General features: G+C 44.9%; 3 protein-coding genes across 4 annotated transcripts in view; 2 read left to right on the top strand and 1 right to left on the bottom strand.

The window, feature by feature from the left end:
• The window catches only part of LOC311241601 (zinc finger protein RFP-like), a gene marked incomplete at its 5' end in the record, with an annotated part of 29,997 nt that extends 10,702 nt beyond the window's left edge, over positions 1 to 19,295 (top strand). Inside the window, 1 exon segment of the mRNA XM_084330479.1 lies at positions 17,136 to 19,295. Within this exon segment, the coding sequence (XP_084186605.1) occupies positions 17,136 to 18,793 (1,658 nt within the window). The 3' untranslated portion in view covers positions 18,794 to 19,295.
• Positions 1 to 56,670, bottom strand: part of LOC311241670 (clathrin coat assembly protein AP180) — a gene marked incomplete at its 5' end in the record, with an annotated part of 113,513 nt that extends 56,843 nt beyond the window's left edge. The window contains one exon of the mRNA XM_084330547.1: positions 56,541 to 56,670. Within this exon, the coding sequence (XP_084186673.1) occupies positions 56,541 to 56,670 (130 nt within the window). The remainder of the gene's footprint in view (positions 1 to 56,540) is intronic.
• Positions 56,671 to 61,989: 5,319 nt separating this feature from the next.
• pgm3 (phosphoglucomutase 3) lies at positions 61,990 to 139,978 on the top strand. 2 transcript variants are annotated; one of them, XR_014620553.1, is made up of 15 exons: positions 61,990 to 62,043; positions 72,031 to 72,239; positions 77,801 to 77,985; positions 79,907 to 79,974; positions 81,362 to 81,495; positions 82,390 to 82,585; positions 85,328 to 85,485; positions 87,379 to 87,462; positions 98,730 to 98,828; positions 111,297 to 111,416; positions 121,753 to 121,875; positions 124,460 to 124,633; positions 136,152 to 136,260; positions 137,954 to 137,989; positions 138,026 to 139,978. XR_014620553.1 is itself a non-coding variant. In XM_084330359.1 (13 exons), exons 2-13 carry the CDS (start codon positions 72,033 to 72,035, stop codon positions 136,233 to 136,235), a joined length of 1,632 nt encoding a protein of 543 aa, XP_084186485.1. In that variant the 5' UTR covers positions 61,990 to 62,043; positions 72,031 to 72,032; the 3' UTR covers positions 136,236 to 136,521. The 2 variants fall into 2 exon arrangements, 1 of the variants encoding a protein (XP_084186485.1); XM_084330359.1 differs by lacking the exons at positions 137,954 to 137,989; positions 138,026 to 139,978 and having other exon boundaries at positions 136,152 to 136,521.
• The last annotated feature ends 4,201 nt before the right edge of the window (positions 139,979 to 144,179 follow it).

Here is a 144,179-nt window from a genome sequence, read left to right as displayed (position 1 = left end):
TTCGTTGTCATGGTGCCTTATATTCTAGAAGGTTGTAGAATATACTAGTGCCTAGACTATTTTACATTCCAGAATGATCTAAGAGACCCAGGGCATTTGAGCGATAAACCTAGAATATTCCAGATAGATCTTTTTGCATTGATATTTATTTGTCCCCTCAGAGACCAGAGACTGAAATTATAATGTATTATGAATCGTATTATACACAGTACACTTTGTTATAGACGACTTGCATATCGTTTGCTACTTTGATGAACACAACAATGTCATTCCAACACTGGTGGAATGACCTCATTGATGAACACAATAAAGTCATTCCAACACTGGTATATATTTAGAGAGAGGCTTAACTGATTCCTGCATTTTCGTCATGCTTTGGGTTATTTGCTGCATTTTGATTCAGGAAATCCTCAGCTTCAAAGGGTGTATATGGACCTGACCTGCGGCCGTTAGTGCCCAAGAATGATAACAGCGCCGGATATGCTAGCATTGGCTTGTAGCCGGCTTTGTACAGCTTTTGCATCACTTCTTTGTATGGTTGACGTCGGATGATGGCCTCTCTGCTCAAATCTTCGTAGATAAATATTGGTTTATCACCATACTTCAGCTTCCCACGTTGGTTGCGAGCATATTTGATGATGTCATCCCTTGTTGTAGTTTTCCGAAGAGTGACAATGATGACTCTCGGCCCGTTGATACTTTGCCCCTGGGAACCAATTCTGTAAACTTGTTCCACTTCTGGCACTTTGTTTGGATCGGAGTTTTCCAAAATCGTTGATAACTCTTTTGGAAAGTTGATGTCTTCGCAGTTCACTGCTTCATCAAGCCCCACAATGCGGATGTTATTCCGCCTGTGGTAACGATGGGTTTCTAGTTGCCTCTCCATCACTTCGTTTTTAAGCAATTTTATTTCCCTCCGATATTCATCTTTAGCTCTTTCCATCTCTTCTCCCATCTCTGTCAAGCTACCTTCGTTCGCTTTGACTGCTTTTGTGTTTTCTGTCACCGAAATCTCCACTGTCGTGATTCGCACGGACAGCAAAGTGACTGCTCTCATAACCTCTTCGAATTTAGTATCGATGTGTTCAGCGTGTGCGACCAACTGTTCTTCTACGTGTGCTTTGAAAGCGATCATCTGTTCTTTTATCAGGGTAGTCAGAGAGTTGAAGTCGGGCTGTGCAACTGAACTGCTTGTGTCAGTTGATGTTGTTGGAGCAGTGAGGGATCCGATGGATGATCTTGCTATTATCTTCTCAAAATCGCCTGCTTTTTCCTTCACGGTACTTTTTTCTGATGTTCCTGCTATGTTGTCATCTGTTGTCTCCATCTCGGGGCCAGTTGTCCTTGGTCCCTGTGTATTCTCCTCTATATTCCCCGCGCCGGGGCTCACCAACGGATCTGCCACAGCGTCGCCTGTCATTGTCTTTGACCGAGTTTCAATCTGCGCCGTTAGCTTTGCCGTTTCTTGTTTCTTTCCCGTCTTTTCCCTATCCCTAACCATGTTGTCTTTTGATATAGTTAGTAGAAGGTCTTATCAATACATACGATGTGGTCTAGTCTCTTTTGGTACTGTCCAAATAAGGTTTTTAAACGAAATTAACGATAACGGGAGCGGAGCTATAACCAATTGCGTGCGCTACATATTGCAGCTAAACCGGAAGTCGTGGGTTTTATTTTAGTTTATTCTAGTGTGCTTTATTTCTGGTTTTCTCTGGTGAGCTGTCAATCACCAGACACCAGTTAATTGTCATGCGGCATGGCAGGTGTGTGGGCTTGATTGGTGTCAGGTGTGCAGTGCCTTTAAGTAGGCTTGGTTGACTGAGTTCGCATGCTTGTCCATTTCATATGATCTGCAGGCACGATTAGGGTGAATCCATAATATCCCTCATTCTGGGATATAATAATATTTTACACATCCAAATGAAGTATTTGTGGCAAATAAAGTACAGTATGTGGCATAAAGTGAAGATAAGTTTGTGTGTGAGAGAGAGAGAATGTGTGTCATCCTTTGATCATTTGTTGGTTTAGAGCAGGAAATGGGAGAAGAGGTTCATGTGAAGGGTTAAGGTCCACGTCACCAAAAGAGGGAGGAGCCTTCTAGGTTTCATTGTTTAGTAAGTGAAAGTAAACTGACTCGCTAGTCTATATTGTTATTGAACAGAAACAAGTTACCTCTAGCCTTGTGAACTGAAGACACTAAAGGAACCGCAGGTGAGTTAATATGTATATGAATCTTCAGCAATGAATAATATTTACTATTCAGCAGTGGCTATTTCTGCTGACTATCGTGGTCTGGAGGTACAGTTCTCGTTTGGTTACATGTTAGGTCGCTTTCACACAGGGGCTGTTTGGTCCGGACTATCGGACCAGAATTCGATAGTCCGGTTTTTCGGGTTTGTGTGAATGCGCGTCGAACTCGGTCCGCGGACCAAACACGCGAACTCTGGTCCGCCTGAAAACGTAGGTCTCGGTTCGGCTTCATCGAACCAAACGCGAACCAAAACGTAGGAAGTCACCTGATAAACTGCATCTTGGGTAGAAGGAACACCGCAGCTTATTATTATTATTAATACCGCAGTGCGCAGCACACTGCATCTATCTATCTATTAGTGCGGTGGCTTAGCACCAGATTTGAGAAGGATGTGGACACGCCGGACAAAAGCACCAAATTTTCCCCACGTGTTCCTTATCATCATAGCTTTCATTTTGGGGTAGGGGCCACGTCATCATGATGGATTTCAAGATGGCCGCCATGTAAAATCAAGGTTCTGCCCATTAATAAATATCTTGGTCCATAGCGGGCTCAATATTTGAGCGAACACAAAGGTATTGGTATCCCTGTAAACTAGAGAAGCTAAGCTTTCTATTGGTATCATTTTCATTAAGCCCAACTGTTGGGAAGGGGGTTTTAATAGGCAATGATTCAAAATTATGTAAAATTTTCGCCTAGAAAAAACTGCCATGCTCATCTTCCAAAAGGTCCCTTGGATATTCACATGAATATATCAGAGTGCACATTGGTTTTATAGGTACCCACAAGCCTCTTCTTTCCAGACATACCCACTTTGTCCAACTTGCATGCTATTTGGGGCAATAATCAAGCAGGTTTATGCATGTGGTACAAATGTGTCGAACATTCTAACAACTGCCAAAAATGCGAATGTTGGGTTAGGGTTTGTTGTTAGAATGTTGAACATAGAAGATCAATTTTGGTGTCAAACTATACATTTTCTGGGTCAATAAATGTGTTAATGCTATGAAGAATGTCACCAGATGAATATTTGTACCATTCTAACAACATATTTACATAATTTTGTACTTGTTTAACAGTCAGACATGCATGAATCGAATAGACATTTTATTAGGATCACTCGTTACATTTATTATTATTATCATAACTCTAGCCTGTATAGGCGTATTTAACTGTTATGGAGATATTTTCGCGGGTCTTGTGCAGTGGTCTCGTGCCCGCGAAAATATCAGAATGTTTCATAAAAGGTCCCGCGGTATACTGGCCAGCTCTCAGTGCGCGTCTCGTGACAGCTGTCGTGGACAGCGTGATAAGGGACATGTTTAAAAAGGCAAAACATAATATAACAGGTAAGTCAAGTGTCATTACTTTAGTTATCAAAGCTGGAATCTCTGGACATAAGCAATAGGGATGGGTACCGTTGACATGGTACCGGTACCTGTGAATCGATACCGGTACCCAACGGTACCCTTTTTCTGTACTTTAGTCTCTAAAAATGTAATCTACCTACCTCAGTCGGAAAAAAAATATCCAAACTTCAAATAACTACACTTTCGACCGTTTTCGGCTTGCCATTGCCCCGACTGCTTTGTTGTTGAATCAAGTCAAATCCTAGGTAAGTGTATTGTAGAGGAGCCAAAGCTATATATTTAGGTTATTGTATTATATGAATGTTTATATGTTTATTTTTATAACCTTACATTGAAATGGCATTAGGAATATTGATTGGATTTAGATAAAGTCATTGAACCGTATTATTTGTCATAATAGAACCTTCTAGAACATTTGTAACTGAGGGGTACAATTCCCTGACTGTATTGTTAGATATGATATTTAATACCACTACCTCATGTACTTTAACTTCTGGCCACCCAGTACAAGATATAAGTATGATGAACACTTTCCCACCTGATGAAACGAATCCACACAAATGTACCAAATCGAAGGTTTAATACAGCAAAGGGTGTATACAACGATCACTTAATTACATTTATGATTTGAAATATGAAATATGCACTTTTATGGCAAATGAGTATTCGTAGGTAAATCAACATTGAATGTCCAATCTCTGGTTGCGCAGGGAGTAAGTATACAACCTGGAATATTTAGGAAACGATAGCGATGGTACTTAAATGATTATAGCTGGATACACTAAGGGGGGGGGGGGGTCCCGCTGGTTGTAAGACAGTAGGAGGGGGGGTTAGAGAAGCCGCTGGCGGTATCCCATCTGGCCGACGGTGTCTTGGGAGAATCCAAAGTCTTGGACACGGTGCCCACAGAACCTCGGACCGCAGACGAATACAGCTGGACCCTCTGTGGACGGTATCTGCCGGTCCACAACGGAGAGACGTGAGGCGACCTCACTGTGTAGAGCGCCGTCTCACCTGGAGTCCTCTCCGGGGGGTAATTCCAACACTCCGCAGTGTTGGCCTTTATCCATGGAATAATCAAAGCACACAAAGCATAATCCAAGCCGTGGAAGGCTCGCCGTCGTCCGGGTAGAGTAATCCAATATACAGGTCCAGTCGTTCTTGGCCCGGAGCTCCTCGGATGCAATCACCACTAGGGGTCTGACCAGCCTGGTTAAGCGTCCAGATAACGTCAGGAACGATGGGGGTACTGATAACTTTAGAACTCTAACCGAACGATGCACCATACATAAATAGACTATTATTAGCTTAATAGAATACGTCCAACTCGACGGTATAGTGCCAAACTATGACTATTCAACTATTAATCTACACGATATCTCAATGCCTATTCTGGGGCCAAGTAGGCCTTACTACACCGCACGTGCGTCGTGGGGAGGCTTTGCGTCTGTCACTCTGTTGGAGGGTAAAGAACTGGACTAAAAGAAAGTTCTACTTTACTTGCGCCATATATATATGCGCTATGAACAAATAGTACCATTCGTATCTCGCCCGACATATTCCTGCGCGGAACCGGGGCTTGCCTCGACATGTTAGGCGGCACGATTGAACTTGGACCTAGGGGTATGGCAACCTGGCGCCAGGTTCTCGTCCAATGGTAGAATGAAACTATTATGGGCTGTTTAGTAGAAACGGGGATATTCAATGCATATTGTACAAGGAATATACAGGGGATATCAAACGATATACAAATACAATTAAATATATATATATAAATAAATATACATATTCGGTTTAATCTGATCCTTCACAACAGCCGCCCCCTAATTAGTCCCACCTAATTAGCTAAGCAGAGACAGATTAACCGCACTGTCTACCACTCAAGGTCCGCTGTAAGGGTCAGTCAACTCACAAAGTCATAGGGTCATGGTCATCATCGATAGTATCTGGGAGTCGGGGCAGTTCTATGAGCCTCGCCACGGGACGTGTGTAGGTGCGCCCTTGGACGAGTACTTCAGCTGCTCGGACCTTGCCATCGGCACCGGTGATCACTTTGCTTACGCGGCCAGCCGGCCACATAGCTCTGGGTAGTGACTGGTCAATAATCATGACGACTGTTCCTTCTGTCAAATTGTCTCTCTCTTTTACCCACTTCTGGCGGGTCTGTAGAGACGGTAGGTAGTGAAGTAGGAAGCTGCTCCAAAACTTGTCAGCTAGTACTTGGCTGTACCTCCACATTCTTCGGCCGTTCGCTTCTTCAGGCCTGTACATTGTCTGGGGTAGCGCGGGGTCCAGCCGCCCCATTAGGAGTGTGTTGGGGGTGACTGGGTCGACATCTGCTACATCACTGGAGACGTAACCGAGGGGCTTTGAGTTCAATACTCCCTCGATCTCCGTGAGGACTGTCATTAGGACTTCCTCCGCCACAGTCTGGGCTCCGAGTACGGCATACAGGGCTGTCTTTATAGAACGTACTTCTCGTTCCCAGGTTCCACCGAAGTGGGGTGCGTTCGGGGGATTAAACTGGAAGTCAATCTGGGCTGGAGCGAGGTGGGTCTTAAGTTCTGGGCCCATAGCTTGGAAGCTCTCTCTCAGCTCTCTTTCTCCGCCTTTGAAGTTGGTCCCGTGATCAGACAACAATGTAGACGGTTTTCCTTTCCGTGATGTGAATCTCCGGAAGGCCATAAGGAATGAGTCTGTGCTCATGGTCGGAAGGAGCTCGATATGTATCGCTCTGGTGGTCATGCATTTGAATACAATACCCCACCGCTTCTCGGTGCCTCTTCCTCTCTTTATATACAACGGGCCAAAGCAGTCCATGCCTGTGGAGTGGAATGGCTTGTCGCCGATTCGGAGGCGACAGGGGGGTAAGTCAGCCATCCGTGGTATGCTGGGCTGCGCGCGCCACTTACGGCAGTCTAGACAGGTTCGCTGGAAGCGCCGTACTGCTTCTCTCCCTTGCAATATCCAATAACGACGTCTGATCTCCGCGAAGACTCTCTCTGCTCCTGCGTGGTGTACATCCTCGTCGTATTTCTTTATGATCAGCTCTGTGACCTTGTGTCGGCTGTTCAAGACGATCGGGTGCTTAATGTCATCTGGTAGATCGGGGGCTCTCCGCAGGCGACCACCCACTCTGATGAGATTATGGGCGTCACTCTCTGGTGCCAGGTGAATCAGTCTGCTGTCTGATGGGACGGGGTTTCCTCCCTGTAGACAGTCTAGCTCATCGGGGAACGAGTCTCTCTGGGCTCGTTGTAGTAGAAGAAGTTCTGCTTCTTCGTAGTCAGCTGCTGACATGTCAGTGGTGGACTGAATCTCTGGGTGGTGCCGCAGGAATGTTCTTTGCTGCGCACTCTCTAGGGTAATGCAGTCATCTATGTTGGGGTCTGTGGAGGCGACAGTGCTCAGTCCACAGAACATAGGTTTCTTGTTCTCAGCCTCCTCGTTACTTGCTTCCCTCGGGGTGGGCGTAGGCCAATCTCCTTCCGGGAGCTTGAGGAATGCTGGTCCGTCACTGTAGATGTTGCGACGGGTTAGGTCATCCAGAGACATTCCCCGGGTGATGACGTCAGCTGGGTTGTGTTTGGTGTCCACATACCGCCAGCTTGCTTCTTCTGTTAAATCTTGAATCTCTGTGACTCTGACTCCCACGAAGACTTTGTATCTGCATGAATCAGACTTGATCCATGTGAGTACTGTCGTGGAATCTGACCACAAGATTGTTCTATGCACCGGAATGGTGAGTTCACGTTGGATTAACGTGGCTAGGTGCGCTCCTGCGAGGGCTGCGCAGAGCTCTAGACGTGGGATAGATTGTTGCTTACGTGGGGCTATTCTTGAGCGGGCCAGGATGAAAGCAGTGTGTATCTTTCCTCCCATCTCTTGGGCACGCAAATAGGCCACCGATCCGTAGGCTACTTCGGAGGCGTCGCTGAAGACGTGTAGCTCAATCTCGCATGTCTCTGGCCTCACTGTGGATGGGAAGTAGCTGCGGCATATATTGACACCTGGGAGTGAGCGGAGTTCCGTCTCCCACTCTCTCCATGTTGAGGCAAGGTGTGCGGGTATTGGGTCGTCCCAGCCCTGGTCCTTGTCCCATAGTATTCGTACAATCATCTTTGCCCTGGTGGTGTAAGGTAGAATACATCCCAACGGGTCATATTGTCTGGCGAGTGTTCTGTACACACTCCGTCTGGTGGTCGGTATCGCCGCCGACCTTCCTTGCTCTGGAGCCAAGGGTTTGTGTCTATAGTGGAGCGAGTCTGTTTTGAAGTGCCAGACTAGTCCTAGTGTCATTTCTTGGGCTTCTCCTGGGATTGTCGCCATCCAGGTCTCGCTGCTGGCAGCCTTGTCCGCGGAGGAGAGGCTGCGCAATACGTGCGGGTCGCTGCTGGCCCACTGCCTGAGATCAAAGCCGCCTTTGATTAGGGAGGCGCGTAACTTGATTAGGAGAGCCTCGGCTTCTTCTTGAGTCGAGACGCTTTGTAAACAGTTGTCCACGTAGAAACTGTTCTTCACACTGTGTTGGACCTCTTCATCTGCTGCTGGGTCCTCTGTGACGTGTTTCTGTAGTGCAAAGGTAGCACAGCACGGGCTGCATGTGGTTCCGAAGGGGAGTACTTCCCACTGGTAGATGGATGGGTTCTCATCTCCGATCTTCTCTCTCCATAGGAACCGTAGCAGAGGCTTGTCCTCCTCTACTAGTCTCACCTGCAAGAACATCCCTTTGATATCCCCGCTTATAGCCACCTTGTCCTGGCGGAAGCGCAGTAGCACGCCTAGTAGGGAGGGGCCGAGTGTGGGGCCGGGCAAGAGCTCTTTATTCAGATTTTGGGATCCGATCTGCTAGCTGCAGTTAAACACAATGCGATCCTTGCCGTTGTGATGGACCTTGTGATGCGGCACGTACCATGATTCGGTCGTCTGATCGGCCTCTTTAATGTCAATCTTCGTTACGTGTCCCGTTGTGATTAGCTTCTCAATCTCAGCTCGGTACACACTCTCTTGAGCGGGGTCTTTGGCTAGGCGCCGCTCTGTGTTCAGTAGATAGCGCTCCGTGGCGTCTTTCTTTGCGTGAAAGGTGGGCATTCCCTCTCGCCTCAGGAGTGGAGTTGCGTATCTCATCACTCCGCCGACTGTGACTCTCTTTGTCCCCTGCTCGAGTAGGTTGATGGCGTAAATGTCTTCTTTAGAGCGGATATCTTTCTTTTCGTTCTTAAAGGGCATTGTCTCTAGGGTCCATAGCCTCTCGACATGCTGCAGGAGAGTGGTGTCTTCTTCTGTCGTTCTGGAGTGGAAGCAGCTAGTGGCTGCTGTTCGGTTGAGAGATTTAGCGAGGGGGCCTTGGAGGGTCCACCCTAGGCGGGTCTCGACTGCTGCAGGACAGCCTCGGGGGCCTGTATGGACCCGGTCAATCGGGACTATGAGTTCTGCATGGTCGGAGCCTATCAACAGGGTCGGGGTAGCGCCGTCTATGAGCGGGATAGGTAATTGGCGCAGGTGCACATATTTATCCATCAACTTGGTGACAGGGTAGGTGTACTGCGATAGTCCTATTTCTTGGCTGGTGAAAGCATTTGTGATCTTGTACCGTCGCTCTGGCTGCCCGTTGGCTGCGATGGTGAAGGAGACATTCTTGCCCTTTATCGTCTTTAAATCTCTTCTTATTGTCCGAATCGTCATTTCGTTCTTGCTCCCCCGCAGTCCCAACTGGGTCGCAGCGGAGGCGAGCAGAAGGGTCTTCTCTGACCCGTCATCAAGGACGGCGTAAGTGTCCATGACTTTATCTTGGTAGCTCAATGTCACACGGACTACCTTTAAGAGCACTTGGGCTCCGCTGCTGCTGGCGGGGTCAATGTACATGACACTTGCCTTGGTGCCGCTCCGTGGTGCAGGTATAGGCCGTCTTCCGTTACTTTCGTGTAGTATATCTAGATGGGCTCCATCGCACCGGCTGCACCTTTTCTTTAGGCGGCATTCGGCTGCCATGTGGGGCCGCGCACATCGATAACAGCGCCGGTTGGACTTTATCCATTGACTCACTTCTTCTGCATTCATCTTTGTGAATAGGTCACATTGTGACAGCCAGTGTTCTTTCTCACAGTAGGGACACGCTATCTTCCACTTCTCTTTTCTCGAGGGGGTGCTGTGACTCTTACTGCTCGGTACTGACTCTGATTGGTGCATGACAGTCACCGATCTTCTTCCATCATTTATTCTCCTGGGTCCCTCTCTGGAGCTTGGCGTGCTCCGCCCAAAGGTGTCCAGTCGTAAGCTGCTGACCTCTCTCGCCAGGAAGTCGGCCAGATCAAGGAGGGATGGCTCGGGGCCGTCGGGATCCCGGTAATCCCTCTGCCGCCTAAAGCGCTCCTGTCTTGCGGGTGGCAGCTTCTCCAAAATCCTCTCGACGTTAGAGTTGGCGTATAGCTCATGCATGCCCTTCTCCCGTTGCGCTCCCAGCATCCCTACCAGGGACTGCACTTTGATTGACAGGTCGTCTAGTGAGCGATTGTCTGTGGCTGGGGGTAGGCGGTCAATATGCCTTATCTCCTGGATTACGTAATCCCATATACGTCCATATCTCTGATCCAGCGCTGCAAGGGCCGCTGTGTATGGAGTCGAAGAGGTAGCATAGGCTAGCGCTATATTGTGCGCTCGCGGTACTTTCAGGTGCTTCAGTAATATTGCATACTTGTGGCGTTCATCAGCGACATCCACCATCATTGTCTCTAAGCACATCCGGAGCTCCGTGTACTGTGCTCGACTCTCATAGGCGAAGTCTGGGAATGACGGTGTGGCATTGTATGACGCCGTGGATGGCTGATACATCGGCGAGCGTTGGGGGAGAGACCTCCTGGGCGAGTCCCCTCTTGCGCCTCGCTGGTCCAGGTACTGTTCCTCGGGGCTGGTCGTGCGTCGTGCTCACCCGCGAATAGAGTCGGGGGTCTGTAGCGCAGCGCCGCGGGGGTATAGCCTGGACTGTATGGGACCTCCTGGTCCGGTGGAGTATTGTGCTGTCGTCGGGCTTGGTTCTCCTCTTCTCCCTCTTCTTCCTCTATCAGATCTTCCAGATCCTGTAATCGTTTATTTAGCTTCTCCGCAGTGTATGCCGCTCCTTCCTTGTAGCTGGGTCTCGCTTGGACCGGTATGGGAAGGGGGTCTGCGGGGGGTCTAGACTCGGTCTGTTGGTCAAGTTCAGGGTCGCTTGCTCGTTGTGGTGACGCTGCCCTTGACTGTTGTCTCGACGAGTTCCTTGAACCCCTAGCGGAGGGAGAGGGTGTTGTCCTTTTGATCAGCTGCTCTATTAGTTGCGCTTGTAGTCTGTCGCGCTCTGCGTCTCTTTGGGCACCGGCAGCGGCGCGCTGGGCGTCGGCCCGGTCTCTTGCCATATTCTCTTCCATCTGGAAGCGTCTCATCTCCAGATGTGTGCGCTGTTCTTCGCTCCGTTGCTGCGCTTGGAGTCGGTCGCGTTCGGTAGAGGCTGTCAGGCTGACGAGGAACGCCTGTTGTAGTATCCTCTCCGCTTCGCTGGGGGGAGGCAGTTGTGGAGGTGAGCCGCTCCTGCGTGAGCCGCTCCTGGGGGTACTCGTTGGGGAGTCCTGGAGCTCTAGTTCCTCGGCGCTCTCCTCCTCTTCTTCCGTGCAGAGTTCTCTCTCTGTAGGGTTGTCTTCCTCCCGGGGCTGGTCGGGGACTACTTCTTGAGTAGTGGCGGGGGGTAAAGGCATGTCAATTCCCTCCTGGTCCCCACCGTGAGCTTGGTCAGTTACATTAGGACCTACTAGGGCCTCTGTGGTCGGGGAAACCTGGTCGTTAAGGTCAGACATAATTTTACTTTCTACTTTTACCGCGTTTACCGTTTGTCGAAGGCTAGGTAGTTGACTGACAGTGTAAGCCTCTAAGTACTGAGGTGTCTGTCGTCTGCGCCGCGGGCGTTCTAGGTTAGGAGGATCGTTTCGTGGAGTGTTCATCATAGGCCATTTCGATATTAATAACACTATATTAATATTACACTAGTTACCCTCCGGCTCGAAGGACCAATTGTAACTGAGGGGTACAATTCCCTGACTGTATTGTTAGATATGATATTTAATACCACTACCTCATGTACTTTAACTTCTGGCCACCCAGTACAAGATATAAGTATGATGAACACTTTCCAACCTGATGAAACGAATCCACACAAATGTACCAAATCGAAGGTTTAATACAGCAAAGGGTGTATACAACGATCACTTAATTACATTTATGATTTGAAATATGAAATATGCACTTTTATGGCAAATGAGTATTCGTAGGTAAATCAACATTGAATGTCCAATCTCTGGTTGCGCAGGGAGTAAGTATACAACCTGGAATATTTAGGAAACGATAGCGATGGTACTTAAATGATTATAGCTGGATACACTAAGGGGGGGGGGGGGTCCCGCTGGTTGTAAGACAGTAGGAGGGGGGGTTAGAGAAGCCGCTGGCGGTATCCCATCTGGCCGACGGTGTCTTGGGAGAATCCAAAGTCTTGGACACGGTGCCCACAGAACCTCGGACCGCAGACGAATACAGCTGGACCCTCTGTGGACGGTATCTGCCGGTCCACAACGGAGAGACGTGAGGCGACCTCACTGTGTAGAGCGCCGTCTCACCTGGAGTCCTCTCCGGGGGGTAATTCCAACACTCCGCAGTGTTGGCCTTTATCCATGGAATAATCAAAGCACACAAAGCATAATCCAAGCCGTGGAAGGCTCGCCGTCGTCCGGGTAGAGTAATCCAATATACAGGTCCAGTCGTTCTTGGCCCGGAGCTCCTCGGATGCAATCACCACTAGGGGTCTGACCAGCCTGGTTAAGCGTCCAGATAACGTCAGGAACGATGGGGGTACTGATAACTTTAGAACTCTAACCGAACGATGCACCATACATAAATAGACTATTATTAGCTTAATAGAATACGTCCAACTCGACGGTATAGTGCCAAACTATGACTATTCAACTATTAATCTACACGATATCTCAATGCCTATTCTGGGGCCAAGTAGGCCTTACTACACCGCACGTGCGTCGTGGGGAGGCTTTGCGTCTGTCACTCTGTTGGAGGGTAAAGAACTGGACTAAAAGAAAGTTCTACTTTACTTGCGCCATATATATATGCGCTATGAACAAATAGTACCATTCGTATCTCGCCCGACATATTCCTGCGCGGAACCGGGGCTTGCCTCGACATGTTAGGCGGCACGATTGAACTTGGACCTAGGGGTATGGCAACCTGGCGCCAGGTTCTCGTCCAATGGTAGAATGAAACTATTATGGGCTGTTTAGTAGAAACGGGGATATTCAATGCATATTGTACAAGGAATATACAGGGGATATCAAACGATATACAAATACAATTAAATATATATATATAAATAAATATACATATTCGGTTTAATCTGATCCTTCACAACAACATTCGTGATGTCACAGTATGATGTCATAGTCAACCATTCTAGAACATTTGTGATGTCACAGTATGCTGTCATAATGGAACATTCTAGAGCATTTGTGATGTCACAGTATGCTGTCATAATCAAACATTCTAGAACATTTGTGTATATATATATATTATATATTCAACAATTCTCTCTGAAGAGCTCATTGTGCATTTTGAAACAGTGCTGAGCAGTACTGAACAGATAGACTAAACAGCATAGATTGAAGCCTGCATCTCTCAACCAAGGTGCCTTGCCGACCGTTTTGCTGTGGAAAGAGCCGGCAAGTTGATTTACGGCTTTCAGGTGAGGAGGAATTTTCATGTGTCGAGTCGGCGGTGATTTTGGAGACGGGGAAAATACAGTTTTCTTACCTTGTAGTGACGTGAATATTTAGGAAAATAGCTTTAGGATCACTTCTGTAAAGAAAGACTTCGCTGTGGAAGAGAAATAAACCATTTGGATATCGTTGTTTTACACTGGAGCGGCTGTGGACCTTATTTTTCTTTATCAACGAACGTACTACTCACGAGTAAGCAACTTTAACCAATAGAGTGGAACGTCGGCCCTGATACGTATATTGTGCGTGTGAACGTTGACATGAAAAGAAAAAAGGTTAAAAAAAATATAAAAAAAGTGCAAAAAAAAGATTTTTTCTTTCTTTTACGGTATCACGTGAATCGATACTCGGTAGTACCGATGTGTTTCGGTAAGTACCTTTTAAAAGTACCGAATTCGGTACCCATCCCTAATAACTACCCTACCCATCCCAGTTAGGACAGCCGAATCCCGTCCAATCTTTCGCCGTCGACTAAAGACTCACTTCTTCAACCATTATCTGAAATGATAAAAAAAAAAAAAAAAAAAAAAAATCTAACCCCGACTAACCTTAATGTCATGCACTTGTCCTAATAAACTAACCTACACTGTAACACGCAACACTTTGATGAACATTGTTACTCAGCTGATAGAGTTATACCCTTCTTGCTGTCTTGTCGCACAGAACTTGTAAGTCGCTTTGGATAAAAGCGTCAGCTAAATGACTAAATGTAAATGTAATAAGCAATGATAACTATACGTTTTTCTCTCTTGTTAGAAGAGGGATAACTTCTTCAGTTAGATTTGATTTGATCTTTATTTATCGTTCACATTTGAACCGATACGGTACCTGTGAATCGATACCGGTACCCAACGGTACCCTTTTTCGGTACTTAGTTAGGGTAAGTGAGGGAAAGGGGAGGAACGACAGCGATGGGGGCGAGAATAGCCAGGGCAAGGGTAAGGGGTCGGGTGGTGACGATATGGAGAAGGAGGAGAAGAAGAGGGAGGTAAGTGAGGGGAAGGAGAGCAAGAGGAAGAAAGTGAGGGACGATAGCTCAAGTGGGTCAGAAGGCGAGGGTGGAGGAAATGATGTTGCAGAAGTGATTCATATAGTGGTTAGGCTTGAGGGGGAGAGGGGAGTGAGGAAAGTAGGTAGGCTCGAGTTGCCCAAACTCATTGTCGAGCAATTAGGTGAGGTAAAGTATGCGAGAGTTTTGTGGGATGGTAATCTGGCCGTAGGGTGTGGTAGTGAGGAGCGAGCAGGTGGAGAGGGCTAGGAAGATGAGGAGCATTGGTGGGGTGGGTATAAGTAAGGTAGCGAGAGTAGGGGAGAAGAGGGAGGGGGGATGTAAGGGGGTGATAGCTGTGTAGTTTGACATAGGGGTGGACGGTATAAACGGTATACGGTATAAACGGTATGAATTTGCGCTATGGTATGGATTTTGACTATACCTTGTAACCGGTAGAGCAGCTCTAAAATAGCAATGACGTCATGTAACCACAGTCAGGGCGCGACTATTTCACTCGTATTTGCCCCTAAAAATAGATAGAATTAGTCATAATAGATGTGCAAACTGGAAAAAGTTATTTAGGAGCACAGAGGCTTCACGCAGTTGGCGTGTCAATGCGCAATTGTCATTTCATAATACACAGACGCAAACTAGCTCTTCCACCCTGCGTTTGAAGGCTGTGTGACAACTTCTCTCGCAAGTCGCGCAGTTTCTATGTGTAATGTAAACTCTGCGACGACTGCAATGGTCTAACATGCTTTGCATCCTCGCCATTCTGGAATGCCCACGTCGCGCTAAAACCTTATGTAATGTTAACTGTCGATGTACTAGCCTCGGCAAGCTAACGTTAGCTGGCTCCACTATAGCAGCTTGTCGATGTACTAGCCTCAGCAAGCTAATGTTAGCTGGCTCCACTAGCAGCCTGTCGTTGTACTAGCCTCAGCAAGCTAACGTTAGCTGGCTCCACTAGCAGCCTGTCGATGTACTAGCCTCAGCAAGCTAACGTTAGCTGGCTCCACTAGCAGCCTGTCGATGTACTAGCCTCAGCAAGCTAACGTTAGCTGGCTCCACTAGCAGCCTGTCGATGTACTAGCCTCAGCAAGCTAACGTTAGCTCCACTCTAGCAGCCTCCTCCCTCCTTCGCTCTCTCTCTGCTAACAATCCTGATTCGATTCTTGAACCTATTTAATTAAAAAGGAAGATATTTATGGACATTAGCTATAGTATAGAGCTCAGCAGCTGTAACAGAATAACAGTGTTTACCCCTTCAGAAGCATTTATATAGACATTTTAAGATAAGTTAATATACCGTGATATATACCGTTACCGTCTATGCTTCAAATTATACCGTGATATACATTTTAGACCATACCGTCCAGCCCTAGTTTGACACCAAAATTGATCTATGTTAAACATTCTAACAACAAACCCTAACCCAATGTTCGACACATTTGTACCACATGCACAGCACAAACCTGCTTGATTATTGCCCCAAATAGCATGCAAGTTGGACAAAGTGGGTATGTCTGGAAAGAAGAGGCTTGTGGGTACCTATAAAACCAATGTTCACTCTGATATTCATGTGAACAGCCAAGGGACCTTTTGGAAGATGAGCATGGCAGTTTTTTCTAGGCGAAGATTTTACATCATTTTGAATCATTGCCTATTAAAACCCCCTTCCCAACAGCTGGGCTTAATGGTACCAATGGAAGGATTAGCTTCTCTAGTTTACAGGGATACCAATACCTTTGTGTTCGCTCAAATATTGAGCGTGCTATGGACCAAGATATTTATTAATGGGCAGAACCTTGATTTTAAATTTTTTTGCTAAGCCACCGCACTACAAGTGAATACTTGTAGAGAAGCGTTTTGATAGAGAAAAGTGAGACAGACTTAATTGTAGGAATTTTACATGGTGGTACAAGGGACTGTGTAATAATGTATAATATATAACATATATATATATATATACGAATCTAATCTAATAAATCTGAGAGCAGAATGAAGGACTGTGCCTAGAGGTTTCATTCAGAGTGGAAGGAGCAGCATTTCTATAAACCACATCTCCATAATCCAAGATAGATAGACGACCCTCGTTCTGCTAATCATAGAGAAGCTGGTTCTATTCCTGTACAAGAATTATCATCAAGCCAGATGCCATAATATTTGTATTCTGTAACTTGTTCGATGACAAACATATTCCTATACGATATATGCAAATCATTGTAAACAATATCTCTAGCCCTAGAGAACATTATTAATTTAGTTTTGTTTGCATTAAGTACAAGCTTATTATCCAAAGCGACTTACAAGTTCTGTATGACAAGTCAGCAGGAAGGGCACAACTCTATCAGCTGAGTATCAATGTTTCAAAGTGTTGAGTGCTACAGTGTAGGTTAGTTTATTAGGACAAGTGCATGACAGTAAGGTTAGTTAGGGTTAGATTATTATTATAATTTTTTTTTATCCCTGCAGGACTTTTGTAATGGGTAAGAATTCTGATTGGGCTTTCCCAGTTTTCACATACTAGTCTCTCAGACAAATACTGTACTGTAGCTATGAAATCAACTGCAAATCCAGCGCTATATCTAGTCTATTTAAAAGACGATAATGGTTAACTGTATCAAATGTATGACATTTTAAATGAAGATTTAATTATGTTGAATTTACAGTTACTTTAAATTGAAAATTAATGAAGAAATGTATTTATTATTTAACAGACATGGCCTCATCCAGCTATCACTTTTCTGAAGAACAGTTCCTGTGCTCCATCTGTCGGGTTGTCTTCACCGAGCCTGTCTCCATCCCTTGTGGACACACCTTCTGCAAGACCTGCATCACCAAGTACTGGGATAACAATGAACTGTACCAGTGTCCAATGTGTAAACATACTTTTGATAAGAGACCAGACATCTTTGTCAATATTGTCCTATCAGAGATGGCACCTCAGTTCAGGAAGTCTGTTCAAGAGAGAAGCACCAGCAGCCCAGACCAGCAACCTGCCAGACCAGGAGAGGTGACCTGTGACATCTGCACTGGGAAGAAGATCAATGCCATGAAGTCCTGCCTGGTGTGTCTGGCCTCCTACTGTGAGATCCACCTGGAGCCTCATCACAGAGTTGCAGCATTGAAGAAACACAAGCTGATCAACCCTGTGGAGAACCTGGAGGACAGGATGTGTAAGAAGCACGAGAGACCGCTGGAGCTGTTCTGTAGGACTGACCAGGCCTGTGTGTGTCAGTTCTGCACTGAGACAGACCACAAAACCCACGACACTGTCCCTCTAGAGAAAGAATGCAGAGAGAGGAAGGATGAGATGATGACACAAGAGGCAGATGTTCATCAGATGATCCAGGAGCGTGTGCAGAAGATCCAACAGATCAAACACTCGGTAGACCTCAGCAAGAACGAGGCAATGAAAGAGATAGCAGACAGTGTCGAGGTCTTCACTGCTCTGGTGGCCTCCGTTGAGAGAAGTCAGGCTGAGCTCATTGAGGTGATTGAGGGGAGGCAGAAATCAGCAGAGAAACAGGCTGAAGGCTTCATCAAGGAGCTGGAGCAGGAAATCACTGAGCTAAAGAAGAGAAGCACTGAGCTGGAGCAGCTCTCTCACACTGAAGACCACCTCCACATCCTCCACAGCTTCCCATCTCTCTCCACCCCTCCACCCACCAAGGACTGGTCTGAGGTCAGTGTCCACAGTGATGTGAGTGTGGAGATAATGAGGAGAACTGTGGCTCTGCTGGAGGAGACTCTCAGTGAAGAGATGGAGAAGCTGCCTGAAGTCAAGCTGAAGAGGTTCCAGCAGTATGCAGTGGATGTGACTCTGGACCCTGACACAGCACATCCAAAGCTCATCCTCTCTGGTGATGGGAAAGAAGTAAAATATGGTGTTACACGGAAAGACCTTCCTGACAACCCAGAGAGATTTGACCAGACACCCATTGTCCTGGGAAAGCAAAGCTTCTCCTCTGGGAGATTCTACTATGAGGTTCAGGTTAAAGATAATCCTGTGTGGGATTTAGGAGTGGTCAGAGAGTCCATCAACAGGAAAGGAGGCATCACGCTGAGCCCTGACGATGGATACTGGACTATAATACTGAGGAATGGTGATGAATATATAGCTCCTGGAGAGGGAGCCCTCTCCCTGAGAGAGAAACCACAGGTGATCGGGGTGTTTGTAGATTATGAGGAGGGTCAGGTCTCCTTTTATGATGTGGAAGCCAGGGCTCATATCTATTCTTACACCGACTGCACCTTCACCGATAAACTCTACCCATATTTTAGCCCTTGCTATTCTGACAATAGTACTCCTCTAATAATCTGCCGCTTAACCTCTTTAGCCCGAGCGGTCCGTCAGTGGCCCGCTAATGAATAATGTGCTCAGTGGCAGAATTCAGTACTGTATCTACAAAACCTTCTGTTTAATCATATTCGCTTTATTAATTTGCTTAGTTTTTTTGTACACGTGATCTCAAGAAGGTCCTGAACGAGCTCAGTATCAGTGTTTCATGTCTGGTAATTTTTAGGATGCTATTATTCACTGTCAAAAATGCAAAGAAAAATCATCATTTATATTCTGTTTCATCACAATTTACTCAAGCCTAGTAACAGACACAGTATTTCTGACACTGTGATTACATTCCCTGAGATCTATAGAGGTCTCTAGATACCAATGTGGAAAATAAAACAACAATGACAATGACGGCAGACATTATACATACATCTGTAATGTGGAAGTGCAGAGAACGTGGGGATACAATAAATCAACAAGGACCGAGTCTAACGAGTGCAAGATTCATTTAATGCCTTAATGGCATTAGGAATGAAGGAGTTTTTAAAACTGTAATTGGAGATGATTGTGGGGGTGGAGACTAATAAAGCTCAGTGGGTTTTTGCCAATAGAACCAAACGTGTCTGTCTGTCTCCTACTACACCAAGTACTTGTCAGTAAAATGTCCTCCCAAAGGTACAAGAATGTGTTCCTAATGCGATTGAATCTTTACTTGTTTCCATGTTAACTACAGTACCCATAATGCCTCTGCACTTACGTATTACATTGAGCTCATGGAGGAGAGAGCGGGGGGATAAAATTAATGAATGTGGATGAGAGCCTTGACATTAAGTGGTTGTAGCTACGGCTGTGGGGGTGCTGGAGACATGACCCAATAGACTTTTATACAATGGCATGCAAATTTCTCGATTCTGATTGGCTGAAACAGTCAAGTTACACGTGGTTATTTCTTATAACCCCCGCTCGTGATCCCAGAACCCGCCCGCAACCGAATTACAATCACTCCGCCGTTCGTGGTTTTAGAAATGAAAGCAAGATGGCGGACAATAATCTTTACGAATGGATATGTTGAAAGCGTCATAACGACTAAATCAAAAACGATTCTGTCACGGCGAATGTGTTAGTTTCTTACACAAATTGGTGGGTCATGAGTACAAAATAAATATCGCGCGGTCTGTTGTTGGATGCCTTTCGTCAAAAGGACATGCATTTCACTGTTAATAAAAGGTTCAAGCAATCAATCAATCAAACCAATAACACAAGCTCACGCGGAGGTGCGCTGTTGTACGTGAGCGTGGGTTATTGGATTGATTGATTGCAAATTTGATTAATGTCCGCCTTGTTTCGAACTGGTTTCGAACTGTTAAGAACTTCATTCTTAGGGCATGCGTCCACCTAACGCTGGCGGAGCGCTGGTAGTGCTGGGATGAAGCGCTTGCGGCGAGAGAAAAAAACGCAGCGCGTGCCTTTTTGTAGCTATGGCAACGAGGTGTCACTCACCAACCTACCTGATGACAGAGAGAAAGAAATCTAGCGACAACTACACGACAGCCATCTTGTATCACTGTTAAAAAACGTATCGTATTTTACTGCTGCGGTTTTGCACATATGGTATATTTTAATATACTTTATTGTATATTAATTATATATATATATATATTGTTATTACCTGATACCACAGTTCGCCCTTTGCTTTTATTCGTGTATTATTAGTGTATTTGTGCTTTGTCGCGAATCGCGATGACCACCAACGGCAGAGGCCAGTTGCCCTCATACTTCTGCTGGATACATTTAACGATGTCCCTGCTGCTGTCACCGTGCCAGACGGTCGTAGAGCAAGGAGGAGCATGTGGATGCACGACACCATTCGCCGGAGACAGCAGTACGGGGACTACCATCGCCTCATCCAGGAGCTCCGGTTCGATGCAGCCCGGGTCCAGGCGTGTCCAGGTGTATTTCAGGCTAACAAAATGCCAATTTGAGCTGCTCCTCCAGAAGGTAAATGCCCCCCCCCCCCCCCCCCCCCCCCACCAATGTACAGTTTCTTCCCCTTCGGATGTATATATTTTTTATGATCTCTTTTTTACTACACAGTTCTGTATATCCGTATGTCTTGTATGTCATAAATGTCCTGATTAATTGAAGATGGGGGACCCCGATATATAACGTTAAACAAGACGAAAGTATTTTTCTGGTCTGTAACCTCTTAGCAGTTGTTTTGAATTGAGCGGTACTGTATTGTACCCATTCTGCAATCTGTTAATAACGTTTTCATTCATTCAAGGTTGGCGATACCATCGCTAGATCCCAGACGAGGTTCAGGGAGACGATCAGCCCTGCAGAGCGTCTGTGCATCTGTCTGCGGTGAGTTGCAGTGTCCGCACCCTATTCAACTATGGGGTTAGCCAGATTCAACTTTGACCAATGCGACCCCTGCAGGATAAATTTGGTTCGACCTCTATGAGTTAGAATTGACTAAATACACGTTGTGACAAGATGTCCAATATCTCAATCTATACCTTGTTGGAAAAAAGCTAATTTTATTATTTAATAATAATAATAAGTTGCTTTAGTAATCTGGGCCCCGTACCCCATGTCTTTGTGGCAGATGAGGCCTTCCCTCTGCGAAGGCACATGATGAGGCCCTACGCAGGGCGAACAGAGGGAGAGAAGAGGGTCTTTAACTACAGGTACTATATACCTGTATGTCAAGTGCAAAGTTTAGTTTTATGTCATCTTGACTATTGCTCTGCGATGTGGTCATCTGCTGCCAGTGGTGACCTCAGGAAGCTCCAGGTGGTCCAGAACTGGGCAGCACGGTTGGTACTGGGCTGCTCACTAAGGTCTAATGTGAGCCGTATGCATGCCCGCCTCTCTTGGCTTAACGTTGAAAATAGATTGTCTTTTAATATACTTGTGCTGTTCAAGTTGGTCATGAGCAGTTTTTAGTAATACTGTGCACGAGCATTACACTAGAGGTTCCAGTAGTGGGCAGCTTGAATTGCCAGGTCCTAGAACCAGCGCTCTGGGGAGATCTTTTATTTTTAGAGCATTAACTCTTTGGAATGGCCTGCCTCGGAACCTCTGCTGCATTTACAGTAGATTCACTTTTAAAAAGAATCTTAAATTGTGTTTAAATTGTTTTTAACACTGTTTTGTTTTTGTTTTACACTAATGTAATTTTAGCTATATTAATTGTTACAGTAGGTTCATTATGCATTGTGTGTACTGACTTTTAATAATTTTGTTTTTTGCAATAGTGATTGTTTTTGTGGGTTTTTTTGTGCGTGGACCCCAGGAAGACTAGCTGGTTGCTATCGCACCAGCTAATGGGGATCCCTAATAAAATCAAATCAAATGTATGTCCCTATGCCATAAATGTCATGATGCCATGTATGTTGTGTATGTCATAAATGTCACTATGAATTGAAAATGGGGGACCCTGATGTAAACAAGACCAACGTCTTTCTCTGGTCTGCATCCCCTTAACCCTTTCACTGCCACACTACAGAAGGTTAACCCTTTACTATCACTATCAACCGAGGGTTAACCTTCTGTAGTGTGGCAGTGAAAAGGGTTAACCTGCTGTCGTGTGGCAGTGAAAAGGGTTAACAATTGTGTGTATTGAGCCGTACTATATTGTATCCATTCTGCAATCTGTTAAATAAAGTTTTCATTCATTCATTCATTCAGGCTTTCCCACGCCAGAAGAATGGTGGAGTGCTCCTTCGGCATCATGGCGGCTCAGTGGAGGCTGTGTAGGAGGGTGCTGGGTGTGTCAGTGGAGGCTGTGTAGGAGGGTGCTGGGTGTGTCAGTGGAGGCTGTGTAGGAGGGTGCTGGGTGTGTCAGTGGAGGCTGTGTAGGAGGGTGCTGGGTGTGTCAGTGGAGGCTGTGTAGGAGGGTGCTGGGTGTGTCTCCAGAGGTTACGGAGAAAGTTGTGAAAGCAACATGTATGCTCCACAACTTCATGAGGTAACGGAACGTAGACCAAATGCGGCCACATTTTTATAGGATTCTATCACATTTTCATAACAATAGCACCCTGCGCCGTTTTCATTGAAGTTTCTTACAAATTAACGATGCTTTGTGTTGTCCTTTATATGCCGATTATCATTCAAATCTTAAATTGTACCATATGTCCCCCTTTAGACAACATATGTAACGCTACCAGCGCACTTAATTAGTTTACCATTCGCGGTCGCTATACCGAGGTCGCAGTAATAGTTTACCGCTGTTCAGATCACGTCGAAGAATATAGACACATCCCAGTGACCTGCGACCTGTGCTAACGCTCTTGGGAAATGCATTATTGTAGTTTTCAACATTTTCACCTTTTAATTTTAAACCAATGCTGCCATCTACTGACAACAGAAAGTGTTGTCTAATCGTCACCTTGAGAGCCACTTCCGTATTCAGCGTCGCCCCAAACCCATTCTAGAGATTCCCACTTTTTACTGGGAGTGGGGCGTGGCCGTATTTGGTCCCAGACAATAAGAGTGGCTGCGATTGGTCACCATGACGTTATATATAAATATCTGTATGTCATAAATTTCCTGATTAATTGAAAATGGGGGACCCCACACTCTTAGAGAGGGCATCCCCCCTCGCTCCTGAAGGGAGGCGACTATAACGGTACTTCCCAAGGAGGGTAAAGATAAGGAATTATGTAGTTCGTTTAGACCAATATCGATCCTTAATTTGGATTATAAGCTGTACGCTGTAGTGCCGAGAGATGGGAGTCGGAGACGGTAGCTCGGTAGAGCGAACAGCTTTTATTCAATACACAAAATACAACCAGCTACTGCTCCGTTGCGTGCAGAACGACTCCTGTGGTGGCAGGAAGTGCCACCTCCTATAATGTCCGGGCGGAACTCTTGTTCCTAACAATAGTTCCGTGGGTGAATTATGTACCATTAACAATCACTACACAAGCCCCCCCAGAATTCAACCATGGTCAAAATTTCCACGGCGGGGAGAGACAACGACCCGGCCGCGGCGTGAGCGGACAACCCGGGGCGCGGTGCAAGCGATTGCGCCCTCCACGGCGCCCGGGGGCATGAACCGGCCACGGTGAGTGCGGAAAGCCAGGGGCGGGGAGGTAGGGCCGGCGCAAGCGCCCGTGTCCTCCCCGACCCCCGGGGGCACAGACGTCGACGAGGCCAACGGCGGCTCCGTCGTTGGCGGGTCCCGGATTAGCGGCGGACGGCCTCGGCGGGGGGAGAGGGCCAGCTCTAAGGGCTGGGAAATGTCTACGTGGGCGGGTTCAACCTTGTGGTGGTTGTACCCCACCTCAAAGGCGAGCCTTCGCCAGTCCTCAGGGGCCTGTGGGCTAGGGTGTCCGGTGGACAGGTCACACAGCAGCGTCGGCCCCGCGTGACCAATCGCGACGTCCTCCAGGCGTAGCCTGGAATCTGCAGTCCCGAGGGCCTGGATGTCGTGGTCGGAGGCCTGTTCCGAGCCCCTGTTGACGTAGTCGAGGTCCGGCTGTACAGCTCCGATGACGACGTTGGGCTTCTCGGCGACGTGTCTTGACTCAGAAAACGTGAGGGGTTCGTGGTCGGTGAAGGCTGTAAGAAGGCCGCCGTATGTCGCCTCATCGCGGACACATGCCAACGAAGCCCGTGTCTGTGCGTTTATTAGGCGGCCATGTCTAATGTCCACGAGGAGACCGTGTGCACCCAGGAAATCTGCCCCCAGTAGTGGGAACGAAATGTCGGCCGTGATGCAGTCCCACGTGAACCGCTGGCCCCCAAAACACAGTTCCACGGTCCTTGTACCGTAGGTGCGGATAGGGGTATCGTTGGCGGTCGTCAGGCGTGGACCTCTATCATCGCCGGCGATGTCCTCTTTCGTAGCTGGCAGGACGCCCCTCTGAGCTCCGGTGTCGCAGAGGAATTTGCAACCGGAGAGTGTGTCTCTAATGAAAAGCAGCCGGTTCGACATACCTGCGCTCACCGCTGCTACTGGGCGCAGGTGTCTGCGTTTATGCGTTATGCCGAAAGTGCAAGGGGAACGGCATCTTGTCGCCCTCGCGCCGAAACGTGCGTGGTAATAACACCGGCCTGCGGCAGCGCTGCTCCTGATCTTCCTCGCCCCTCCCCCCTGCGGCGTGTAACCGCATGTCGAGGCTATTAGCCCTGGGGCCAAGTGTCGAGTGGCCAGGTAGAAGCGATCTGCCTCCTCTGCCAGAGCACGGGGATCCACAATGTTCGTATTGGCCAGTGCCGTCTGTACCCGTGGCGGCATGTGCCTGAGGAACAGCTCTTTAAATAAAAAGTTTGGCTGCTCGGCGCCCAGCAGGTTCAGCATCATCTCCATATGCGCCGACGGCTTGCTGTCTCCCAAGCCACGTATATCCAGCAAGCGTCGGGCCCGCTCAGACGGTGACAACTCAAAAATCCTGAGTAGGTGCGTCTTAAACGCCTCATATTTATACCGGGCAGGCGGAGCTGTTATGAAGCCTACCGTCCTCGCCGCTGTCGTGCTCCCGAGGCTCGAGACGACGTGGTAATACCTCGCGGCGTCGTCGTCAACCCCTCGTAGGGCGAACTGCGCCTCTGCTTGCGCGAACCACGCCGCCGCAGAATGCTCCCAAAACTCCGGCAATCGAATAATAACGGCATCGTTTGCCATGTTCGGTCCGGTCCCTGATACTTCAGCAAGACCAATGTCAGGGTCACCAGTGTAGTGCCGAGAGATGGGAGTCGGAGACGGTAGCTCGGTAGAGCGAACAGCTTTTATTCAATACACAAAATACAACCAGCTACTGCTCCGTTGCGTGCAGAACGACTCCTGTGGTGGCAGGAAGTGCCACCTCCTATAATGTCCGGGCGGAACTCTTGTTCCTAACAATAGTTCCGTGGGTGAATTATGTACCATTAACAATCACTACAACGCCTCCATTATCACGAAAAGAATAGAACAGTTTTTTGCCAGACCTAATAAACACGGACCAAACTGGATTTATATCTGGTGGCCAAACCCAGGATAACTTAAGACGAACACTATACATATTATGAATCAGATTAAACAAACCAGCGTTTATTCGGCCTTATTAAGTCTGGAATGCGGAAAAAGCGTTTGATTGTGTGAGCTGAGACTATTTATTCTTGGTACTAGAAGGGTTAGGATTCAAGGAAGATTCAATTAGGTGTTTTAAAACACTATATACAAGACCCACAGCGAGAATAAAAGTAAACGGTCGGTTAACAAATCCGATCGCCCTAGAACGCGGTACACGCCAATGTTGTCCATGTAGCCCGCCCTGTTCGCGATTTTCATTGAACCGCTAGCCCAAGCAATTAGGGAAGACCCCAATATAACAGGTATTAATATAAAAGAAACAGAGCATAAGATAGCATTATACGCGGATGATGTCTTAATTTACTTAAAAAACCCTAGTCTGAGCCTCCCTAGACTAATGGACCTTATTGAAACCTATGGTCAACATTCGGGATACAAACTAAATATAGGAAAAACACAGATACTTACATATAACTATACCCCCCCAAGAGAAATAAAAGAAAATTACAATTTAAATTGGAACATGAAGTCCATACAATATCTGGGAGTAAGCCTGACTAAGGACTTAACAAAATTATATGAAGCAAATTACCAGCCCCTAAACACACAAATTAAAAAAGATATAGAAAGATGGTCATTAGCCCCCCTGGATTTCACTTCCAGAATAGACTCAGTAAAAATGAACGTAGTCCCTAGACTACTATATCTTTTCCAGTCCTTGCCGGTGGAAATCCCTGCTAAACAGTTTAACGAGTGGGACAGGATGATTTCTAGATTCATATGGAGCGGGAAAAAACCGAGAATTAGGTTCCGGACACTCCAACTCCCTAAAGAGAAGGGAGGCATGTCCCTCCCAAATCTGAAGGAGTATTATTATGCAGCGCAAATAAGACCTTTGGTCTGTTGGTGTGAAAGGGACTACGAAGCGAAGTGGAAGGACATTGAAGTGAAATCAATTGATATACCACTCCAGACAGTAATTGGTGATAGACAGCAGGCCAAGACCCTATATAGAAACTTAAACTCATTTATTGTACACACCCTACAGACATGGTTCAAAATTGTGAAACAATTCAAGTTAGAAAAAAGGATTAAGATCTTGAGGTGGTTTGCCTTCGATTTAGGATTTAAACCAAGAATGTATGATCAAACATTTAAGGAATGGGCTCTCCGAGGTATTACCTCATTCAGCACAATGGTAGATAATGGAGAACTTGTGAGCTTTCAAACCTTGAAAGATACATACGGTTTGGATAAACACGACTTCTTCAGATACCTACAACTACGCCAGTACTTTCTAAAAGAGGTAAAGGTGTCTGAGCCCAATACCCCAATAGACAGTGTTATTCAGATATTCATTCAGGCATACAGAGACAAGATGAGTAAAACTGTGTCAAAATTATATAATAGCTTTGTTCAGGTCAGAACTGACTCCACAAGTTACATTAAGACAAATTGGGAAAAGGAATCAAACATTGAAATAACCGAAGACGAATGGGAGAACATGTGCAGAACTCAATGTAGCTCGACTAATTCAAAAACATGGAGAGAATTCTGCTGGAAAAAATTGACTAGATTTCTTCAAAATCAAATCCGGACAAGTAGGCATAGAGCAACCATGTTGGAGACGGTGCGGCCAGAGGGAGGCAAACCACTCTCATATCTTTTGGAATTGTCCAGGTATTCAACGTTATTGGCAAGATGTTCACTCCACCATGCAGGTTATATTGAATTTTAAGATACCGGAGACCTTCTCCTATTTGTACCTGGGTAACTTACCTGAGGAATTGGTAGGAGGAGACAGATATTTGATGAAAATATTTTTAGCAGCAAGTAAGAAAGCGATCACGCGTCTCTGGTATCAACAAGAACCTCCAACAAAAGAAAAATGGTTGGCCATTATAGGCGAAATATACACAATGGAAAGACTTACTTTTATTCTCAGATTGCAGGAAGAGAAAGGTTTGAAGTACTGGGAGAAGTGGGACTTGTATATGTTAATGACGACAACCAGTGGATGATGTATAGTTGTAAAGAATATTACCGTATATATATATATATATATATATATATATATATATATATAATAATATAGGGAAAGTAAGAGAATTGAGAACTCAGCATGTGAAAAGTGTATTTTTGTAAAGTGACACTAATAATGCAGCCCGGGATTGTGTTTTTGTCTTGTTGTTTGTGATTGTTTGCTTATTGTGAAAAACAATAAAAAGAAAGTTATAAAAAAAAGAAAATGGGGGACCCTGATGTAAACAAGACGAAAGTCTTTCATCCCCTTAACAGTTGTTTGTATTGAGCCATACTGTATTGTACCCATTCTGCAATTAATAATGTTTTCAATCAATCAATCAATCGGGTGGGACGATGGATCTGCGCCGGTCGGTGCCTGCAGAGCCACTCCTTGGTGCCCAGGCCCTCAGAAGGATGGGAAGCAACAACGCCACCAGAGAGGCCATTACTGTCAGGGAAACCTTTACTGGGTACTTCTCAGCAGCAGGACAGGTGCCATGGCAGAATTGGATCATCTGAGGAGCTCCTACTCCTAGCTCCCGTATTCACCTGGGATCATCTGAGGAGCTCCTACTCCTAGCTCCTAGTTAGTAAAGTAATGTTTTAAGTCAAGCCTGATGTTGCCTTGCACAAAATAATGATCCCAGTCTCTTCCACACAGTGAGGCATACAGGTTATTAATTGAACAATGGGTATCGGATCGGTACTCTGTATCGGCCAATAACCAAAGCCCAGGTATCGGTATCGGGACTGAAAAAGTCGGATCGGTACATCCCTACCACTATGCTATCCTAACTATACTATACAAAAACATCCAGTTATGTTACCGGCGGGCAGCCTGGCCTCAGTGAGGAGGGAGGTTGTCATACCGCCTGACCGTGGCCTCCCTGTCGGTACAGGTTAAAGCCACCATGCTGGCTGACTAAAGATACAGCAAGGTGCCATACATGTCATATTGTGTTGAGGTCTGGGGGAATGTTTATAAAACAAATAGATCCTATTATTAAACTACAGAAAAGAGCTATTAGAATAATAAACAAAGCCAGTTACCTTGAATCGACAAATCCATTATTCATCAGTCCTGCACATTAAGATTTGTAGATATGGTTTACATAAAAACCTTGGAGATACTTTTTCGTGCTAAGAGTAAGAACCTACCAGCTTGTATTCAATGTCTCTTTCAACCAAGAAAAAGAAAGTATCATTTAAGAGGGTTGTGTATTCTTAAAACATGTAAAAATGTAAGAACTAATCGCTGCTGGCGGGACAAAACCTCATAACTCCATTTTCTTTTTATTTATTTTTTATATAAATCAACTCCGTAGATCATCCTCCATATGTGTGTGTGGGTTTTACAAAGTTTAAACAATGGGAAAGCATTAAACCGATCATCTGTCTAAACCTCCTAACTCTATTCACCGTCAAATCTGTGTTCGTTTTTTTCATCTGCTGAAAAGTTGGGTTTTTGGAGTTATGAGGTTTTGTCCCGCCAGCAGTGTAATGTAAAAGCTAGATGTGTTTCAATTAATTTAGGAGTTAAATTGTGGAATAGTCTTAGTGACGGGTTGAAGTTGTGTACTTCTCAGGGGAGATTTAAAAAGGCCCTAAAGGATAAAATAATTCAGGAGTACAGTTTTGAGTAAAACATCAAACATGTTTTTATTTAATTTTTCTTTACATTTTTTTTTAAAAGTATTATATCTTGCAGCATATTTTAAGTTTTTCTTATTGTAAAGGATAGGCAAAAAATAAGCATGTGCTTCAGCCTATTTCTTTTTTCGGTCATTGAGTTTGGATTTTGTGTGTGAGCTTACTTTGAATATGTACATTTGTGATTTTTTTTTTTTTTTTTTTGAAAGTCCACACATGTGTGTTTTTGATTGATCTGTAAACAAAGACCGAAAATAAACTATTCTTCATCATCTTCATCTTCATCAAGTAACAGGCGGGCAGAGGAGGGGAGGGGAGGGGGAACAGGCATGTCATGCAAATGAGAACAAGGTTGAAGAGAATTCTTTGATTGGATATGGCCATTTTATTTTTTGTATTTTTTTTTAATAATTTTTTAAACATAACATAAAATTAGACATACAAGCATTAACAGTAAACATCCAATAAAATCACCATTTAAATAAATGTAGTATACGAGATATACACCTAATACTTGCTATCTAATACCCTACATACATTATGCTCTCGCTCGCTCACCCCCCCCGGACCCCCACTTGGATAATCCATCCATTATCATTCGTTCCTAACCAGGCACTACAATTCATATGCTAGCTTTTATTCTCTCCACCACTTCTAACCAGATTGCAATTTTGGCTTCACTGACACCTAAAATTCTTGCTGTAGATATTTCTAGATAAATCACATCGAGATATGTAAGAACCCATACCTTCCGACCCAATTTTTCCGGTTGAAACCATCGTGATGCTATCAGCTTTTTAGCCGCTGTGAGACCAGATAAAACTAATCTCTTTAGCTGTATAGGGGCTGCAAACTGAAAAACATCATTCAACAGCAATACAGAGGGGTGTACAGGTATGTTCAGAAATAAGAAATTTGATAATTGCTGGGCCACTTCTTTCCAGAATATCTTAACTGGTGGGCAATCCCAATACATGTGCATAAATGTACCCTCATCCCCATTTGTACATAAGGAACATCTGGAGTCTTGTTTAAGTCCCATTCTGTTCAATCTTATAGGAAGGAGTCAGGTATGTCCTATGAATATAATTAAGATTAATTTGTTGATGGTCCGGGTTACGTGACGCAATTCGAACGTTTGCCCAGACTTCTTGCCAATCAAAATCTATTTCCAAGTCTGGTATATCCCTCCTCCAGACTGAGTCTAGGGGGAGGATTCCATACGAGGACGTTAGTAAGTGATGATAAAAATCAGATACGAAACCTCTCGATGTCTCTCTTTCATAGAAGAATTTGTGATATCTGTGGTGCTCAATTGGTATCCTTAATGGGACTCCATGAGCCTTCAAACAAACCAATAACTGTGCGTAAAAATAATATGTGGAACTGGTGAGATTACATTTTTTATGTATGTCTTTATAGCTACAAAAACCCTGTTTGTTGAAAACATCTCCTAATGTGTGTATGCCCTGCTTTTCCCATTTAGGGTATTTTATAGGTTGTTTTCCAATCAGGAGTGCATTGTTATTGAATAGGGGAGTATGACTATGCCATTTATGTTGGTTAGAATATTTTTTTTGTGTTTCACGCCACATGAGTAATATGTGGCCATTTTTATACATTATTTTTACATGAATGTAACGGTACACAAAATCCACGGTTCGGTACGTACTGTACCTCGGTTTTGAAGTCAAGGTTCGGTTCGGGTTTTCGCTACAGTGGGGGTAAGTTTGGCTTTCCATGTTCCACTCAGGGGTGATGTAGTGTGCAGTAACTAATTGTACTTGTAGGGCTGTCAACGAATATTGAAATTAATAATCGACTTGTTAATTTCAATGAACACCCGGCCCTTTGTGCAAATTATATTTTGGGAAGGGGTGAACTTGGAGTTTTTAATTAAATTCTGCACGTGCGTTCCTTAGTCGTTAGCCTACCGTTGTATTCGTTCGGTACACAGCCGTACTGAACTGAAGGTCCAGTACTGAAACGGTTCGGTACAGATACGTGTACCTTTACACCCCTAATAGTTATATATATTGTAGATGTTTGGGGGCGGCTGGGTAGCGCAGCGGACCAAGCGCTCGCCTACCATCGCAGAGACACTGGGTTCGAATCCAGCTGTCAGCGGTACCTCCAGCTTGGTCAGTCGTCCCTACTAACACAATTGGCAGTGTTAGCAGGTGGGAAGCCGGTGGGGTGTGTATCCTGGTCGGGTGAATACTTTCGGCAACCCACTTGTCCTTCCGCATTGCTCTGATTGGCCGATGTCCTTCCGCATTGCTCTGATTGGCCGAGCGCGCGCATGCGCATGAGCCGCGACGGGCTCCTCAGCCAGGCAGGAATACTAAACTCCGCTTAAGCTCCAGGAGAGAGGCTGAAAACCCGCAGTTCTTGCCCGACTGATGGGAGCCGAATCCCGGATCCGATTTTTCTGATGAATACCCCCAAAACATGGAGGTCCTGAACGCAATTTATACAAATGGAAGTATTGATTACGCCGTAACGAATCATTAAAAAAATATACCGTTAACTGGAATATGTTGTTTCTTTACACATATGTTGGATTATGTAATATAATATATTATGTAATAAGGCGTAACACAACAGTGAACACATAGTTAAGTACGACTGACAGATGCATTGCACTATGTGTTCACTGTTGTGTTACGCCTTCTCGGCATAAGCCCCATAATAAGACCGTCTCTGGCTTCGTCCAGCAGACACCAGAGCTCAGCGATGCCGCTTCACGGCAGCATATTCTCCCCGCTGGCGATCGGAGCACGGAGGGTCGTGGACCCGCGCCGCAGCCGCGAAGCCGGCGAATACGGCGATGCGATTTTTTATTGGTTTGTCATGACAAACCAATTACATAATCCAACATATGTGTAAAGGCACAACATATTCCAGTTAAGGGTATATTTTTTTAATGATTCGTTTACGGCGTAATCAATACTTCCATTTGTATAAATTGCCTTAAGCGGAGCCTGGCTGAGGAGATGGCTGAGGAGCCCGTCGCGGCTCATGCGCATGCGCGCACTCGGCCAATCAGAGCAATGCGGAAGGACAAGTGGGTTGCCGAAAGTATTCACGCATCCTGGTCGTTGTAAACAGCGACTCCTACTGGTCGGTCGGGGCGCCTGCTCAGCAGGGAAGGGATCTAGGGGAGGTAGTGTGATCCACCCACAAGTTACACTCCCCCAGTGAGAGTCCTCGCTGTCAGGTGAAAAGAAGCGACTGGCTGACTCCACATATATCGGAGGAGACATGTGATAGTCTTCAACCCTCCCTAGACCGGCAAGTGGGGGGAAAATGCGCACAACGACCAGGAAGGGAATTGGCATAACGACTAAATTGGGATGGGAGAAAAAATATATATACTGAAAAAAGGGGGAGAAAAAATAGATTAAAAAAAAGGTATTGTAGATGTTTTATTATGACATAGTGTTTAAATTCCATAACGCCTCGTGGCGCACATTTCAGTAATGCTCCCCTTGACATACAGTATATACGACACAGGCTTAAAGGAAAACTCCAACATTTTGGGAAATTAGCTTATTTGCCATATACCCTGGAGTTAGACAAGAAGATACATACCTTTTTTCTTCTCTGTGCATGCAGTAGGAGTAGGAAGACACAGACTGGAAGTAGGTTCCTCCATTAGCCTAGTTCCCAACGTCTTCCTACTTCTACTGCATGCACAGAGAAGAAAAAGGTAAGCATCTTCTTGTCTAACTCCAGGGTTCCCAAAATGTTGGAGTGTTAAGATACATACCTTTTTCTTCTCTGTGCATGCAGTAGGAGTAGGAAGACACGCACCGTTAGCCTAGCTTAGCGTCAGTCACTGGAAGTAGGTTCCTCCATTAGCCTAGTTCGCAACGTCTTCCTACTCCTACTGCATGCACAGAGAAGAAAAAGCTATGTATCTTCTTGTCTAACTCCAGGCTAGATGGCAAATAAGCTAATTTCCCAAAATGTTGGAGTTTTCCTTTAAAGCCCAACATCCAGGTTAAACCCTACTGATCAATTATGGGTAGTTTACATCATTGGTATATAATTTCATTATTTATTTTTTTCCATTTGACACCGGAAATGCCACTCCGAAAGAGTTAAAAAGGTCCACGCACGAATAACATGCACGCGCGAATCAAAAAAGCTTATCAAACGCCGACGTCACTACAGGTGCATATTAATGAGCCGAATCTAAAAGCTTATCAGACGCTAGCACGGCCGTGACGTCACTTCAGGAAACGTATGCCTTATGCTCGTCCGGGTCATAGTACTACTCGATATATGGCGCTGGCTAACGTTAGCATTATGTCTACTGTCGTGAACCATTTGAGATCGGGGCATGTAGAGGGAACGAGTAAAATCATGTGCAGGTCCTCTTCTCAGACCTGTGTGGCAAAGCACTACACACGCATCATGCAAGCTACACGTCGCTGCATGTTGATCAATGGTGGCCCACTCGGTGCATCACAGTGGGCTACTGTTGTGCTAACAACAACCGCGGTGTCCGGCTTGTCGGCCGGCATGAGTGCTCGATTTGGGGTGGTTCTCTCCTCTTTGTGTGCCCCCGTCCTCCCGGGTGTCCTGCCGGGGAGCTTGTGGACGCGACAACAGCGGCGGCCGTAGCGTTAGTTAGCTCATAGCTATCGCGTACCACTAGCGTTACGGCGTGCTCGAGCACCCTACGGCTGCCGCCGTTGTCGCGTCCATGGGCTCCCCGGCAGGGTACCCGTGGGGACGGGGGTGTACAGAGAGGAGAGAACCAACCGTCGGGATATGTTGTTAGCACAATAGCTACCAAGCTAAGCTATGTTAGCTTATAACGGTGTACACAATATGTACAACGACACAATGATTTACATTATTACAAATATGGTAACGTGGTTGTGGCTTTTACAAATAGCAGACCAGGCTGCAGAAACAAATTAGTGGGGGGGCATAAAATGTTCTCGGGGGGGCACAATGGTTTTTCAACACAGGTTCCCTTTTATACGTTTCAGCTGGGACAACAGCGCTGTGGCTTGCTTGGTGCTTCCCACGGTGCTGAACTAAACAGAAGAGAGGCAATTGAAAAATCTAATTTCTCTCTATCTTAAGAACATTCACTTATACAAAAACAGACTGAACGGATATATATAACAGACCTGCTGGGGCAGCGGACTGAGAGCAGGGGACACAAACAGGCTGGATAAGATGGTCAGGAAGGCCAGCAGCGTGGTTGGGGTGGAGCTGGACTCTAGCGAGGGTGGCGGAGAGGAGGAACCTTGCTAAGCTCCAGGCCATCAGGGAAAACCACTCCCACCCACTATACACAGACTTGGCTGACAGGAGGAGCATGTTATAGGCTCACACTACCTAAATGCAGCACTGAACGGCACAGGAAGTCCTTCATTCCGACAGCCATCAGACTATACAATGCATCACTGTGCCTCACTGCATCACTGAGCACAGAGTGACAGTTACCATCTTCCTGGACTCTTACTTTTTAAACACCACTGTGCAATATTACACCTACTGTAGACTTCAGTATATTTTTACTGTATTTATTTACTGTATCTTTTATTCTATTTGTATTCTATTTCATTTTATTCTATTCTATTCTTATGCCATTTGTTTTGTTATTCGTGACTTGTTCTGTCTAAATGTTTAATGTTGAGTGATTTGCAGTGTCAAATTTCCTTCAGGATAATACATTTCTATTCTATTCTATTCTATATCTTTGAAAAGTCTCCATTTATTCAACACTTCTGAATTCACTGACAAACTGAACTGAACTGACAAAAATAAGGTGCATAAAAAAGCTAACAAAATTCCTCCACAGGCTACTCACCATCATTAGTAGAGTGGCAAGCAGCGTTTGGGGACAGAGTGAAATCTTCTTAAAACACTGCCCCTCCACTCATTCCTGAACTTTTTTGTTAAGTCCTTCTCAAATGCCAACTGAATTAAATTGGCCTTGCGTCGATGAAGCATACTAGGCGATGTTCTGTAAAGACGTTCTTGAGAGTAGAAAACAAATTCTCACAGAGTGCCGTGCTAGCTTCAGTAGTGTTGTTGTTGACATCAGTGCCCACTAGGGCTGTCCTCGACTAAGGATTTGGATAGTCGACTTTGATTGACAAAAAAAAAAAAAAAAAAAAACTTTTTTTTTTACCAGGGTGGGCACAGGTGACTCAGTGGGCGGGCCCGGCCCCCTAATGCCCGCCCATGGCGCCGGGTCTGACAAATAGTGGTTAGCTTTAGAGATGGATGGCTATGATCACGGAGCAATAGTGTTGTTAGGTGAAACAGATACATTTTCATTCGGCTAGTAGTAGCAAGGCTCTCAGTGCCTGCCACTAGCTGTGTGTGACTCTCAGCGCCCCCTGGTGAGCCCCCTGGTGCCCTGCACCTCTTGTGACGACATCATTTCGATTACACACGCACGTTATGAACCATTGATTAAAATATCCACGTGCGTGGTGATTGTGTTGGGCAGACAAAATGTTTGATAAAAACGCTAAAACTGGGTCAATTTCAATACTTTTTTTCCCCCTTCTTCATGAAAGTCACTGTTGGCCTAGTCCACATTGTTTATTGAACAAAAATACAACATGAAGGTTGGCCTTTAACTACCTTGCAAAAATGCACTGTTTAAAGCCAAGCTTATAATACATGGTTTACAGTGTAATTACTGGTATAAGCATGCATAGAAGAATCCTGCTGGATTTCTCACAAAGTATGGGGAGACAAGAGGGTGACGGGGAGGAGTAGGGTGGGGGTGGGGGCAGAGAGAGAAGGAGAAAGGGAGGTTGTTGAAGGTAATTCGGGGGGGGGGGCATGGTGGGGGGATCAATGGCTTTGTCAACAGATTACTACTAATCACCGGAGGGGGGGTCTGCTCTGGTGGTGGTGGTCTCCCTCCCCCAACACACACACACACACACACACACACACACACACACACACACACACACACACACACACACTCACACACACGTTATTGTGAGGACCGTCTATTGACTCACATTCATTCCCTTGAGGACTGTGGGACAAAGGAGTTCACCCCCCAAAAGAAGTATTGATCATTTTACAAATGTTAATACAGTAAAGTAAATGACTTAGATAGATATATGTGGAATAGATGTATTCCACAGTGGGTACTGACACCCCAGTGACATCATATCCTGTTTGGAGACTATGGCTGCTGCCTGTATTGACATAATGATATGACAGAATAACAGTCTGTAGTGTGGCAGTGAAAGGTTAACCTTCTGTAGTGTGGTAGTGAAAGGTTAACCTTCTGTAGTGTGGTAGTGAAAGGTTAACCTTCTGTAGTGTGGTAGTGAAAGGTTAACCTTCTGTAGTGTGGTAGTGAAAGGTTAACCTTCTGTAGTGTGGTAGTGAAAGGTTAACCTTCTGTAGTGTGGTAGTGAAAGGTTAACCTTCTGTAGTGTGGTAATGAAAGGTTAACCTTCTGTAGTGTGGTAGTGAAAGGTTAACCTTCTGTAGTGTGGTAGTGAAAGGGTTAACCTTCTGTAGTGTGGTAGTGAAAGGGTTAACCTTCTGTAGTGTGGTAGTGAAAGGTTAACCTTCTGTAGTGTGGTAGTGAAAGGGTTAACCTTCTGTAGTGTGGTAGTGAAAGGTTAACCTTCTGTAGTGTGGTAGTGAAAGGGTTAACCTTCTGTAGTGTGGTAGTGAAAGGGTTAACCTTCTGTAGTGTGGTAATGAAAGGTTAACCTTCTGTAGTGTGGTAGTGAAAGGTTAACCGTCTGTAGTGTGGTAGTGAAAGGTTCACCTTCTGTAGTGTGGTAGTGAAAGATTAACATTCTGTAGTGTGGTAATGAAGGGTTAACCTTCTGTAGTGTGGTAGTGAAAGGTTAACCTTCTGTAGTGTGGTAATGAAAGGTTAACCTTCTGTAGTGTGGTAGTGAAAGGTTAACGTTAGGTTATGACTATAACCAAGTTCTGTTAATTAGGGGTGACGCTTGGCATCACTACTGCACTATCTCGCGTACGTGCACGCGTACTGAATAAACCACAAATGTACCTCTAATACCAGTATTAGTCTGACCACACCCCTCATCAGCTTACCTTCATAAGCAGGTGTGTGGTCACCTGCTCTCCTCCTTCCCAAGCTTTCACCACAAGGTGAGGTCAAGGGCTGCAGCGGCCGTCTGATGCCAAGCGTCACCCCTAATTAACAGAACTTGGTTATAGTCATAACCTAACGTTCTGTTTCATTAGGGGCTCTGCTTGGCATCACTACTGCACAAAGGGAGGCCAAGCGGAGCCGCTGGCTGACAAATACACCCCGCTGACAGCCCCCCAAAACCATCAGAACAGGGAGGGCCGAGCCCCCCCGACCCCCCCTAATGGAGGGTATCCCCCCTATTAGAGGCCTCACGGGAAGGCGACGGACCCGACCGTGCGAAGAGGCACTCAAGCAACTTAACGCACAGGGTGAGCAGACCGTGGCTTGACCCCACGACTACACACACGCACAACCCGCATGCCACCCGGGAACGAACGGAGGAACAACCTCGTTACTGCCCCCAGAATCACGGGGTCAAGGGCAAACCCAACCCCGTGGCAAGGCCGTAGCAGCGGAGCGCGAAGGAAGACCCAGACCCACCAAAAGGACTGGACTCCCTAGAATAGGGGCCCGGAGAAGTCCATGATGCCAGCATCAAGACCCCACCAGGTGGGCACGTAGTGCCCCGCCCCCCACATCGCCAGCGTATTCGGACAAAGGCCCCTCAGTTACTGCACCTGGTATTCCCAGGCGGAATCCCATCTAAGTACTAACCAGGCCAGAACCTGCTTAGCTTCCGAGATCGGACGATCGAGCGTGTACAGGTTGGTATGGCCGTAAGCCGAGCGGGCCCTGTCCCCCCAATAGTACACCGCCTGGCACACTGACCCTGCAGAACAGGCAGTCAGCATGGCCGTAAGCACACAAAAAAGGTTAACCAACGGAAGCAGGCAGCGCACCGGGGAAAAACCAGGCAACAGGCTGTTAACCCTAGCCTGGAGACTGCGGACGAGACAGGCGCCAGAGGGGACAGCTGAACACAGCCGCCCCGGCGGAAGGAGCGTAAGCTGGCGGTGTTGCATGACCAAGCCTCCATTTAAAAACCCCCACCCAGAGGGGTCGAGGCAGAGAAGGCTGACACGATTGGCAGACGTCATGAACGTGCAGGGGCACCCTCAAACGGTGAACCCGGGAGTTGACACTGCCCCAACACACCAGGGAATCAACCACCTCGGTGTTACCCAATGCGGTGGTTGTTCCTATAACCCCTCAAGAAAAAACTCCAAAACACACCTGCGGGTATACACCGGCTATACCGCAGTACAAGTGTTTCAGTTTCCAAAAAGGGTTAACCCAGGCCTACGGGTCGCAAACATCACTTCGGACCGGGCCTGGCGGTACGGGAAGCACAGGGTCACCAGAGGAGGTCAAAAAACCACCCCCACAGGCCCCTCTTCGCCATGCGTGAGAGAGGAGCGAAAAATAATGGAGAACCAGCCCCTAAGCACACCGTACCTGGTATTCCCCGGCGGTCTCCCAACCAAGTACTAACCAGGACCAACCTGTGTAGCGGCCGAGATCCGACGAGATCGAGCGCGTACAGAATGGCATGGCTGTAAGCCATGACGACAGTGCTGAGTAAAAACATACCCAACCAGGGTCTCCATAGCGCTTAACCCTGTGACACCCAGACCGACCTGGCATTTTTCCCCCTGAAAAAAGCCCAAGTCCCTCAGGGTACCAGAACAGCAGATCTGCATCCCCGGCGGACAACGGGTTCAACTGATCTGGACCAGCGTGACCAGAACCAGTCCTGTGCCCTAACCACGCCGACATGCCTACTCCAGGAGAAGGGCAGATATGCGTGTTGATCTTAACATGAAAAGAAGGCGCCACCCAGACGTTCGGACGAACCGCGCCTGGTGGCCCACCCCAAGGGCGTGAGACCCCACCACATATGTTCAGATCCATCCCGTCATCATCCCCCAGACATGAACGAGAATCCGTCGACAACCCACCCAGGTCATGGGATGTGGTCGTCGGAAGAGGAAAAACCCCCATCTCAGTTGCTTTATAAAAACGCTGTTTCAACCACAAGCAACCAAGGCGTGCCAGTCAATCGCCTGTTTACAGCGAGCTAGCACTATACGTGCGTCGGGACACACCCCCATCAATGAACAGGCTATTTAGACCTGTCATTGAATCCCCAAGGCGCCCAGGGGAACGACAAGAGGGGTGTGACACTCCCTAACTCCAACACTTCTGGAATAGAAAGAAGGAAGCATCAACAGTATGTATCCCAGTCTACACAGCCGGGGTAAAAAATGTTCACATTTTTACATCCCACCACCCTCCCATAGGAAAGAGACGGGGATCCCCAGAGAGACTTCCCACGCGAGCTGTACAGATTGAAAAGAATATATTGCACCTTGAGCCATGTAAAAAACTGGTTTTAGGGCCTCCGGGGAAGAGGCACTGAACCCATACACACTCAATAAACGAATTGAATCGAATATACATACAATAGAAAAAGGACCCTTCTAGAGGGTCCACTCACTTTGACAATCTGAGGAGGAAGGCTCTGTACTCTGATGGAGGCTTCCTCACATGGAAGAAGGAGTCCGAACTCACAGAAGGCCTGAATAGGCGCTTGGTGAGGAGGAGCCCTGACCACCCCCCCTGAAAACAGGACCTGAACAGCACACGGAAGTCCTACCAACAGAGACGCGCACGGTGACGTACTCTATGGCGGGGGAATTCCTGCGGTGCACACGCCCAATATACCAGGCCGTGGGACCAGGAACTCCCCCCCCCCCCCCCCCCCCCCCCCCCCGTAACGTGACGGGAACCTTGAAGGACAGGGGGTGTACCCCTGACCGACAGAACAATGGGGAGAGGAAAGGTTACCAGTTCACCCCTTTACGACCCCACACCCATGATACGATGTAACGACAAAAAGAGAATATGACACAGTCATAGTCAGCTCTATGAAGCGTTTCACAGCTCCACACAGCGCATGAGCTAACCTGCTATCTGATTTTCACTAAGGAAAAACACAGAATAGAGAGGGCTCTAAGAACCCCGGTCCAACATACACATGTGCTTCTGTGGCCAGTACAACCCAGTTGTAGGTCACATGACACACACAACCCATCATCACCTACAAAAAATGGCAAAAACACTCAACAGAGGAACGCCGTTTTTTTCACAATGAGAGAATACATCATTCTTGATTAGTATCGACCACAGGCCTTGCTAAGCACACATGACAGCAACCAAACCAATTTCCCTTTAGGAAAAAAGTTTCTCCAGCAGATTCAGCACAACCTCAGCAATCAAGCTAAGAGTTACATCGTATCCCTACCACACAAAAGACACAATTAATGCACAACATGTCTGACAGGAGGATGAAAAAGTCCCCAGGGAACCGGGGGGGAAAAACACAATCCTCCTATTTTACCCTCAATACGGCCAGTTAAAACAGGAAAACCTGTTAATGTGTGAACACACTGATCATTGTCATTACAGTCTGAGAAAGAACATTCTTTTACTCACTTGTCACCAAGCATAGCTTCATAGGTTAGTTACCTTAGTTGTGAGTACACAGCCGTGTTTCTCACACAACAACCAGATCATTACATCCCGTTTGCACGGAGAAGCTAACTGCCAGTGACAAAACAGCTCACACATAACCCGCAACGTATCCTAAATGCATTGCAGCAACACACGTTTTGGGAAAAACACCGTTATTCACAATACATTTAGCAAAGTAAAACCAGAAGACGTGTTATGAGGTTTGGTCAACCCCGTTCCTACCCGGAACGTAGATCAGCGAAGTGCAGACTCAAGAAAGACCCCGTAGACAACACAGCCGATCCTGTGTTGCTCGAACTGGGCAGCGTCGTCGCTCCAACCAGTCGCTACAGTCCTCTTTGTTGACGCAATCCCCGTCCAGGCTCAGGGCAGGGTCGACGAACATCCCCTGTCAAGGATGACGTCGTGGTCAAGAGTGTAAAACATGTTAAAATCAAAGCACGTTCAACAGAATAGCTCAAGCTAACGGCCGCTCCAACCGTTCGGGTGCTACCGCTTCTGCTCGCGAGACGCCGATCTAACGACGCACGCGATCAGAAGCGAGCTCACGGCGGCGCGCGAGAAGCTAAGCTACCCCGCGCCAGGCCATGGCCATAGCAGCAAGCTAACGTTACCTAGCGACCACGACATGCTAGCCCCGCAGCTAACAGTAATAATAGTAGGCCCTAAGCAGGCCATGCAGCGATCCAGCAGGCTAACGCAGCAGTTAACAGCTGACTGGCTAACCGTAAGCTATGAACATGTAAACAATGACATAACACTCACCCAGACAGGCCGCCGTTCTGAACCTCTCCTCACTTTTTAAGAGAAAAGAGAAAACAAGATGTCAACACCGCTTCACAACGGTGACTTTACCACATCCGACGGAATCAGCACAGTACCAACTGGCCTGTGTAGCTGACTTTGAACATGAATCTGCCGCTATCGCACATTACATGCACATATCCCCTCGTGAAGGAATACTCTCATTTGGATATGAAAGATGGGGCCTTAACACGGTGACAGAGAGAATCCACTCGTCCAGAACACACAGGGATCACCAGTGTCAATGGTCGCGGCCCACTAGTTAAAACTATAATGGTCTCCAGACCAAGGCCTTCTGTCGCCTAGGTGGCTGAACAAAGGACCCTAGCCTGGGGCCGGTTTCCATAAACTTTGTCAAGTAGCCCCCATAGCACTAACAGACAAGTGGAGCCCGCCAGCAAACACTACTCACCCAACCTGGAACGCACCGCTTCTCACAACAGCGGCATGTCCGACAGTTCAGCTGTGGCCTGACAGGTTTCACCCCAACAAACACAGCAAGGAACTGCAGTTGAGAAGCATGCAGCGGCGTGCTCCCAATACGAAAACCGGTGGAGGGTTTTTAGAATGATCATCATCTTCCAGACACTCCAGTACGAAGACAATATCGCCGTATTTTCTCGAAAATAGTGAGAGAGAAAATAAAGATATGATGTCAACGTATCCTTGTTTCCCAAAGCTGCTCCTAAACCTTTCTTCCATCATGGTGTCAAGTGTGGGGATCTACCGAGGCACTTCTTCCTTGTGGTGAAAGCGAGAAGGAGGAGAGCAGGTGACCACACACCTGCTTATGAAGGTAAGCTAATGAGGGGTGTGGTCAGACTAATACTGGTATTAGAGGTACATTTGTGGTTTATTCAGTACGCGTGCACGTACGCGAGATAGTGCAGTAGTGATGCCAAGCAGAGCCCCTAATGAAACAGAACCGTCTGTAGTGTGGTAGTGAAAGGTTAACCTTCTGTAGTGTGGTAGTGAAAGGGTTAACCTTCTGTAGTGTGGTAGTGAAAGGGTTAACCTTCTGTAGTGTGGTAGTGAAAGGTTAACCTTCTGTAGTGTGGTAGTGAAAGGTTAACCTTCTGTAGTGTGGTAGTGAAAGGTTAACCTTCTGTGGTGTGGTAGTGAAAGGTTAACCTTCTGTAGTGTGGTAGTGAAAAGGTTAACCTTCTGTAGTGTGGTAGTGAAATGTTAACCTTCTGTAGTGTGGTAGTGAAAGGTTAACCTTCTGTAGTGTGGTAGTGAAAGATTAACCTGCTGTAGTGTGGTAGTGAAAGGGTTAATAACAGGCATTATCTCTCTCTCTCTCTCTCTCTCTCTCTCTCCGATTCTAACCCACCGCCGCCATTCTCTGGCTCTCCATCGACTCCTCTTATCATTTAAATAGCAGATTCTCTCTCCCACTCTCTCTCTTTCTCTCTCTCTTTAATTTCCTACCTCTGGTCAGCCTCCTTTCTATATCCTCTATATTTTCATGTTTCCTTTTCCCTCTTCTCTCTCCTCTCATTGAAATGTCTGAAGATGACACATGACACAACACACACACAACACACACACACAACCACAAAAGAGGGACGTCACGACAGTGTCGGAAAAATGCTATTATATAACTCACGTCAGTAGCGCATCAATGCTAGCACAATACACACACAGGCCCATCTTACAGTTATTCTCTCAAGCTTTAGGCTAATACTACCCCATACTAATGGTTACTGCTAAGGCTGAGACCACTTATCGATTTATCGATAATTATCTTTTTTCTTTTTTTTTTAAATACTTTATACTATAGGTTACTAAAATACTAGGTCTTGTGGCATGTTTTAGTTAAAACATCCCCATTTCATGTAAATTCAGTTGAATTGCAACTCTGCACCGTGCATTCAATATGCAGTGCACTCCTCCATCACATCCAGAGACCACCGACTGTAACATGAGAAGGATCACTGTGGTCGTTTTGAAGAATGGGGGAAATCTGTAACACTAAAGATGGAGGCAACGACAAAGAATTGCTGCAAAATGAACATGAATGTGTTGTTTAAATAATAATAATAAAAAAAAATTTATATATAAAATATAAAATACTAATAAAAATATAGATATTTATAGATAATTCTGTCCCGATTTATCTATTCTTACAAAGGATATATCGTCTCAGCCTTAGTTACTGCCATAGCAGCCTGCTATCCCGTCCGATCTGTTTACTACGGTGTCAAGGGACTGGGCCGTATGGTCCCGGTCATAATGGACAATAATCCATGGCCTTTGTGTTGTTAATGTGGCTCATCCTTATCCCTGCTGCTCTATTACTTGACACGAACACACGCGGACCCATAAATAACACAAAGTGGCGTGGGTGTTGTGTGTGTGTGTGTGTGTGTGTGTGTGTGTGTGTGTGTGTGTGTGTGTGTGTGTGTGTGTGTGTGTGTGTGTGTGTGTATGTATGTGTGTGAGTGTCTAATGAGGACTGACAGCTCTAAATAGAGGTTCTTACGGTAATCCACAGCAGGGGAGCTCTGAGAATGAACTGTTGGAAACATCATGGACGGTCCCTCCCTATACTACACAGACAAGAGTGTGTGTGTGTGTGTGTGTGTGTGTGTGTGTGTGTGTGTGTGTGTGTGTGTGTGTGTGTGTGTGTGTGTGTGTGTGTGTGTGTGTGTGTGTGTGTGTGTGTGTGTGTGTGTGTGTGTGTGTGTGTGTGTGTGTGTGTGTGCGACCGTGCGTGTGCGTGCGTGCGTGTGTGTGTGTGTGTACTGTGTAGTGAGTGACTCACACATCAGGCTACACTAGTGGGGCGACAGTGGCTAAGGAGGTAGAGCAGTCGTCTGGCAATATGTAGGTTCCCGGTTCGATTCCCGCTCCTCCCGCTGGGCAGCGTGTCGAAGTGTCCGTTGAGCAAGACACTTGACCCCCTAATTGCTCCCGATGAGCAGGTTGGCACCTTGCATTGGTCGCCTCCCGCCGTCGGTGTGTGAATGTGTGAGTGAATGGGTAAAATGTGAGGAACATTGTTGTAAAGCGCTTTGGATAAAAGCTGCTATATAAATGCAGCCATTTACACTGGGGTTAGAATGACACGAATAGACCAGATTAAATCAGCCAGAAGGAGGAATTGGCCTGTCTGTTCATGCACGCGCGCACACACACACACACACACACACACACACACACACACACACACACACACACACACCACGGCTTGATGTTGCTGTGTTCCTGCCTTGTCCAGTGGCATCAGCTGTGGTTCTAGTAACAATGACTCACTCATGCACGCACACAGTCTAAAAGGCTACGTGACCAGCCTGCTGCTGCTGCTACACATTGTACACATGGTCATACAGAGGGTCCTCTTTGGGCGAGTCACTCAGCACATACTAGCTATACCGGTCGGTACCTCAATAGGCCTACTTTCAAATAATTACAGTATTCTTTTGTATTTTCTCATGCTTAGTAGTACTGCATGTTTTCAAGAGGCGTGACACACTGGCTTAGTATCCAAAGAATATATATTTGTATCAATAGATGAATGGGAATTAACTGTATGTCATAAAACTACAGTATTCCTGTGGGGGTGTTTTTTGTATACACACAAAATATTCACGCCGTTAATAACCCCACAGGAATAGGCAGGTGTATCGGTTACGCCATTGTTGTTGTTGTTTCCGGCCGGTCCACCTCGCTTAAAATTGCAATTTTAATTATTAAAAATGTATTTCCAATGGACACATTTTCGAAATCATCTCGTTTTAAAACAAATAAAGCATGAACATTTGCACGGTGTACCTTTCTGTGTGTATTCATCCACAATCTATAGCTCAACATGAAACGATTCACAATTAATCGTGAAATAATTATGTATAATATAATTTTATTTCAACCAAAAATGCGTAATAATGTCAGTGATAGAAGGGAACTCATTTTGTGCAAAAATGGAAAGCTTGCCAATGTTCATGAGGAAGAATTGTTACAATAGCCGATAATACATTTTCCCAATGATAAATCCCTATACGGGTGGACCGCGCGGGAAACTAAAGTGACGTCAGACTACACCTCCCTATATGATAGTGATTTGCATTACATTTCTATAATATTCCACTACAGAAATACGATAGTGAAAGATTACAGAATTTATGTTGTAAATATATAGTGTGTATAAAAATACACACAGGAATTATTTGAATCACTATGGTAGTATGTAGTAAATCTCTCTAGTGTGCATTAAAAAAAAACACAGGAATACTATGAATCACTGTAGTAATATGTGGTAAATCTTTAGAGTGCATAAGAAACACAGGAATACTATGAATCACTATAGTATTATGTGGTAAATCTTTAGTTTGCATAAAGAAACACAGAAATCTCTATAGTGCTCCGACTCAGCTTCTTCCCCCAGGCCATCAGAACACTGAACACTGATCTCTCCCCACACACACACACACACACACACACACACACACACACACACACACACACACACACACACACACACACACGCACACGCACACGCACACGCACACGCACACCACACATCCTCACTTGCACTCTCTCACACACAAACACACTACAGGTCACTTAAAAGAAAAAGGTAAAAAATGTAAATAAAAAAAACATAACCGTATATAGTATTGTATATAGGACTCATTACCTTAATTCTTAAGCTTAGCATTGTATTGTATTTTATCTTAGTACATTTTATCATGTCTATTTTATTATCTATTATTCTATTTTATTATTCTATTTTATTATTTTGTATTTTTTTGCACAATCAAGGCGGGCATGGCCACCTTCATTTCACGTGTCTCGTGTATGTGACGAATAAATCTCTTGAATCTAGTGTGCATAAGAAAACAGGAATAATATGAATCACTATAGTAATATGTAGTAAATCTATCTAGTGTGCATAAGAAACACAGGAATACTATGAATCACTATAGTAGTATGTGGTAAATCTATATAGTGTCTATATAACAACAACAACAACAACAACAACAACAACAACAACAACAACAACAACAACAACAACAACAACAACAACAACAACAACAACACAGGAACATTATAGTTTTCGCTATAGTTTCTTTTCTTATGGGGTCCTTCTTATGGGGATTTTGTATCTCTTCAAAATGGTGTCAGTATGAATTGGAACCCAACGACTGTGGTATTGAGAGGATTGTGTTCGTTCAGCTGAACCAAGCAACAGGCCATATGCTCTCTATCCCAATACTTGGCCCTCAAGGGCCCTATTCACCAGATATACTGCTGTGTTCTGTACATGACAAAATGAACACTCGTATCACATTAAATGCCAGCAGGCCAACCAGAGTAAGAAAAAAGTTGTCGCTGTCTTTAGAAGAAAGCTGACCGGTTTAAAAGAAAATAATATGTTACGTTGTCTTGAATTGAATAATAATAATATAATAATAATATGTTCAATTGACAAACATAGGCTGTTAGGGCTGTCTACGACTAAAGACATTCTTAGACACAAAATAGTCAAGTCGATTAATCAATCCGTTGATTTAATCAACACGTTCATAAAATGTGTGTTTTGCTGCCCTGGTAGTTGATATACTGCACACTCTGCCCCACACCAGTTGGTGATGTCAAAGTACCTCTTCGGAGGCTCTATTAAAGTCTGACTAGGACAAAAAGAGGTGTTCTGACATCACAGATTGGGGTGGGGCAGAGTGTGTGTGCAGCATGGTGAAAATATCAACCACTAGGGGCAGCAAAATGACTATGTGTTGTTTAGTCTGTCTTTAAATCTCATACTTACCAGAGATGTGCTCATCAGGAAATAATTTATTCAGTATATGGGAAAGAAACAACAAACTAAATTTGACAAATCAACCAACAAAATCTTGTCCGATTAAGACGAAAACCGAAGGATTGTTCAACGATGAGGGCGCAGCCCTAAAGGGGTCCCGGTTCTGAAATAATATGTGAACAGATCAACGCCTCGTTTGCAAAAAAAAAAAAAGATAAATTTTAACAGTGTCACGATTCTAGAAAGGACATCACTCTCCTGCCCCTTGCCTTCCCTACAATCGCCTCTGTCATCACGTTGCCATCCCCCGACACTCTCGTCAATCTGTTACCATGACAAACACACCCCGACCCCCACCCTCACCCCCCCCCCCCCCCCCCACGGGTCTCATCAGATCATGACACCGTGATGAAGGAGAACAAAATGTCTGTCCTCCAAAAAAAAATTTAAACACTGTGTTTTGTATGCATGAGGTGCAAACAGCAGACTGAACACGTTCTGAATTCAGCCGGGGTGCCCTACACTGTAAAAGTAAAAAAAATTAATAAAAATCACAGGAAATTCACTGGATTCTTTTACAGATTACTTTTGTTTTTCTAAGTGTAAATGCCATAAAAATACAGTAAATGATTGGCAAGAAGCCTGGGCAAATGTTCGACTCACATCAAGGAACCCGGATCATCAACAAATCAATCTTAACTATATTCACAGGACATACTTAACTCCTATAAGACTGAAAAAAAATGGGTCTTATACAAGACTCCAAATGCTCTTTATGTACAAATGGGGACGAGGGGACATTTATGCACATGTACTGGGACTGCCCACCAGTTAAGATATTCTGGAAAGAGGTGACCCAGCAATTATCAAATCTCTTAACTTGGAATATACCTGTACACCCCTCTGTATTACTGCTGAATGATGTTTTTGAGTGTGCAGTACATCCACAGCTAAAGAGATTGGTTTTATCGGGTATCACAGTGGCTAAAAAGCTGATAGCATCACGATGGTTCCAACCGGAAAAAATGTGCCGAAAGGTCTGGATTATTACATATCTCGATGTGATCTATCAAGAAATATCTACAGCAAGAATTTTGGGTCTCAATGAATCCAAAATGACATTGTGGTTAGAAGTGGTGGAGAAAATAAAAGCTAGCATATAATGGTAATGTCTGGTTAGGAGCGAGGGAAAGTGGATGGATTATCCAATGGGGAGTCCGGAAGGGGGGGGGTACGAGCTGGAGCATAATTGTGTAGGTTTTTAGATAACAGGTATTAAGGGTATATCCTATATAAGACAATTAACTAAAATGTGATTTCATTGGATGTGCACTGTCAACTAATGCTTGTATATCTTATCGTGTGTTGTCATGTTTGTTTAAAAAATAATACAAAAAAAAAATACAAAAAAAAAAAATAATACAGTAAATTACATTTTATAAAAATATTAACCATTAAATAAAGGTTGTAATCTGTAAATCTATTTGATTTTACTGTAATTTGACAGTAAGTATTTGGCAACCAGTATTTGCTGCCAGACATTTACATTTCTTTTTTTTTTTTTTTTTTTTTTTTTACAGTGTATGCTGCTGCCACTTTTGAACTAATGAACAGCTTCAATATCCCTGCTGCCTGGGAGGGCGTTTAACCCTTTCACTACCATACCACCAAAGGGTTAACCCTTTTCAATACCACACTACAGAAGGTTAACCTTTCACTACCACACTACAGAAGGTTAACCTTTCACTACCACAAACAATACAGAAGGTTAACCTTTCACTACCACACTACAGAAGGTTAACCTTTCACTACCACACTACAGAAGGTTTACCTTTCACTACCACACTACAGAAGGTTAACCTTTCACTACCACAAACAATACAGAAGGTTAACCTTTCACTACCACACTACAGAAGGTTAACCTTTCACTACCACACTACAGAAGGTTAACCTTTCACTACCACACTACAGAAGGTTAACCTTTCACTACCACACTACAGAAGGTTAACCCTTTCACTACCACACTACAGAAGGTTAACCCTTTCACTACCACACTACAGAAAGTTAACCTTTCACTACCAAGGTTAACCCTTTCACTACCACACTACAGAAGGTTAACCCTTTCACTACCCCACTACAGAAGGTTAACCTTTCACTACCACACTACAGAAGCTTAACCTTTCACTACCACACTACAGAAGGTTAACCCTTTCACTACCACACTACAGAAGGTTAACCCTTTCACTACCACACTACAGAAAGTTAACCTTTCACTACCACACTACAGAAGGTTAACCCTTTCACTACCACACTACAGGAGGTTAACCCTTTCACTACCCCACTACAGAAGGTTAACCTTTCACTACCACACTACAGAAGGTTAACCTTTCACTACCACACTACAGAAGATTAACCCTTTCACTACCACACTACAAAAGATTAACCCTTTCACTACCACACTACAGAAGGTTAACCTTTCACTACCACCCTACAGAAGGTTAACCCTTTCACTACCACACTACAGAAGATTAACCCTTTCACTACCACACTACAGAAGGTTAACCCTTTCACTACCACACTACAGAAGGTTAACCCGTTCACTACCACTACAGAAGGTTAACCTTTCACAACCACACTACAGAAGGTTAACCCTTTCACTACCACACTACAGAAGGTTAACCCTTTCACTAACTACCACACTACAGAAGGTTAACCCTTTCACTACCACACTACAGACGGTTCCGTCTGTAGTGTGGTAGTGAAAGGGTTAACCTTCTGTAGTGTGGCAGTGAAAGGGTTAACATTCCATATCACAATATACAACTATCTAACCTATCTGTTGCCGAAGTGCCTATATTTATATCCCAAACACACCAGATTCTGCCCGGGTGCCGTCTCTTCCTGGGGGACCCTGATGTAAACAAGACGAAAGTCTTTCTCTGGTCTGCATCCCCTTAACAATTGTGTGTATTGAGCCGTACTGTATTGTACCCATTCTGAAATCTGTTAAATAAAGTTTTCATTCATTCATTTATTCATTTATTCATTCGTTCATTCATTCATTCATTCATTCATTCATTCATTCATTCATTCATTCATACATTCATCCTTTTCCTTGAGAGTCTTTATTCCCTGCTGGTTTGGGGTGGAGTGTTGTCCTGTCTCGAGGCGTAACTCCCCCCGGCTCCTGAGTGCCCCGCCAGGATAAGAATGGAGGAGAGACCCAGTGGCCTATATACTACCATCTAACTAGCACTAGCAGCTTGGTGGGTTGCTCTGGAAACACACACACACATTAACCCTATACAAGAAAACAAGAAACATCACAACAACATGGGCCATATGGTTTGTCTGTGTAGCCTATAGAGTGCATTGGGTTATTGGACCAGACCAGCAATGGACAATACAATAACTCACACTCTGATACTCATGGCAACAAGAGGACTATGTTATAGATTGTTATATATTGCTGTCCTTGAGGTTGGTGGGGGCAATTGTATGGTACCATACCATACCATAACCATACCATATCATAACCATACCATAACCATACCATAATCATACCATATCATAACCATACCATATCATAACCATACCATACCATACCATAACCATACCATATCATAACCATACCATAACCATAACCATACCATATCATAACCATACCATAACCATACCATAACCATACCATATCATACCATACCATACCATAACCATACCATATCATAACCATACCATACCATACCATACCATACCATACCATAACCATACCATAACCATACCATATCATAACCATACCATACCATACCATATCATAACCATACCATACCATACCATATCATAACGATACCATATCATACCATACCATACCATATCATAACCATACCATACCATACCATACCATACCATACCATACCATATCATAACCATACCATACCATACCATGCCATAACCATACCATATCATAACCATACCATAACCATACCATAACCATACCATATCATACCATACCATACCATAACCATACCATATCATAACCATACCATAACCATAACCATACCATATCATAACCATACCATAACCATACCATAACCATACCATATCATACCATACCATACCATAACCATACCATACCATAACCATACCATACCATACCATACCATACCATGCCATAACCATACCATAACCATACCATACCATACCATACCATGCCATAACCATACCATAACCATACCATAACCATACCATACCATACCATACCATACCATATCATACCATACCATCAGGCCACTATTACATTAAGGAATGGCGAGAGTGCATTGGTTGCTATTGAACCAGACCAGAAATGGATAATATAACTCACACACAGGTGCATCTCTGATAGCTACTCATGGCAACAAGAGGTCAATGTTATAGATTGTTATAGATCACTGTCCTTGAGGTCGGCGAGGGCAATTATGACTTGAACCAGTGACGGTCAAAATGTTCAGATTATGAGTATGTGTTTGTAACAAAGCAACGCTTGCTATCAAATGGAATGGTTCTCTTTTTTTTACGAACATAGTTCTCAATCTCTGTGTGGCACAAGGCTAACGTAAAGTGTGCGGTCTGCACTCTGCATATATAGCATTGTCACCTTTGGCCGTGTAAATAATGCAAGGCAGTCATTGGCTGATTAATGAATTATTCAGCCCGGCGAGAGGATCACACGGTATAAGGTCCTAGCCTGAGACACAACACCAGGCCTGGAGGACCACACAGCACACACACACAACACACACACACACACACACACACACACACACACACACACACACACACACACACACACGCACACACACATACACACACACACGCACACACACACGCACACACACACACACACGCACGCACGCACGCATACTGTACATACATACACAGACAGACCACCCCTGCCTCCACACAGCGGAGGTGCTCTGGTCTGACTCAGGGGTGGGTGACAGTGATTAATCAGGCCTTGTGGTGAGGCGGGCTGCGTGCCATGATGAAGCTGTGAGCTGTGATGTATCAATTCAGCCCTGATGCTGCGCTCACACAGAGAGATCTCACACACACAGAGAGATCTTACACAGAGAGATCTTACAGAGGGAGATCTTACACAGAGAGATCTTACAGAGGGAGATCTTACAGAGGGAGATCTTACAGGGGGAGATCTTACAGAGGGAGATCTTACAGAGGGAGATCTTACAGAGGGAGATCTTACAGGGGGAGATCTTACAGAGGGAGATCTTACACAGAGAGAGATCTTACACACAGAGAGATCTTACACAGAGAGAGATCTTACAGAGGGAGATCTTACAGGGGGAGATCTTACAGAGGGAGATCTTACACAGAGAGAGATCTTACACACAGAGAGATCTTACACAGAGAGAGATCTTACAGAGGGAGATCTTACAGAGGGAGATCTTACAGGGGGAGATCTTACAGAGGGAGATCTTACACAGAGAGAGATCTTACACACAGAGAGATCTTACACAGAGAGAGATCTTACAGAGGGAGATCTTACACAGAGAGATCTCACACAGAGAGATCTTACACAGAGAGAGATCTTACACAGAGAGAGATCTTACACACAGAGAGATCTTACAGAGGGAGATCTTACACAGAGAGAGATCTTACACACAGAGAGATCTTACACACAGAGAGATCTTACACACAGAGAGATCTTACAGAGGGAGATCTTACACAGAGAGAGATCTTACACACAGAGAGATCTTACACACAGAGAGATCTTACAGAGGGAGATCTTACACAGAGAGAGATCTTACACACAGAGAGATCTTACACACAGAGTGATCTTACACAGAGAGATCTTACACACAGAGAGATCTTACAGAGGGAGAGATCTCACACACAGAGAGATCTTACACAGAGAGATCTTACACACACAGAGATCTTACAGAGGGAGATCTCACACACAGAGAGATCTCACACACAGAGAGATCTTACACAGAGAGAGATCTTACACAGAGAGAGATCTTACAGAGGGAGAGATCTTACACAGAGAGAGATCTCATACAGAGAGAGATCTCACACACAGAGAGATCTCACACACAGAGAGATCTTACACAGAGAGAGATCTTACACAGAGAGAGATCTTACAGAGGGAGAGATCTTACACAGAGAGAGATCTCATACAGAGAGAGATCTTACAGAGGGAGATCTCACACACAGAGAGATCTTACACACAGAGAGATCTTACACACAGAGAGATCTTACAGAGGGAGATCTTACACAGAGAGAGATCTCACACAGAGAGATCTTACACACAGAGAGATCTTACACACAGAGAGATCTTACACACAGAGAGATCTTACACACAGAGAGATCTTACACACAGAGAGATCTTACAGAGGGAGATCTTACACAGAGAGATCTCACACACAGAGAGATCTTACACACAGAGAGATCTTACACACAGAGAGATCTTACACACAGAGAGATCTTACACACAGAGAGATCTTACACACAGAGAGATCTTACAGAGGGAGATCTTACACAGAGAGATCTCACACACAGAGAGATCTTACACACAGAGAGATCTTACAGAGGGAGATCTTACACAGAGAGATCTCACACACAGAGAGATCTTACACAGAGAGAGATCTTACAGAGGGAGATCTTACACAGAGAGATCTCACAGAGGGAGATCTTACACAGAGAGATCTCACACACAGAGAGATCTTACACACAGAGAGATCTTACAGAGGGAGATCTTACACAGAGAGAGATCTTACACAGAGAGAGATCTCACACAGAGAGAGATCTTACACAGAGAGAGATCTCACACACAGAGAGATCTTACACAGAGAGAGATCTTACACAGAGAGAGATCTTACAGAGGGAGATCTTACACAGAGAGAGAGATCTTACACAGAGAGAGAGATCTTACACAGAGAGAGATCTTACAGAGGGAGATTTTGAACAGAGAAGAGGTTCAAAGACTAAGTAATCTTTGGCCTCTTTAGCTAATGTATACCATGCAGTTAATCAAAGGTATATCCAAACATCACATTCCTTGAACACTGCTTATGTTACCATACCATACCATACCCTACCATACCCTACCATACCATACCCTACCCTACCCTACCCTACCCTACCCTACCCTACCATACCCTACCATACCATACCATACCCTACCCTACCCTACCCTACCCTACCCTACCATACCATACCCTACCCTACCATACCCTACCCTACCATACCCTACCCTACCATACCATACCATACCATACCATACCCTACCATACCATACCATACCATACCATATCATACCATACCATACCATACCATATCATACCATACCATACCATATCATACCATATCATACCATACCATACCATATCATACCATACCATACCATATCATACCATATCATACCATACCATATCATACCATACCATACCCTACCATACCATATCATACCATATCATACCATACCATACCATATCATACCATACCATATCATACCCTACCATACCATATCATACCATATCATACCATACCATACCATATCATACCATATCATACCATACCATACCATATCATACCATACCATACCATACCATACCATACCATACCATACCATACCCTACCATACCATATCATACCATACCATACCATATCATACCCTACCATACCATATCATACCATATCATACCATACCATACCATATCATACCATACCATACCATAACATACCATACCATACCATACCATGTCATACCATACCATATCATACCATACCATACCATACCATACCATACCATACCATACCCTACCATACCATATCATACCATATCATACCATACCATACCATATCATACCCTACCATACCATATCATACCATATCATACCATACCATACCATATCATACCATACCATAACATACCATACCATACCATGTCATACCATATCATACCATACCATACCATACCATACCATACCATACCATATCATACCATATCATACCCTACCATACCATATCATACCATATCATACCATACCATACCATATCATACCATACCCATAACATACCATACCATACCATGTCATACCATACCATACCATACCATACCATACCATACCAGGACTGTGAAGCTCTGTACCCCCCCCCCCTGTACCCCCCCCCCCCCACCCTGTACCCCCCCCCCCCCTGTACCCCCCCCCCCCCCCCCATGCTGCTTTGATACCCGAATTTCCCCCAAGGGGTTTAATAAAGGATCATCTTATCTTATCATACCATACCACAAATGGAGAGTGCATTGGGCAAGTATATATGCAAGGAAAGGCACATAGAAATTAAAATGGAGCTGGGCCTGCCAGCCTGTCTTGAATTATGACCATCTCTCTCTCTCTCTCTCTCTCTCTCTCTCTCTCTCTCTCTCTCTCTCTCTCTCTCTCTCTCTCTCTCTCTCTCTCTCTCTCTCTCTCTGCAATCACTTTGGGTTCCCCCCTCCTCATGTAAGCTGCAAGCATGACAGAAGGGGTCACCCAGTGGGGTTGTTAGTTACCATGACAACGTCAATTTATAATGCCGCCACACCCGCATCAAGTGGGGAAGGATACAGAAATGACGTAGTCTGAGAAAAGCGCTATATAAATGTAATTAATTATTATTATTATTAAATTATTACTGTTTATTCTGCTATATACCACCCACTGTGCGTGTGTGTGTCTCTGTGTGTCTCTCTGTGTGTGTGTGTGTGTGTGTGTGTGTGTGTGTGTGTGTGTGTGTGTGTGTGTGTGTGTGTGTGTGTGTGTGTGTGTGTGTGTACACGTCAAGGTTGCATGTATAGGCCTAAAAAGGACAATATAAGACCCTATAACCTCGTGCCTGAAGGTGTGCCCACAGGGACAGACAGTCCAGACTATACAGCATAGGAATCAGGAACAAGGGGTCCACTACTTACATTCCAGGTGCTTTTTCTTGGGCGCCATCACCTCGTGAGTAGTGGCTTTGCAGACAGCCCGGGCCATGTCGGATCCCGTTAGCTGGTATTGCGCAGCGGCAATGCGATCCGTGAGCGTTTGCCCCGACATTTTCTCCCCGCGAGCAGTCGACTATAGCGCTCAGGAATCCGTTTGACCGGTGGGACGACGAGATGTAGACCTGAAACTGGTTTTGCCCTGCACTGCCGGTAACGGAACCCCCCCCAGAATCAGGTGCAGTCCTCCTCGTATATCCCCTACGGATAGGCCTGTGACCTTCTTCTATAATACACCTATAGATGGGGGGAGAGAAAAAACAATCAAAACGAGCTCATACACAACACAAACCCGGTAAATACTATTCCACCGTATATCGAATCATTCGGCCACATTGACATTAATATGCACCCCGCGGGTGACATGCGGGAGGAAGACTTACGCGAGATTGCGAATTCCCTTATTGGCTCCTCGTCCCGTTATCGCGGCTCCGGTATACCGTTCAATTCAGAACCTTGGACAGCTACTCATCCACTCTTATGTAACACCCCTCCTCTGGCGACAAAAAGATAGATTCCCTCGCCCTATACGGCACTTTAAAGGGGAAACGAGGGGTTGAAAATGCTGCGAATGCCGAGGCACCTCTATAATGTCCAGTCAAATATGAATATTATGTCGAACCTAGTAATCCATAGGACGGGGACGGTCAAATATTCCGTTTCGAAGCAGCATCTGATGAGTAGCCTATATACTGTCTGCACCCGCACGAAAAATGCCACAAAAGGGACTGAAATGATAACGGACCGCGTTAAGTGATGCTTTTAGAGGTTGTCATCTGAGGTCGGCTTGTTATTATTATCTTCTTCTCTGTGAGCTGGTTTCTCTCTCTCTCTCTCTGTCCACAGGCACGTCTGACTGGATGCGCTTCTATATACTAGTCTACCCCCCTCGCCTCGGTCGTCAGCAGACGCGCGCAAGATGCTGAGGAGGAAGAGGAGGAAGGAAGGGTGGTGGTGGGTGGCAGGGGAATTTATTATCCTCCTTCTCACTGTCACACGACAGAATGTTAACCCTTTACTATCACACTACCGACGGTCGCCGTATTGTGAAGTGTGGTAGTGAAAGGGGTTAACCGCGGCTGTCGTGTGTGGCAGTGTGAAAGGGTTAACCGGCTGTCGTGTGGTGTGTGTCAGTGAAAGGGTTAACCAACCACCGGCTGTCGTGCGGCAGTGAAAGGGTTAGCCGGCTGTCTTGTCTTGTGGTTGTGTGGCAGTGAAAGGGTTAACCTTCTGTGTATAATGTCGCAGTGAAAGGGTTAACCGTTTGGGTAGTAGTGCGGCAGTGAAAAGGGTTAAACGCTTACACGTTTGTTATTTAGCCAATATCTGTCTCTATTCGCCTCATGTCGCGTATTATGCTCTCCTCCTCCTCCTAAAGTGCTTGGTCATGGTGGCGTTCTGGGGGGGGGGGGGGGGGGGGGGGGGGGGGGGGGGGGGGGGGGGGGGGGTATTATAGCCTACTGCTCATATGCGCCAAAACGTTATGAGCGTGACTGAATGCTACTGACAGGTTTGCGCAGAGACACTGGAATTAATTAATTAATTAATTAATGAATTAATGAATTGATTGATTGATTGATTGATTGATTGATTGATTGATTGATTGACATTTTTATTAACAGATTGCAGAATGGGTACAATTATACAGTACAGCTCAAAACACACAATTGTTAAGGGGATGCAGACCAGAGAAATACGTTTATCTTGTTTACATCAGGTCCCCCATTTTCAATTCATAGTGACATTTATGACATACACAACATACATGACATCATGACATTTATGGCATAGGGACATACATGACATACAGTGTTACATTTGTGTAACAGGCCTATATGATATACTGACAGGTTTGCGCAGAGACACTGGTCATACAGACTGACAGAACATTGATTGATTGATTGATTGATTGATTGATTGATTGATTGATTGATTGATTGAAAAGTTTATGACAGATTGCAGAATGGGTACAGTACAGTACAGCTCAATACATACAATTGTTAAGGGGATGCAGACCAGAGAAAGACTTTTGTCTTGTTACACTCAGGGTCCCCCATTTTCAATTCATCATAACATATATGACACACACGACATACAGATATACAGTACTACATCTATACATTTATGACATACCAGATTTGTAAATACAGTACTGTTTGTTATACAAAAAGTGTCCAGAAAAAGAGTGTATATACATTTGACATAGAAAACTGTACATGGAGGAGGTGGGGTAGGTGGGTGGGGGGGGGGGGGGGGGACACTGTACACTGTACATTGGAATACTGACAAAGCCATACTTGGTAATTTACTGTACAACTGGGTTAGGACATTTGTAGGGGCCAGTTTCGAATTGCAGTCTCCCGTAGGTGTTCTTTGAGAGTGTTTTTTGAAAGTGGGTAGTGATTCACATTCCTTTACAGCTGTGGGTTGGGCGTTCCACATTGATGTGGCATAATTGCGAAACGTGTTTAGTCCCTTGTTTGAGCCGAATCTGGGTTTAAACATGATTGTGGAGCTCCCTCTGGTGTTGTGATCGTGGTATTCACTGACCTTTGGAAGTATTTTGACATGTAGCTACATGGGTACCTTGGTCGTGTAATGTATCTTGTATATCAGGCCCATTGCAAGTTGCTGTACTCTGTCGTCTACTCTAAGCCACTCTAGGTTGTCAAAGTGGGCAGGGGTGAGGTGGGTTCTAGGTGTACAGGCTATATGCCAAACATTATTCAGTATATATGGCTGGTCCAAGACTACTTCATTTAGCCCACACACAGACATACGCCTATTTTCATTGCCCACGCGGCTGCAGAGACCAGCACGCCATAGACATACAACTACAAATTGTTCGGGACTATTCTTTTTTTTATTTTATTTTTTTTACATATCTGCATTATATGACTCTGATAATAATGGGTCTGGATCTTTTTTCTTAAACAAATCCAAGTAGAAAATGGTTTGTAAAGCTATTTTTGAAAACTACACAAAGGTGAATAATACTGTTTTTTTTGCTATTTTCTTTTAGAATACTGTTTTGGAGTCTTAATTTTGTTAAGAATATAGGACAGGCATGATGTATAAGCATTATGCTTCAGTCTTTCAGTCACTGTAAAATCAAATATTGTTAAATGATTGTGCATATTGTATTGTATGAATGAATGAATGAATGAATGAAATGAATGAATGAATGAATGAATGAATGAATGAATGAATGAATGAATGAATGAATGAATGAATGAATGAAAACTTTATTTAACAGATTGCAGAATGGGTACAATACAGTACAGCTCAATACACGCAATTGGGGATGCAGACCAGAGAAATACTTTTGTCTTGTTTACATCAGGGTCCCATTTTCAATTCATAGTGGTGAGTGTGTGAGATGATGACTGAAAAAACGACTACCACTACTACTAATTAGCACGACACGGTGTAGACCCGAGCCAGATGTCAGTGACTGAGTGATTGGATGACATATAGTTCTATGGTGGATGCGGATTATAATAATAATAATAATAATAATAATAATAATATTAATATTAATAATAATAATAATAATAATAATAATAATAATAATAATAATAATAATAATAATAATAATAATAATAATAATAATAATAATAATAATAATAATAATAATAATAATAATAATAATAATAATAATAATAATAATAATAATAATAATAATAATAATAATAATAATAATAATAATAATAATATAATAATAATAATAATAATAATAATAATAATAATAATAATAATAATAATAATAATAATAATAATAATAATAATAATAATAATAATAATAATAATAATAATAATAATAATAATAATAATAATAATAATAATAATAATAATAATAATAATAATAATAATAATAATAATAATAATAATAATAATAATAATAATAATAATAATAATAATAATAATAATAATAATAATAATAATAATAATAATAATAATAATAATAATAATAATAATAATAATAATAATAATAATAATAATAATAATAATAATAATAATAATAATAATAATAATAATAATAATAATAATAATAATAATAATAATAATAATAATAATAATAATAATAATAATAATAATAATAATAATAATAATAATAATAATAATAATAATAATAATAATAATAATAATAATAATAATAATAATAATAATAATAATAATAATAATAATAATAATAATAATAATAATAATAATAATAATAATAATAATAATAATAATAATAATAATAATAATAATAATAATAATAATAATAATAATAATAATAATAATAATAATAATAATAATAATAATAATAATAATAATAATAATAATAATAATAATAATAATAATAATAATAATAATAATAATAATAATAATAATAATAATAATAATAATAATAATAATAATAATAATAATAATAATAATAATAATAATAATAATAATAATAATAATAATAATAATAATAATAATAATAATAATAATAATAATAATAATAATAATAATAATAATAATAATAATAATAATAATAATAATAATAATAATAATAATAATAATAATAATAATAATAATAATAATAATAATAATAATAATAATAATAATAATAATAATAATAATAATAATAATAATAATAATAATAATAATATCTATGTGGCCCACAGCGGCAGTCCTGCGCGCGCCGTGGGAAAAAAGAGCGCATCTAGTCGAAGCGGCATCATGCGTCACGTGACATGAACCCGGAACTGCAGCTACGTCGTCACGTGACATACCCGGAACTGCAGAGCCACATCGTCACGTGACATACCCGGAACCGCAGCCACGTCGTCAAGCCGCGTGATCTTTTCCGTAGCCTATGTTTGCGAAGACGCTCTCTGATTGGCTAGCCGCGTACAGCGAAGACCCTCTCTGATTAGTTTAGCGCCGAAGGGTCTCTTCCGCCTTGTACGTAATATTCTCTGCTTGATTGATTGCTTGATTGAAAAGTTTATTAACAGATTGCAGAATGGGTACAGTACATGAGTACAGTACAGCTCAATACATACAATTGTTAAGGGGATGCAGACCAGAGAAAGACTTTTGTCTTGTTTACATCAGGGTCCCCCATTTTCAATTCATCATATGATATGACACACACGACATACAGATAGACAGTACTGCTACATCTATACATTTATGACATACCAGATTTGCAAATACAGTACTGTTTGTGATACAAAACAACATATCAATTGTTGTTGGGTGAATATGCGGAAAAGACCCTTCGGCGCTAAACCAATCAGAGAGGGTCTTCGCTGTACGCAGCTAGCCAATCAGAGAGCGTCTTCGCAAACATAGGCTACGGGAAGAAATCACGCCGTCAAGCCAGCTGAGATCCAGGAAGCAAGTTTCCGCCACAGTGTCCTGCTGCTGAACAACATTCAGGAGATACAATCCGGTAAGTGGAATCAAAATACTTTTTTCTGAACCACTTACATGTTTGACTGTGTGATGCCAAAGCTGTCTTTAGCACGTTGTCCTAAACATTTGTTGTTGTCTCAGACTCTGCGTCAGAGCAGTTCGTTTAGGCTGAATCAATCAGGTGCTGTCATTCAATGTTTGTGAGGCATTGCATTCAGTTTATTATTTCAATAGGCTGCCGGTAATAACTAATAATAATGTAAACGTTGCACTTTACATGCTCTTTTGTCACTTTATGACCAGTTTTATTCAATGTGTAGGCTAGTATTCAGTAGGCAACGTATTATTATTATTAATAATAATAATAATAATAATAATAATAATAATAATAATTATTATTATTATTATTATTATTATTATTATTATTATTATTATTATTATTATTATTATTATTATTATTATTATTATTATTATTATTATACCCTATTGGCTTCTGCCTCTAAGGTTTGAATTGTAGCAAGGGTAATACTACTAGATCTCAAGATTCAAGATAGTTTGTGCACAGTTAAACAGACAGTTTGCCGTACAATGCACAATCTTACTTTGCTAGTCCAAAGATCTGCCACCATAACTTCTGTAACTGAGGGGTACAATTCCCTGACTGTATTGTTAGATATGGTATTTAATACCACTACCTCTTGTACTTTAACTTCTGGCCATCCAGTACATGATATAAGTATGATGAACACTTTCCCACCTGATGAAACGAAGTCCACACAAATGTACACATAGAATATTTAATATAGCAAAAGGTATATACAACGTTCACTTGTTTACACTTATGATTTGAAATATGCACTTGTATGGCAAATGAGTATTCGTAGGTAAATCAACATTGAATGTCCAATATCTGGCCACGCAGGGAGCAAGTATACAACCTGGATATTTAGGAACTATAGCGATGGTACTTAAATGATTATAGCTGGATACACTAAGGGGGGGGGGGGTCCCGCTGGTTGTAAGACAGTAGGAGGGGGGGGGGTTAGAGAAGCCGCTGGCGGTATCCCATCTGGCCGACGATTTCTTGGGAGAATTCAAAGTCTTGAACACGGTGCCCACAGAACCTCGGTCCGCAGACGAATACAGCTGGACCCTCTGGTGGACGGTAGCTGCCGGTCCACAACGGAGAGACGTGAGGCGACCTCACTGGTGTAGAGCGCCGTCTCACCTGGAGTCCTCTCCGGGGGGTAGTTCCAACACTCCGCAGTGTTGGCCGTTATCCATGGAATAATCAAAGCACCCAAAGCATAATCCAAGCCGTGGAAGGCTCGCCGTCGTCCGGGTAGAGTAATCCAATATACAGGTCCAGTCGCCCTGGCCCGGAGCTCCTCGGATGCAAGCACCACTAGGGGTCTGCCCAGCCTGGTTAAGCGTCCAGATAACGTCAGGAACGATGGGGGGTACTGATAACTTTATAACTCTAACCGAACGATGCACCATACATAAATAGACTATTATTAGCTTAATAGAATACGTCCAACTCGACGGTATAGTGCCAAACTATGACTATTCAACTATTAATCCACACGATATCTCAATGCCTATTCTGAGGCCAAGTAGGCCTTACTACACCACACGTGCGTCGTGGGTGAGGCTTCGCGTCTGTCACTCTGTTGGAGGGTAAAGAACTGGACTAAAAGAAGGTTCTACTTTACTTGCGCCATATATATATGCGCTATGAACAAATAGTACCATTCGTATTTCGCCAGACGTATTCCTACGCGGAACCGGGGCTTGCCACGACATGTTGGGCGGCACGATTGAACTTGAACCTAGGGGTATGGCAACCTGGCGCCAGGTTCTCGTCCAATGGTAGAATGAAACTATTATGGGCTGTTTAGTAGACTAAAGGGATATTCAGTGCATATTGTACATGGAATATACAGGGGATATCAAACGATATACAAACACTATTTAAATATATATATATAAATAAATATATATATTCGGTTTAATCTGATCCTTCACAACAGCCGCCCCCTAATTAGTCCCACCTAATTAGCTAAGCAGAGACAGATTAACCGCACTGTCTACCACTCAAGGTCCGTTGTAAGGGTCAGTCAACTCACAAAGTCATGGGGTCATGGTCATCATCGATAGTATCTGGGAGTCGGGGCAGTTCTATGAGCCTCGCCACGGGTCGTGTGTAAGTGCACCCTTGGACGAGTACTTCAGCTGCTCGGACCTTGCCATCGGCACCGGTGATCACTTTGCTTACGCGGCCAGCCGGCCACATAGCTCTGGGTAGTGACTGGTCTATAATCATGACGACTGTTCCTTCTGTCAAATTGTCTCTCTCTTTTACCCACTTCTGGCGGGTCTGTAGAGACGGTAGGTAGTGGAGTAGGAAGCTGCTCCAAAACTTGTCAGCTAGTACTTGACTGTACCTCCACATTCTTCGGCCGTTCGCTTCTTCAGGCCTGTACATTGTCTGGGGTTGCGCGGGGTCCAGCCGCCCCATTAGGAGTGTGTTGGGGGTGACTGGGTCGACATCTGCTACATCACTGGAGACGTAACCGAGGGGCTTTGAGTTCAATACTCCCTCGATCTCCGTGAGGACTGTCATTAGGACTTCCTCCGCCACAGTCTGGGCCCCAAGCACGGCGTACAGGGCTGTCTTTATAGAACGTACTTCTCGTTCCCAGGTTCCACCGAAGTGGGGTGCGTTCGGGGGATTAAACTGGAAGTCAATCTGGGATGGAGCGAGGTGGGTCTTAAGTTCTGGGCCCATAGCTTGGAAGCTCTCTCTCAGCTCTCTTTCTCCGCCTTTGAAGTTTGTCCCGTGATCAGACAACAATGTAGACGGTTTTCCTTTCCGTGATGTGAATCTTCGGAAGGCCATAAGGAATGAGTCTGTGCTCATGGTCGGAAGGAGCTCGATATGTATCGCTCTGGTGGTCATGCATTTGAATACAATACCCCACCGCTTCTCGGTTCCTCTTCCTCTCTTTATATACAACGGGCCAAAGCAGTCCATGCCTGTGGAGTGGAATGGCTTGTTGCCGAGTCGGAGGCGACAGGGGGGTAAGTCAGCCATCCATGGTATGCTGGGCTGCGCGCGCCACTTACGGCAGTCTAGACAGGTTCGCTGGAAGCGCCGCACTGCTTCTCTCCCTTGCAGTATCCAATAACGACGTCTGATCTCCGCGAAGACTCTCTCTGCTCCTGCGTGGTGTACATCCTCGTCGTATTTCTTTATGATCAGCTCTGTGACCTTGTGTCGGCTGTTCAAGACGATCGGGTACTTAATATCATCCAGTAGATCGGGGGCTCTCCGCAGGCGACCACCCACTCTGATGAGATTATGGGCGTCACTCTCTGGTGCCAGGTGGAGCAGTCTGCTGTCTGATGGGACGGGGTTTCCTCCCTGTAGACAGTCTAGCTCATCGGGGAACGAGTCTCTCTGGGCTCGTTGTAGTAGAAGAAGTTCTGCTTCTTCGTAGTCAGCTGCTGACATGTCAGTGGTGGACTGAATCTCTGGGTGGTGCCGCAGGAATGTTCTTTGCTGCGCACTCTCTAGGGTAATGCAGTCATCTATGTTGGGGTCTGTGGAGGCGACTGTGCTCAGTCCACAGAACATAGGTTTCTTGTTCTCAGCCTCCTCGTTACTTGCTTCCCGTGGGGTGGGCGTAGGCCACTCTCCTTCCGGGAGCTTGAGGAATTCTGGTCCGTCACTGTAGATGTTGCGACGGGTTAGGTCATCCAGAGACATTCCCCGGGTGATGACGTCAGCTGGGTTGTGTTTGGTGTCCACATACCGCCAGCTCGCTGCTTCTGTTAACTCTTGAATCTCGGTGACTCTGACTCCCACGAAGACTTTGTATCTGCATGAATCAGACTTGATCCATGTGAGTACTGTCGTGGAATCTGACCACAAGATTGTTCTGTGCACCGGAATGGTGAGTTCACGTTGGATTAACGTGGCTAGATGCGCTCCTGCTAGGGCTGCGCAGAGCTCTAGACGTGGGATAGATTGTTGCTTACGTGGGGCTATTCTTGAGCGGGCCAGGATGAAAGCAGTGTGTATCTTTCCTCCCTTCTCTTGGGCACGCAAGTAGGCCACCGATCCATAGGCTACTTCGGAGGCGTCGCTGAAGACGTGTAGATCAATCTCGCATGTCTCTGGCCTCACTGTGGATGGGAAGTAGCTGCGGCGTATATTGACGCCTGGGAGTGAGCGGAGTTCCGTCTCCCACTCTCTCCATGTTGAGGCAAGGTGTGCGGGTATTGGGTCGTCCCAGCCCTGGTCCTTGTCCCATAGTGCTCGTACAATTATCTTTGCCCTGGTGGTGTAAGGTAGAATACATCCCAACGGGTCATATTGTCTGGCGAGTGTTCTGTACACACTCCGTCTGGTGGTCGGTATCGCCGTCGACCTTCCCTGCTCTGGAGCCAAGGGTTTGTGTCTATAGTGGAGCGAGTCTGTTTTGAAGCGCCAGACTAGTCCTAGTGTCATTTCTTGGGCTTCTCCTGGGATGGTCGCCATCCAGGTCTCGCTGCTGGCAGCCTTGTCCGCGGGGGAGAGGCTGCGCAATACGTGCGGGTCACTGCTGGCCCACTGCCTGAGATCAAAGCCGCCTTTGATCAGGGAGGCGCGTAGCTTGATTAGGAGAGCCTCGGCTTCTTCTTGAGTCGAAACGCTTTGTAAACAGTTGTCCACGTAGAAACTGTTCTTCACACTGTGTTGGACCTCTTCATCTGCTGTTGGGTCCTCTGCGACGTGTTTCTGTAGTGCAAATGTAGCACAGCACGGGCTGCATGTGGTTCCGAAGGGGAGTACTTCCCACTGGTAGATGGCTGGGTTCTCATCTCCGATCCTCTCTCTCCATAGGAACCGCAGCAGGGGCTTGTCCTCCTCTACTAGTCTCACCTGTAAGAACATCCCTTTGATATCCCCGCTGATAGCCACCTTGTCCTGGCGGAAGCGCAGTAGCACGCCTAGTAGGGAGGGGCCGAGTGTGGGGCCGGGCAAGAGCTCTTTATTCAGATTTTGGGATCCGATCTGGTAGCTGCAGTTAAACACAATGCGATCCTTGCCGTTGTGATGGACCTTGTGATGCGGCACGTACCATGATTCGGTCGTCTGATCGGCCTCTTTAATGTCAATCTTTGTTACGTGTCCCGCTGTGATTAGCTTCTCAATCTCAGCGCGGTACACACCCTCTTGAGCGGGGTCTTTGGCTAGGCGCCGCTCCGTGTTCAATAGATAGCGCTCCGTGGCGTCTTTCTTTGTGTGAAAGGTGGGCATTCCCTCTCGCCTCAGGAGTGGAGTTGCGTATCTCATCACTCCGCCGACTGTGACTCTCTTTGTCCCCTGCTCGAGTAGGTTGATGGCGTAAATGTCTTCTTTAGAACGAATATCTTTCCTTTCGTTCTTAAAGGGCATTGTCTCTAGTGTCCATAGCCTCTCGACATGCTGCAGGAGAGTGGTGTCTTCTTCTGTCGTTCTGGAGTGGAGGCAGCTAGTGGCTGCTGTTCGGTTGAGAGATTTAGCGAGGGGGCCTTGTAGGGTCCACCCTAGGCGGGTCTCGACTGCTGCAGGACAGCCTCGGGGTCCTGTATGGACCCGGTCAATCGGGACTATGAGTTCTGCATGGTCGGAGCCTATCAGCAGGGTCGGGGTAGCGCCGTCTATGAGCGGGATAGGTAATTGGCGCAGGTGCACATACTTATCCATCAACTTGGCGACAGGGTAGGTGTACTGCGATAGTCCTATTTCTTGGCTGGTGAAAGCATTTGTAATCTTATACCGTCGCTCTGGCTGCCCGTTTGCTGCGATAGTGAAGGAGACATTCTCGCCCTTTATCGTCTTTAAATCTCTTCTTATTGTCCGAATCGTCATTTCGTTCTTGCTCCCCCGTAGTCCCAGCTTCTCTGACCCGTCATCAAGGACGGCGTAAGTGTCCATGACTTTATCTTGGTAGCTCAATGTCACACGGACTACCTTTAAGAGCACTTGGGCGCCGCTGCTGCTGGCGGGGTCAATGTACATGACACTTGCCTTGGTGCCGCTCGATGGTGCAGGTGGAGGCCGTCTTCTGTTACTTTCGTGTAGTATATCTAGATGGGCTCCGTCGCACCGACTGCACCTTTTCTTTAGGCGGCATTCGGCTGCCATGTGTGGCCGCGCACATCGGTAACAGCGCCTGTTGGACTTTATCCATTGACTCACTTCTTCTGCATTCATCTTTGTGAATAGGTCACATTGTGACAGCCAGTGTTCTTTCTCACAGTAGGGACACGCTATCTTCCACTTCTCTTTTCTCGAGGGGGTGCTGTGACTCTTACTGCTCGGTACTGACTCTGATTGGTGCATGACAGTCACCGATCTTCTTCCATCATTTATTCTCCTGGGTCCCTCTCTGGAGCTTGGCGTGCTCTGCCCGAATGTATCCAGTCGTAAGCTGCTGACTTCTCTCGCCAGGAAGTCGGCTAGATCAAGGAGGGATGGTTCGGGGCCGTTGGGATCCCGGTAGTCTCTCTGCCGCCTAAAACGCTCCTGTCTTGCGGGTGGCAGCTTCTCCAAAATCCTCTCGACGTTAGAGTTGGCGTATAGCTCATGCATGCCCTTTTCCCGTTGCGCTCCCAGCATCCCTACCAGGGACTGCACTTTGATTGACAGGTCGTCTAATGAGCGGTTGTCTGTGGCTGGGGGTAGGCGATCAATATGCCTTATCTCTTGGATTACGTAATCCCATATACGTCCATATCTCTGGTCCAGCGCCGCTAGGGCCGCTGTGTATGGTGTCGAAGAGGTGGCATAGGCTAGCGCTATATTGTGCGCTCGTGGTACTTTCAGGTGCTTCAGTAATATTGCATACTTGTGGCGTTCATCAGCGACATCCACCATCATTGTCTCTAAGCACATCCGGAGCTCCGTGTACTGTGCTCGACTCTCATAGGCGAAGTCTGGAAATGACGGCGTGGCAATGTATGACGCCGTGGATGGCTGATACATCGGCGAGCGTTGGGGGAGAGACCTCCTGGGCGAGTCCCCTCTTGCGCCTCGCTGTGGGCTGGTACTGACAGGGTACCATGGCCCGCTGGTCCAGGTGCTATTCCTCGGGGCTGGTCGTGCGTCGTGCTCACCCGTGAATAGAGTCGGGGGTCTGTAGCGCAGCGCCGCGGGGGTATAGCCTGGGCTGTACTGGACCTCCTGGTCCGGTGGAGTACTGTGCTGTCGTCGGGCTTGGTTCTCCTCCTCTCCCTCTTCTTCCTCTATCAGATCTTCCAGATCCTGTAATCGTTTATTTAGCTTCTCCGCAGTGTATGCCGCTCCTTCCTTGTAGCTGGGTCTCGCTTGGACCGGTCTGGGAAGGGGGTCTGCGGGGGGTATAGGCTCGGTCTGTTGGTCAAGTTCAGGGTCGCTTGCTCGTTGAGGAGACGCTGCCCTTGACTGTTGTCTCGACGAGTTCCTTGAACCCCTGGCGGAGGGAGAGGGTGTTGCCTTGCGGATCAGCTGCTCCATTAGCTGCGCTTGTAACTTGTCGCGCTCGACTTCGCGCTTGGTGAGATCTACTTCTCTTTGGGCACCGGCAGCGGCGCGCTGGGCGTCGGCCCGGTCTCTTGCCATATTCTCTTCCGTCTGAAGGCGTCTCATCTCCAGGCGTGTGCGCTCTTCTTCGCTCCGTTGTTGCGCTTGGAGTTGTTCGCGCTCGCTGAGCGCCTGTGCTTGGAGACGGTCGCGTTCACCCTGAAGTCGATCGCGTTCGGTAGAGGCTGTCAGGCTGACGAGGAACGCCTGTTGTAGCATCCTCTCCGCTTCGCTGGGGGAAGGCGGTTGTGGAGGTGAGCCGCTCCTGCGTGAGCCGCTCCTGGGGGTACTCGTTGGGGAGTCCTGGAGCTCTATTTCCTCGGCGCTCTCCTCCTCTTCTTCCGTGCAGAGTTCTCTCTCTGTAGGGTTGTCTTCCTCCCGGGGGTGGTCGGGGACTACTTCTTCGGTAGTGGCGGGGGGTAAAGGCATGTCAGCTCCCTCCTGGTCCCCACCGTGAGCTTGGTCAGTTACATTAGGACCTACTAGGGCCTCTGTGGTCGGGGAAACCTGGTCGTTAAGGTCAGACATAATTTTACTTTCTACTTTTACCGCGTTTACCGTTTGTCGAAGGCTAGGTAGTTGACTGACAGATTACACTAAGTACTGAGGTGGCTGTCGTCTGCGCCGCGGGCGTTCTAGGTTAGGAGGACCGTTTCGTGGAGTGTTCATCATAGGCCATTTCAATATTAATAACACTATATTAATATTACACTAGTTACCCTCCGGCTCGAAGGACCAATTGTAACTGAGGGGTACAATTCCCTGACTGTATTGTTAGATATGGTATTTAATACCACTACCTCTTGTACTTTAACTTCTGGCCATCCAGTACATGATATAAGTATGATGAACACTTTCCCACCTGATGAAACGAAGTCCACACAAATGTACAAATCGAATATTTAATATAGCAAAAGGTATATACAACGTTCACTTGTTTACACTTATGATTTGAAATATGCACTTGTATGGCAAATGAGTATTCGTAGGTAAATCAACATTGAATGTCCAATCTCTGGCCACGCAGGGAGCAAGTATACAACCTGGATATTTAGGAACTATAGCGATGGTACTTAAATGATTATAGCTGGATACACTAAGGGGGGGGGGGGGTCCCGCTGGTTGTAAGACAGTAGGAGGGGGGGGGTTAGAGAAGCCGCTGGCGGTATCCCATCTGGCCGACGATTTCTTGGGAGAATTCAAAGTCTTGAACACGGTGCCCACAGAACCTCGGTCCGCAGACGAATACAGCTGGACCCTCTGGTGGACGGTAGCTGCCGGTCCACAACGGAGAGACGTGAGGCGACCTCACTGGTGTAGAGCGCCGTCTCACCTGGAGTCCTCTCCGGGGGGTAGTTCCAACACTCTGCAGTGTTGGCCGTTATCCATGGAATAATCAAAGCACCCAAAGCATAATCCAAGCCGTGGAAGGCTCGCCGTTGTCCGGGTAGAGTAATCCAATATACAGGTCCAGTCGCCCTGGCCCGGAGCTCCTCGGATGCAAGCACCACTAGGGGTCTGCCCAGCCTGGTTAAGCGTCCAGATAACGTCAGGAACGATGGGGGGTACTGATAACTTTATAACTCTAACCGAACGATGCACCATACATAAATAGACTATTATTAGCTTAATAGAATACGTCCAACTCGACGGTATAGTGCCAAACTATGACTATTCAACTATTAATCCACACGATATCTCAATGCCTATTCTGAGGCCAAGTAGGCCTTACTACACCACACGTGCGTCGTGGGTGAGGCTTTGCGTCTGTCACTCTGTTGGAGGGTAAAGAACTGGACTAAAAGAAGGTTCTACTTTACTTGCGCCATATATATATGCGCTATGAACAAATAGTACCATTCGTATTTCGCCAGACGTATTCCTACGCGGAACCGGGGCTTGCCACGACATGTTGGGCGGCACGATTGAACTTGAACCTAGGGGTATGGCAACCTGGCGCCAGGTTCTCGTCCAATGGTAGAATGAAACTATTATGGGCTGTTTAGTAGACTAAAGGGATATTCAGTGCATATTGTACATGGAATATACAGGGGATATCAAACGATATACAAACACTATTTAAATATATATATATAAATAAATATATATATTCGGTTTAATCTGATCCTTCACAACAACTTCCATATTTAAGCTAGACATCGAATTCAAAAAGATGTTGGACAAAGCCCAAGCAGCCTTACGATTATAATAATAATAATAATACATTTTATTTAAAGGCGCCAAATACAATTTCACACAGTAACAACTTATTATGGATAATAACCCCGGAGCAAGGAGAAAGGTTTAATTGTCCATCTAGACTGGTGTATATACAAGAAACAAGACTGATCTACAACACGCATATAGGGCCACTGACTCAGACCTGTTTTTGTTGTTACGTGTGATTATTTTTTATTTATTTTTTTGCAGCAATGGCCCAGTTTGAGGAGGTATCCCAGCAGTCCACGCTGCACCCGAAGCCTGTGGGGTTAGTTCTGCAGTACGGCACCGCAGGGTTCAGAACCAACGCTCAGCAACTGGACCACATCATGTTCCGCATGGGTCTGCTGGCAACTCTCCGGTCCAAGAAGACCAGAGCCACCATAGGAGTCATGGTCACCGCGTCACACAACCCCGAGGTAGGAGCGCGGTTGATTGATTGATTGATTGATTGAAAATTGTATTAACAGATTGCAGAATGGGTACAATACAGTACAGCTCAATACACACAATTGTTAAGGGGAGGCAGACCAGAGAAAGACTTTCGTCTTGTTTACATCAGGGTCCCCCATTTTCAATTCATCATAACATTTATAACATATAAGATATACAAATATACAGTACTGTTTATTTACAGACAGCGTTTCTAAAAGAGAATATATACATTTGAGGGGGAGGAAACTGTACATTGGCTACTGCCTGAATGTCATCTATTTAGCATTTTGGACGGTAATGAGGTATTATAATGGTTTATATATTATATATATTTTTTAATGGTATATTTGTTTTTATTGTAATACCATCTATAAAAAAGAAAGTACACAACCGATAGGAACGCATCATTCCTTGCCATGGGTCTCAACAGTGCAGTACACACAGTATAACGTTTAAAGCAAGCAAGCAAATAAACAAACAAATAAATATCAGTACTAGCAATACAATAATATATATATTATTGGAATTTACACATTATTTCCCCCCAATTTGTTTAATGAATCTACTGTAGACATATCCCATATAGGGATTATGTATAATTTATATATAACAAAAGTTATATAGCCCAGGCCTTTTATTTGTTTCAATCGCTGAACTCAACCAGCCTATATTAAGGCAGGCGTCTATGTGGGACAGGCCTTCAATTCCTTTCTCACAAAACAAAACTCTTGCTCAGCAGAGATGGGAAATACTATCAAATTGTTTATTTATACCCCGTAGGAATATTACTTGTATAAAAATGAGGCTATTTAATAACATATAAATTGTGAATCATCATCTCGCTCCCAAGAGACAGCGCTATGTTAGAGAGAGACAGCGCACCCAACCTACAGCTCCTGTGCAGAGGGTCAGACCTTCAGCGCTCGCTGGCCAAGGTGCTGTGGAGGAATTGAACCCAGATCAATGAGTCCGATAGACTTGGTAAACACAGGTTTATTCAGAGTAAATCTAGCTGGATGACCCAACGAGGACAGTGGCCTCCTGTCTCCAGGTGAGCTCTCCAGTCCACTCACAGGCGTGGCTCTTTATAGGGTGAGAGAGGGGAATTCTGGGTAGGCTGGGCCTAGGTTGGGATTGGAGGAGGCTAGGGTGAATCAGGGGAAAAGGGCTGGAGGAATCAGGAGGAGGAGGGGTGAAGTAAAGAGGGGGGGGGGTTAGGGGGACATAGACGATAGGTGGGTGGATGGGGGAGGGTAGACAGAAACTTGGGTATTTGGAGGACAATAGGCTATGGTGGGTGTGGGGGGATCACACGTGGGGGGGGGGGGGGGGGGTTGAAGGTGAGAAACGAAAGGTGAATGGATGGGGCAGGGTAATGGGGTGGGGGGTGGTTATTATTCTGCCACAGTGCCCAGTCCACACATACTCAGCAGCTCCTATACATACTCTCACGCTCGTTTGTCAGCACTGGACAGCGCCCAGAATCTCAGCGTCAATGGCAACCATTTGACCTTTATTTATTTGATCATGTGAGAATGCTGTTCATCGACTTCAGCTCAGCATTCAACACCATCATCATCCCTTCCAAACTCATCTCCAAACTTGGTGACCTTGTGGAAACCAAGGACCTTGACATTAACCCCTCTGTCTACAACTGGATACTAGAAGTCCTAATGAACAGACCGTGGTTTGTTAGGATATAGGCGATCTCACCTCCTCCACACTCGCCCTGAACACCGGCGTCCCGCAAGGCTGCATGCTGAGCCCCCTCCTCTTCTACTCCCTCTTCACCCACAACTGCACTCCTATACATGGCACCAACACCATTATTACGTTTGCAGACGATACAACGGTGGTGGGCCTCATCAGAAACAATGATGGACGTGTTGCAGCCGAGCAGAAGGCTTGGTCCCCCACGGTACAGAGCCTGGTACTGGCGACCCAGAGGAGCAGGCTACTTGCAGATCTGAGGGTACGGGTGGAGGACTTAGGAGTGATGATGAGTTCCTGTAAGTAGAGGGGTGCGTGTCCGTTTATACAGTTATGGGTGAGCAGCATGATTTTAATAATTGATCCGGGATGAGACGGGGAGCCAGTGTAGTGAGTGGAGGATGGGGGTTATGTGCTCATGTTTACGGACTCTCATCAGGATCCTGGCAGCACTGTTCTGGATGTATTGCAGCTTGTGGATGGCTGCTCTTGCCAGGAATCCTGATGAAGAGTCCGTTACAGTAGGCCAGTCTTGAGGAGACAAAGGCATGGACAAGCTTCTCTGCATCTGACGGGGTTAAAGTGGGACAGAGTTTGGAGATATTTCTTAGGTGATAGAATGAGGTTTTGCAGATGTGTTTTTATGTGGATGTTGAAGGTAAGGTGGTGGTCAAACCGAACCCCCAGATTTGTGACTGAGGGGGAGAGGGGGATGACCTGGCCGTCAAAGGTGAGATGGGATATGGATGAAGACTGAACCTGGTGTGGGGTGCCAATGAGAAGTGCCTCGGTTTTTTTTGCATTTTAGTTGGAGGAAGTCGCTGTTCATCCAGGCCTTCATCTCCTCAAGACAGGTGGTGAGGCATGACAGAGCTACAGAGGGGTTTGGGACAGTTTTTAATGTAGAGTTGTGTGTCATCGGCATAACAGTGGAAGGACATTCCATGCCTGCCGATTACACGACAGAGAGGGGGAGCATGATGATGGTGATGAAGAGGATGGGACCGAGAACCGACCCCTAGGCTGCGGAACACCACAGGTGACGGGGAGCAGCCTGGATTTGTGTCCTCCCAGTGAGACATATTCAGTCCTGCCTAAGAGGTAGGACTGGAACCACGGCAGTGCATGGTCCGACAGTCCAACAGTGTTGTGGAGGCGCTCCAGGAGGATGGTGTGGTCCACTGTCAAACGCTGCTGTCTGGTCGAGGAGGATGAGGAGTGATGGGAATCCTGTGTCAGCTGTCATCAGCAGGTCATTCATCACCCTTGAGCAGAGCTGTTTCCGTGCTGTGGGCTGAGCGAAAGCCTGACTGGAACTTTTCGAACAGGGTGTTATATTTGAGGTCGTCCTGAAGCTGGGAGGCAACTACTTCTACTTCTAAGTACTACTGTACTTACCTGCACCTAGTCCTTTACTCACTATATCTATATTTACATATCCTACTCTTACTAGTTATTACGCTGCTGGCCAGTATGACTACTACCATACTGTCCTTATACCCGTATCACTGTACATATTATACTACAACTCTGTACATTGCAGTAATTCCCACTGCATGTTAATACTTTGGGGGGCTCCCAAAGTATAATGGCTCCCCCCAAAGTATAATTTGTGTCTTTTTATTTTTTATTTTTACTCACCGAGCACTCATTTGCATTTGCATTGGTGGCAATGAGTGCTCAGTGAGTAAAAAAAACTTAAAAACCATAAATTATACTTTGGAGGGATGTGTGCATGAAAGAAGACTACAAAAAACAGCAGTGACTGCTCTCAGCTGTTTAACACTTAAAGACCTAGACACCATCACCAGTTTTAGGTTGTCTGAAGTGCAGTGTTACTATGAAAATTCACTAGAAGTAGTTCCCCCCCCCAAGTATATTGAATTTCTGCGGGAATCACTGTACATGCATCTGATTAGCACTACACTCGGTAGTACTAATCACCTGTGCATTGCTATATGTTGCTGTTGCACTTCACTAACAGGGATGGGTACCGAATCCGGTACTTTTAAGGGTATCGACCGAATCACATCGGTACTACCGAGTACCCATTCACGTGAGATCCACCGGTGCCACATTTCGGTACTGTAAAAGAAAAAAAAACGATTTAAAGTCTGATGACGTCAATGTTTAGTTTACCGCGAAACAAAACCTATGAAGTGTGCCGCACGTTCACGTCAACGTTCACGCGCACAATACACGCTGGCCTAGGGTTTGACTTGATTCAACAACAAAGCAGTCGGGACAATGGCAAGCCGAAAACGGTTGCAAGTGTGGTTACACTTTACAAAGCTAGATGCTAGGGCTGTACGGAATGTAATTTTTTAACATTCAAAGCTTCTATTGAAGTATCCGAACAAAGCTTTGAATGTCTGTATTGTCATATTTTATGACCTAATAAAAAAAATATATTTATTTTTTCTATCCTCAAACTAAATCCTCAATTTGAATAAAGTGATTAATCTGATTAAATTATTCTTTTTTAGACATTTTACCAAACCAAATTTTGCTTACTGCACTGGCAGATACGTTTACTTTGTTTCAGCACATATTTTCCTAAAACTAGTTTTTATTTCTTATTTTTGTCAGACCACGTTTGCAGTATGGAGTCCTCTCTCCTGATTGGATGAATTGGGAACTGGATACTAGAAAATATATTTGTTACTGACCAAAAACTCTTATCAGTGATGGTTGTCAGAATGTAGAGCTATTATTCTAACATGTAGACCATTTACAGCAACTTTTAATTGATATGGCATATCTCTATGCAGAGACGGTATGTTGTTGTTTTGGATGAAAGCCTGAGGTCTTACTGAGTGTTTGGCGTTGCTTCTTTCAGCCTTAACCTTGTGTATTTTGGTCGCATATTGTTGTTCGGGCCATGAAACGAGCTGCGTTTGATTTTCTCTGGATATTTTTAGAGTAAGGTTGCATCTTATTGATTTGATTACAAGTAATGTAGGCATCGGCTCTCTGTGTGTGTGTGGTGTGAGTCTGTCTTCTTTTCTCTCTCTACATCTTCCTCTCTTTTTCTCTCTTTCACTCTTGTCTCTGTCTCCACTTAATGTGCCATTATTGTAATTATCTGTCACTCTCCATCTCCCCTGTCTCTCCCCTCCTTCTCCCCTCCTCCCCCGTCTCTCCCCTCCTCCTCCCCTCCTCCCCCGTCTCTCCCCTCCTTCTCCCCTCCTCCCCCGTCTCTCCCCTCCTCCTCCCCTCCTCCCCCGTCTCTCCCCTCCTCCCCCGTCTCTCCCCTCCTTCTCCCCTCCTCCCCCGTCTCTCCCCTCCTCCCCCGTCTCTCCCCCCCTCCTCCCCCGTCTCCCTCCTCCCCCGTCTCCCTCCTCCTCCCCCGTCTCCCTCCCTCCTCCCCCATCTCTCCCCTCCTCCTCCCCTCCTCCCCCGTCTCTCCCCTCCTTCTCCCCTCCTCCCCCGTCTCTCCCCTCCTCCTCCCCTCCTCCCCTGTCTCTCCCCTCCTCCTCCCCTCCTCCCCCGTCTCTCCCCTCCTTCTCCCCTCCTCCCCCGTCTCTCCCCTCCTCCTCCCCTCCTCCCCCGTCTCTCCCCTCCTCCCCCGTCTCTCCCCTCCTCCCCCGTCTCTCCCCCCCTCCTCCCCCGTCTCCCTCCTCCCCCGTCTCCCTCCTCCCCCGTCTCCCTCCTCCTCCCCCGTCTCCCTCCCTCCTCCCCCGTCTCTCCCCTCCTCCCCCGTCTCTCCCCTCCTCCTCCCCCGTCTCTCCCCTCCTCCTCCCCCGTCTCTCCCCTCCTCCCCTGTCTCTCCCCTCCTCCCCGTCTCTCTCCGTCTCCCCTGTCTCTCCCCTCCCCTGTCTCTCCCCTCCTCCAGGAGGACAACGGGGTGAAGCTGGTCGACCCGATGGGGGAGATGGTGACTCAGGCCTGGGAGGTCTTCGCCACGCAGCTGGCCAACGCAGAGCAGGAGGACCTGGTGGCGGCGCTGCAGGACGTCATCGAGAGAGAGACCATCGACATGGCTCAGAAGGCCAGTGTGTTCGTGGGCAAAGACACCAGGTGTGGGCTCCTTCAAAATATATATTCTTCCGTGGAGTATTTTCCTAATACTTGAAAAGGGCCAATTGGCCTGTAATCTGGTTGTTCTGAGGAGGACATGTGATTATCAGACATAAGACTCACCGTCACACTCTGTCCCGAGAGCTCAGCCTCAGACAAAAATTATTTCAATAAAGAAAGCCATTTGCTGTACGTTCCTGCAACTTAGGTGATGAATAGAATGGGACCAAGAACCGACCCCTGCGGAACACCAATATCGGCCGATAATATCGGTAGGCCGATAATATCGGACATCCTTAATTATTATTATTATTACAATAATTAAGACATTGGTACAATAAATAAAACACAGTAGGAATCAGTAGGTTACAATACACTAAAATACATTAAAATAAATACATCACAACCCCTCGGTTAACACTATGGGTGCCGGCCAGAAATCCGGAAAATGACTGTGGATTGCCAGCGCTATTTGTCTATGGAGAAATTCCCCTTCTTTGCAGGGCTATAACTTTTAAAATTCTATTGCTACATTGCCATTATTAGGGCCCATTCAAAGTCCTATATGTATTGTTCATTGTGTAGCAACGTTAAACTTTTTCATTCACATATTCATAGTAAAGTATGGTCTAATGTATAAGTATGTTTTCATCTCTTTCTGCAGCTTTCTCCAGAACGTGATATATAGCCCCAAATGCATTATATTGATGATGAAATACAGTTTGATGGCAATCGGGGCGATATAAAAAATTTCAATTGGACGTACTTCTAGAATGATCTACGTATGATCTGATGATGACCGGATGGGCGGGGGGTCGTTTATAATTCCGTGGGCAGCGTTATATCATTCATCTAGTGTGGGTGATATGTTCATCATAACAGTTTATATGGAATACGATCAAAAATAACGCTGAATCTTACCGTATCCTCCTCGCACCGTTGGGCGATGAGCGTGGAACAGTCATTTACCTATTATGGTATGTAGAAATATCGGGTCCATTTCCAGCTTGTATAATAGTATATATGTCCAAATCATGTTGTTTATCGAGTTATTGGCAATCGATCGCTATGTATTGTGTCGAGATCGAGTCCCGGTAGCCAAACAGAGTGCCCGGAAGTAATACGGCCGACCAGATGGCGCTCCTGAACCGCCAGAGAGCTCAGTGGGTCCTCCTGGTGGATCTCAGGCCAGCGGAGGGGAAATATGAATCCGATCGCAGATTTTTGAAATATTGATATAAGGACGCTGTAAAGCGTCCTCCGGCAACTTGAGCATGGCCGGGAATGACTCTTTTAAGCGTTTTCCGGCAGTCAAAGTGTTAAAATGGTTGCACATTTGACCATCTTTCAACCATGATTTTAAGTTTAATTTAAATGAAATCTATCTTTTTTATCCACTTTTTCTCCTATCTTTCTGTGTTTTTCTCCCATCCCAATTTAGTCGTTATGCCAATTCCCCCCTCCCCTTCCTGGTCGTTGCACGCATGTGCCCCCCACTGGTCGGTCTAGGGAGCCCTGAAGTATATCAGATGCTTGCTCCGTCACATAGGAGACAGCCAGCAGCCTCTTCTCACCTGGCAGCGAGGACTCTCATTGGTGAAGTGTTAACGCGTGGGAGGTCACGCTACCTCACCCATCTCCCTCCCTCGCTGTGCAGGCACCCTGACCGACCTGTAGGAGTCGCTGTTTACAACGACCAGATTACCACCCACCAGCTTCCCACCCGCTGACTCTGCCAATTGTGTCAGTATGACGGCCGGCCAAGCCGGAGGCACCGCTGACAGCCGGATTCGATACCAGTGTCTCTGTGGTGGTGGTAGACGGACGCTTAGTCCGCTGCGCTACCCGGCCGCCCAATGAAATGGACGGAAAAGGCTGCCTGACTAAAGGCAGACCTCCTGTCTGTGCTCTCTGACTGCAGGTCCAGCAGCGGCAGACTATCGCAGGCTGTGTTGGACGGGGTCTCTGCCCTGGGTGGTGACAGCAAAGGTGAGTCCATCAGGGCTCTGTGTCTCTCTGTGTGATTTGTTTCACAGGATGGTCACTCGCTCAGTTTTAATATTTGATTTAGATGATATGTTACTTGTTTTTTTTGTATTTTATTTTTTTATTATTTTTTTAAACAAACATATAAACAAACATGACAACACACGATAAGATATACAAACATTAATTAACAGTGCACATCCAATGAAATCACCATTTAGTTAAATTGTCTTATACAGGATATACCCCTAATACCTGCTATCTAATACCCTAAACACATATGCTCTAGCTCGTACCCCCCCCCCCCCTCCCGGACCCCCCATTGGATAATCCATCCATTATCCCTCGCTCCTAACCAGACACTACCATTATATGCTAGCTTTTATTCTCTCCACCACTTCTAACCACATTGTCATTTTGGATTCATTGAGACACAAAATTCTTGCTGTAGATATTTCTTGATAAATCACATCGAGATATGTAAGAATCCAGACCTTCCGGCACATTTTTTCCGGTTGAAACCATTGTGATGCTATCAGCTTTTTAGCCACTGTGATACCCGATAAAACCAATCTCATAGATATGTTACTCTATGTATTTTTCTCTCTCTCTTTTCAACCCCCCCCCCCCTCATTTATTTAAATTTTCTTCCCTTCTCCCTTCTACTCTTGGTTACTCCTCTGTCTTCTCTTCTCTCCTCACGTCTTCCCTCCTCACCTCTCCTCTTCACTTCACCTTCTATCCTCTTTCCCCTCCTCTCCTCTCCTCCTATCCCCTCCTCTTCTCCCCCTATCCTCTCCTTATCTCCTCTTTCCTCTCCTCCCATCCCCTCTTCTCCCCCATCCTCTCCTTTTCTCCTCTCCTCTCCTCTCCTCCAATCCCATTCCCTCCTCCCCTCTTCTCCTCCTATACTCTCCTTCTCTCCTCTTCCCTCTTCTCCCCCCATCCTCTCCTTCTCTCCTCTTTCCTCTCCTCCCCTCTCCTCCCATCCCCTCTTCTCCCCCCATCCTCTCCTTCTCTCCTCTTTCCCCTCCTCTCCTCTCCTCCCATCCCCTCCTCTTCTCCCCCCATCCTCCTCCCCTCTTCTCCCCCCATCCTCTCCTTTTCTCCTCTTTCCTCTCCTCCAATCCCCTCCTATCCTCCCCTCTTATCCCCCCATCCTCCCCTCTTATCCCCCATGCTCTCCTTCTCTCCTCCTCTCCTCTCTTCTCCTCCTCTCCTCCCCTCCTCTCCTCCCATCCCCTGCTCTCCTCCTCTCCTCTCCTCCCCTCTTCTCTCCCAATCCTCTCCTCTCCTCCCCTCTTCTCCCCCCATCCTCTCCTCTCCTTCTCTCCTCCTCTTCTCCCCCCATCCTCTCCTCTCCTTCTCTCCTCCTCTCCTCTTCCATTAGATTATGGTCTGGTGACCACGCCCCAGCTGCACTACATGGTGTGCTGTCAGAACACACAGGGTCGCTATGGAGACGCCACAGTAGAGGGGTACTACCATAAGTTGTCCCAGGCATTCATTCAGCTCACCAAGCATGTAAGAAGATATATAATAATAATAATAATAATAATAATAATAATAATAATAATAATAATAATAATAATAATAATAATAATAATAATAATAATAATAATAACTTTATTTGTATAGCACCTTTCATACAGGGGATTGCAGTTCAAAGTGCTTTACACCAGTAAGAAATAAGACATGAAATCAGTGTAAAACAAGCAGCAAGAGCAAAGCATAAAGTGGGATATATATTAATCAAATCATATCGGAACCTCACGGTCCAATAGGCTTCTGTAATCTGTTACAAAACATGATAAAAGTCAGAGTATGCACCCAGCGGATAGTGGGGCGTAGAGATACAAGTAAAAATAAGTAAAATAATAGCAAGGGTAAAATGAGCAGACAGTTTTGTGTGTATGTTAGGGCTGTACAGTGACACGCTGTCATATACAATCATATTATTTAACTAATGGAATAACTTTATTGCCCTTCTGCAAATAAATTATAAATGAAAGCAGTCATGCAGAAGGGCTCTTTAAATGTTGTGATTTATTAAAAACAAAGGACAAATAAACATGATTGTGATGCCAGAGATTAAATAACTTGACTGGTGTTGAAGATGTTGCAGCCCTCATGTGTGCACACACCTCTTTCCTCGTCTCGCACAAAGCAGTGAGATTGAACTTCCTGCCTAGTCTCCCCATGTCATATATTATTGTTGTTGTTTTTAATTGTAATACATTTATTTTTGCCTTTGTACATTGTCAACCATTGCTGTGTCGTGCTTTTCAAGTGTCCCTTTGAATCCCCTTGGGGGAAATTCAAGTGTCATAGCAGCATGGGTGGGGGGTGGGGGGTGTTTATCTTCTATTACTTATGTACCTGTCCTACCTGTACCCCCCCCCCCCCCCCCCCCCCCAGGTGCCTAACCGTACAGACGACCAGAAGCACCTGTTGGTGGACGGGGCGAACGGCATCGGGGCTCTGAAGCTGCGTGAGATGGAGACGCACCTGCAGAAGGAGCTTCAGATCTCCATCTTCAACGACGGCACCAGCGGCAAGCTCAACGACCAGTGTGGGGCGGACTACGTCAAGGTGCAGCAGAGGGCGCCGGCAGGTAGGGTTGGGTACCCTTCACATTTTGAACCGATACCGGTACCTGTGAATCGATACCGGTACCCAACGGTACCTTTTTCCGGTACTTTAGTCTCTAAAAATGTAATAGACCTACCTCGGTTGTAAAAAAAAAAAAATTGTGTAGTTATCCTATATAGGTTTAACACATTCGGGGCCATTGGGCTGAGTCTAATTAATGGCAAGAGGACCAGGGAATGTAAACGAACGTGGGGCTTTTTGTACAGCTAAATCTATACTTTATAGTATTGCTATCTGTCCATTCTCATTGTCAATTGAGTCCATAAACCGTCCCTTCAAAATGGCTTAAAGGAAGAAAAAAAATATTCATCAATAGGTTCTCATTTTATAGCGCCGTGAATATAAGCTTTATACCGGATTTGGTCTAGTATATTTTCTGGAAGGCTAGTTATAGGGCTAATAGCTGCTAACGTTATATCCAATGGCATTTCCGTTTTACAGATGCTACAGAAATAACTGCATATGATCGGGACCAGTAGCGGAGGCCCCCGCATCCCCCGCGGTGCGGGGGGGCCCCGGAGCTTAGGGGGCCCCGCCCCCACTGTAGGCTATCCTCTTAGATTTATTTTCGTAACGAACAGGTCGCAGTGTGGCAGTGGGAGTATGGTTCTGTGGGGCTGCAGCTGGATGCATCTCTCGCAGAGGGCGCCCCCCCCCCCCCCCCCTCCCTGCTATGATTTGCTCACATGCGATAGGGCTCGCTAGGCTGATAACTAATGTTCATTGGCAGCGTTCAAAACACAGCGGGAAAATGCCGCAAATATCCAAGCAAGCGGCGGTGCTTATAGAAAAACAAGATGAGAGCGAACGCCGCGCCGCGTCCACAGCCCAGCCAGGCCCCCAGCCAGGCCCCCAGCCAGGCCCCCAGCCATGCTAGCCGGCGAGACAGGTTAGAAGAATATAACGTTTTATTCACCATAACCAGTATGCTACTACAGGTTACATCAAAACGGTTACATTGTTTGTGTCGCTCGAGCGCGGAGTTGGGCAGTGGTGTGAACGAGAGTGTTGTTGTGCCTTAAAAAATAAACATTTAAAAAAGTAGCCTACAGCCGCCGAGTGCTCCCACGGGCCGAATATTGCCCCGATCCTGGCGAGATTAAATACACGGGTACCTCTCGGAGTGCCGAAGCTTTTCCTAAATCACTTCCATCATCGAAAACGAGGGGAAAAGGTCGGCTCGCGACCCTGAAAAGTTCGCGTGATTTTAAAAACGCTGTATTAAGTGAGCCTATTATGGGCTCCACGCGAGCTTTCTACCGTGGGCGTCCCGCAACTTTTACTCATTCACATGTAGCCCCGAAAATGCTTAGAAAAGGAAGCCGAAAGCGTGGAATAAACTTGCCCAAACGGAAAAGTGTCCCACGGGCGTGCCGTGATTCCGATCCGCGTGAAAATATTCACGGCCATAGAGGAGACCGTGGGACACCTTTTTACAACCGAATATGTGTCTCGAATTTGCTCCCACGCGGCGAAAATAAATTATCAAAATTATCTCACTTTATTATTGATTTAGGGGAGTGGGCGGGGCCTCATGGTCTGACCTGCGGGGGGGGCCCCGACATATTGCGCAACGCCACTGATCGGGACTATCCCAAAGCATGTATGCATGAAAGGGGGGGGGGGGGGCGGGGGACGTTGTTTATTATTATTGATTACCAATAACCGTGTTCGTCTAACTAGCCACATAGGCCGATCGCCTGGATGGCTATCTGCCCGATTGGGCTGTAATTTACGTGAAAAAGATCTTACCGTGGTCCGGGCTGATCCCCCTGAGCATTTCCCCGTTATCGATCGCCATCTGGTAGATCGATATGTCCATTGGCTGATGATAAATCCCCTTATTGCATGGTGAAATCTGCAATCCGAAACGTAATCCAAGCTACAGGCTGCAGATCCAGAATCCTGCTACTGAAATATCTAAAAAAAAAAAAACTGATCCGTTCAGCCACAGGGCACACTGCATTATCGCGATAGCACCCCTAAGAGGATCTGGCCGGTATTGCACCTTGTCGAATTCATAGAGTAGGGTAAATCTGCAGTGCCGCTCGGCGACCTTGAACAGGTTATTAAAATGTAATAAAAGCAATAACAACTTCCCACGGATATGTCCGTGCTTCTGTCCACAACGGGTGGAATCGAAACACGTATATATCCGTGCTCGGGCGCCATTGTGTTAGGGTTAGGGTTAAGGTTAGGGTTAGGGTTAGGGTTAAGGTTAGGGTTAGGGAACAACATATAAATTGCTTTTGAATATGCGGAAGAGACCCTTCGGCGCTAAACCAATCAGAGAGGGTCTTCGCTGTACGCGGGCTAGCCAATCAGAGAGCGTCTTCGCAAACAAAGGCCACAGGGAAAAAAGATCACGCCTCTGTGCCACGCCCAGCCAAGGCCGCTCGGCTGACGAGTCTGTTGTAAAACCAGCGATCCCCTGCTTTACCACTAGGTGGAGACTGTTTACCAATAATCTTATGAACACAGTGGAAAGAGTGGGCAATGCCTCTGTTCCAGACTCCCCAAGGGGATCAATAAAGGAATATCTTATCGTAAGGCTTTTTGTACATTTGCAACTTGAATATCTTTCTTTCTTTCTTTCTTTCTTTCTTTCTTTCTTTCTTTCTTTCTATCATCTGTCTGTCTGTCTGTCATACTCTCTCCCTCCATCGTTCTCTCCTGTTGTCTCCACCTCTCTTCTTCTCTGTAGGCGTACAGATGAACGCAGGGGAGCGCTGCTGTTCCTATGACGGCGACGCTGACAGAATAGTGTATTACTACAGTGACTCAGAAGGACACTTCCACTTACTGGACGGAGACAAGATCGCTACCCTCATCAGCACCTTCCTCAAAGAGCTGCTCACACAGGTACACACAGGTACACACTCACATACACACTCACAGGTACACACGCACATACACACTCACACAGAGCTCCTCACACAGGTACACACTCACATACACACTCACGGGTACAAACTCACATACACACTCACACAGGTACACACTCACACCATATCTTATTATTATCATAATAATAATAATAATTATTATTATTAATAATAATAATAATAATAATAATAATAATAATAATAATAATAATAATAATAATAATAATAATAATAATAATAATAATAATCCGGGCATAAAATGAGCAGAGAATTGACTAAATAAAAGCAATGCATAAAGTGCAGACATAAAATCAGTATAAAATAGACAACATGCGGGCGGCTACGTGGCGTAGTGGGCAAGGCGCTCGCCACGAATGACGGAGATGCTGGGCTTGCCTGTTCGAGCCCAGCGCTCCACATTGCTTTCAGTTTAGCTGGTCGTTCATACTAATACACATTGGCCGTATTAGGGGGTGGGAAACTGATGGGTGGGGATCGGGCGTTGTGGACAGCGACTCCTACAGGTCGGTTGGTGCGCCTGCGCAGTAGAATCAGGAAGTGTCGGGGGCAGCGTGAGCCTCCCACGCGTTACTCCTCGCCACTGAGAGATCGAGCTGCGCAGGTGAAAAGATGCGACTGCTGTTAGCTCAAGTACCGGAGGGGACTTGTGCTATGTATGACTTAGTCCACATTGCAGCCGGCTTGTGGGAGGCAAGAAACAGCGTTCGTGACAGGGGAGGGTTGAATTGGATGATACGAAATTGGGATGGGAGAAAATATAGAAAATGGGAGAAAAAGTGGATAAAAAAAAACCGTGGTACAAGGTAGAAGTGCCGACGAAGGATCAATGGATAGAGTTGGTAGAGGGGATACAGGAAATGGAGAGAATCACACATTTGCTGAGGCTGCAAGAAGAAAAGTATGAATGGAAATGGGCAAAGTGGGAAGAATACAGGAGGGGAAGTAACGACATCACAGAGGATTGAAAAGGATACAAGGAAATGATTGAAAATGTAAATAAATAATGCAAATATAGAATGGACCGAAGGACCCATGCCACACTTTCTTTTCTCATTTTTGTCTATTTGTTTTATATTTATGTACTGTTGAGATGTTGAAATGTATTGTCTATGAATGCTGTCTATGTATGTTGTTGAAAAAAAAACGTAAGTTTACAAAAATAAAATAAAGGAAAGCCTCAATGCTTCATGAAGCTTCATCTCGCCATCACTAGCTAACGGCATTAGTCAAAGTCTTTGACTAGTCTTTGGCCTTTTTATAAAGACGAAGCTGTCCAGCCTTGTACAGCCTTGTGGCGGGTTAAGCTTTTTTTCCGGCGGCATGCGGTGTACACTGTTTACTTTTTACTTGAGTCGCAGACTCGCAGTTGCAAGACTTGAGGACCATGGGCACCTTGGAGGAGTAGCGTTAAACACACTCATGGGCGACGCATAGGGGCTTGGAGGTGAAACGCAGCCTATTCCACAACATTAATTACTCTGTTATTTTAAAAACTGAAAAGACTAATATTATTTATTAACAATTTATTTAGGTAACATAAATAATACTAATTCGTACATTGAAAAAAATATATATATAATATATATATATATATAAAAATGTAATATTCATTTTTTGAGACTCTCACAGCTGTTGTTGACTATGGGGGCTCAGACTATCTATGGGGGCTGAGCCCCCATTGGCCCCCACATAATTCAAAGTGTGTGTGTGTGTGTGTGTGTGTGTGTGTGTGTGTGTGTGTGTGTGTGTGTGTGTGTGTGTGTGTGTGTGTGTGTGTGTGTGTGTGTGTGTGTGTGTGTGTGTGTGTGTGTGTGTGTGTGTGTGTGTGTGTGTGTGTGTGTAAACACAGGCTGGTCTAGAACTGAAGATAGCAGTGGTGCAGACAGCTTATGCCAATGGAAGCTCTACACATTACCTGGAAGACACTATGAGGGTGAGAACATACACACACGCCATGTGTTGTGACCAGAGAGTGTGTAGTGGTTGAGGTCCCTGCCTCTTAAAGGTGCTGTAAGTGGTATTTTGTTTGTTAAAATAATAGCTCTACACTCCGACAGCCATCACTGATATAGAGTGTCTAGTCAGTAACATGGGTCTCCCAGTCCCTCCACTCTGCAGTAAACAGCCATCACTGATATAGAGTGTCTGGTCAGTAACTAGGGTGACCAGGTGTCCCCCTTTTGGTTGTATTGTCCCACCATTTGACCAAATGTCCCGCGTCCCTCATATTGAGAGGATGTCCCTCTTTTCGAAGCCAAAAAAAAACATGCGTCTAAAAGCCCCTCCCTACAGACAGTAAACGTAGCAACCCGCCTCTTGTCCACACACATTGCTCTGATTGGTTATAGTACTTTAGCGCGCTGCTTGCCTGCTTGTGACGTGACTGAGTCGTGACGCTACCTCATATCGCAGATCTGATTGGTTATAGTAATTTAGCGCACTGCTCTGCTCGTGAGAGTTGAACTTGTGACGCTACCTCATATCGCAAATCTGATTGGTCAAAAAAAACACAACAACATTACAAGCAAACTAGTTCAAGATGGAAAGCAGTAAAAAGAAACGGACCTGCAGTTACAACCAAGACTGGCAAACGACACATGACTGGGTGAGGCAGATGACAGGCAATCCGCAGCAGGCTTTCTGTGTTTTGTGTCATAGTTCATTTTCAATTGCGCATGGAGGAGAATACGACTTGAAGCGCCACAGTGGATGTGAGTCTCACATGAAAGTGGCTCACCAAAAAGAAACATCCAGATCTATGGATATGTTTCTTCTTAAACCAAAACATTATAGCCAGACGGACAAGGTCACTGCAGCTGAGATAACAAGTGTCTATCACACAGTACAACACTCCCATTCATACAGGTCAGCCGACTGTGGTAGCAAGCTAGCTCCTGTCATTTTGCCAGACTCAGTTATTCTAATAAAAAAATGTACATTATCTATCTGTCCCACTTTGTCCCACTTTGTCCCACCAAAATCTTACTGTTGTCCCACTTTGTCCCACCAAAATCTTACTGTTGTCCCACTTTTGGACTTTTTGCATCTGGTCACCCTATCAGTAACATGGGTCTCCCAGTCCCTCCACTCTGCAGTAAACAGTCATCACTGATATAGAGTGTCTGGTCAGTAACATGGGTCTCCCAGTCCCTCTGCTCTGCAGTAAACAGCCATCATCCTTGACCCTATCCCCTCCTCTCTCACAAAATCTTGCATCTCTGCCCTCAGCCCCTCCCATCACACACATCATCAACACATCCCTCTCATCTGGTGTTTTCCCCCCATTACTGAAAACAGCAGCTGTCACCCCCCTCATCAAGAAACCCCCAATACCCTCAGTAACTACAGACCAATTTCCAACCTACCATTTCTATCCAAAACACTTAAAAAGAGTATCTCCAACCAGCTCCACACCCACCTAGAGAACAACATCCGGAACGATAGATAATCGATGTTGAATGGGCCATAGTAATGCAGATATAGCAATACAATTTAAAAAGGTATAGCCCTGCAAAGAAGGTAAACATCTCCATAGGCTAATTCAGAACACCTCAGCCCACATCATCACCGGCTGCCCCAAATTCTCCCACATCACACCTGTCCTCTCCTCACTTCACTGGCTCCCTGTCAATATAGGATTGACTTTAAGATCTGTCTCCTCACTTACAAAGCCCTCCACTCCCTAGCACCTGATTACATCTACAACCTTCTTCAACACTACACTCCCTCCCGCTCACTCCGCTCATCCAACTTAGCCCTTCTGAGCACACCACACTACCGCCTTAAATCCACAGAAAACAAATCATTCTCCTCCTCTGCTCCGCGACTCTGGAATCAACTCCCATCACACATCAAAGAAGCCCCATCTGTAGAAACATTTAAGTCCCACCTCAAAACCCACCTGTTCAATCTTGCATACCCTCACTCCTGACCCCCCAACCCCTGCATCACTTACAGTTTCACATCTGTACACTCCTATATTTTAGTATTATTATTTATTTAAAAATGTTCTGTCTCGTCTCTAAATTGTCTCCCTCTCTCTGTATTATCCCCACTATGTCGTTATTGTGAAAGTCCATGTACTGTCTTTGTCCCTGTACTGTGTTTGTCTGTATGCTATAATGCCATGTATGTAAAGCGCTTTGAGATTCCTAATGTAAGGCGCTATATAAAATAAATGTATTATTATTATTATTATCACTGATATAGAGTGTCTGGTCAGTAACATGGGTCTAACATTCAGAAAAAATAAATAACGCACATCCTCCATTTGTTGGTGCTGAGCCAAACTGTAAAAACAGTAATACATAAGAACAAAGCGGGGCTCGCAACTCACTTGTAGTTCCAAGGTGTTTTAATAGACAAAAAAAGGCAGTAGATGCGACGTTTCGCCCTTACCGGTCTTCCTCAAGCATGCATACAACACAAAATGACATTTTTATACAGGAAGTAAAATATATTGAAAAATCAGCCCCACCTGGTGATCAGGGGCGGTCCCAAGACTTGCATGATTGATACATTTTATACATGATTAAGTAACAATTTATCTTTTCATTTGACATTTTTTTATGAGATTTCTTATGAGAAATATCTATACTAAACACAGTATTAAGACATAATTTACAGATAGGCAACAGGCAGCAGTGTGTAAGGTACAAGTCCTAGCCACTGAAAACAAAAACAAAAATGAAAAAACAAAGTCTATTGACTGTCTCCCTCTATACGTTAAATTTATAAATAAGGTCTAATGTCAAAGTCCTCATTGAGTCCTGTTGGTGCCATAGTTTTAAGAGAATGGATCCACCATACTTCTCTCCTCAGTAGGAGATTATCTATATCTCCCCCTCGTCTTGGAAGATGCACTCTCTCTATTCCAAGGTATCTTAGTGATGAGACATTGTGGTGTGCCTTTTTAAAATGTAAAGCTACTGGGCTTTTTTCATCCTCATTCTGTATTGTACTCCTGTGTTCAGCAATACGTGTTTTTAAAGCATGTGTTGTATTACCGACATATGCCTTACCACAGGGGCACTTAAGCATATAGATTACATTGGTAGTTGTACATGTTATTTTGCCTCTTATTTTTATCTCTTTCCCAGTTGTTGGGTGGTAGAAAACGGTGCATTTTTCTGTAAAGTGACATTGAGCACACAAACCACAATGTCTGTTTCCATCTGGCAGGTCATCTAAAAATGTTTGTGTTTTTTTAGGAGGCAGGTCTGATTTAACCACAATGTCTCTGATGTTATGTGCTCTCCTGTAGACTAATCTAGGGGGGATCTGAAAAGATGTATCCAATGTTGGATCAGAATTAGGGCTGGGCGATATGACGATATTATATAAATATCGGGTACAGTTCATTAACGATACACTTTTTAAACATATCGTGGATATCGTGATGTTTTGCCCAAGAGGCTTGTGTCGCGTCAATCTGGTCCACACGTTGACACTTTTGAACAGCGCCGCCCCACACACACACTACTGCATCAAAAGTTACTACTTATGATAACAAAGGCATTCGTTTTGTGGCATTAACGTTATATAGTTACACTTTCAATAACATCAGCGTATTTACATAGCAACGACGAGGTCGACCTAGATATAGCAAGCATTAGTCGTTCATATCTCAGCCCATGCTGACTCAGTTGTGCCCATTCTGCGGTCTGTTAATAACGTTTTCAATCAGACAGATGTATGGAAAGGCTTTTATTATAACATCCGTTGCAGTAAAATCATTATGCCTCCAGTCGTTTAGTCTTCCTGCGGAGCTAAAAGCTAAACGTCGGCCGCGGCGAGCTACCGCTGCCATTGTTGTTGTCATTGAGCTCTCCAATGGCGGAAGTAAAAAATGAATACGCGCTTGCCGATTGGTGCTAAGAACAGCAGGGCGGGTGCAAGCGATGTGACGTAATTGGCAGACGCGACTGTCAATCAAAATGATTCTGTTTGCCAACTGAATGAATGAAAACGTTATTAAATTGCAGCATGGGTACAATACAGTACAGCTCAATACAACAACAGTCAACAGTGGACTGGAGGATGCAGACCAGAGAAAGACTTTCATCTTGTTTACATCAGGGTCCCCCATTTTCAATTCATCATATTTCATATCTAAATCATATAATATCTCATTGCTAAATATATGCAATATATAATCTAATAATCCAATAATCTAAATCTAATATATAATATAAAAATGCTAAATGCATGGGTATTTTATTTTGTCTTTAATGTTAGCTTGCAAACTCAAATACTGTCTTGGTAAGCCTCATAATGAATTGTTTGGGGAAAAAAAGAAAAACATCGTGATGCGTATCATGTATCGCCGAAAGGTCAGAAAATATCGTGATATCATATTTAGGCCATATCGCCCAGCCCTAATCAGAATTGAGAAGATGCCAATGTTTTTTAATAGTTTGTTTAAAAAGGTTGCCTAGAGCAGGGGTTCCCAACATTTTCAGGCCACGACCCCCAAATAACGGTGTCAGAGAGCCGCGACCCCCACTATTATAGGAGGTAAAAAAATATAATTTAATTTTTTTTTATAAATGGAAATGTATGGTTGAAACATGCAAACGTTCAAACGCACACACACTAATAAGCATTGGAGGCTTTTAACCAGGGCCCGACTGTGGAAATCATTCAGGCCAGGAAATATAGTGCAAAATATAGCCCCAGTCAGGCCACTTTTTAAGCAGGGGGTCTGGGGTCCCCCACCAGGACATTTTTGGTTACAAAGACTTCATTTCCTGCATTCTGGTGCAGGAATTTTTTTATTTGTACCCTTTAAATGCCAGTGTTTGTGATGGCAGCACAAATTATTGTTAAAAAACAGGCTAGCATATGTATGATTAGCAACAACACTGATTTTGATGGATTTTCTGTTTTTTGTAATGTCAGATTGAAAGAAATACAATCTTTTATTCAACTTCAGCCCTGATCATAACACCACATATTCATTTTATAATTCTAACCCTTTAAATGCCAGTGTGTGTGATGGCATATATTTGCAATATATCAAATTCCAAGTAGATTTTGGGGGGGGGGGGGGGGGGGGGGGGGGGGATTATTACAGGCTAGCATGTGTCAATGATTAGCAACAACAGTTTTTTGTAAGGGTCCCGCCTCCACCAATCACATGCGGCTCCCTTTGTGTGTGTGTGAGAGCAAGAGAGAGAGAGAGAGAGATAGTTCTCCAACTTGTGTGAGTTGCAGTGATTTCCTGGTTGTTCCCCACCTAGGTTATCTAACTATTGCGCTGCTGCAACTAGAAACACTGGCCTGGCCTGCTTCTAAGTTCAGTGGCCTGACTGCATTTAAAAAAATATATATATATTGGATTTTCTTTTTATTTTGTTTTATCATCGTCTCCCAGTCCCTCCGCTCTGCAGTAAACAGACATCACGTTCCCACTTCATCCAATCAGGAGGGAGAACTCCACACACCACAAAAAGATGGTCTGACAAAAATAATAAATAAAAACTAGTTTTAAGCAAATGTGTCCTTTTTAAAACAAGTAAAATAGTCTTATTTCTTGAAATAAGTAAAAAAATATCTAGGATTCTCTCTCCTGATTGGATAAAGTGGGAAGGGATACCTGAAAATGTATTTTGTGTTTACTGCAGAGCGGAGGGACTGGAAGACCCATGTTACTGACCAAACATTCAATATCAGTGATGGCTGTCGGAATGAAGAACTATTATTTTAACCAAAAAATACCACTTACAGCATCTTTAAGAGTCAGCCTCTACTGGCCTGGGATCAAGTCGTGCCACGACCCTCTCTACTGTGTCTGCATCCTCTGTCCTGCCTCAGTAAAGAAAAACATATATTAACACTTTCATTGCCAGCCATGCGGTGCACCTTACCCCCGTTGAATGCCACCACCCACTTCAATGATAGAGCTCTCATATTTGCAAACGCATAAACTATGTCTTAAATTATAGCTATGTGTCTAATCTGGCCGTCGCTTATCAATGACTTGTTTGCAGTCAACATTGTCGAAACGGATTGGTTTTTAATCTGTTCATTTCCGTTTTATACCATTTTGGAAAACTCGTTTTTTGAAAGTTTCGGGAAAATAAAAAGATTCTGTGATAAACGCCCTTTACTGGAATATTCTGGAATACACAAAAAACGTTGTCATTTTTCGGCCTGATTGATTGATTGATTGAAAAGTTTATTAACAGATTGCAGAATGGGTACAGTACAGCTCAATACATACAATTGTTAAGGGGATGCAGACCAGAGAAAGACTTTCGTCTTGTTTACATCAGGGTCCCCCATTTTCAATTCATCATAACATATATGACATACATGACATACAGATGGACAGTACTGCTACATCTATACATTTATGACATATCAGATTTGCAAATACAGTACTGTTTGTGATACAAAAGTGTCCAGAAAAAGAGTGTATATACATTTGACGTAGAAACTGTACATTGGAGGAGGTTGGGTGGGTGGGTGGGGGCTGTACATTGGAGGTGGGAGGGGGGGGGGAAACTGTACAATGTACATTGGAATACTGACAAAGCCATACTTGGTAATTTACTGTACAACTGGGTTAGGACATTTGTAGGGGCCAGTTTCGAATTGCAGTCTCCCGTAGGTGTTTTTTGAGTGTTTTTGAAAGTGGGTAGTGATTCACATTCCTTTACACCTTTGGGTAGGGCGTTCCACATTGATGTGGCTTAATTGCGAAACGTGTTTAGTCCCTTGTTTGAGCCGAATCTGGGTTTAACATGATTTGTGGAGCTCCCTCTGGTGTTGTGATCGTGGTATTCACTCACCTTTGGGAAGTATTTTGACATGTACATGGGTACCTTGGTCGCGTAGTGTATCTTGTAGACCAGGCCCATTGCAAGTTGCTGTACTCTGTCGTCTACTCTAAGCCATCCTAGGTTGTCAAAGTGGGCAGGGGTGAGGTGGGTTCTAGGAGTCAGGTCAAGCAGTAGTCTGACTAGCTTGTTTTGAGGTGCAAGCATAGTCGTAGTACCCTTGAATGAGTGCTCCTGCCAGAGTCTTCAGGGTATTCTTGTTTACCAGAGAGGAGATCCGGTACAAGAATCGAGTTCGTTGGTTGACTTTTTTTATTACATTGGATGCCCTTTTGTCACAGGAAAGATTAGCCTCTAGGATGGAACCCAGGTAGGTAATTTCATCTTTCCTTGTGACAATATTGTCACCTACTGTAACCGAGAAGCCGTCGGTCTTGCTGAGTTTGTTATTTGAACCGAAGAGAATGGACTCTGTTTTGCCCATGTGTAATTAAGCATTACATCACACGCAGGAGTGGTTTGTGACCAATAAACCATGCCTAGGGGTGGTTGTTAGGCCCGAGGTGCAGCCGAGGGTCGTTAGACCCCCCTAGGCATGGTTTATTGGTCACAAATCACGACTGCACGTGGTGTAAAGCTTTTATACAACTGCCAGATTCATCCAACCTTATTTCTATACAATAAACACACATTAATCGAAGATTTATTGAAAAAACCATCCGCCAGAAAAAGTAGTTCCCACAACTCCATGTGGAAGCAGCTTGAAGTGCATCCAACCAAACTAACACATCCAACTGTGTATTATTGGAATGATTGAGAGAAGTTGCCTCATGTGGAAGCAGCTTGAAGTGCATCCAACCAACTAACACATCCAACTGTGTATTATTGGAATGATTGATTGAAAATTTTATTACCAGATGCAGAATGGGTACAATACAGTACGGCTCAATACACACAATTGTTAAGGGAATGCATAGGAAAAAAACGTTTTCTTCGCCCTATTTTTTTATTTATTTCTTTTAGCCTAAACTTAACCAGTTGGAAACCAGGGGTACAGTAATAAAATTAGCAATCAACCAATCAATCAATTCAATAGACCATGCTCACTTAAAACAGCGCTGCTTCTCTCTCAGTCTGACTCCCCCGCTGTTGCAGACAGGAGTGTGTGTGTGTGTGTGTGCGTGTGTGTGTGTGTGTGTGTGTGTGTGTCACAGTGTGTGTGTGCGTGTGTGTGTGTATGTGTGTGTGTGTGTGTGTGTGTGTGTGTGTGTGTGTGTGTATGTGTGTGTGTGTGTTTGTGGGTACGCCAGCGTCGGACAGTGAGAGAGAACGCTGCAGTCAGTAGCAAGAAGGAAGTAGAAATTTAAATCAATCAATTAATCTATCAATCAAACCGCGATTTTTCTTTTGTTCTAGATTGCCTCAAGACCCATCAATTACATCATCCAACATTGTTTAAAGGGCTAACACATTCCCCTTGACAGAATCGCTTCATATTTAGTCGTTTAGTCGCCATTAACATATCCATTTGTAAATATTATTGGCCACCTTCTTGTGATCCGGCGGAGTGATGTGATGTGGGTCGGTTGTGGGCGGGTCCTGGGCCAGCAGCGTGGATTGTTGCCAATAAAGACGTGTAAAATGACTGTTTCAGCCAATCAGAATCGAGAAATTTGCATGCCGTTGTATAATGATAGTTTGTTATCAGCGAGCCATATGCAGATTCTGCCTAGTTCCGAGCTGAGGGCTTTTTCAACCTGTAACTTGTTCTTGTCAGAGACCAGCAGGGCTGAGTCGTCCGCGAACAAGAACAAGTTGCAGTCACAAGCTGACGACATGTCATTTGCATAAATTAGGAATAGTAGCGGTCCTAGTATACTTCCTTGTGGAACACCACAGCTCACTGTGAGGGGGGGGGGATAGGGTACCGTTTACCTCCACCATCTGTTCTCTCCCCTCCAGGTAGGATTGTATCCAGCTCACTGATAGACTATCAAAACCAATTGCTTTTAGCTTGTCAATCAGAATGGAGTGATTGACAGTGTCGAAGGCCTTTTGTAGGTCCAGCATGACCATGCCGCAGTATTTGCTCGCGTTCCACCTCTTGTTTGATGTGGTCGTTCAAATAGAGAAGGCATGTGTCAGTGGAGTGGGATGTTCTGAAGCCAGATTGGAATTCGTAGATTCGATTTTTTTCCGCCAGGTACTTTTCGACCTGTTCGTATACAATTTTTTCCATGACTTTCTAGATGGATGTAAGGATAGAAACAGGGCGGTAGTTGCCTGGGTCTAATTTGCTGCCATTTTTGTGCAGGGGTGTTACTCTCACAATTTTGAAGTCCTTGGGGACGTGTCCCTGTTTTATGGAGAGGTTTATTATGTGTGTGATGACTGGGGTGATGGCGGCTGCTGAGTCTCTGAGGAATTTGGAAGGGATGTTGTCGTGGCCTTGTTCGGTTGTAGGGCGCTCAGTTTTTTGAGTACCTCATCTGTAGTTACCATTTCCAGCTTGAAGTCGTCTTTGTGGACGCCTAGGTTCTTGTAGTATGCTACTATGTGTTCTGCCCCATACTGCCCTGAGTGGGAGGGTAGTTTGTTTACCAGTGTTGTGGCTATGTTTGTGAAGAAAGTGTTTAAGTAATTGGCTACATCCAGCTTGTCTGTGATGAGCGTGTTGTCCGTCTTTATGTTTATGTTTGAGAACCTGGTTTTAAGTTTTTTACTGCAGCCTAGTTGATTGTTGAGTAATTTCCAAAGTTCACATGGTTTATTTTTGTTTTCCTCAGTTTTGTCATTGATGAATTTTCTTTTAGTAGTTTTGATCATGGAGTTTACGTCATTTCTTAGTCTGTTTCTTTCTAGTTTGAGTTCAGTCACGTGGTCTTGGAGTTCACTGCTCGTGCTTTTGGTAAGCTTTGACTGACTTTTACGAAACTCTGAGCATTATTTGTCTCTGGCTTTCATAGCGGTCAGTATTTCAGTGTGCATCCATGGCTCAGCGCGATTTTTTACCCTGGTGGTTCTTAGGGGGGCCATGTTGTTTAGTATTGATGAAAATTTGGTTTTGAAGCCAAGCCAGGTTTCTTCAACCAGTGTACCATTGAGTTCATCTGACCAGTCCAGACTCTCCAGTTCAAGGTTAAAGGCCTCGCTAGAGTAGGTTTTGAGGTCTCTAGATGTGACTGTTTTGTGACAGCCAGCCTTTTGCTTTAGCTTTTTGCGGGTACAGAATATCATATAATGATCACTATTTATGAATCGTTTTCAAATAAACGCTAGATTATCGATAGTATATGTGTACTTATGCACGCTATATAAGCGGGCTGAAAAATCGAATCTCTTATTTCCTGATCGCTCACACACACACACACACACACACACACACACATATTATGGCACACGCTGATATCTCTGTGAAAAAAGTTCTGATTATCCTAAAACTGGTTAAATAGATTCCTTACCTCAGATCAGATGTTCTCCAAAACGATTATTCCAATTCCTGTTCGCCATTCCAAATATCGATCACATTTAATGATCCAACGCTGGATACTGGAAATATGTATTCCACGCTGTTTTGGGGCTCAGAAATGACTTGGATCCTCTCGGGTAAGTAAAATGAGGACGCTGTGTTTCATTCAGTCTAATCCAATGGGGTGCAGTACAACAGGGAGAGACGATAGGGGGCGGTATTTTCCCAATGGAGCTCAGAGAGAGTTTGCAGCACTAACGTGAGACTAGATTGATGAAATATGAATTCAAATCGCGAATAAAAAAAAAAAAGCTAGATTTATCGTCGATGGCACTCAACGGTTGGCATGAACTAACGATAAATCTCGTCGCTGGCACTCAAAGTGTTAAGGAGTGGAATACCAGTTATTCTGAAGGAAAACGGAGGCTAAAGTCAGGATTCCGCCCTCCTCAACACACGCATGCACACATACACACACACACTGTAACGGTGACTGGCTGTGTGATGTGAACTTGTCAGAATAAAAATAATAACACCAGGATAGCTAAACAAGTAGCTTACCAGACGTTGTAGTTTTGGGGATTTGGTACATACCCATTTATTAATAATGATGCCTGGCCATGCGGTATTCATTCAATGTACACAACTATATAAATAAACAAACACTAGCCACATCGTTACTAGAGAAACTACTATAACAAGTTGACGCTTGACACTGCTGTCGGACGACAGTTGGAACAGGAAGTGAAGAAGTCACTGGCTCAGGTTAAATCAAATTAAACCTGTAGCTACATCAGGTACAGTACAAACAATGGAGCGCCACTTAGTGACCAAACATGGCACTGCAACTAAATAACAACACAGAAATACAATAGGCACATTTGTGACTGTTACAACACTCCCACTCAGATTATCCAGATGTTTAACTGCATTGCTTGGTGACCTCAGGTGATCGTGAAGTGCACTAAGACTGGAGTGAAGCACCTTCACCATGCGGCGCTGGAGTTTGACATCGGTGTGTATTTTGAGGCCAACGGCCATGGAACTGTGAGTAGAACACACACAAACACACACACATGTATGTATTACCAATGTACAGTTTCTACGTCAAATGTATATACTCCCTTTTCTTGACTCCTTCTGTATCACAAACAGTACTGTATTTGCAAATCTGGTATGTCATAAATGTATAGATGTAGCAGTACTGACTATCTGTATGTCATGTATGTCATATATGTCCTGATGAATTGAAAATGGGGGACCCTGATGTAAACAAGACGAAAGTCTTTCTCTGGTCTGCATCCCCTTAACAATTGTGTGTATTGAGCTGTACTGTATTGTACCCATTCTGCAATCTGTTAATAAAGTTTTCAATCAATCAATCAATCAGTATATATGTATAAACACACACGCATACACACACACATGTATATATAATATATCTATATATGTATAAACACACACACACAAACACACAAATTATGTTCTAAGATTATCCTTTATTAAATAGAGGTAAATTCAGGTGTCATACAGTAGCAGCATGCAGGTGTGGGGGGGGGGTACAGGTATGGTAATAGAAATTATACTATAACCATATATAACCATGAGGTGGTAGCCATCTGTCCCTGGTTTCTGACCCTGATGGCTGCTGGCTCTCTTTCTTCTTTCTACCACTCCTCACTAGCATAACAACATTACAACCATGAGGTGGTAGCCTCTAGCATAACAACATTACACCCATGAGGTGGTAGCCTCTAGCATAACAACATTACACCCATGAGGTGGTAGCCTCTAGCATAACAACATTACAACCATGAGGTGGTAGCCTCTAGCATAACAACATTACACCCATGAGGTGGTAGCCTCTAGCATAACAACATTACAACCATGAGGTGGCAGCCTCTAGCATAACAACATTACGACCATGAGGTGTTAGCCTCTAGCATAACAACATTACAACCATGAGGTGTTAGCCTCTAGCATAACAACATTACAACCATGAGGTGGTAGCCTCTAGCATAACAACATTACAACCATGAAGTGGTAGCCTCACAGGGGTAGGCAATTAAGTTTGGCCGAGGGCCAAATTTTTTCCAAGCCATTGTATGGGGGGCCGGAAACAAAAACAATGGCTAATCTAATATATTGATAGTGAAAACATTTGAACTCTGTGACAGACCACCTTATAACTAAGACATACATTTGTGGCAGAGGCAGATAATGGACAAAATAAACTAGCTGCATAGGTGGCATAATAAACTGTAAACGGCATACACATTTGCACTGAACATTATACCTTTGTCTGTTTGCCATTTTATTATAAAACCAGAGACGAGCGCCTCTCTCTTATCGGCCTATCTTACATTACGCGCAACCAATGCGTCTATCTGACAGCCCTTTCTGTGGAGCGCACTGGACTATTGAGAAACAATAGGAATTTTCCATTGGTTCTCCCAGTCCACGTGGCAATTTCTAGCATTTCCATTGGCTATAGCAGTGTTTCTCAAAGTGTGGGGCGCGCCCCCCAGGGGGGGCGCAGAGGCATGACGGGGGGCCTTGAGATTATATATATTTTTTTTTATTACAGAAAATGTTCACTAAAGTGCTATCTGTTGCCATATTTGGATACGTTTGACCATTTCTCAAAATCTGAAAATCATTATTTAATAAAACACAGAAAAGGATCACCAAGTTACTCTGGATAAAAAAAAAACTTTACAGACAACATTGAGACAAAGCTTCCTGACACATCTCCATCCAAACTCTTGGAAGAACTCATTGAAATCTCATATGATACCACCTGGAGAGCTAGTTTCAGAGTGTGGTGCTGAGTACCAAGTATCTCATGATGCAGCAGTTAAGGTGTTGATACCATTCAGCACCACATATCTGTGTGAAGCTGGCTTTTCATCCATGACAGCTCTGAAAACAAAATATAGGGCCAAGTTGAGCCTTGAGGATGACATGCGTGTTGCCTTGTCAAAGACTGACAGCAATAAAGACTAAACTAATCTAATGATGACATTTAAGACATGCATGACATACAGATACACCTGAAGACTATTAAACCAGGAAGTGCAGCACTGTTGATAAGGCTGTATCCTCCATTACTGTAGTGCCCTGCGCTGCAACACAACTAACACAAGAGTGAACAAAAAACGTCTGTCGTTGACTGCTCGCTTGTGTTGTTTGTTGGATTAGTTTAGGTTTATTTGGGCTTGCCAAACAATCTATCAAAACGTACACGGAACCGCGGTCTGTCGTTGACTGAGTCGCTTGTGTTGTCGCTGTGTGTCAGACTCTGGATTCTTTCGAACACCCGCCCACCTCTACCTCTGATTGGCTTACCATGACATTTTACTCAACCTCAGCCAATCGCGCACTGCCCACTAACCAAGGAAAAAAAGTATTGCTTCTCGGTGCAGAGTTCTGTCTGATGAAAAAAACAGCTTCAATCATAGTAACGCGCCGCATTTTTTGGCAGTAACTGTAACAGCGTTATTAAGATTGGAAGAGTAATCCGTTAGATTACTCGTTACTGAAAAAACTAACGCCGTTAGTAACGCCGTTATTCCCATCACTGGATGTCACAGTATGATGTCATAATCAAACATTCTAGAACATTTGTGATGTCACAGTATGATGTCATAAAATCAAACATTCTAGAACATTTGTGATGTCACAGTATGATGTCATAATATACATTATAGAACATTTGTGATGTCACAGTATGATGTCATAATAGAACATTCTAGACCATTTGTGATGTCCCAGTATGATGTCATAATCAAACATTCTAGAACATTTCTGTATATATTCAACAATTCTCTCAGATCTCAGAAGACAAGTGAACATCTCACTTGTTGTTTCCGGCTACTTGTCTGTAAGTTTGAATATATTCTGTAGATACCAAATGGCTGCTTTTTTATATAAGCGCTTTTATCTAAAGCGATTTACAATTTGTTCCTCGAATTTTTTACCCATTCACTCACACATTCACACACCAATGGCAGAGGCAACCAGGCAAGGTGCCAACCTGCTCATCGGGAGCAATTAGGGGTTAAGTGTCTTGCTCAAGGACACATCGACACGCTGCCCGGGAGGAGCTGGAATCGAACCGGGAACCTCCAGATTGCCAGACGACTGCTCTACCTCCTGTGCCACTGTCTCCCCTACCATTTTAATACCATTTTAAAATCACCACATGGAAAAGGAAACAATGTCCTGTACAATCCTTAATGAGCTGCGTCTGGAGGGAAGGCTCTGTGATGTGGTTATTAAAGTCAACAGCACTGAGTTGAATGCCCACAAGGCCCTCCTGTGTGACTGCAGTGACTATTTCAGGTAAGTTTAGCTTGGTTCAGGTTAGCTTGGTTCAGCTTAGCTTGGTTTTAGGTTAGTTTGGTTCAGGTTAGCTTGGTTAGTAAACAGATACCATACTGTACTTTTACTGTAAACATATACTATACTGTAAAAATATACTATACTGCACTTCTACTGTAAACAGATAATATACTGTACTTATACTGTAAACAGATACTATACTTCTACTGTAAAAATATACTATACTGCACTTCTACTGTAAACAGATACTATACTGTACTTCTATTGTAAACAGATACTATACTGTACTTTTCTACTGTAAACAGATAATATACTGTACTTCTACTGTAAAAAGATACTATACTTCTACTGTGCTAAGACCCTATACTTCTACAGTGAACATATATTACTACACAGGACAGAATGTTGCTTACTGTTTACTCATCAGATATATCTATACTCTGCGTCCCACAGAGCCCTCTTCACTCGCTGGAGCGAGTCAGAGCAACTCGTCTACACTATCCCTGGGGTGTCCCCGGGTATGATGCAGCTCATCATAGAGTACTCCTACACACGCTTTGTGCTGGTGACAGCAGAGAACGTGGAAGAGCTTCTGGTGGCTGCAGACCAGCTTCGCGTCACTGGAATAGTAGGAGCGTGCTCTGACTTCCTAGAAGGCCTGCTGTCTCTGGAAAATTGTGTCGTCATCTGGAGGTTGGCGGACATCTACAACTGCCCTGACCTGAGGCGCAAGGCCCATCTCTTCATCGTGTGCCACTTTGAGGAGATGTTGCACGTCGCACAGGAGTTTGTGGAGCTGTCCCTGCAGCAAATGGTGGACATCATCGAGAGGGATGATCTGAACGTGAAGAGCGAGGAGACGGTGTTCGAGGCTGTCCTCCGTTGGATCGACCACTCCCGTGAGGAGCGTAAAACACACATCCCTTTGCTGCTTCCCAAGGTAACCAATTGTATTACTGTGTGTAACTGCAGCTGTGTCATAGTGTAATTCCGCTTAAACTGCAGTGTGATGTCATAGTAGGACCGGTTAGAACAGACTAGAACGTTCTGGAACATTGTGATGTCATAGCGGTGATGTCATAGTAGGACCGGTTAGAACAGGCTAGAACGCTCTGGAACATTGTGATGTCATAGCTGTGATGTCATTGTAGACCCCGGCCATAGTGTATAAATAGAGAGACACTATAAGGTTCGTTCCTTCACTTCTCCACGACCCTCAGGCCCTGTCCACACGAGGGTTTGGATTTAATATGACCGAAGTTTGAAAAAATAAAACTCCGTCCACACGGTGAACACATGTGAACAACCGTGTATAACTGCGTACTCACGGCAGAGCTGGGAACCCAGTAACCGATACATTTAGTACAATGCCAAAACAGTAGGCGGCGATGTTGTTCAGACATGAAGGCCATTTCAACCAATCAGAAAAGGCTGTACGCTCACTAAACTTCCTGTTGGGTCGCGATCTGCCATTAATTCACTGAAGAAGAAGAAGTAAACTTCCTGTTTAGAAGCACAGCTGGACTGGATCATTTTGCCAACGGAACATATTATTTTCAGCAAAGAAAGAAATTGCAATAAACAAACGGATACATTCACTGTGTTCTGCCTCTCATTTTGTTGATGAAACAAAACCATCAGCAACACAATTTACCACCAAGAGCGGATAGTTTAGTCTCACAAAAGACCGCCGGTGTTGTTAGCTACATGCTAATGTGAATGGCTATATCCATGTATAGTATATAGCTTAAATGCTAACGTAATGTGGTACGGTTACCGATATGAAATGGATGTAAACGTTATTTAACACATTGCAGAATGGGTACAATACAATACGGCTCAATACAAACAATTGTTAAGGGGATGCAGTCTGGACTGGGTTCCTTATAACAATAACTTGACAACACATGAGTTTAGTTTAGCTGCAGCTACATGTTTACTCTCAGCGTCAGGTCAGGAATGCGACAAGACATCAGTCAATCACAACACTCTTCAACACAGACGATACGTTTCGAACAAAAGTTTGTTACAATCATTTTCATATAACGCTACTTGGGACTGCTGTAAACACTGGTGTAGTTGGCTCTGCTATAATCTCTCTACCCCGCGGTCTGCCGTGAACATGGGAAATAATTGTAATGCAACACGTCACTACAATTGGCATCGCCAACAAGAAGCTGGGGGCGGCCTTTGAGGAGTGGAAGGGCATAAGTGCCGGCAGAGAACGCACGGCAAACCACCGACCGCTGCAGACAGCGGAACTCGCAAGGAGACTGTTTGAGGCAACAGCGCCCATACAGGGCCGGCTGGAAGAAGCAGACGGGCTGGAAGAAGCAGACGGGCTGGAAGAAGCAGACGGGCTGGAAGAAGCAGACTGTCTCGAGAGCGCGTCGGTAGCCTCAGGCAAGACAGGCATCAGCTCTCGCCACAGTAACTCCGCCGCATCTGCCGCTAAAGCCTCAGGCAAGACAGGCATCAGCTCTCGCCACAGTAACTCCGCCGCCGCTGACGTGGGGTCTATACAAGCCTTCGTAGACGGCCTGCGAGAGCAAGAGGAGCACAGTGAAGCAATGCGGAAACTGGTAGCCGAAGATGCAAGGGCACAAGTGGCGGCCGACAACGCGGAAAGAAAGGCCAAACGAAGGGCCGAAACCGCGGGAAGAAAGGTGCAGCAGGCCGCTGAAACCGTGGAAAGACAAGGAAGGCTAGAGGCTAAACGCAGAGAAGGAACACTAATGGAAGCCCTGCAGAAGCTACGTGCAGCTCAAGCAGCCAGCCAAGGTGACTACCCAGCTGTATACGGACGGGAGTGGCCCGACGGGCGTTTCATAGGCGTTAGGGTGAAAGAGGAAGGCCAGTCTCCAGCACCGCCGCAGGCAGCCCCAAGACAGCCACCGCAGGCAGCCCCAAGACCGCCACCGCAGGCAGCCCCAAGACAGCCACCTCAACAGCTAGCTGCAACACCAGCAGGGCCAGAAGGGCACCAGGCGCCAGCGCAGGCAGACCCATGCACAAGCCAGCTACCGCCACAGCCAGCGGTAGCACAAGGAAGGCACGACGACAGAGCCGAATACAGCACAGCAGCTCTCGTCAGAGGGCTCACCGAAGCCATCAATGCCAGTCGTATGCCTATACCTGTACCCGCAGGGTTCAATGGCGACCCACTAACCTACCACGCCTGGAAGGCGTCCTTTCTGACGCTGGTGGACAGGAAGAGCATATCCCCCGCAGAGAAGTTATACCATCTACGCGAGTACGTGAGGGGAACTGCCAGGACGGCCATAGAGAGCTACTGCGTGCAAGGCACAGGACGCCTATAATGCAGCATGGCAACTCTTAGCGGAGAGATATGGAAATCCATTCCTGCTTGCCAATTCATTCAGAGCGAAGCTTGATGCTTGGCCCAAGATAAGCGCCAACGGTAGTGTTGAACTTCAAGAACTCGCCGACTTTTTGCGCAGCTGTGAGGCTGCCATGCCTCGGATCAAAGAGCTGGACATACTTAATGATTGCCGCGAGAACCAGAAAATACTCTCTAAACTCCCAGACGGGGTGACGGCAAGATGGAATAGGAAAGTCGTAGACATAGACGACGCAACGCACACGTTCCCGAGCTTCAGCCAGTTTGTCAAGTTCCTCACACGTGAAGCCAAAATCGCTTGCAACCCAGTAACATCGCTTCATGCCCTGAACCCACGGGACGGTATGAGGGACCCGGGCGCAAGACGCAGGGAGCCTGGAGCAAGGGTCTTAACAGCTAGCGCCCATGAGACAGCCGGCGCCACACGCTGCGTCCTTTGTGCGACGAGCGGCCATAGCCTACAAGAGTGTCCAAAAGTTTAAGCAGAAGAGCATGGTTGAACGGAACACGTTTGCTCGCGAAAGGCAGTTGTGCTTCGAGTGTCTGAAGTCCGGCCATACCGCCAGGGACTGTAGAGATAGACCCAACTGCGAGATCTGTGATGGAAGACATATGACGTGCCTGCATGCGGACCACACCACGGAGGAAAGGTCGGACGCAAGGAACCGGGCTAAGTACCTAAACAAAGGTACAAATACGCCGCCACACCAGGCAACGTCATTTAGAGTCATCCAGAAGCATGGGGGCACGCATACCTCCACAATAGTTCCAGTGTGGGTGTCAGCTAAAGCGGAGCCCAGCCGGGAAGTCCTGGTGTATGCACTCCTCGATAATCAAAGTGACACCACCTTTATCCTCGAGAAGACAGCAAAGACTCTCAACATCAAGGGCGAAACAGTGCAGTTACAGCTCTCGACACTGGCTTCCAGAAACACAGTCGTGCCCTGTTGGAAACTAACTGGCCTACAAGTAAGAGGATTCCAGTCAACCAAGCTAATTCCGCTGCCAGTGACTTACTCAAGAGACTTTATCCCGGCAAACAGAGGCCATATTCCCACCCCAGGGACAGCGAAGGCATGGGTTCATCTGGCACATCTAGCAGAGAATATCGCCCCGGAACAACGCTGTGATGTTGGCCTGCTAATTGGCTACAACTGCCCTCAAGCCCTCCGGCCACTAGTCACAGTGGCGGGGGAGGACCACCAGCCGTTTGCAGTGCAAACAAACTTAGGCTGGAGCGTGGTGGGATATGGAAACCCGGGGCTCCACTATGGAGATACCATCGGAATCAGTCGCCACGTCCTGGTAAAGCAAGTGAGGCCAGGGTTACCGGCCTCGGCAGGGCTCACCAGGGAAGTGCACTATGTCAATAGAACCCAGATCAAAGAAGTTGTGCTACCTACAGACGTACTAAAGAGGCTGGAGGCCGACTTCTCGGAAAGAGCGGCAGAGGCCAACCCTATATCTCAAGAGGATCTACGGTTCATGTCGGAACTGAAGAAGGCATCAAGCTAAAGAGCAACGGTCATTATGAAATGCCGCTGCCATTCAAGAAGGAAAAGCCTAAGTTACCGGATAATAAGATCTGTGCCATCCATCGGCTCAACAGCCTAGAGAGGAAGCTGCGGAAAGATGCGCAGTACTACCAGGACTACAAGACATTACATTAAAACAACACTAGGTTCTCTAGTACAGTGGTTCTCAAACATTTGGGTCCAAACTGTTCCCTAGCAACAGAAACCGTCTACAACCGATGTCTAAGTTGTACCCGCTGTCTGCTTGTCTCTTCCCAGGTTCGCATGGGCTTGATGAGGCCTGACTACTTGCTGAACAACGTCCAGAACAACCCTGTGGTGAGGGACAGCCACGACTGCAGGCCCCTCATCCTCAGAGTCCTGAACCCCCCTGGCTCCGACAGGCTCCCAAACCCCCTGATGCGTCCACGCCTGCCCCAGGAGGTCCTATTGGCCATCGGAGGCCGGAGTCAGTCTAATCATTATGGCAGCATGACCATGGAGGCTTACGATATCCGAGCCGGCGGATGGATGGACGTGAGCGTTGAGGGGGAGAGTCCCCGGTGGTGCCACGGCACCGCTTATCTCCATGGTCTGGTCTACTGTGTCGGTGGCTTCGAGGACAGAAAAAAGGCTCTCAGCAGTGTGAGAAGGTTCAACCCTGTCACTCGCAGCTGGCTGCAGGCGGCTTCCATGCACTCATGCCGCTGTTACATCAGCGTGGTCACGTTGGGAGGCTGTATCTACGCCATGGGAGGGTGGGTCAGAGGCGCGGTACTGAACACCGCCGAGCGCTACGAGCCTGAAACCAACCAGTGGACAGTGATCTCACCCATGCTGGAGCACAGGAGCCGCGCCGGGGCAGCAGCCCTCCAGGGCAAGGTGGGTGGAACTGAGGGACACAGGGTGCTAGATGAACACAAGGAACGTTAGATCAGAAATCATAAATGTCTTTATTGCCAAGTAAGCTTGCACATACAAAAGATGTCTGGGTCCTTTGGTGCATCAACATTAACAGACAATTAAAGTAGAATGAAATCAAATGGAATATATAAACTAAATTAGAATATTCTTTCTTATTACAGGTTTACATCTGTGGTGGCTTCAACTGGGCGGGGTGTCTGCTCACAGCTGAGTGCTACAGCCCAGAGACTAACCAGTGGACTCTGATCGCCCCCATGAGCGACAGGCGTTGCGGAGTGGGAGTCGCTGCGTACAGAGGACAAGTATATGCGGTAGGTGCACACAGACAAATGCTTTATACTAGATATTTTATAGATATGTATCATTTGACTTTCAATGCTTCTGTGATGCCCTCATTTCCCTAAATGAGTGTCTGCCTGCCTTAACCACACACTAAAACATTCCTCTCATGTGTCCTGTCCTCAGGTGGGAGGGTGGAACCGTGGAAACTACCTGCGTAGCGCGGAGGCCTACAGCCCCTTGACTGACTCCTGGAGTGCCCTGCCTGCCATGCTCACCCCCCGCAGCTGCTTTGGCATCGCGGTGCTGGACGACCTGCTCTTCGTGGTCGGAGGCTTTAATGACTTCAGCACCATCTCCAACGTGGAGCGCTACGACCAGAGCAGCGACAAGTGGACTGTAGCCGAGGACATGAAGATCAAGCGCAGTTACCTAAGCTGCTGCATAATGCATGGCCTGCCATTTAACATGAGCCAGTACGCTGCTCCCCGAGGAGGAGGAGCAGGAGGAGGAGCAGGAGGATAATGATTAGGAGGAGAAGGAGGAGGAGCAGGAGGAGGAGGATGATTAGGAGGAACAGGAGCAGGAGGAGGAGGAGGAGGAAGATGATTAGGAGCAGGAGGAGCAGGAGGAGGATGAGGAGGAATATGAGGAAGAGGAGGAGGATTAGGAGCAGGAGGAGGAGGAAGATGAGGATTAGGAGGAGGAAGATGAGGAGGAGGAGGAAGAGGAGGATTAGGAAGAGGATTAGGAGGGGGAGGAGGAAGAGGAGGATTAGGAGCTCAAGGAGGAGGAGGAAGAGGAGGATTAGGAGGAGGAGGAAGATGAGGAAGAGTAGGAGGAGGAGGAGGAGGAAGAGGAGGAGCAGGATGTTTAAGAGCAGGAGGAGGAAGAGGAGGAGGAGGAAGAGTAGGGGGAGGAGGAGGAAGAGGAGGAGGAGGCAGCAGGGGATCCATCTAAGAACCTTAAACATTTATTAGACCAAAATAAATCCTAAGAAATGTATAAATTACTATCAGCCACAGGTGGTGCATTTCTTTCTTCTAGTAATTCAGACAATACACAGACGGTAGTCATTTTAAGTAGCCTTTTGCACTTGGTTGTCTGTTTTTACTTTTACTGCTGGATTGTGTATCGCATGGAGTGTTTCTCTTTTTATTTGCCGTGCTGTCGTTGAGATGTTTTGTTGTTTGTTTGTCTTTGTTGCTTGTTGGTGAAGCTGCAAATATGAATTGCCCCACGCGGGATCAATAAAGTTGTCTGAATCTGAATCTGAATATCGGTTTTTAGTTTGTGTAATGCAGTGTTTCTCAAAGTGTGGGGCGCGCCCTGCATGACATGGGGGGCCTTGGAGATTTTTATTTTTTTTGGATTACAGAAAATTATTACTAAAGTGCTATCTGTTGCCATATTTGGATACGTTTGACCATTTCTCAAAATCTGAAAATCATTATTTAATAAAACACAGAAAAGGATCACCAAGTTACTCTGGATAAAAAAAAAACTTTACAGACAACATTGAGACAAAGCTTCCTGACACATCTCCATCCAAACTCTTGGAAGAACTCATTGAAATCTCATCTGATACCACCTGGAGAGCTAGTTTCAGAGTGTGGTGCTGAGTACCAAGTATCTCATGATGCAGCAGTTAAGGTGTTGATACCATTCAGCACCACATATCTGTGTGAAGCTGGCTTTTCATCCATGATGGCTCTGAAAACAAAATATAGGGCCAAGTTGAGCCTTGAGGATGACATGCGTGTTGCCTTGTCAAAGACTGACAGCAATAAAGACTGTTTGCTTATTTCCTATGTTTGCTTTGTAAATTCCCAGTCACTGAGTGAAGATCTGCTGTTTTGCAAATATGTCAAAAACAGCGACAGCTGATGAGCTTTTCAAAATTATTGACAGTTACCTGACAGAACATGGACTGAAATGGGAGAACTGTGTGGGCTTTTGCTCTGACGGTGCGCAGGCCATGGCAGGGAAAAGGAGGGGGTCTCATCAAGGGGGTCTCGCCAAACGTGCAATGGACGCACTGTAAATTCACAGAGGCGCCAGCGTCAATACCGCTTAGCCATGAGCTTTTGACAAGTTATAAACGTGGTAAATTTCATCAAAACCCGACCCCTGAAAGCGCGCCTGTTCTCTGCGCTGTGTGAGGAGATGGGAGCTGACCATTCTGCAGTGCTGTTTCACAGCGAGGCAAGGTGGCTCTCGCGAGGGAAGGTGTTAGTGTTATTTCAATAAATTTAGACATGGCCCATTTCATGACTATTTTGTTGGGGTGCGGGGGGGGGCCAAAATATTTTGGTCCGCCAAAGGGGGGCCTGACAGAAAAAGTTTGAGAAGCACTGGGCTATAGTGACACATAGATATATGATAAATGGATAGATACAGCGGATTAGATGCAGTCCAGGGAAAACAACCAATCTAGATATTTCAAGATTCTATGCTTTACATCCGCGCATTCTCTGAGAGATGCACACAATTTTTAGATGACAATCGATTCCGATACAATAAAGCAAGTCTTTATCACAAACAAATCCAAAGATATTTAATGTTTTACAAAACATGTCTAGTGTTGCACCCGGCTTTAGAGGGTTAAAAGCCTAATTGTATTTTTTATTTAGTTAATAAATGTCTTGTTGTAATTCCTTATATACCTAATGTAGCGCATCTTCTTGAAGCAGATTCAGCTTTTTTTGCTCTGATTTGACTTCAGTTTAATTGCATTGTTACTGTTCACATGTGTGGTGCCGTCACAGTCATATATATATATTAGTAAAGATAAAGTTTGAATGACTTACTGAACTGGTGTTTTAATTTCACACCACACTGCTTGTTTGTTATTTGTCTGACATTCTATTTATGCATCTGATATTGTTATTTATGTTTAGTCCCATGCATTTTGTGGTTCTTGAATTAATTATTAATACCCATAAAACTGTTACTGTGAGATAGGCTTGCCGGTGAGTTTATCTGTTATACCGGTGAGATTATATGATATTATATTATGAGAGTAACCCATCTGAATATTACTGTGTGCATCTGAACCCACTCATTGTGTCTGTGCTGTGGTGCTGTGACTAGGTGCTCTTCAGCAAGGCAGCAGAGGATAAGATCAGGCAGCTTGCTGAGGATCCCAACTCCAACGTTGAGAGGAAGAGCGCTGCCCTGCTGTTGCAGAACACCATCGACCTGATTAACCAGGTACACTACCCACACACACCAAGGTTGTCCCCGGAGCCTGTTTTTGGGATTCAAACTTTGTCAGGGTTTTTCTAACCTCAATTTGAATAAAGTAATTCATCTGATTAAATCAGTCTTTTTTATTTTTTATTAAATCAACTTTCTTTAATGAATATAACTCATCAGGTTTTTTTAATACTATAATATTAGTGTAGCCTAATCTTTATCTGCAACTGTGAAGAAAACCCCCATTGGTTTAAACAGAATGAATAGACACATAAACAAATAAAAAACTTAATTAAAAATTTGATTTAGATGTTTATTTAGAATTTGAATGCCAACGTAACGAACGAAGGTTCGAACGTTTGGGCTCAGCCCTACTAAGTTTAAGTTTATTTGGATCCCCATTAGCCATAGCAGTGCTGGGGCTATTCTTCCTGGGGTCCATAACACGTAAAATACAGTTACAGACTTTATACACTCACAACATTCACATGTCATACAGACAATTAAAACAACAATAAAAACTCCTAATCAAATTCATAATACAATACAACAATATATACGCCTAATGAATTCATAATACGATACAATAATATCTACTCATAATTAATTCATAATACAATACAGCATACTATACTATTTAGCTTTTACATACATTATCTATGTTCATATCAGCCAATTATACAATCTTTTAATAATATATTCCTATCAGACACATACCTTTTCATCTACGTATATACCTATCTCTTTATCAGACACATACATTTTCATTTACGTACACACTATCTATTAGGGAATGTCAATTTCTTTGGTTGAAAATGTTGTTTTACCACGATTTTGAAACGACATTTACTATTCTCCTGCTTAACATGTCTGGGAAGAGAGTTCCATTCCTGCATACCATTCATTGCATTCAACCTCACTTTTGGAAGTGTAAAACCTTGTGCAGAAGCATGTCTGGTGGAATGGTTGTGTCTGTCAAGACTTATAGATAAATTGTTATATAAAATTGAGGGTATTTTTGTAACAAGAATATTCCTAGTGAATACAAGGAGTGAGTAGAGTAACTTATGTTTGACGAGTAACTAAGTTAAACAACTGTGCATCGCTGCAACATTAGTTCTGTACTCACAGCGAAGCGCTATACGCGCTGTTTTGTTTTGTACCATTTGCAAATTTTTCTGTTTATTAGTCATTACATTCGACCATACTGCACGACAATAGTCAAGATTTGACAAAACCAGAGCTTGAATTACCCGTTTGATAGAATTTAGTGGTAACAAATGAGCACATCTTTTAACAACAGAAATCCCTCTTCCCATTTTCACTACTATATTGTTATATGGTGTGACCATGACAATTTACTATCTAATGTTACTCCTAGGAGTTTAGTCTCCTGGACTTGATTAATTACCACATCACTTATCAAAAGTTTCAAGACTGGGTTCGTTCTTAAAGTATGGTTTGAACCGAAAATGATGCTACTTGTCTTTGATATGTTTAGAACTAGTTTGTTATTCTTTATCCATTCCATCACTGATTGCAACTCTGCCTTTAGGCCTAAAAGAAAAAATGGTTTGGTTCAGGTTGCTGACCGACCCTGCCGATTTAGGTGCGACCCAATTTATTTTCTGAGTTAGAAAAAAATTAAATAAAATAAAAACATTTACAATAACATTTCATAAAAATCTTAGTCAAACCTTTAGTATTATGGATATTAAACATGCTGGCAGAGTACATGCATCCATGTTGTCGTGAACATTTTAATTAAATAAAGAAATTCCCTATCCATAGTCGCCGTGGGAAAAAATAAATTAAATTCCCTACCTACCCATGGCCTTAACTGACAACCAACAGGAACCAAACAATATTTTCTTTTATGCCTTAGGACCGTTTTTAATTCATTGGCTGTTGAGGCTGATGTGTAAATCGTTGAATCATCCGCATACATAGAAATATAGGACTTATTTAGGACAAGAGGCATGTCATTTGTAAATATGGTGTAGAGCGAAGGCCCAAGGCAACTTCCTTGGGGTACTCCACACCTTACCGTTTTAACTTCTGAGTAACTCCCATTAAAAAAAACTTAGTTTCCGGTTTGCTAAATAAGTTTGAATCCAAGATAATGCAGATAAGGAGAAACCGTAACATTCAAGTTTTTTAAGTACGAATTTGTGATCTATGATGTCGAATGCTGCAGTAAAATCAAGCAAGATAAGTTTAAGTTTAAGTTTATTTGGATCCCCATTAGCCACAGCAGTGCTGGGGCTATTCTTCCTGGGGTCCATAACACATAAAATACAGTTACAGACGTATACACTCACAACATTTACATGTCATACAGACAATTAAAACAACAATAAAAACCCTTATACACTCATACCATTTACATGACATACAGACCATTAAAACAACAATAAAAACCCTTATACACTCACAACATTTACATGTCATACAGACAATTAAAACAACAATAAAAACCCTAATCAAATTCATAATACAAGATAAAAATATCAGACACATACATTTTCATTTACGTACACACTATCTATTAGGGAATGTCAATTTCTTTGGTTGAAAATGTTGTTTTATAGCGCCAACCATTTTCTTTTTATCTATCTCTTTCAGCCAATCATCCGTCATTTGGGTTAAAGCAGTCGCTGTTGAATGTCCTTCACGATATGCATGTTGAAAATCAGTGGTTAATGTGTTCAAAGAAAAGTAGCATTTAATCTGTTCACTTACTATTCTTTCCATCAGTTTACTTAAAACTGGCAGTAAACTTATGGGACGACTATTAGATCCTGAGAATGTCAATTTCAAATTTTTTGGCAGTGGTATTACTTTGGCAGTTTTCCACTGTTGCGGATACAAACATTCACTAAAGGATTGATTTATAATATGACAAATAGCAGGGGCAATTAAATCAGGGACCAATTTCAGAAGTTTCCCGTCCAGATCGTCAACACCTGGTGGTTTGTTTTTAGTGCTACTTAACATATGTTCTACATTACTTATAGTCACACTATCCAAATGAAATTTACAATTTGTATCTTTCATTATTTTATTCTTTATTAAAGGGGAACTATCTTATAAATGGCCTTTTTGAGTGTTTAGCATTGTTTCCTAGCTATGTGAACTTATATTAATATGATCTATGTCTCAAAATTCTCATATTGGCGCATTCTTCCAATTCTCCTCTCACAATATTCACCCTCACTGAACTGAGTCGTTTGAAAATGTGCCTATATGTGATGTCATATAGTCACTGCTGCATGTTAATGTTCAGGCGAAGACGACGCTCCGCAGTGGTTTAGGAGCCCAGGCTCAAAACGGCTTAAGATCTTGAGGTAGAAAAATGCTGTTTTTGAGGACTTGATTAGAAATACAAAACAATGAATAAAAAAAATATATATATTACAGAGGTGTTCCATAGACTCACAGGAATTGTGTAAAAGTGCCCAAATAGTGAAAGAAATAGTAAAATAGTTCCCCTTTAACACTATGGTCACCAAAAACGCCGTAGGACGTCTTTCCCCGCCATGCTCATTCTGCCAAAGACGCCGTACCACGTCTTTGATATCAATATTTCAAAAATCTGTGATCGAAATCATATTTCTCCCCCGGAGACTTGAGATCTACTCTTGATCCCCTCTCAACTCTCCAACGGTTCAAGAGCGCCATCTGGTGGCCGATCGGCGGATCGCCCAGAGCGGAAACAGGAAATGGAAGCTGGTGCTCATTTCAATTCGGTCCGATCACTCGGTAATAGTCCCAGGACTCGAGCTAGACACAACGGATAGCAATCCGTTACCAATAACTCGATAAACAACATGATTTGGACGTATATACTATTATACAACCTGGAAATGGATCGCATATTTCTACATCCCATAATAGGAATATTTCTGTTCCACGCTCATCGCCCAACGCTATGAGGAAGCTACGGTAAGATTCAGCATTATTGTTTAACGTGTTCGATACTAACTGCTCTAATGATCATATCACCCACACTAGATGAATCATCTAACATTGGCCACGGAATTATAAACGACCCCCCCCCCCATCCGGTCAACATCAGATGATAAGTAGTAACTTCTAGAAGCACGTCCATTTGAAATTTTTTATCTCGCGCAGATTGCTATCAAACTGTATTTGATCATCAATATAATGCATTTGGGGCTATAAATCACGTTCTGGAGAAAGCTGCAGAAAACGATAAAAATATACTTATACTTTAGACCAGGGGTCTCAAACTCGCGGCCCGCGGGCCATTTGCGGCCCGCAGGATGATATTTTGCGGCCCCCTACTTGACATCAAAGTTTAGTGTTAGTGCGGCCCGCGAGCAACCTTTTGCCGACCCGTTGCGCGAGTTGGGCGTTTTATTTATTTTATCACTTGTAGGCTACCATAGCGCAGGCTCATGGCAGCAACGTTAGTGGTTTAAACGTGATTCCGGAGTGATACCAAGTGGAAGGAAATATATCCTGTCATTAGTGCGTATAGCAGGTATCCTCGAAATTCTCCCCTATCTCCTCTGCAAGCTCCTGTCCGGCTGCACTGCTCCAACTGTCTGTGTCTGTCTACTGCTTTGGTCCAATCATATTCAGCGTCCCGTCACCATCCCCCCCCCCCCCCCCCACCCACAGTCTGCGAATCAGAGGCAGAGTAGGGCGGGTCTTCACGGAATGCATGTTGTCTCTTTCAACGGGTCGGAGTCAGAGCGAGAGTTGACAACGCATCTACAGTAGTCTAATCTGCAGGTACTGTAGCTAGTAGCATAGTTTTGCCAGCAGGCAGCTAGTAGAAAAATATGGCATGTTCAAAGATGGCCAGTAAAATAAAAGTCAACAGTGAAAATCGCTGCAATTCAAAGGTGAATGGACTGAAAAATATGCGTTCATCCTCCCTCCAACCAGCACAATGTGCCAAGAAACGGTAGCTCTTGTGAAGAGTGGCAATTTGAAACGCAATTTGAAACGCCAATACGAAACAAAACACAGTTATTTTGATGCAACCTTTCAGCACTAAGAACCACAAAAATAAATGGAATGAAATCATCATATCAAGCTGCAAGCAGAATTATTGTTAAAGTTATGTCACAACGATAAAAAGCAACCAAGTCCTCACTCAGTGGCATGGGTGTTGGCTAAACACAAGAAGCCATTCTCTGATGCATACATAATAAAATAATGTATGACTGAAGTGATGGAGACCATGTTTGAACTTTGAAGGCAAACAAAAGCAAATCCTCCTCAGATAGCACAGCAACCAGAATAACTGAAATACTGGCTGATGATTTCATTAAACAGCTTTGTGATGGAATAAAGAAAATGCACAGTGCATTTCCATAGCTGTGGATGAGTCCACTGACACCACTGAGAATGCTCAGTTGCTGGTGTTTGTGAGGTTTTATGATGAGGCAAAGGGGTAGTTTGTTGATGTATTAATACATTTTTGGAATACTTGAAGACTCTACCTCCAGCGGCCCCCAGGTAAATTGAGTTTGAGACCCCTGCTTTAGACCGTATTTTAGTATGAATATGTGAATGAAAAAGTATAACGTTGCTACACCCTGAACAATAGATACTTGACGTTGAATGGGCCATAGTAATGTCAATTTAGCAATACAATTTAAAAAGTTATAGCCCTGCAAAGAAGGTAAACATCCCCATAGACAAATAGAGCTGGCGGAGGATGGTATATTAAGAATATAAGCCTGGCGACCAAAGTGTTAATAAATAGGATTTTTCATTATCTATTGTTTGCATATTATTCCTTAAATTATCTACTTTTCCAATAAAATAATTGTTAATATGATTAGCAATCTCAACTGGTTTGGTGAGGAATTTTTCTTCTGTTTCTAGAAAGGATGGGGTAGGTTTCTTATTCCTGCCCATTATTTCATTTTGAGTATTCTATAATAATTTACTGTCATTTTTAATATAATTAAACCTATTTTCATAATACAATTTCTTCTTCTTTTTATTACATTTTGTAACAACATTTCTTAATCTACAATATACCTCCCAGTCTGATTTATAACCTGATGTATTTGCTATTAATTTAGCTTGATTACGTTCTATCATATACTCTTTTAGTTCATCATCCAACCATGGTGTTCTGACGCTTCTGACCGTAAACTTTCTCAATGGTGCATGTTTGTCAACAAGTGGCATAAACATTTTATCAAAAACTACACACACACACACACACACACACACACACACACACACTATCAAGTCAAGTCAAGAGTTTTATTTGTCACGGCATACAAGTATACAATGAAATGCGGGTGGTCTTGCCCGCAACGATGTACAATACAGTAGTACAACATATAATAGAATCCAATAAAACAACATTGTGCAATAAACGGGTAACATAGTGGGGCATCTCGGTATTTGTACATAGTTATTTACAGAGCATGGAGGACATGCTAGGTCCTTTGGTAGTGCAATACACTGTTACTGTTGCTATACTATTTTTAAAGTGACCTTTCCTTTGTGGCCATAAGTGTGGGCGTGTGCAGCATGAGTGTGTGCTTGCTCATGTTAAAGTGGCTGCTAGTGTGCGAGCATGTACAGCGTGCGTGTCGTGTGTGTGCTCATGTGCGCTTGTGTGTGGAGAGTTCAGTGTTCTGTGGCACTCAGTGTTCAGTGTTCAAGGCTCTGATGGCCTGGGGGAAGAAGCTGAGCCGAAGCCTCTCTGTCCTAGTAGCTGGGGTTCGCAGGCTGAGGTTATGAGGTATCTGCTTGTAGTCAGTGGATAACTTCTCTCTTCTCTGCTTGTAGTCAGTGGATAACTTCTCTCTTCTCTGCTTGTAGACGGTGGATAACTTCTCTCTTCTCTGCTTGTAGTCAGTGGATAACTTCTCTCTTCTCTGCTTGTAGACTGTGGATAACTTCTCTCTTCTCTGCTTGTAGTCAGTGGATAACTTCTCTCTTCTCTGCTTGTAGACGGTGGATAACTTCTCTCTTCTCTGCTTGTAGTCAGTGGATAACTTCTCTCTTCTCTTCTTGTAGACAGTGGATAACTTCTCTCTTCTCTGCTTGTAGTCAGTGGATAACTTCTCTCTTCTCTGCTTGTAGACTGTGGATAACTTCTCTCTTCTCTGCTTGTAGTCAGTGGATAACTTCTCTCTTCTCTTCTTGTAGACCGTGGATAACTTCTCTCTTCTCTGCTTGTAGACGGTGGATAACTTCTCTCTTCTCTGCTTGTAGTCAGTGGATAACTTCTCTCTTCTCTGCTTGTAGACGGTGGATAACTTCTCTCCTCTCTTCTTGTAGACGGTGGATAACTTCTCTCTTCTCCTTGTAGACGGTGGATAACTTCTCTCTTCTCTGCTTGTAGACGGTGGATAACTTCTCTCTTCTCTGCTTGTAGTCAGTGGATAACTTCTCTCTTCTCTGCTTGTAGTCAGTGGATAACTTCTCTCTTCTCTGCTTGTAGTCGGTGGATAACCTCTCTTCTCTGCTTGTAGTCAGTGGATAACTTCTCTCTTCTCTGCTTGTAGTCAGTGGATAACTTCTCTCTTCTCTTCTTGTAGTCGGTGGATAACTTCTCTCTTCTCTTCTTGCAGTCAGTGGATAACTTCTCTTCTCTGCTTGTAGTCAGTGGATAACTTCTCTCTTCTCTTCTTGTAGACCGTGGATAACTTCTCTCTTCTCTTCTTGTAGTCAGTGGATAACTTCTCTCTTCTCTTCTTGTAGACGGTGGATAACTTCTCTCTTCTCTTCTTGTAGTCAGTGGATAACTTCTCTCTTCTCTTCTTGTAGACGGTGGATAACTTCTCTCTTCTCTTCTTGTAGTCAGTGGATAACTTCTCTCTTCTCTTCTTGTAGACGGTGGATAACTTCTCTCTTCTCTTCTTGTAGTCAGTGCAGGGGTGTACAGTGCGACATATATCTCGCACGTGCTACAGCAACAGCTGTCTGTGCGATGGATGGATTTACTTCACTAGCACTGGTGCGATAGGGATTCGGTTCATATAGATACTCTTATTTTGAAAATCCTGTAGCGGGTCTCATTTCTGCCCACGCGCAGCTCCAGCTATAATAACTAGGATCGACAGCTAGCAACATTCAGGTGCATATGATACTCTTATTTTGAAAAAACTCCGTGACAACTCGACGAGTCATATCCGCCCTATCCGTGCTTGCAAGCAGAGCAGCGTGTTGGTGCGCACACAGCAGTGCGCCTACACGTCCCGAAATAAGTCCGGTGTGTTTTTTTTTTCTCGCAACGGGTCAAATGCATCTACATGCTTTGCACCGTCGCCATTCCTTTATGCGCACATCGCCCGAAATTAACGTTTATGTACCATTACAATCACTACAACGTTAGCAAGCTAACAAGCTAATCCTGATCAGGCAGAGCCAGCAGACACAGTGTGGAAAGGGAAATGGGGGGCACTCTCTCCCCTTCCCTGTGTGTGTGTGTGCGTGCGTGCGTTTGGAAAGACGATGAAGTCACTAGTCAGGACTCAGGACAGGAGTATATTATAGTAAACTGAGGATGGACAGATAATGTTGATATTCAAATATAAAAAATGTCGAGAGGAGTGGAAGTTTGAAGACTAGACTACAATATGATGCGGGGGTGGTGAGTTGAAACAGTGTGTGTGAATGAATGAATGTAAACTTTATTTAACAGATTGCAGAATGGGTACAGTACAGTACGGCTCAATACACACAATTGTTAAGGGGATGCAGACCAGAGAAAGACGTTTGTCTTGTTTACATCAGGGTCCCCCATTGTGTGTGTGTGTCCCAACCGACCCCACTTCTATGTTTCAATAAATTATTTGCATTTAAAACTATTAACGCTGACTCATTCCTTCAGTCCACTCAAAATTATGCTAATATTCCTTATGTTGTTTATGATATTAATTGAAAATAGCATATGAGAGTATTACTATTATAGTAATAATAACACATGGCGATATACTAAATGACAGCCAAACATGGCACTGCAACTAAATAACACAAATACAATAGGCACATTTGTGACTGTTACAAATATAACACGTTTTATACTTGTGCTACAAGATTTTGGCCTGTGCTACAAAACTATCAACCTCTGTAGCACCAGTGCTATGTGCAAAAAAAGTTAACGTACAGCCCTGAGTCAGTGGATAACTTCTCTCTTCTCTGCTTGTAGACGGTGGATAACTTCTCTCTTCTCTGCTTGTAGTCAGTGGATAACTTCTCTCTTCTCTGCTTGTAGACGGTGGATAACTTCTCTCTTCTCTGCTTGTAGTCAGTGGATAACTTCTCTCTTCTCTTCTTGTAGACGGTGGATAACTTCTCTCTTCTCTTCTTGTAGTCAGTGGATAACTTCTCTCTTCTCTGCTTGTAGACGGTGGATAACTTCTCTCTTCCCTTCTTGTAGACGGTGGATAACTTCTCTCTTCTCTGCTTGTAGACGGTGGATAACTTCTCTCTTCTCTGCTTGTAGTCAGTGGATAACTTCTCTCTTCTCTTCTTGTAGACCGTGGATAACTTCTCTCTTCTCTGCTTGTAGACGGTGGATAACTTCTCTCTTCTCTGCTTGTAGTCAGTGGATAACTTCTCTCTTCTCTGCTTGTAGACGGTGGATAACTTCTCTCTTCTCTGCTTGTAGTCAGTGGATAACTTCTCTCTTCTTGTAGACTGTGGATAACTTCTCTCTTCTGCTTGTAGTCAGTGGATAACTTCTCTCTTCTCTGCTTGTAGTCGGTGGATAACTTCTCTCTTCTCTGCTTGTAGTCAGTGGATAACCGCTCTCCTCTCTGCTTGTAGTCAGTGGATAACTTCTCTTCTCTGCTTGTAGACGGTGGATAACTTCTCTCTCCTCTCTGCTTGTAGTCAGTGGATAACTTCTCTTCTCTGCTTGTAGACAGTGGATAACTTCTCTCTTCTCTGCTTGTAGACGGTGGATAACTTCTCTTCTCTGCTTGTAGTCAGTGGATAACCTCTTTTCTCTGCTTGTAGACGGTGGATAACCTCTCTTCTCTGCTTGTAGATGGTGGATAACCTCTCTTCTCTGCTTGTAGACGGTGGATAACTTCTCTTCTCTGCTTGTAGTCAGTGGATAACTTCTCTCTTCTCTGCTTGTAGTCAGTGGATAACTTCTCTCTTCTCTGCTTGTAGTCAGTGGATAACTTCTCTCTTCTCTGCTTGTAGACGGTGGATAACTTCTCTCTTCTCTGCTTGTAGTCAGTGGATAACCTCTCTTCTCTGCTTGTAGACGGTGGATAACCTCTCTTCTCTGCTTGTAGTCAGTGGATAACCTCTCTTCTCTGCTTGTAGACTGTGGATAACCTCTCTTCTCTGCTTGTAGGCGGTGGATAACTTCTCTCTTCTCTCCCGGTAGACGGTGGGCGACGCCATCTCTGACATGTTGGTGATTGAAGCGGTGTTGGCCATCAAGGGTCTGGCGGTCCAAGAGTGGGATGCCATCTACACTGACCTGCCCAACAGGCAGCTTAAAGTCAAGGTGTGTGTTTCTGTGTGGATTCTGTGTGGATTCTGGCAAGCAGTATAGGTGACATGGGGGGGAAATAATATCACAATATTCAGAAGGACTGTTTTCAATATTATTTTATATGACAGTATTTTTATAGTAATGGGAGGTATAGAAAACATTAGAAGATCCAATCGAAATGTTTAATTTTATAATTGGGACAACATATCGGGACTGCATGGTAATGGGAAGTGTGATAGAATGAACTGAAACTCAAATTTGCAGTTGACATTCTTACATATTTGAAAATGATATTCTCTGAGAAATATAACTGACTTTTGGCTCTTTATTTAGATAGGAAATTCACAATATCAAATAAAAACCCACAATATGAATACACGATTAGACATGTATTGATATATTATCCAACCCTAACAGTGCAGACACACCAGCCGCGCACGCAGGCACTTGCGGGTTTAATGCGAGAACAGCGTGCGTGGCCGGGCACACCGAGTCCGACTTCAGAGCGGGCGAAAGTGCACGGAGGAAGGCATTGGAACAGCTGTAAATGCCTAGTCTATTGCGAAGTCAGTCCCCGTTTGAAGATTTTTTTTTAAAGATTTCCAGTTCCAGTGTTCTATTGTCCATTTTGCATGTATAACCAGTTATTATCTAATTATTTAGAATGTTAGAATTAATTTTAGAATGATGATCAGTGTGACTCCTGAAAAAGTATAGTAATATGGTTTATTTGTATTGGGAAAGATACAGACACATTAGCTGGTTGAACAACATCTATATGTGTGGTAAAGATGCAGATATTGAGTGTATTTCTGTGAAAATCCAACCAAAGCTAAAACGATCGCTTCCAGCCCGCGAGTCGCGCGCCCACGTGCGGCCGGTGGGCACAGCTACGTCCGTTAACATGGGAGCGAAAGTGAAGCGCTGGTCGCCCGCCCGCCCGCCTGCCTTGGCGCGCGGCTGGTGTGTCTGCGCTGTGATGCATAACTTCTTCTTCACATACACCTCATTCATTTGAAAGTAAACATTTCTTATTATTCACAAACCCACTTCTCTCAAAGGTTTGACAGATGTAGATTAGATTAAATTCAAATGTATTGCCATTATAAAGCACATGTGCAGTACAATGAAAAGAGGTGGTTACACTTTACAAAGCTAGATGCAGACAACGCTCGCTGCAATATTATATATTATATATATATATATTTAAGCATTACATCACACGCAGGAGTGGTTTGTGACCAATAAACCATGCCTAGGGGTGGTTGTTAGGCCCGAGGCGCAGCCGAGGGTCGTTAGACCCCCCTAGGCATGGTTTATTGGTCACAAATCACGACTGCACGTGGTGTAAAGCTTTTATACAACTGCCAGATTCATCCAACCTTATTTCTATACAATAAACACACATTAATCGAAGATTTATTGAAAAAACCATCCGCCAGAAAAAGTAGTTCCCACAACTCCATGTGGAAGCAGCTTGAAGTGCATCCAACCAAACTAACACATCCAACTGTGTATTATTGGAATGATTGAGAGAAGTTGCCTCATGTGGAAGCAGCTTGAAGTGCATCCAACCAACTAACACATCCAACTGTGTATTATTGGAATGATTGATTGAAAATTTATTAAAACGTTTTCTTTGCCCTATAGGAAAAAAACGTTTTCTTCGCCCTATTTTTTTATTTATTTCTTTTAGCCTAAACTTAACCAGTTGGAAACCAGGGGTACAGTAATAAAATTAGCAATCAACCAATCAATCAATTCAATAGACCATGCTCACTTAAAACAGCGCTGCTTCTCTCTCAGTCTGACTCCCCCGCTGTTGCAGACAGGAGTGTGTGTGTGTGTGTGTGCGTGTGTGTGTGTGTGTGTGTGTGTGTGTGTGTCACAGTGTGTGTGTGCGTGTGTGTGTGTGTGTGTGTGTGTGTGTGTGTGTGTGTATGTGTGTGTTTGTGGGTACGCCAGCGTCGGACAGTGTGAGAGAGAACGCTGCAGTCGGAAAGTAGGAAGGAAGAAATTTAAATCAATCAATTAATCTATCAATCAATCCGCGATTTTTCTTTTGTTCTAGATTGAGTCAAGACCCATCAATTACATCATCCAACATTGTTTAAAATACTAACACATTCCCCTTGACAGAATCGCTTCATATTTAGTCGTTATGGTGCTTTCAACATAACCATTTGTTGTCCGAGATCCTGTTTTCTCCCGGAGTGAGCCGGGGAGGGTTATGTGATTTGGTTGTGGGCGGGTCCTGAGCCCAGGACCGTGGATTGTTACCAATAAAGACGTGTGAATGGCCAATCAGAATCGAGAAATTTGCATGCCGTTGTATAAATATATATATATATTACCAAATTGTTCTAAATAAATAATAATGATAATAAATCATTTGAAGTTTGGACTAATTCTTTACAACTGAGGTAGGTAGATACAAATTTTTTAGACTAGGGTACCGGTATCGATTCACAGGTACCGGTATCGGTTCAAATGTGAACGGTACCCAACCCTAATAAGTAGGTATATATAGAAGGATTATAATATGCAGGTATATTCAGACGGATACATATGTGTAATGTTCCATTGTGCCCACTAGGTGTCAGACCGCAGGGTGATCGACACCACGGATGCAGAGAGGCGGGCGGTGAGCCCCGCAGGCCTGCAGGAGGCCATCGACGCTCTGGTGAAGAAGTACCGACTGGCTCGCTCCTTCGTGAGGCCCTCCGGGACGGAGGACGTGGTGCGCGTGTACGCGGAGGCGGAGACACAGGTGAGGTCACGGCGAGGTCACAGGTGAGGAGGTCACGGCGAGGTCACAGGTGAGGTCACGGTGAGGTCACAGCTGACCGTAAGACAGTACCATCAGCAGGGTTCGCACAAGGTCCTTGAAGTGCTTGATTTTTTTACAAAAAAAAGTCTAGGCCTGGAATTCCTTGAAAACAGTCAATTTTCTTAACAAGGTGCTTAACACATTCCCCGCCAAAAACGAGTTTACTCGTTATTGGCCGCCAATCGAATAACGCCAATAACGAGTTTACTCGTTTTTGGGATCGTTATTGTTCTGAAGGATCAGATTAAACCGAATATATATATTTATTTATATATATATATTTAATTGTATTTGTATATCCCCTGATATCCCTTGTGTATTCCTTGTACAATATGCATTGAATATCCCTTCTAGTCTACTGAACATCCCATAATAGTCTCCATTCTACCATTGGACGAGACCTTGGTGCCAGGTCGCCATACCCCTCAGACCAGGTTCAATCGTACCGCTCAACATGTATGGACAAGTCCTAGTTCCGCGTAGGAATATGTCTACCGCACCACTAATGGTACTATTTGTTCATAGTGCGTATATATACTGCGCTATTAAAGTAGAGCTTTCTTTTAGTCCAGTTCCTTACCCTCCAACAGAGTGACAGACGCAAAAGCCTCCCCGCGAACCACGTGTGGGCAGTAAGGCCAATTCGGCCCAGTATCGGCATTGAGACATCGTGTATATATTAATATTTGAATAGTCATATTTGGCACTATATCGTCGAGTTGGACGTATTCTATTAAGCTAATAATAGTCTATTCATATGTAGTGCCTCGTGCGGTAAGAGTTCTATAGTAATCAGCACCCCCATCGTTTCGGGCATCAGCTGGACGCTTATCCAGGGTGGTTGACCCCACGTGAAGCTGCACCCGAGGAGCTCCAGGCCAAAGAGCGAGTGGACCTGTATATTGGATTATTCTACCGACGACGGCTAGCCTTCCCCGGCTTGGATTATGCTTTGAGTACTTTGATTATTCTATGGATAAAGGCCAACACTGCGGTGTGTTGGAAATACCCCCCCCGGAGAGGACGACAGGTGAGAAGACGCTCTACACGACGAGGTCGCCTCACGTCTCTCCATCGTGGACCGGAGGACGCCGGCCACAGAGAGTCCAACTGCTTTCATCTGTGGATCGAGGATCGCTGGGCACCGGGTCGCACGACTGTGGGCTCTCCCAGGATACCCTCGGCCAGACGGGATACAGCCAGACTCTACCCCCCCCCTCCAGCTGTCCTACAAGCAGTCGGAACCTTCCCCTAGTGTATCCAGCTATATAATCATTCAAGTATCATTGCTATTGTTCCCTAAATATTCCAGGTTGTATATTTGCTTCCTGCGCAATCAGAGATTGGACATTCGATATTGATCTACCTACGAATACTCATTTGCCATAAAAGTGCATACTATTTCAAATCATAAATGTAATTAAGTGATCGTTGTACATACCCTTTGCTATGTATTATTATTAAACGCAGACTTTCGACTTGGTACATTTGTGTTGGATCCGTTTCATCAGGTGGGAGTGTTTATCATAATTATTTATACCTAGTACTGGGTGGCCAGAGTCTAAAGTACAAGAGGTAGTGGTAGTAAGTATCATATCTAACAATACAGTCAGGGAATTGTACCCCTCAGTTACAATTGGTCCTTCGAGCCGGAGGGTAATCAGTGTAATATTAATATAGTGTTATTAATATTAAAATGGCCTATGATGAACACTCCACGAAACGATCCTCCTAACCAACAACGCCCGCGGCGCAAACGACAGCTCCCTCAGTACCTAGAGGCTTACGCTGTCAGTCAACAACCTAGTCTTCTACCAACAGTAAACGCAGTAAAACTAGAAAGTAAAATTATGTCTAACCCTAACGACCAGGCTACCCCGACCATAGAGGCCCCTATGGGTTCTAACGTAACTGACCCAGCTCACGGTGGGGACCAGGGGGAACCAGACATGACTTTACACCCCGCCAATACCGAAGAAGTAGTCCCCGACGAGTCCCGGGAGGAAGACAACACTACCGAGAGAGAACTCGGCACGGAAGAAGATGAGGAGAGCACCGTGGAGATAGAGCTCCAAGACTCCGCACGGAGTACCCCAAGGGACGGCTCCCCTATACAACCGTCTTCTCCCAGCGAGGCAGAGAGGACACTACAGCAGGCATTCCTCGTCAGCCTGAAAGCCTCTACTGAACGCGATAGACTCCAGGGTGAACGCGATCGATTGCAGATACAGCAACGGAGCGAAGAAGAGCACATACGCCTGGAAATAAGACGCATTCAGATGGAAGAGAATATGGCAAGAGACCGGGCCGACGCCCAGCGCGCCGCCACCGGTGCCCAGAGAGAATCGGATCTCACCAAGCGCGAAGCCGAGCGCGACAGAGCACAAGCGCAACTAATAGAACAGCTGATCAGAAGGACAACACCCCCTCCCTCCACCAGAGGCTCCAGGAACTCGTCTAGACATCACTCCAGGGCGGCATCCCCTAGCCGAGTAAGCGACCCTGAACTTGACCAACAGACGAGGTCTATACCCCCCGCAGACCCCCTTCCCCAACCGGTCCAAGCGAGACCCAGCCACCGGGAAGGAGCAGCATACACTGCGGAGAGGCTAAATCAGAGACTACAAGCCCTGGATGACCTAACGGAAGACGAAGAGGAAGAGGAGGAGAACCATGCCCGACGACAGCACAGTACTCTACCGGACCAGGAGGTCCAGTACAGCCCAGGCTATACCCCCGCGGAGCTGCGCTACAGACCCCCGACGCTATTCACGGGTGAGCACGACGCACGACCCGCACCGAGGAACAGCACCTCGACCAGCGGGCCATGGTACACAGCCGGTACCAGCCCACGCCAAGGAGCAGGAGGAGACTCGCCTAGGAGGCCTCTCCCCCAACGCTCGCCGATGTATCAACAATCCGCGTCATACATTGGCACACCTATGGTACCAGACTTCACCCAGGAGAACCGGGCCCAGTATACGGAGCTCCGCATGTGTCTGGAGACAATGTTGGTGGATGTCATTGATGAACGCCATAAATACGCGATACTACTGAAGCATTTAAAGGTACCCCGCGCGCACAGCATAGCGCTCGCCTACGCCACTTCCACGACCCCATACACCGCAGCGCTGGTAGCGTTGGACCAGAGATATGGACGTATATGGGATTACGTGATCCAGGAGATCAGGCACATCGACCGCCTACCCCCAGCAACAGACAATCGAGCACTGGACGACCTGTCCATCAGAGTGCAGTCCCTGGTAGGGATGCTGGGAGCGCAGAGGGAAAAGGGTAGGCATGAACTATACGCCAACTCAAATGTAGAGAGGATCTTGGAGAAGCTACCGCCCGCCCGACAGGAGCGCTTTAGGCGGCAGAGAGACCACCGAGACCCTAATGGCCCCGAACCGAACCTCCTCGATCTAGCCGACTTCCTGGCGAGAGAAGTCAGCAGCTTACGGCTAGATACATTCGGACGGAGCACCCCTGGCTCCAGAGAAGGAACCAGGAGACTAAATGATGGAAGAAGATCGGTGACTGTCATGCACCAATCGGAGTCAGTGCCAAGCAGTAGGAGCCACAGTACCCCCTCAAGAAAGGAGAAGTGGAAGATAGTGTGCCCCTACTGTGAGAAAGAACACTGGCTGTCACAATGTGACTCATTCCCCAAGATGAATGCGGAGGAAGCGAGTCAATGGATAAAGTCCAACAGACGCTGTTTTCGCTGTGCGCGATCACACATGGCAGCCGAATGCCGCTTAAAGAAAAAGTGCAGTCGGTGCGATGGAGCCCATCTGGACATACTCCACGACAGTAACAGACGGCGGCCTCCACCCGCACCATCAAGCAGCAAAGCAAGCGTCATGTACATCGACCCCGCCAGCAGCAGCGGAGCCAGAGTGCTCTTAAAGGTAGTCCGTGTGACATTGAGCTACCAGAATAAAGTCATGGACACTTACGCCGTCCTTGATGACGGGTCAGAGAAGACCCTTCTGCTCGCGTCCGCTGCGGCCCAGCTAGGGCTGCGGGGGAGCGAAAACCAAATGACAATTCGGACAATAAGAAGAGATTTGAAAACGATAAAGGGCGAGAATGTCTCATTCTCTATCGCAGCAAGCGGCCAGCCCGAGCGACGGTACAGGATTACAGACGCTTTCACCAGCCAAGAAATAGGACTCTCGCGGTACACATACCCCGTAGCCAAGCTGATGGAGAAATATGTACATCTACGCAAGCTACCGATCCCCCTCATAGACGGTGCTACCCCGACACTGTTGATAGGCTCCGACCATGCAGACCTCATTGTCCCGATAGACCGGGTTCATACCGGACCCAGAGGCTGTCCTGCAGCAGTCGAGACCTGCCTAGGATGGACTCTCCAAGGCCCACTCGCCAAATCTCTCAACCGAACCACAGCCACTAGCTGTCTCCACTCCCGAGTCACAGAGGGAGACACCGCACTCCTGCAGCATGTAGAGAGGCTATGGACCTTAGAACAAATGCCCTTTAAGAACGAAAAGAAAGACATTCGCTCTAAAGACGACATCTACGCCATTAACCTCCTCGAGACGGGAACAAAGAGAGTCCCAGTCAGCGGCGTGTTGAGATACGCCACGCCACTCCTGCGGCGGGAAGGGATGCCTACCTTTCACGCAAAGAAAGACGCCACAGAGCGGTACCTACTAAACACAGAACGGCGCTTAGCCAAGGACCCCGCCCAAGAAAGTGTATACCGCGCTGAGATTGAGAAGCTCATCACAGCGGGACACGTCACAAAGATTGACATTAAAGAGGCCGACCAGACGACTGAATCGTGGTACGTGCCCCACCACAAGGTTCATCACAACGGCAAAGACCGCATCGTGTTTAACTGCAGCTACCAGATCGGATCCCAAAATCTGAATAAAGAGCTATTGCCCGGTCCTACACTCGGCCCCTCCCTACTAGGCGTACTACTCCGCTTCCGCCAGGACAAGGTGGCTATCAGCGGGGATATCAAAGGGATGTTCCTGCAGGTGAGATTAGTAGAGGAGGACAAGCCCCTGTTGCGGTTCCTATGGAGAGAGAGGCCAGGAGATGAGCACCCAGCCATCTACCAATGGGAAGTCCTCCCTTTCGGAACTACATGCAGCCCATGCTGTGCTACATTTGCACTACAGAGACATGTCGCAGAGGACCCAGCAGCGGACGAAGAGGTCCGACACAGTGTGAAGAACAGCTTCTACGTAGATAACTGTCTACAAAGCGTTTCGACCCAGGAAGAAGCCGAGGCTCTCCTACTTAAACTCCGCGCCTCTCTGATCAAAGGCGGCTTTGATCTCAGGCAGTGGGCCAGCAGCGATCCGCACGTACTGCGCAGCCTCTCCTCCGAGGACAAGGCAGCGAGCAGCGAGACCTGGATGGCCACAATCCCAGGAGAAGCCCAAGAGATGACACTAGGACTAGTGTGGCGCTTCAAAACAGATTAGCTCCACTATAGACACAAACCCCTGACCACGGAGCAGGGAAGGTCGACGGCAATACCGACCACCAGACGGAGTGTGTACAGAACACTCGCCCGACAATATGACCCGTTAGGATGTATACTACCGTACACCACCAGGGCAAAGATGATTGTACGAGCATTGTGGGACAAGGACCAGGGCTGGGACGACCCCATTCCCGCACACCTTGCATCCACCTGGAGAGAGTGGGAGATGGAACTCCACTCACTCCCAGGCGTTAATATACGCCGAAGCTACTTCCCACCCACGGTGAGGCCAGAGACATGTAAAATGGATTTACACGTCTTCAGTGACGCCTCCGAGGTCGCCTACGGATCAGTAGCCTACTTGCGGGCCCAAGAAGAGGGGGGAGAGATCTACACAGCATTCATCCTCGCCCGCTCGAGAATAGCCCCACGCAAGCAACAGTCTATCCCACGTCTAGAGCTCTGCGCAGCCCTCGCAGGAGCGCATCTAGCCACGCTCATCCAACGTGAGCTCACCATTCCGGTGCATAGAACAATCCTGTGGTCAGATTCCACGACAGTACTCGCCTGGATCAAATCGGATTCATGCAAATACAAAGTCTTCGTGGGAGTCAGAGTCACTGAGATTCAAGAGTTAACCGGAGAGTTAACCGGAGAAGCAAACTGGCGCTATGTTGATACAAAACACAACCCAGCTGACGTCATCACCCGGGGAATGTCCCTAGATGACTTAACCCGTCATAACATCTACAGTGACGGACCAGCATTCCTCAAGCTCCCGGAAGGAGATTGGCCCACGCCCACCCCGAGGGAAGCAAGTGACGAGGAGGCTGAGAATAAGAAACCCATGTTCTGTGGATTGAGCACTGTTGTCTCCGCAGACCCCAACATAGACGATTGCATTACCATAGAGAGTGCGCAGCAACGGACATTCCTGCGGCACCACCCAGAGATTAAGTCCCCCGCTGATATGTCAGCAGCTGACTACGAGGAAGCAGAACTGCTTCTACTGCAACGAGCCCAGAGAGACTCGTTCCCCGATGAACTAGACTGTCTACAGGGAGGAAAGCCCGTCCCATCAGACAGCAGATTGATTCATCTGGCCCCCGAGAGTGACACACATACCCTCATCAGAGTGGGTGGTCGCCTGCGGAGAGCCCCCAATTTACCGGATGACATTAAGTACCCGATCGTATTGAACAGCCGACACAAGGTCACAGAGCTGATTATAAAGAAATACGACGAGGATGTACACCACGCAGGAGCAGAGAGAGTCTTCGCGGAAATCAGACGTCGTTACTGGATACTTCAAGGAAGAGAGGCGGTGCGACGCTTCCAGCGAACCTGTCTAGACTGCCGAAAGTGGCGCGCGCAGCCCAGCATACCACGGATGGCTGACCTACCTCCATGTCGCCTCCGACTCGGCGACAAGCCATTCCACTCAACAGGCATGGACTGTTTTGGCCCGCTGCACATAAAGAGAGGAAGAGGCACCGAGAAGCGGTGGGGTATTGTATTCAAATGCATGACCACCAGAGCGATACATATCGAGCTCCTTCCGACCATGAGCGCAGACTCATTCCTTATGGCCTTCCGAAGATTCACATCACGGAAAGGAAAACCGTCTACATTATTGTCCGATCACGGGACAAACTTCAAAGGCGGAGAAAGAGAGCTGAGGGAGAGCTTCCAAGCTATGGGCCCAGAACTTAAGACCCACCTCGCTCCAGCCCAGATTGACTTCCAATTCAACCCCCCAAACGCACCCCACTTCGGTGGAACTTGGGAACGAGAAGTACGTTCTATAAAGACAGCCCTGTACGCAGTACTTGGGGCCCAGACTGTGGCGGAAGAAGTCCTAATGACAGTCCTCACGGAGATTGAGGGAGTATTGAACTCCAAGCCCCTCGGTTACGTCCCCAGTGATGTAGCAGATGTCGACCCAGTCACCCCCAACACCCTCCTGATGGGGCGGCTAGATCCCGCGTTACCCCAGACAATGTACCGGCCTGAAGAAGCGAACGGCCGACGAATGTGGAGGTACAGCCAAGTATTAGCCGACAAGTTTTGGAGCAGTTTCCTACTGCACTACCTACCGTCTCTACAGACCCGCCAGAAGTGGGTAAAAGAGAGAGACAATTTGACGGAAGGAACAGTCGTCATGATTATTGACCAGTCACTACCCAGAGCTATGTGGCCGGCTGGCCGCGTAAGCAAAGTGATCACCGGTGCCGATGGCAAGGTCCGAGCAGCTGAAGTACTCGTCCAGGGGCGCATTTACACCCGTCCTGTGGCGAGGCTCATAGAACTGCCCCGACTCCCAGACACAATCGATGATGACCATGACCCTATGACTTTGTGAGTTGACTGACCCTTACAGCGAACCCTTGAGTGGTAGACAGTGCGGTTAATCTGTCTCTGCTTAACTAATTGGGTTGGGACCAATTAGGGGGCGGCTGTTCTGAAGGATCAGATTAAACCGAATATATATATTTATTTATATATATATATTTAATTGTATTTGTATATCCCCTGATATCCCTTGTGTATTCCTTGTACAATATGCATTGAATATCCCTTCTAGTCTACTGAACATCCCATAATAGTCTCCATTCTACCATTGGACGAGACCTTGGTGCCAGGTCGCCATACCCCTCAGACCAGGTTCAATCGTACCGCTCAACATGTATGGACAAGTCCTAGTTCCGCGTAGGAATATGTCTACCGCACCACTAATGGTACTATTTGTTCATAGTGCGTATATATACTGCGCTATTAAAGTAGAGCTTTCTTTTAGTCCAGTTTCTTACCCTCCAACAGAGTGACAGACGCTAAAGCCTCCCCGCGAACCACGTGTGGGCAGTAAGGCCAATTCCGCCCAGTATCGGCATTGAGACATCGTGTATATATTAATATTTGAATAGTCATATTTGGCACTATATCGTCGAGTTGGACGTATTCTATTAAGCTAATAATAGTCTATTCATATGTAGTGCCTCGTGCGGTAAGAGTTCTATAGTAATCAGCACCCCCATCGTTTCGGGCATCAGCTGGACGCTTATCCAGGGTGGTTGACCCCACGTGAAGCTGCACCCGAGGAGCTCCAGGCCAAAGAGCGAGTGGACCTGTATATTGGATTATTCTACCGACGACGGCTAGCCTTCCCCGGCTTGGATTATGCTTTGAGTACTTTGATTATTCTATGGATAAAGGCCAACACTGCGGTGTGTTGGAAATACCCCCCCCGGAGAGGACGACAGGTGAGAAGACGCTCTACACGACGAGGTCGCCTCACGTCTCTCCATCGTGGACCGGAGGACGCCGGCCACAGAGAGTCCAACTGCTTTCATCTGTGGATCGAGGATCGCTGGGCACCGGGTCGCACGACTGTGGGCTCTCCCAGGATACCCTCGGCCAGACGGGATACAGCCAGACTCTACCCCCCCCCCCCCTCCAGCTGTCCTACAAGCAGTCGGAACCTTCCCCTAGTGTATCCAGCTATATAATCATTCAAGTATCATTGCTATTGTTCCCTAAATATTCCAGGTTGTATATTTGCTTCCTGCGCAATCAGAGATTGGACATTCGATATTGATCTACCTACGAATACTCATTTGCCATAAAAGTGCATACTATTTCAAATCATAAATGTAATTAAGTGATCGTTGTACATACCCTTTGCTATGTATTATTATTAAACGCAGACTTTCGACTTGGTACATTTGTGTTGGATCCGTTTCATCAGGTGGGAGTGTTTATCATAATTATTTATACCTAGTACTGGGTGGCCAGAGTCTAAAGTACAAGAGGTAGTGGTAGTAAGTATCATATCTAACAATACAGTCAGGGAATTGTACCCCTCAGTTACAGTTATATTGTTTATTCGCTATATCTATTCATAATTCATAGCTGCAGCCTCTGGTATAGTCTTCAGACCCCGGATGAAAAAACAATCCGTCTCTGCAATGTTGACTAGAAGCAGCTCACTGAGACCCGACGGCGTTATTAGACCCATAGATATAATATAAGATATATTTTAAGCACTCGGAAATGTCACAGTCTAAAACTATATCCATTGAATAAAGACCTGGCAATGAATGGGGTATCAGCGCCCCCTGCTGTGGCGGGCAATGTGTTAAAAAGTCCTTGAAATTAAAATCAACCATTCGCATTGAATGTTTAGTTCATCCATGATCAAATTGTTCTGAATCAAGAAATCTTTTATTTTTCTTCTGTTTTAATCAAATCTGACTAGTCGCTGTCTCGCTCGCTCCAACTGCTTTTCTTCATTTATTCGCGTGTGATGCTCTAGCTGGCAAGCAGGCCAAGAAGATGCTTAAAAAAACAGCATTTAAAAGTGAATTTAAAAGTGACATCCTTGAAAATGAAAAATAGTGCTTGGAAAAGTACTTACAAGTCATTGAATTTCATTTTGCAATGTCTGTGGGAACCCTGCATCACTCACAAGTGGCTCAAGTCGAGTCAAGTGTTCCTCAGCGTACGGACTGCCCAGACCGTACAGGCTTTTAAATCACTCTTGAAAACCTACCTGTTCTTCTTGGCATTCCCCCCTACTTAACCACGACTAGACCCCTGGCCCTTCTATCCTCTTTGTTTTACTGTGTCCTACCAGTTTTTATTACTTTCATTGCTTTATTATGTTTTTAATCCTATATCTTGCACCATATTGTTTTGTTTTTGTTGCTTTCATTGCTTTGCTATGTTTTTTCTTTTTTCTTGCCTCACACTATTTTGTTTTTATCAATTTGCTTGTGAAGCACTTCAGCTGCCGCTGCCTGGAAATGTGCTATACAAATAAAACTGACTTGACTTGACTTGACTTTATTAATACCCTTGAGGAAAGTGTTGTAATAAAAGAGTGCATAGTTAACAGAACATAGAACAAAGTGCAAGTAATAATGACAATGGTGATAACCGTAGTAGTAGTGAACAGTAGTGTGTGTGGCAGGATTCAATCAGACTGTAGTGATAGTGATGATGCTATACAGTACATGGTCCAAACCGTAGTAACACACTGCACCAGAGTCCATGCAGTGTTTATTATTAAGAGTCAGACGGTCCTAACAGTGTTTATTATTAAGAGTCAGACGGTCCTAACAGTGTTTATTATTAAGAGTCAGACAGTCCTAACAGTGTTTATTACCAAGAGTCAGACAGTCCTAACAGTGTTTATTATTAAGAGTCAGACAGTCCTAACAGTGTTCATTATTAAGAGTCAGACGGTCCTAACAGTGTTTATTATTAAGAGTCAGACAGTCCTAACAGTGTTTATTATTAAGAGTCAGACAGTCCTAACAGTGTTTATTATTAAGAGTCAGATAGTCCTAACAGTGTTTATTATTAAGAGTCAGACAGTCCTAACTGTGTTTATTATTAAGAGTCAGACGGTCCTAACAGTGTTCATTATTAAGAGTCAGACAGTCCTAACAGTGTTTATTATTAAGAGTCAGACGGTCCTAACAGTGTTTATTATTAAGAGTCAGACAGTCCTAACAGTGTTTATTATTAAGAGTCAGACAGTCCTAACAGTGTTTATTATTAAGAGTCAGACGGTCCTAACAGTGTTTATTATTAAGAGTCAGACAGTCCTAACGGTTCTCAAGTTCACCAGCTGTTGGCAGCAGTCCGTGCTCACGGTTGTGGAGCCTGATGGCTACTGGCATGAAGGACTGGGCGAGGCGGTTTGTGGTGTCAGTATCAAGTCAGTATCACCGAAATCCTACCCAAAACGTGCCTCTGGCATCATTTAAAAAACATTTTTATAAAAAAAAAAAATACTTGGCATGAACACACCAAACACCTTCATACACACCCACTTGGACCTCCATGTCCAATCTCAGCCTCCTAGGGAGAAACCTGTGGCCGCAACCCACCAAACAACCAACCAACCAACAGTGATTTACAGAGCTACTGGTCGCAGCTAATAAAAATGTTCTAATGCCGATGTGTTGTTTTGTGTTTCAGGAATGCGCGGACTCTCTGGCGAAAGAAGTCAGCCTGGCAGTGCATCGCCTCGCTGGGGGAGTGGGAGAGGAGCCTTCACACTAAACACACATCCAGGTGTTACAGGGAGGTGTAGTCTGACGTCACTTTAGTTTCCTATAGGGAGGTGTAGTCTGACGTCACTTTAGTTTCCTATAGGGAGGTGTAGTCTGACGTCACTTTAGTTTCCTATAGGGAGGTGTAGTCTGACGTCACTTTAGTTTCCTATAGGGAGGTGTAGTCTGACGTCCCTTTAGTTTCCTATAGGGAGGTGTAGTCTGACGTCCCTTTAGTTTCCTATAGGGAGGTGTAGTCTGACGTCACTTTAGTTTCCTATAGGGAGGTGTAGTCTGACGTCCCTTTAGTTTCCTATAGGGAGGTGTAGTCTGACGTCACTTTAGTTTCCTATAGGGAGGTGTAGTCTGACGTCCCTTTAGTTTCCTATAGGGAGGTGTAGTCTGACATCACTTTAGTTTCCTATAGGGAGGTGTAGTCTGACGTCGCTTTAGTCTCCTATAGGGAGGTGTAGTCTGACGTCGCTTTAGTTTCCTATAGGGAGGTGTAGTCTGACGTCCCTTTAGTTTCCTATAGGGAGGTGTAGTCTGACGTCACTTTAGTTTCCTATAGGGAGGTGTAGTCTGACGTCCCTTTAGTTTCCTATAGGGAGGTGTAGTCTGACGTCACTTTAGTTTCCTATAGGGAGGTGTAGTCTGACGTCCCTTTAGTTTCCTATAGGGAGGTGTAGTCTGACGTCACTTTAGTTTCCTATAGGGAGGTGTAGTCTGACATCACTTTAGTCTCCTATAGGGAGGTGTAGTCTGACATCACTTTAGTCTCCTATAGGGAGGTGTAGTCTGACGTCACTTTAGTTTCCTATAGGGAGGTGTAGTGTGACGTCCCTTTAGTTTCCTATAGGGAGGTGTAGTCTGACGTCACTTTAGTTTCCTATAGGGAGGTGTAGTCTGACGTCCCTTTAGTTTCCTATAGGGAGGTGTAGTCTGACATCACTTTAGTCTCCTATAGGGAGGTGTAGTGTGACGTCCCTTTAGTTTCCTATAGGGAGGTGTAGTCTGACGTCACTTTAGTTTCCTATAGGGAGGTGTAGTCTGGTGTCACTTTAGTTTCCTATAGGGAGGTGTAGTCTGACGTCACTTTAGTTTCCTATAGGGAGGTGTAGTCTGACGTCACTTTAGTTTCCTATAGGGGGGTGTAGTCTGACGTCCCTTTAGTTTCCTATAGGGAGGTGTAGTCTGACGTCCCTTTAGTTTCCTATAGGGAGGTGTAGTCTGACGTCACTTTAGTTTCCTATAGGGAGGTGTAGTCTGACGTCACTTTAGTTTCCTATAGGGAGGTGTAGTCTGACGTCACTTTAGTTTCCTATAGGGAGGTGTAGTCTGACGTCCCTTTAGTTTCCTATAGGGAGGTGTAGTCTGACGTCACTTTAGTTTCCTATAGGGAGGTGTAGTCTGACGTCCCTTTAGTTTCCTATAGGGAGGTGTAGTCTCACGTCCCTTTAGTTTCCTATAGGGAGGTGTAGTCTCACGTCCCTTTAGTTTCCTATAGGGAGGTGTAGTCTGACGTCCCTTTAGTTTCCTATAGGGAGGTGTAGTGTGATGTCACTTTAGTTTCCTATAGGGAGGTGTAGTCTGACGTCACTTTAGTTTCCTATAGGGAGGTGTAGTCTGACGTCACTTTAGTTTCCTATAGGGAGGTGTAGTCTGACGTCACTTTAGTTTCTCTATAGGGAGGTGTAGTCTGACGTCACTTTAGTTTCCTATAGGGAGGTGTAGTCTGACGTCCCTTTAGTTTCCTACAGGGAGGTGTAGTCTGACGTCACTTTAGTTTCCTATAGGGAGGTGTAGTCTGACGTCCCTTTAGTTTCCTATAGGGAGGTGTAGTCTGACGTCACTTTAGTTTCCTATAGGGAGGTGTAGTCTGACGTCACTTTAGTTTCCCGCACGGTCCACCCGTATAGGGATTTATCATTGGGAAAATGTATTATCGGCTATTGTAATAATTCTTTCCATTTTTGCACAAAATGAGATCCCTTCTATCACTAACATGATTGTTTAAGCATTTCTTTCTTTTTTCATGTTGAGCTATAGATTGTGGATGAATACACACATAAAGGTACACCGTGCCAATGTTCATGCTTTATTTGTTTTAAACGAGACGATTTAGAAATGTGTCCATTGGAAATACATTGCAATTTCAAGCGAGGTGGACCGGCCGGAAACAACAATGACGTAACCACTACACCTCCCTATAGACCAGGAAGTAACCACTACACCTCCCTATAGACCAGGAAGTAACCACTACACCTCCCTATAGACCAGGAAGTAACCACTACACCTCCCTATAGACCAGGAAGTAACCACTACACCTCCCTATAGTGGGAGAACAAAGTGATGTCCGCCCTCTTGTAGGGCTGCTGCGATCATGATGCTTTGTAATGATGGTTATTGTCTCACAAATAATTGCAACCAATTTGATTGTGTCATTCGGCTTAAATCCTAAATGTGTCCAGATTGAAGTTGTGTGTCACTTTTGCAACTAGATCCATGTTTGCTCACTCTACATTGCAATGATGATGTCGTACGAGCAAGGGAAACAAATTAACCTTAAACAGCATCTGTCCTCTCATGCAAACATTAACTTGAAGGTTAGAATGGAAGAGGAAAAATAAAATGACTAATGACGTTGAAATAAATGATCACATGATTATTCGATCATTACAGCAGCCTTTCCCTCTGGCTACATCACGGGCACAGAACAGTATGTTTGAAGTCAGTCGCGGACTGGGACCATAATTCCTACCGGGAATTTTACTGGGCAGGCCAGGCCCATACCCATACCCCCATCCCATCTTCGCAAACTGTGGCTACGAAAAAAAATCACGCATTCCTGCCTGCTTGCCTGAACTTATATACCGGTATGCGCAAATAGAAACATCTATACCGACCTGGCCTGCTTCGGAGTTCAGTGGCCTGACTGCGGGCACAAACAAACAAATTTAAAAATAAAAATAAAAGCATTTGCCAGGGCAGCCAGGCCATGCCAGTCTGCCAGGCCACCGGGAAAACTCCCGGTGCTCCCGATGGCCAGTCCGCTAGCGTTTGAAGTGTACAGTCTATTCACACGCAAATACAAGCACACACATACACACAGTCTATGCAAAGTATTGAACAATCCTGTCTTTTTATTTGTTTGTCTCCCATTGATGACATCATATCCCAGGAATCATGATTGTACAATATGCTTTTTTCCATGGGGTGCCAAATGTTTTTTTGTGTTTTTTTAATTGCACTTAATGCTTTGTACTACTTTTCTATCCAACTCTTTGTATTCCTCTGTCAATGTGAAGAACATGGATTCACTGTGGGAGATGAAGGGAGTTTATGCAAAAGATAGCACTAAATGATATGATTTGCTAGCAAATGTACAGTATCAGTATCACAGCTGATACTACTATTACTATGGTGAAAATGTAGTAAAATGCTTAATATTTACATATGTAAGCGTATAATAAACATTATTACATATGAATTGCCTTTGCCAACAATGAAACGATAACATTGCAAGTAGATTCCTTTGTTGGATTCTGTGTCCTTTTCAGATTGTAATTTTCCTTTCTTACAAACTGGAAACCCTTCGCCGGTCGGGTGCTTTTGTACTGTACTCACTGTATTTTTGTATGTAATGGTGAAATGAAAGGTTTACATGGGTATTAGTTCTTCTGTCGTTGGTAATTGAACTTCCTTGAACCTCAAACAAACAAGATTATGCTGCTATGGTTGACTGCCATTAAAAGAATACAGTATCTAAAAAATGCATAATATGCTATTCCTCTCTTGTTCCTCTCTTCTGTACTCAGTTCTGTGCGCAATTCTGATTTATTGCTCTGAACAGATTTTTTTGTGTGGCCAATATCAGATTCCAGTGTGAACTGGTTATGCTCCTGAACTGACTCACATGCGCAAATGAAAAATTAGTATTACCTTTATTTAGCCAGATAAAACATTAACACATTGGTCGCCAAGATCGCTTTTCAGCGTTATTGCCCGCCATGCGTTGACCGCCAAGATCGCTGTACAGCGTTTTTTAGATCAATATTTAATTTTTTCGCCATGGCATTCATAATTCATCCACCAAACCCCGATGCCCTAGCGGGACCCTAGATGGGACTGCAACGGCTCAATACCGCCGCCTGGTGGATGGTCGGGCGAGTTACACTATCGCAAAAACCGGAAGTGTCATCGGTGCATCGAGGAAATTCCTCCCGCAGTCGCATCTCGCTACGGGACTCCTGACAGACACTATAGTACATATGGATCGCTTTCTAAACTTAATAATCGATATGATTTCAGCGTTTATTGTGCCATACAAACCGGAAAAATGGACCTAGGCGATCGGCGTTGAATAATTGGGATCTTTCACCGCCAGTCTCATCGGCCCATGGTAAGGGGACAGTAACGTTATTTTCAGCCCGATTGTGCGTTTCCTTGTTTGTAATCAGTCTGATCAATATATCCACCCATAGTAAATAAAGCCGTTACTGATGATCAAGGAATTATAAACGACCCCCCCCCCCTTTCCTCCACGCATGATGAAGCATAATGTATACCGATCATATACATTTGAATTTTTTAATATAGCGTGTATGGGAAAGAAACAGCAATCGATAATCTATCATATGCGTTTGGGCCTATAACTAGCATTTTTGGAATTACAGCAGAAAAGATTAAAAACATACTTATATTCTCGAAGGTATTAACACAACAATGTATGAATGAAAAAGTATAACGTTCCCACATCCTGAACGATAGATAATCGATGTTGAATGGGCCATAGTAATGTCAATATAGCAATACAATTTTAAAAGTTATAGCCCTGCAAAGAAGGTAAACATCTCCATAGGCTTTTAACGGTGGCAGAGGAGGGTATGAGATGGGCACAACCCCCGGCGGTCAATGTGTTAAGAACAGGTTTCTTATTTACAATATTAATCTGGTCCAAGAGGCCCCAACAGGAATGCACAAAAAGAAAAAAATAATATATATATATATTAATAATAAAATAAAAACACAGTTAACACTTTAATCGCCGGAAACGCCGAATCTCGTCATTCCCCGCCATGCTCATTCTGCCGAAGACGCCGTAACACGTCTTTGATATCAATATTTCAAAAATCTGTGATCGAAATCATATTTCTCCCCCGGGGACCTGAGATATACTGCTGAGCTCCACTCAACTCTCTAACGGTTCAAGAGCGCCATCTGGTGGCCGATCGGCAGATCGCCCAACAGGAAGTCATGTGGATGAAGTGGTGCTCACCCATATTTCGTCCGGGCAGCCTATAGCTTATTCCCAGCAGAAGAGTGCTGCCGAGTGCTTCCGCGTTTTCCCTGATTGGCTGCGACACGCCCCGCGGCAGCCGCAGAGCGGCAAAGCGGAGCTCTGCCGCGGAGCGGAGCGGCAAAGCGGAGCTCTGCCGCATTATGTAGCCGTAATCCCTGATGTTTTTCATTAGACGCTTAGCTCAACTGGCAGCGCTGCGGTCCGTTGGTGACACGCTCATCGCCCAACGGTGCGAGGAAGATACGGTAAGATCCAGCGTTATTTTCCAACGTGTTCTTTACTAACTGCTCTGATGATCATATCACCCACACTAGATGAATGATATAACGTTGCCCACGGAATTATAAACGACCCCCCGCCCATCCGGTCAACATCAGATCATACGTAGTAACTTCTAGAAGTACATCCAGTTGAAATTTTTTATCTCGCACAGATTCCTACCATACCAAACTGTATTTGATCATCAATATAATGCATTTAGGGCTATAAATCAAGTTCTGGAGAAAGCTGCAGAAAACGATAAAAACATACTTATACTTTAGACCGTATTTTAGTATGAATATGTGAATGAAAAAGTATAACGTTGCTACACCCTGAACAATAGATATAGGACATTGAATGGGCCATAATAATGTCAATTTAGCAATACAATTTAAAAAGTTATAGCCCTGCAAAGAAGGGGAACTTCTCCATAGACAAATAGAGATGGCGAGGGATGGTAAATTATGAATTTAACCATGGCGATCAAAGTGTTAATAATAATACACATAAACAAATAAACACATGCACAGCCTATGTACAAAATAAATAAACAGGGGGGGGGGTGAAAGTATGCGTGTGTGCGCGCGCATGTGTATGCAAACGGATGCGTGTGTCTAGGTGCGAGTACAGGGGCGTCGTTTTGGTATGGCACTCGCCATACCTTGGCAAATTAAAATCTAAAAGTTAAAAAAAAAAAAAAATCTAATAATTACAATTTTGTATGTTGATTTAGAATTTGAATGTCAACATTATGAACAAAGCTTCGAACTATTCGGTACAGCCAGCCCTAGCATGTTTTGATATTGTCAATTATCTCACTTTTACTAGGTGACTTTTACTGTGACTAACTGAAATATGCACACACAAAAAAGGAAAATGGACATACAGATGAATCAAAGGGCAGCAGAGACAAGTGATACAGGGACACAGGTAAGGTCTTACAATGGCTTAGTGATTATAACAGTGCAGTTCAGCATTCAGTAACCCATACTTTTTGTGAATGTGTTTTTGATACTACATTCTGTTGAACACACACCTCAAAACCGTACCTAAGGAAAATTGGCTCAATTGCAAGAAAAATAATAGACAGTTATGATATTACATTCTGCATAATTCGTATGGAAAATATTATGGTTCCCTGCTTTAGTCTGTTGACACATTTCTATACTAAAAATGTTTGTGTAGTCCTGTGTCATACCTAAATGTCATATAAGTTAATTGTATAGAAACAACTCACCAAAAGTGACTATTGCACAACTGATTTGCCTACCCCCACCCCCCCTCCTCGCCATACCTTGGCTTTTACTGAAATGACGCCACTGTCGGAGCAACTGGGCTGTTGTCATTCAGGACACTAGGGGGCGTCCCTTCTTTGGCACCGGGACAAGGTGGGTGTCCTGCAGGTGTCTATTCGAATACCAACCGGTTCATGCTTCCGCGTTCGTGTTTTGCACTCTGATTGGCCACTGATGTTTCTGGTCGCACCAATCGTGTGACGGCAAGTTCTTTCGCCGGTTAAGCTTAGGCACTCTTTCGAAGTTGGTTAAGGTTAGAGTTTGTCTCAGAGCAGGGCGATAGAACGCCAGCCCTGATTCCAAACTCCAACCATAACCAACTTCGAAAGAGTCGCCTAAGCTTAACCAGTAATAAACTAGGCGTTAGGTAGTTTGCTGCTGGTCGAGGCGGATTGGGCGCACATGTCACATGACCAGAAATGTCAGTGGCCAATCAGATCGCACCAGAAACGGCAGTGGCCAATCAGATTCGCAAAACGCGAAAGCATGAACCGGTTGGTATTTGAATAGACGCGTCCTGCAGACACGAGGGGGGGGGGGGGGGGGGGGGTCTTTGGGTGCCCAAGCACTTGCTCATGTGCCACTTGATGACCAAAGTGTCCTTTTTTGGCAAGGCTTTTGTTTATTTTTTTTATTATATATTTTTTTAAAGAGCAATGCCCATAGTCCTCATCAAGAATAATTTTAATAATATTATAAATAAAAATAAATATTTGAATGCCTGTCTGTCTGAGGTGCATGGTTTTCTGTTATGTTGCGTGACGCGTCGCCCTCCCTCTTGGAATGACGGGCCCATTAGCCAATAGAAATCTGTAATGCGGGGCGCCCTCGTGGCGCATACCATAGTGCCTCGCGCACCTACGCGGCCGACCCGGGTTCGATCCCAGCTCCCGTCGTTATTTGTCGCATGTCCTCCCCACCTCTCCTCCCGTTCGCCCTCTCCTCTGTCGGTCCTGCGTGACCAATAAAGCTGTAAAAATGCTAAAAAATTAAAATAATTTAGAAATCTATAATGCGTTTTGATAAATCCCAAACTATTCTAAGGCATAATCATATAGTATGATGCAGTTTGTTGTAAGATTCCGTGTTACATTCT

This window comes from Notolepis coatsorum (assembly GCF_963971535.1).
Source record: "Notolepis coatsorum genome assembly, chromosome: 15".
NCBI lineage: Eukaryota > Metazoa > Chordata > Actinopteri > Aulopiformes > Paralepididae > Notolepis > Notolepis coatsorum.
This window is presented reverse-complemented; position numbering and strand designations above follow the sequence as displayed.

Excerpts from the sequence above, each read along its gene's own strand:
- pgm3 (XM_084330359.1), top strand. The coding sequence starts at position 72,033 with ATGGCCCAGTTTGAGGAGGTATCCCAGCAGTCCACGCTGCACCCGAAG. Across the intron at positions 72,240-77,800 it reads CCGCGTCACACAACCCCGAG|GAGGACAACGGGGTGAAGCT; the intron begins GTAGGAGCGCGG and ends CCCCTCCTCCAG. Across the intron at positions 124,634-136,151 it reads ACGCGGAGGCGGAGACACAG|GAATGCGCGGACTCTCTGGC; the intron begins GTGAGGTCACGG and ends TTTGTGTTTCAG.